A 144,179-nucleotide genomic window follows, 5' to 3' on the forward strand; every position below is an offset into this window, starting at 1 on the left:
CCAACTCTGACTGCCACTGTGGCTCCTGAAACAGCTACAACGCAACACCCTGATATAGCGGCTCCAGAAAGTTACACAACAGGATGTGATACTACTATTGAGAAGTTCCGAGTCCACTGTTGTTTTCACCACCGGTTGGTTGCCTCAGCTCCAGACGTCAAAGACAACGCAAGAATCCAGAGACAAAGCTCAACTTTCAACTAAGCCTATCCAACCGCCAGTTTTCTGTTCCCCAGGGGCAAAGACAATGACCTTTTCAACCAACCTCATAAAATTGTAGTGAGAGTAACATTTTTGTATAAACAAACATAAGGCATTAATATTATCAGTGAAATAGAGGGCTGCCTTGCCCTCCCAAGGTGCTTTCCCGAGGTGCTCTCTCCCGCCCAGTTCAGCACAGCTAAGAGTGTCAGGCACATGGAGGGACAGGTTGGAATAATAATGATTCACTTTTTAGGTTTTTGTGAGGACTAAGTGAGATCTATATGGAAAGTGCTCAGTGAGGTACCTGACCCAGGTTATTTCCACATTCTGTCCCTACTCACACTCACCCTGTTTCTCTTGGCTTTTTCTGATGCGAGACCCACTCCCTCTTCATCACCAGGATGACCCACGGCCTGCAGCTGCCCTCAGCATTCTGTAGACATGGCCTAGGTGTGGGAAACCCCAGAAACAATTTGAGAGGACATGGCCACCGTTAAACAAGAACAGACTTAGATTTTTTTTTTTAAGAAGAAAAGGAAAAATGGTGCTATAGGACAGGACAGTGATGAAAAAAGAAATAAACCCAACAGGTTCCATACTAGAAGCAATAAAATGAAGATTTGGTGGTATGAAAAATCAAATCAATAGCAGAGAAAATTCACATCAGAAATACTTCCAAATATAAAATGAATAAAAACATTTTGAAGAGCTCAGAAGTATATTGGAGAACAATTCATAGAAATTGTCCAACCTACAAATAAGAGATCTCTAGATCTCTAGAAATAAGAGATGTTCTTAAAGTATAACATGGAACCAAGAGACATAAATGATGATAAAATGTACATTAAAAAAACTTTTGCCCTGGTTGGTGTGGCTCAGTAGATTGAGTGCCGGCCTGTGAACCAAAGAGTCACTGGTTTGATTCCCAGTCAGGACACATGCCTGGGTTGTAGGCCAAGTCCCCAGCAGGGGGCGCATGTGACACAGTCACACACTGATGTTTCTCTTCCTCTCTTTTTCCCTCCCTTCCCCTTTCTAAGCATAGATAAATAAAATCTTAAAAAAAATAACCTCTCAGTACAGTGTGCCATCCATAGGTAACAACATTTGAAAGTTGCTGAGAGAATAGATCTTAAAATTTCTAATCACAACAAAAAAAATTTCACATCACATCTATGTGTGGTGATGTATGTTAACTAGACTTACCATGGTGATCATTTCAAAATATACACAAATATTAAATCGTTATTTTGTACACCTGAAACTAATATTATGTTGTATGTCAATTTTACCCCATCTAACAACTGTCAGTGTTCTCTGTATCTATGAATCTATTTCTACTTCACTTGTTTATTTCTTTTGTGATTTTTAGATTCCTCATATAAGTGAAATCATAGGGCACTTGTCTTTCTTTGTCTGACTTACTTCACTTAACACAATACCCTCTAGGTTCATCCATGTTGTTGCCAATGGTAAGGTTTTATTCCTTTTTATGGCTGAGTAAAATTCTATTGTGTAATTGTACCACATTTTCTTTAATCATTTATTGATGGACACTTCAGATGCTTCCATATCTTGGCTATTATAAATAATGCTGCAATTAACATAGAGATGCATATATCTTTTCAAATTGGTGTTTTGGATTTCTTTGGATAAATACCCAGAAGTGAGATTCCTGGGTCATATGGTAGTTCTATTTTTAATTTTGGGGAGGATCTCCACACTGTTTTCCATGGTGGCTGCATCGATTTACGACCCCACCAATGAGTAAATCTTTATGACATTGGATTGGACGATGGTTTGTTAAATATGATATCTAAAGCACAAGCTACCAAAGAAAACAGACAAATTGGACTTCATCAAAATAAAAAACTTTGTGCTGCAAAATTATACAAACATGAAAGTGAAAGAAGAATCCACAGAATCAGAGAAAATATTTGCAAATCATATATTTGATAAGGGTCTATTATACAGAATATAAAAAGAACACTAACAGCCCTGGCTGGCATAGCTCAGTGGATTGAGCGCGGGCTGCGAACCAAAGCATCGCAGGTTCGATTCCCAGTCAGGGCACATGCCTGGGTTGCAGGCCATGACCCCCAGCAACCACACATTGATGTTTCTCTCTCTCTCTCTCTTTCTCCCTTCCTTCCCTCTCTAAAAATAAATAAATAAATAAATAAATAAATAAATAAAATCTTTTAAAAAAGAACACTAACAACTGATTAATAAAAAGATAAATAAACTACTTTTAAAATGGGCAAATTTCTCCCAAGAAGATAAAACAAATGCCCAATATGCATTGTTCTTGGTTCACCTTTATTTGGTGATGTCCTGGTAAATATTTAATAATCAGCTTTCTGAAAAGTAGTTTGGTTCATAGCCATTGCCAATTTCTATGGCATAAATACTCTCACGATGGTTGATTTCAAACTACCAACATGACATCACCGAAAGTAAAGTTGAAAAGAGTTGCTTGCAACCAACTTTTCTAAACATATCAGTCAGTGGAAGTCCCCACTGAACAAAATCATTTTGCATTGACTACAATACTAATAAAAATTCTAGTAATATAATGGAAATATAATATAAATGTAAAAGTAAACTTCCAAAATTATTGGTTATTAACTTCGACATGCTGCAAACTAGTATCGAGGTTAATGGCAAAGACCAAACAAAATAAAAATAGAATATATAAAATATATGATCTTCAGCCCCAGCTGGCATGGTTCAGTGGATGGAGTGCCAGCCTGCAAACCAAAGAGTCACTGATTCGACTCCCAGTCAGGGCACATGCCTGGGTTGTGGATCAGGTCCCCAGTTAGGGGGTGTGCAAGAGGAAGATGTTTCTCCCTCTTTCTCCCCTTTGTCTAAAAATTAATAAATGAAATCTTAAAAAAAGAATATATGATCTTCAAATGCATTTTAGATGCATCCACTTCAACTTTAACTTTACCGTCCTTTTCTATTGAATCTCAATATAAAAGCATATTAATTAGATTTCCCTCTTTCGTGAACTTTTTATTGCTGTTAAAATAATTTTCTTTTTTAGCCCTGGCTGGTATAGCTCAGTGGATTGAGCGCAGGCTGCAAACCAAAGCATCGCAGGTTTGATTCCCAGTCAGGGCACATGTGTGGGTTGCAGGCCACGGCCCCCAGCAACCGCACATTGATGTTTCTCTCTCTCTTTCTCCCTCCCTTCTCCCTCTAAAAATAAATAAAATCTTTAAAATAATTTTCTTTTTTAAGTTTAAAATTTTAATTTATATTTTAAATGTATTTTTCAATTACAGCTAACATACAATATTAGTTTCATGTGTTCAACATAGTGATTAGACATTCGTATACCTTACATAGTGATTACTCCAAACACTTTCTTAATCTTAAAACATGTCATATATTGTCTTACCATCCCATAATTGAACTATTCTTGCATTGAACATGTAGTAACTTTTGGATTGTTCATAAATGTGTCTCTTCTCTTTCCTGGCACTTGATGAGATTGCACCACCATGTACTCTTGGAAGTAAGGGATGGCCATGGGATTGGCTTTGGTCCATGAGTTCTGAGCAGAAACCTGTATCAGCCGCAGCGAGGCTTTCCATGTCTGCACAGAATTCACTGTATTTCCTCCTCCTCTAAAGGGGTTGTGGAAGCTTTTATCAGTCAAGTCTCTAAGTAACTTGACTCAGCAGAACTTGGAGGGCTCATTTGCATCAGAAATGAGGTATGAGGGGCACATTTTTGTTGGGCCAAGCCAGTGAGACTGGGGGAGGAGGAGGGAGAAGGTTATGGTTCTTGTAACACAAGCTAGTCCACCTTGACTATTACAATACTAATTAAATCTTATGCAAACATTCGATAAGATAATGTCCAAAATATATATGTTTCCTTTTTCATTTTGAGTTTTAGGAAGAAGTAGTGTGTTCTATATTTTGACAAGTATACATAGGTGTAGAACTCATGGGCATGGTGTAAAAACTATACTTATTCTTCCAAATTCCTAGCCCAATATCTAGGCATTTATGTTACATGGCATTTGTCCAGAGTATCCTTCTGCTAGTATGACCTTAGCATAGTATGAGTAAACTGAAAAGAAGCAACTCTGTTTCAACCCCAGGAAGAAATTAGAGAAAGTAAAAACTTGGGAGAGCCCTGGCTGGTATGGCTCAGGGGATTGAATGACAGCCTACAAACCAAAGGGTTGCTGGTTTGATTCCCAGTCAGGGCACATGCCTGGGTTGCAGGCCAGATCCTCAGTAGCAGGTGTGTGAGAGGCAACCACACATTGATGTTTCTCTCCCTCTCTTTCTCCTCTCTCCCCCTCTCTCTAAAATAAATAAAATATTTTTTAAAAACTTGCAGGAGAATCTCATAGGATGAATGAAAGGGAGAATGCAGACAAGAACAAGTTTTTGAAACTTTCTAAAAGCACCTTAGTTTTTTATTCCATTGGTCAAAATTACGTGTGTGTGTCTATGCATTATATACATGCATGTATGCATGACACATATTAGACCTTTAATTTAGATTTGGTCCCTAACATATATGAGTATTAATTTATTTGATCACAATCCATTTTAATTTTGAACTCCAATTTCTCAAAAATATTTAGAGATATTCATTGTCTTAGTATTGTATTAAAGTATATTAATAATCTCCTAAAATAGGACTAGTTATGATCAATAATCAACTCAATTATGTTAAGAATTATTACAGAAATATTACACTTTTTGCCCTGGCTGGTGTGGATCAGTGGATTGAATACTGGCCTGCGAACTGAAGGGTCACAGGTTCAGTTCCCACTCAGGGCACATGACTAGGTTGCGGGCCAATGTTTCTCTCCCTCCCTTTGTCCCTCCCTTCCCTTCTCTCTAAAAATAAATAAATAAGATCTTAAAAAAGAAGAAATATTACACTTTTAAAATTTTACCAAAAGGTCCACATTAAATGATAACACTGATTTTCAATTTCATGTGGATTATAAGAACCAATTTATATAGACAACAGTTATTTATACAATAACCACATAATTTTCATTTTTTAAATATATATTATTGATTATGTTATACAGCTGTCCCATTTCCCCCCCTTTATTCCCCTTTGCCCTGCACCCACCATCCCACTCCCATTCCCCACATCCCTTGGTTCATGTCCATGGGTCATACATATAAGTTCTTTGGCTTCTCCATTTTCCATACTGTTCTTAACCTCCCCCTGTCTATTTTATGCCTACCATTTATGCTTCTTATTCCCTGTACCTTTTCCCCCATTCTCCCTGCCCCCCAATGATAATCCTCCATATGATCTCCATTTCCATAATTTTGTTCCTGTTCTAGTTGTTTGCTTAGTTTGTTTTTGTGTTTTTTTAGGCTCAGTTGTTGATAGTTGTTTGTTGTCATTTTACTGTTCATAGTTTTGTCTTCCATTCTAAATGACAGCTTTGCTGGATAGAATAATCTTGGATATAGGTCCTTGCCTTTCATGACTTTGAATACTTTTTTTTAACTTGCATCATAATGGGTTTATATTTGTTACAGTATTTCTCACCATGAGAGTGTTACTCAGTTATCATAAAGATTTTAACATTATATCTCTTCTCTATTTCACTGTCAATACAGAGTATTTTTTTTGCATTAAATCTTTTCTCCATTTCAATGTTAGATACACTGAATACATTTTTTAAACCTTTTCTTCCCAAGAAATAAAATTTGTAAGTTTTGACCAACTGTATTTTATATCTAATATCTAGATACAATATTAACTTGGGAGATAACAAAAATCTCGTAAAATACAGAGAAAAGATTCCTTAACAATGCAGGAGGCAGTGATTACAACTGAATAGTGGCTACTTCTTAGAATGCTAGGCAAGTGTCCTTCTCCCAATTTCATTGCTTTGAGAATTCTGAGACTATTAAATATTACTTATGCAAATTTCAGCCATCTGACTTACTTGATCCTCTTTCTAACTTGCAAATACAAATTATAGACTGCAATTTTCAGTGCATTATTTGTTGTGAAAAAACATTTTTTCCATGTAACATATATCAATTTATTCCAAATTATACAGAAAATAAGAATGTAAAATTACCCTGTCTTTTGTTTCTCAGGAACTTTCAAACACCAAAGCTTAGTTTTTAACCTCAACAGTGCAAATATTTTCAGGGTAAGGTTTGATTCAGGAGGATCTTCAAAGTCATACCTCTCCATTTCTCTCTCGTGCATATACCCCCAAACAAGCACAAATGCCTGTAATGCAGAGAACCACACATAAAAAGAGAGTGATTCACCCTGGCTGGCATAGCTCTGTGGATTGAGCGCGAGCTGCAAACCAAAGTGTCGCAGGTTCGATTCCCAATCAGGGTACATGCCTGAGTTGCAGGCCATGACCCCCAGCAACTGCACATTGATGTTTCTCTCTCTCTCTTTCTCTATCTCCCTCCCTTCCCTCTCTAAAAATAAATAAATAAATCTTTTTTTTGAAAAAGAGTGATTGCATCTCCTGCTTCTACTGCTTCAACAACAGGCAGCACCAAAAGCAGTGAAATGAGGACTAACAACTGTGCTGAAACTGACGTCATGATGTTGGGACCTTGGGATGACTGGATCTTGAACTCTGAAGGTTTTCAAAGAAACAATATATGTATAATTGTATCTGACTTGAAATACTCCCTTCCCAGAACTCAGAAGCTAGGAAGTTCCATGTGACAATGCCTTACAGGAAGCAGCCATTATAGGAATCTGAATACTTCTTTCCAGCCCCTTCTTGCCTGCAAGATTTCTTTGGAGAAATCAGCTAATAGTCTTATGGGAACTCCTTCATAGGTAAATGTCTCCTTTTCTCTTGCTGTTTTTAAGATTCTCTCCTTATCTTTAATCTTGGGTAATGTAATTATGATGTGCCTTGGTGTGTTCCACCTTGGGTCCAAGTTCTTTGGGACTCTCTGAGCTTCCTGGACTTCCTGGAAGTCTATTTCCTTTGCCAGATTGGGGAAGTTCTCCTTCATTATTTGTTCAAATAAGTTTTCAGTTTCTTGCTCTTCCTCTTCTCCTGGCACCCCTATGATTTGGATGTTGGGACATTTAAAGTTGTCCCAGAGGTTCCTAAGCCTCTCCTCATTTTTTTGGATTCTTGTTTCTTCATTCTGCTCTAGTTGAATGCTTATTTCTTCTTTATGGTCCAAATCATTGATTTGAGTCCCTTCCCCTCACTGTTGGTTCCCTTTATTTCACTTTGCATAGCCTTCACTTTTTCCTCTACTTTGCAACTATACTCAACCATTTCTGTGAGCATCCTGATTACCAGTGTCTTGAACTGTGCATCTCATGGGTTAGCTATCTCTCCGTCATCTAGTTGTATTTTTTTTCTGGCGCTTGATCTGTTCTTTCATTTGGACCTTTTTTTTTGTCTTAGTGCACCGGTTATGTAGTAAGGGATGGAACCTTAGGTATTCACCAGGGCAGGGCAACCCACATAGCCGGGTAGTGGTGCTGTATGTGGGGGAGGGATCTAAGAGGGAACAACAAGGCCCACTCAACTCTCAGCCAGCTTTCAGTCACTTCCCTCACTTCCCACGAGCAAATTGGGCCCTTCTGGTGCTGATTTCCAGGTGGGTGGCTTTGTGTATGCTCTAGGATCCTGTGGATCTCTCCAACAAACTCTCCTGTGAGGCTAGGAGTTTCTCCCACCACCTCAACCCCCACAGGTTTTTTCCAGTCAGTGGCTTTAAGGCTCTATTTCCCTGCACTGGAACCCTGAGTTGCACAGTCTATCTCGCTTCCCAGTTGTTCCTCCCCATTTACCCTCAAGCAAATGTGGGACCACCCACTCCACCAGCCTCGGCGTCATCCACCCCAGTCCGCCAGCCGCAGCCTAGACTCGAGTCCTCCCTGCCCAGCTGCCTGTCTCCACCCCTCCTACCAGTCTGGATGAATGTTTCTTCTTCAACGAAATTGGTTGTTGGACTTCCATACAGTTAAATATTTTTGGCAGTTCTGGTTGTTTTTTGTTTTTAAATTTATTGTTGTCCTTTTTTTGGTTGTGCGAGGAGGAACAGTGTATCCACCTATGCCTCCATCTTGGCCAAAAGTACAATTTTCACTTTTATATGAACCAATTATGTAGACACCAATTACAAGAACCAATTTATGTAGACACCATTTGTTTATATTGTGCAATGGCAACTTTAAAATTTTTTGTAAAATAATTATAGCAGAAACCCTTAGCTTTGTAAATAAGAAAGAGCTGTCATTCATTCCACAGTAACTGCACTATTATTAAATAGAAGGATCACAAAGTCAGGCTTTTATTTATTTATTTATTTATTTGTCCCTAAAGAAAACAAAACAAAATCCTCAGGTCACAATCTTGTGTACATTTAAAGTCACCACTAGAGGGTGCGATTTACTTTAGATAAGCTTCTGTACCTTCATGTGGCTTAATTAAGTGAAGCATACGGAGTGTGGCATCTTAAAAAGCCATTAGTTTTTAGACTCCTTATCCTCAGCGCTCAGTACTCCAAAAGCAGTATCTTTTATCCTAGTAATATCTTTCACACTAAATTAGTTTTAGCCTAGGATAATTTTTTAATATCATAACAGCTGTTATTTTGAAGGTCTGCCCATAAAGCACAGGTTGCCTTCTGAGCTGGCTGTCTTTTTGTTTACATACAGGGTTTATGATCTAGGGCAGCAATTTTCAACTATTTTTTATCTCATGGCACGCATAAACATATTACTTAAATTCTACAACACAGCAAAACATACATTATATTTTTTGCCGACCTGACAAGAATATAGTTATAATTTTGATCCATTTATACTAGATAACTACTGTTGTGTTGGCTGTTGTCATTTTATTTATGTGACAATCTAAGGGAAAAGAGGTCAGTATCCCTGACTAGTCAGGTACTGCATGTTTTAACAATTCTTGCAGCTCACCAGTTGAAAATTGCTGCTCCCTAGAGGTCTCAGGGACATGAGGTTCTTCTGTAAATGAGTGTATGTCTAGTTCTGATTCAGTTAAAATTAGTTGGCTAAATATAACAGAAAACTCTTGGCTTAAGCAATAGTACTTTATTATCTCTCACTAAAAAACATTCAGAGAGATGCACCTCAGGCTGTTATGGTAGTTTTGCATCATCAAGAACTTTGGTTCCTGCTCTCTATCCCAGCAGCCCAGCTCATGGCCTCCAGATTCTGTCACCTTGTGGTCAACGTGACTGCTGGAGCTTCAGTCACCACATTGGTGTTCTAGGCAGCCAGAAAGCTTTTTCATATAAACTACCTTAGCTTCAGTGGGTCTTCACCTCTGCTCTGGGGTATCAGGGCTTGTTGCCCCAACTCAGGGGCTCGATGCTTTTGTTCTACAGAGGATAAAGGTCTGTTTCTCACTTCCTTTCTCCAGGTTCTCACCTAGGGAGATTCCCTGCCTCCAATCTGTCTCATGAGCACCTGAAAGAGGTTGCAAGTGGGTGTGAGGACTCTGCTCATGCCTCAGGCTCTCAGGAGCTCTGTATTGTCAGCTAATCTGAGCTGACCTTTGACACTTGGTTAAAATCTTAGCTGAATGGTTCATGCCCACTTGTTTGGTATTCTGCATCTCTCTCCCTTTCTGTGAACAGGTGACCTAGTGCTTACTTGGAATGGCCTTTTCTCTTGGATTTTAGGTTACTTGGTTGCCTTACAAATTCAGCTCTCTTATAAGTTCATGAAAAGTTATGGTTTTGTAGTTTACCTGACTTGTTCTTCTTGTTCAGATGAGAACAATACTCAGTTAGCTTTCAAAATCCTAAGCAGAAACTGAATGTGAGGAGCAATGTGTGAAGAATGGCTGAGAATTTTTCAGAGCTATGAAAAGTCATTAGGCCACAAATGCATGCTATCATAAACCAATCAATATAAACAAAAAGAAATCCTCATCTCAGCATATTGCCAAGAAATTGCAGAACACAGATCAGAGAGGAAGCAGCCATCACTTGCGAAGAACTTGAAATAACAGACTGTTCAACTGCACCAATGAACTGTAACAATGCAACAATGCTTAGGGAAAATAACCATTAAACTAAACTGGTACACCTAACAAAGCTCTCAACAGTGGGAGCTGTGTTTGTTGGGATTAAGCTCAGCTATAAAGAATAGAAAAACCCAGAGGACTTCTGGCAAGATGGAGGAATAGGTGGACACACCATACCTCCTTGCACAACCAAGATTAGAACAACAATTTAGAGCTAGAATAACACCCAGAACTGATAGATGATTTATCTAAATGGAAGTCGGACAGCCAAGAAGTTGAAGTAGACCCGTACATCCAGACTGGTAGGAGGCGACAAGCTGGGCAGGCGCAGGTCGGTGGCGCACAGAGGTCGGGGAAAACTTGGCACAGAAATTGGCAGGAAAGCCATCCGGCACGCAAGAACGCAGCGGTGGTCCCTGAGTACACAAGCTGAGGCTGACGGACCCAGTGAGGCGGCGATCGTGGACCAGGGCAGACCTCACAGCCCAGGATCCCAGAGAAGGGACTGAGATCCCAGGAGAACGGAACTACCGCCATTGTTCCCTCCCATCCCCGCTCCTGCCCCCGCCACCACATATAACGTCACAATCTAGCGACTGGGGTGCCCAGCCCCAGTGAACACCTAGGGCTCCACCCCCCACCTTAACAGGAGCGACCAGACCGGAAAAAAAAATTTTAAAAAAAGAGAGACAGGGAGAGATATGTTTCCAACAGAACAGATCAGTCCCCCAGGACTCATCCTTTTGAGCAACCAAGAAATAGCCAATCTATCAGATGCACAGTCAAAACACTGGTGATCAGAAAGCTCATGGAATTGGTTGATTTGGGGTGCAAATTACATGAAAAAATGCAGGTTACCATAAAAGAGATGCAGGAAGATAGATGGAGGAGAGCCAATAGTGAAGGAGAGGAAACTGGGTCTCAAAACAATACAGTGGACCAGAAGGAAGATAGAATCAACCAAGCAGGAAAGCATGATGAAATAAGAATTCGAAAAAAACAAGGAGAAGCTTAAGAGCATCCAGGACATCTTGAAACGTTCCAACATCTGAATTATAGGGGTACCAGAAAGGGAAGGGGAAAAGCAACAAATTGAGCACGTATTTGAACAAATAATAAAGGAGAACTTCCCCAATCTGGCAAAGGGAACAGTCTTCCAAGAAATCCAAGAAGCTCAGAGAGCCCCAAAGAAGTTGGACCCAAGAAGAAACACACCAAGGCACATCACAATTACATTATTCAAGGTAAAAACGAAGGAGAGAATCCTAGAAGCAGCAAGAGATAAGGGGACAGTAACCTATGAAGGAGTTCCCATCAGACTGTCAGCTGATTTCTCCAAAGAGACCTTACAGGCAAGAAGGGGCTGGAAAGAAATATTCCAAGTCATGAAAGACAAGGACCTACATCCCAGATAGCTCTATCCAGAAAAGCTTTAATTTAGAATGGAAGGGCAGATAAAGTGCTTCTCAGATAAGGTCAAGTTAAAGGAGTTCATCATCACCAAGCCCTTATTTTATGAAATGCTAAAGGGACTTATCTAAGAAAAGAAGATAAAGAAAAAACATGTATAGTAAACGGACAGCAAACTCACAATTATTAACAACCACACCTAAAACAAAACCAAAAGAAACTAAGTAAACAACTAGAACAGGAACAGAACCACAGAAATGGAGGTCACATGGAGGGTTAGCAGCAGGGGGGTGGGAGGAGGAGAGAGGGGGAAAAGGTATAGAGAATAAGTAGCATAGAATGTAGGTTGAAAATAGATAGGGGGAGGGCAAGAATAGTACAGGAAATGTAGAAGCTAAAGAACTCATAAGTATGACACATGGACATGAACTAAAGGGGGGGAATGTGGGTGGGAGAGGAGGTACAGGGTGGAGGGGAGAGAAGGGGAAAATGGGACAACTATAATAGCATAATCAATAAAATATATTTTTAAAAAAGAATTTAAAAACTCCAAATAAATATAATCCGGACCCATCAGATTGGCAAACACTGAAAAGACTGACAACATTTAGCATTAGCAAGGTTGCAGGCACCCTCATGCACTGCTGGGTGTTAGGAGTCCAGGCTGGTGTAAAGTCTGAAAAGGACAATTTTGACAGCATCAATATAATGCATGTACCCATAAACCCAGCAATCACACTACTAGAAATTTGCCTATAGATGCGTCACAAAGCTACCAGTGTATGTACGGGGAAGTTTTTTGCAGCAGTGTTGGTAAGAGTTCTCTAAACTTTCATAATCATTAAGAAAGTGGTTAAGTACTTGACAATGAAATGCCCTGCTGGTATTAGAAAGAATGAATCAAATTTCTGTGTGTCAGTAAAGAGCAATGTCAAGATCAAGTTCCAGTGAAAAAAGTTGCAAGGCTTTATTTATTGCATGGGGGCTTTGGCATAAAAATGCTAAAAGATAGAAATATATATATGCCAGCATACATTTCTATCATATATATATATATGCTCATATATATATGTGACTATTATATAAAAAGCTCTCGTATATATATATATATATATATATATATATATATATATACACATACACACACACAACATTTTCTGAAAGAATACATAAAAATTCCTTAACAGTGGTTATTTTTGAGGAGAGACACTAGGGGTTAAGATAAGACAGCATTTTACTTTTCATTTTATACTTCTAAGCTACTTGGAATTTTTTTGTTACCATATATATGCATGTACTTTTTAAATAGACTAGTTTTCAGGTCCACAGCAAAGGCCCAAAGCTCCCATATGTCCCTTGTCACCACACACCCACAGCCTCCCCCAGTAACAAGATTCCCAGGAGAGTGGTTACAGCTGGTAGACCACACATCATAACTACATTATTAACACATCATAATTACCCAAAGTCCATAGTTTACATTAGGATTCACTCTTGGTGCTATACATTCTATGGGTTTGAACAAATGTGCAATGACATTTATCCACCATTACAGTTTCATACAAAATAGTTTCACTGTCCTAACAACCCTCTGTGCCCCTGCCTCCCCACTGAGCCTCTGGTCACTGGGAAGATGGACCCTTGAGAGGACCACAGCAGTCCTCCAGGCTCAGCCACCACCTCAGTGAGTGTCCTGCATAATCAGGTCACCCTCATAGGATGAAGTGTGAGCTCCTCCAGCCACTTTTGAAGACACTTCGGGTTTCCTTTTCCCAGGTACCTCTGGTCTCAAGAGGGAGAGGGCAGCCTTGGTGTCACAATGCCTCCAGGAAGAGACCCACCCCTGGTTCCCAAAAACAGATCAGTTCAGCTAAAGACAACTCCCCATTCCCTTCAGGATCAATTTCCTTACTCAGAAAGTTTCCTGGGGACTTCCAGCCATGATGGAGGCATAAACACACTTTGCCACCTCACACAACCAAAAGAAGAACAACAACCAATTTAAAAACAAAAACCAGCCACAACTGCCAGAAAATCGAAGTATATAGAAGTCCAACAACCAGGGAGTTAAAGAAGAAACATTCATCCAGACTTGTAGGAGGGGCAGAGACAGACAGCAGGGGTGGAGAGGAAGTGTGGCAAGGCAGTGGCTGGTGGACCAGAGAGCGAGGTGGTGGCTGGCAGACTAGGTAGTCCTACATTTGCCTGCAGATAAACCAGCAGGAACAACGAGGGAGTGAGACAGACTGTATGACCCAGAATTCCAGCAGGGGTAAATAAAGCCTCAAAACCTCTGGTTGCCTGACCTGGTGAATACCTAAAACTCTACCTTTTTCAATATAACAGGTACACCAAGACAAAGACACATGGCCCAAATGAAAGAAGAGATCAAAACTCCAGTAAAAGAACTAAGCAATGAGTACATAGCCAACCTATCAGATGCACAGTTCAAAACACTGGTAATCAGGATGCTCACAGAAATAGTTGACTACAGGTGCAAAATAAAGGAAGAAATTAAGGCTATACAAAGTGAAATAAGGAAAATATACAGAGAACCAACAATGAAGGGAAGAAAACCAGGACTCAAATCAGTGATTTGGAACAGAAGGAAGAAATAAATATTCAACCAGAACAGAATGAAGAAACAAGAATTCAAAAAAATGAGGAGAGGTTTAGGAACCTCTAGGGCAACTTTAAATGTTCCAACATCTGAATCATAGGGGTGCCAAAAGGAGAAGAAGAGCAAGAAATTGAAAAGTTATTTGAACAAATAATGAAGGAAAACTTCCCCAATCTGGCAAAGGAAATAGACTTCCAGGAAGCCCAGGAAGCTCAGAGAATCCCAAAGAAGTTGGACCCAGGGACTTCTGGCCAAGATGGAGGAATGGATACACTGTGCCTCCTCGCACAACCAAAATAAGGACAGCAACAATTTAGAAACAAAATAACAAGCAGAACTAACAGAAAGTTGAATTATATGGAAGTCCAACAACCAAGGAGTTAAAATAGACACATTTATCCAGACTGGTAGGAGGGGCGGAGTCAGGTGGCCAGGTGGAGAGGGGTCCTTGCAAAAAAAGTGGTGGCTGACGGACCCCGGGCGGGCAAGACAGCAGAAGGTGGACCCTGGGCATGTAGGCTGGCAGACCCCATGTGTGGGGTAGCAGCGGACAGATCCAGCAAGGCGGCAATTGTGGAGCGGGGCACAGGGCACAAGGTGGCTGACCAGGCGGTCCCACATTTGTGCTCAGATGTGGTGCAAACCAGGCGAAACTGGGGAGTGAGACAGACTGCACAACCTAGGGTCCCAGTGCAGGGAAATAAAGCCTCAAAACATGGATTGACCCCTGCCTGGCATAGCTCAGTGGATTGAGCATGGGCTGTGAACCAAAGCATCGCAGGTTCAATACCCAGTCAGGGCACATGCCTGGGTTGCAGGCCATGGGCCCCAGCAACCACACATTGATGTTTCTCTCTCTCTCTCTTTCTCCCTCCCTTCCCTCTCTAAAAATAAATAAATAAAATCTTTTAAAAAAACGGACTGAAAACACCTGAGGGAGTTGAGGTGCCAGGAGAGACTCCCAGCCTCACAGGAGAGTTCATTAGAGAGACCCACAGGGGTCCTAGAATGTACACAAGCCCACCCACATGGGAATCAGCACCAGAAGGGCCCGGTTTGCTTGGGGGAAATGGTGGAAGGGACTGAAATCTGACAGAGAGCGGAGCAAGCGCCATTGTTCTCTCTTTGACCCCTGCCTCACATACAACATCACAACCCAGCAACTGGCCTGACCCACCTTGGTGAACACCTAAGGCTCCACCCCTCACTACATAACAGGCACCTCACTATATAACAGGCACATCCAGACCAAAAAAAAAAAAGGCCCAAACAGAAGAACAGATCAAAGCTCCAGAACAAATACAACTAAGCAACAAAGAGATAGCCAACCTATCAGATGCACAGTTCAAAGCACTGGTGATCAGGATGCTCACAGAATTGGTTGACTTTGGTCACAAATTAGATGAAAAAAATGAAAGCTACACTAAGTGAAATGAAAGAAAATGCACAGGGAACCAATAGTGATGGGAAGAAAAGTGGGACTCAAATCAATGGAGTGGACCAAAAGGAAGAGAGAAACAACCAAACAGAAAAGAATGAAGAAATAAGAATTTTTAAAAAATGAGGAGAGGCTTAGGAACCTCCAGGACATCTCTAAACATTCCAACATCTAAATTATAGGGGTATCAGAAGGGGAAGAGGAAGAGCAACAAGTGGAAAAGTTATTTGAACAAATAATAAAGGAGAACATCCCCAATCTGGCAAAGGAAATAGACTTCCAGGAAGTCCAGGAAGCTCAGAGAGTCCCAAAGAAGTTGGACTCGAGGAACACACAAAGGTACGTCATAATTACATTAGCCAAGATTAAAATGAAGGAGGGAATCCTAGAAGCAGCAAGATATAAGGAGACAGTTATCTACAAAGTAGTTCCCATCAGATTGTCAGCTGATTTCTCCAAAGAAACCTTGCAGGCAAGAAGGGGCTGGAAAGAAGTATTCCAAGTCATGAAAGGCAAGGACCTCCATCCAAGATTGCTCTATCCAGCAAAGCTCTCATTTAGAAGGGAAGGGCAGATAAATTGCTTCCCAGGTAAGTCAGCTTAAAGGAGTTCATCATCACCAAGTCCTTATATGAAATGGTAAAAGGACTTACTAAGAAAAAGAAGATGATAAAAAATATGAATAGTAAAATGACAACAAAGTCACAACTATCAACAACTGAACCTAAAAAAAAAAAAAACTAAGCAAACACAACTAGAACAGGAACAGAATCACACAAATGGAGATCATATGGAGGGATATCAGTGGAGATAGGGAGGAGGATGATGGGGGGAAAGGTACAGGGAATAAGACACATAATTGGTAGGTACAAAATAGACTAGGAGAGGTTAAGAATAGTATAGGAAATGTAGAAGCTGAAGAACTTATATGTATAACCCATGGATATGAACTAAGGTGAAGAATGCTGGAGGGAGGAGTGTGCAGAGCACAGGGGGATAAAGGGGAGGAAAAAAATGGGACAACTGTAATAGCATAATCAATAAAATATACTTTAAAAAAAAATGGAAAGTTTCCTGAGAAACATATTTATCAATTGGAGAGATTTCATACAAAATACTAAGGGTATAACTCTTATGATGATTTTTGCAAATGTTTGAGTGCCTGCTTCTCTTGGGTATAACTTTAAATAGTTCACATGTAAATTTTTTCCATTAGTTTTTATTTATTTCCCTGCTTCTGGGCCAGCACCCAGCCTGCAGCCACCTGAGCTCAGCCTCCCAGAGTCATAGGTCAAGCATGTGTACAGCTCTGCGACCACAGGCATCATCTCCTCCTGCACTCCTCCCTTGACATTGAAGTTAGAGGCAATGAGAGGCTGTGGCAAGTTCCAGTCTCCACCTGTCCCCATTTCCTCTTCCTTCAAGTCAGGAACTTGACTTTTCTTTCAACTGTCAGCTCCACTGACTAACAGTGATTCACACACAGCACCAAGTGGCAAATCAACATCATAGACTTGCTCACCAGCTCCCATCATGGTGCAATGCCTCTAATTCCTCTGATTCCAAATGACTCAATGTGCTTCTGTTGTCTGAGCACACCTTAACTGATTCAGAGGGTTTTATCAGTCTGGGAATGGGAGTTGCTCTTCCATGTAGAGGGGCAGAGAAAGCTTCACTGACAGGGAGACATTTAAGTAAAGACATAAAGGAAGGGAAGGAACAAGGCATCTATGGTTCAGAGGAAGAACACTCAGGCAGAGGGAGAAAAGGTGCAGAGATCTTGAGGTAGGGACACACTTGGTAAGTGTTCAATGAGCAGCGAGGAGGCAAGTGTGGTTGGAGCAAAGTCAGAAGGGGAGAGTGTTAGAAGAGGGGTCAGGGAGGGAGGGGACAGATCCTAGAGGATCTTGTGGGCCCGTTTATGACTTTGTCTTTTACTCTGAGAATGGAAGTCACCAGCGGGTTTTGAGCTGATTATCAGTATAAAAAGATTGTTCTGGCTGTTGTGTGGATAGTGCACAGTAGAAAAGCTAGGGTAGAGGCAGAGAAATCCACTAGAAAGCTTTTGCAATAACCTAGGCGAGAATGATGGTGGCCTGGAAGAAGTAAGTGACCAGAAAAACTTTTCAGGCAGAAATAACACAGTTTGCTCATGGATTAGACGTGGGCCATGAGACAAAAAGAAGAGTTCAGAGTAGCTCCCGTTATTGCCTCAATTTTTAATTACATATTTTTTCTAAAATAACTAGTTATAAAAGTTCTCGAAGGAAAATCACATGAAACATTTACATCAGCTTGCAATAAATAACTTCCTTGTCGTGACTCAATGGTGGAAACCATAAAAGAAAGATTGAAAGACCTGGCTGTGTAAAAAAGTATAACAAAATACAATTACAAAATAAAGTAAAAGAACAAACTAAGAAGTATGTCTGTACATGATTATATAACATTTAAAGCATTGTTGCATGTAATATGTAAGAAGTCTTTGAGACCAACTAGAAAGATACAAATGTGAACAGAGGGGGCATCTCAGACATCAAAGAGAGACTAGAGAAGCAAATAGACAATAAGTAAATGTGAAATTGAAATTGTTTGACATACCTAGTAATCAAAAAATGTGAGTTAAGACAACAGTGGGTTATATTTTTTTTATCTTCAGATTGACAAAAATAAGAATGATATATACCATGAATATAGTGAAGGTCACTGATTTGCCGCCAAGGTGGGAGTGGACATGGGTGGGGAAGGTACCTGGTACCACCTTTCAGCAAAACCTAGAGTAGGAGGAAAGGAAATGACAGAAGTGAAGGCAGAGCTGCTTTGTGCTCACCAAAACCTATTTTCTGGTCTTCCTGAGGGCTGAGGTAAACCCCATTTTTGTCCAGGTAGGGTGGGAGGGACGGAAGTGATGTGCATTGTTCCAGACCTGCTCCCAACCTGCCTTATAAACCCTCCCATGCACCATACTTCCTCTTTTCCATCCACTGCTGGGAGCAAAGGGCTCTGAGAACTCAGGATGACGGAGCCATGTGAGGAGAAAGCCTGGGTGCCTACATAGTCCTGTGCAAAGTTGTCCCCAGTTACCCTCATTGGTCTGTTGGACAAGTAAGAAATCAACTTTTATTCTCTGTAATTTTGAAATATATCTGTTACAGTAGCTATGATTGTCTTAATTAAAAGAGACAGAAATCAATTAAATACAGAAATGAGAGCAAAAGGGAGATGAACAAAATACTCTTTTTTATAAGAGGATTTACCTGTATTTGTAATAGTTTATATTTTTTTTATTTTTTATTTCATTTTAGAGAGGGGGGAAGGGAAAGAGAAAAACATGAGTGTGAGAGAGAAACATCGACTGCCTGCTGCAAGTGCCCGGTGGAGGGCACAGCACAGAGCCTGCAGCCCAGCTACACGCCCTGACTGGGAAATGAACTGGCAACCTTTTGGTTTGCAGGATGATGCCCGATCCACTGAGTCACACCTGCTAGGGCTAAATGCTTTTCTTGGAAAAAATATAAAAAAGAATAAGATACACAAATCTCTAGGAAGACTAATGAAAAATTTAAAAGTGCAAATAAAAAATAAAGAAAACAAATGAGGAGTCCCTGAAGACCCAAAAGACATTTTCGGAATAAAAGTGTTATGAGCAATCACACACTAATAAATTTTATAACAAACAAAATGGATACATTTCCAGAAAAATACGAAATTTCAAATTTGGTGTAAGAAATTAAAAGCTTGACTAGAACAGCAACAATTTAAAACTAAAAATCCTATCACATAATTATCACTAGATCTGGGAAGGGAGAGTCAACCCCAGACCGAAAGGAATTTTTAAATTACAGACATTCCCTAATTTATACAACTGATACCAGAAAATAAAAAAGAGAGAAAATCTGCTCACATCAGTCCTGTGACTACAGCAGCATTGACTCAAAAACCACATGAGAATCAAGTGAGAGTAAGAGGTTATGACCCCATTTATTTATGAACAGAGATCCGGTAATCTAAGACCCACATTCAGACTCTCAGGTAAGACTGACAGATGGAAAACACACCCTTGTTTTTGCTCTGCTGAAACCACAAAATGGGAAGAACACAAGGGTGAGGGGAACTAGAAGATAAAAAAACAAGAACATTTGGGGAGCTGAAAAGGATACAAAGAGTGGGAAATGACTTAGCAGAACTGAGAGTACAGAATCCTTTGTGATCACTGAGGAAAATGGAAATCAAGACATATTTCCTCCCCCGGGTCTCCAATATGGCTGGGGCAATGGAGAGGCCGAGGGGGAGTCCAATTGGGCAGAGATAGCAGGAAGACGTTTAAGAAGCAAGGATGTCCTTGCCCACTTTCTGCAGATGGATAACTGGATAACTTTCCTCATTTTGGAAAAAAAGGCTAGGAGTGAACCCCTAGAGAGGTTACCAGACAATTTCTGGGAGAGGCAGGAAGGGAGCAGACCACGGGAGCTACTGAGGATGGTGACAGGGGTCCTGAAAGCCAGGCGATTACCTGAAGAATGCATACCTGAGGCTGAGACACACCCCAGCCCTGATCTCCTCTTTGCATCCCTGAAAGTTGGCAGCCAGACCTTCTTCCTCCAGACAAGAGACTGGCGAGTCTTCCCTGGGAATCCGAGCAGCCCAAGGAGGACAACTGAAGACTTAACAACTGTGTTTCCTCAACAAAACAGGGCTCCCCGTGCACAAACCCCGCTAATGGCACACAACATTCAGTGATCTTTGGAATTTGAGCAGTTAACCTTGTATTTCCGGGTATCTGAGGAAAAACTCTCAAGTAAAAGAAAAAAGAAAAAAACTGAACAGAGAGTGGGAAAGCAACTTGGAGGAAACAGAGACCATCAAGGAAACCATGAATAAAAATAGGAAAACCTTTTAGACAAGACATTCAGAGAAGCAGAACAGTCCCAGGAAATTTAAAAACATATATATGAGAGCAGGAATGAAAATTTCCTTGAACAGATTGGAACATAAAGTTAAGGCCATCTCCCAAAACAGAGGAGGGGAAATCATCCATGAACTAATTCAAGAGATTTTTCCATGAATTTCTAGACGGAAGAGGCCACTCACTGTGCTGAGCAAATGAACGGAAATACACACATGCTGAGTCTCATCACTGTGGCATTCCAGGATGCTGGGGACAAACAGGAGGTACTGATAAAGTGAAAGCAATAGATCACATAGATAGTATCATAGTCATCATACTGGCTTCTTCAGACTTTCTGACATGGCAGAAGCTGGAAGGGACCAGAGCAGCACCTTCAGAAGTCTGAGGACCAATGAGTTTCAACTCAAAATGGTGCATCAGTCAAACTACCGGCATGAGGCATTTATAGGTGTAAAAGGCCTTGGAATGTATTTTTCACTCCCCCTTTCTTCTGTAGTTGCTAGCAAATGTGTTCCACCAGGACAAAAACAAAGGTACAAGGAACAGGGAAATGGCACAGGGAAGATAAGGGAATTCCCGGGGTCATGGGGAAGACACCCCAAATGATGGCTGTGCCCCAGGTCTGGAGGGCAGCGAGTCCACGTGGGGACCACAGAAAGCTGCCGGTGTGACTTTTCAGGAAGAGAATTAACAGGACACCTGATATGTCTTGAGAAGGGATTCAGATATGTGGCCAAGAATTTGGGGTTGAGTTATATCAGAACACTAAAAAATTAAAACTTAAAAAGACAATTACTTAAATTCCAGTTAAAACAAGTTATTATACAGGGAAGGAAATGGTACTGGTTTACCACAAGGGAGAAAAGTGCACTGAGGATGAGCCGGAGTTTTCTCTGGAGATGCCTGGAATTCACACTGAACGCTGGAATTCCGCTGCACCGGCAGAGCTTAGTGGACGGACCGCCTCCACCCGCAAGGGAGCCTGGGCACCACCGACTGCACCTCACAATGCAGTCCACATTCTACAACCACAATGCAACTGAATTAGGAGTAGTCAACACAATATGACTAAAACTAGGTATTTGAAAGATTAAAATCACATTTCAAAATAACTCGTGGTTAAAATTCACAGAGAAATGAGCAGCTGGAGTGCTTTCTTATTGCCTGGGAGCAATGTATGTGCACCATGAAAACCCTGCCTGGAAATGGGAGAGCATTGTCTTCACGTTCGGGAGCAAGACAAGCGGACTCACTATCACCTCTGCTAGTGTTGTGGCGAAAATCCAAGGCAATGTCTTAAGACAAGAAAAAAAGGAAGGTGTAAGGGTCTGAAGGAGGCGATAAAACTAGCATTGCTTGCAGGTGATATGATTATCTATGTATAAATTCCAAAAATATATACAGTAAGTCATTAGAAATAATAGGAGAAATTATCAAGTCGCCAAATATGAAGTCAAAATACAAAACTCAACTACATTTCTAGGCACTGGCAACAATTACAAATGTTAAGTTTTGTTTATCTTTAACACAGAATTACAGCGGCGATTTGAGCTTATCTTTAGTCTGACTGGTTTCTGATTAACTCTGCATTTTTAAACCACAGCTTTATTATATTGTTTTTTACCTTACCTCCGTGAACTGAAGTAAATTTTCAATCTATATTTCTAAAGAAAGCTACTTTAAGTTCTTTCATATGAAAACCCTTTGAGTTGTCTTTACAAAATTAGGACAACTTAATGAGGCATAAAATTACTGAATCAAAATACTTCTCCCTATTCTCAAGAGAGGCTAATTTGTTGTCTTCTAGCCTATAGTGCAGCAGCAGAAACTCAGAAAGATTTTTTTTATTAAGTCCTCTGGAAGTAACCCTTTCTTCCCTCCAACATTAATGCTTATAGATTCTTTTCTTAGTTATCATAAAAAAATTTTTTTGCCAGCTATGCCTAGAGGTATGTGGTTGATATTACTACTATTCAGCTATATTCAGTTATCACAGACTATCATTATTTCTGGACACTTAGGAGAATCATATTTTTCAGCCCTCTTGAAACTGGGCAAAACAATATTACTTGGGGGTTTTTTAAGATTTCTTTCTTTCTTTCTTTCTTTCTTTCTTTCTTTCTTTCTTTCTTTCTTTCTTTCTTTATATTTAGAGAGAGGGGAAGGGAAGGAGAAAGAGAGGGAGAGAAACATAAATATGTGATAGCATCTTGCACTCCCCCTACTGGGGACCTGGCCCACAACCCAGGCATGTGCCCTGACTGGGAATCGAACTGGCAACCCTTTGGTTTGCAGGCTGGCACTCAGTTTACTGAGCTACACCAGCCAGAGCAACATAACTTGTTTGTCCAAAGAAATGTAAATGGAAGTGTCACTTCTGGATGAAAGCATTTATCTTTCTTGTACTTTCTTCTTCTGCTGTGGAAGCACATTGATTTGGAGAGGTCAGTACCACTGAAGAGCTGCCCTGGGTGGATGCACCCCACCAGTCTGCCTGGACCTTCGGCAGACATCACACAGGAGAGATATAAACTTTTGTCACACGAAGTCACTGAATTACTCCAGCAGAAACAAGCCTATCCTGACTGACAGGATATACTCGCAGATCTCTGTTCATTGACTTTGTCTGTAATGCATTAAGTTCTTTTAATCTGCATACACAATTTTCTTCACTTCAAGAAGGTTTTCTTCTGTGATACCTTAAGTTATTCTATTCTTATTTTTCTGGCATTCAAAAATACCATTCATGCATTTGCCATCCCCTATTCTTTATTGTTTTATAGATGATTATTTTAAACTAAATTGCTTTTTTGTCTACATTATGGGAGGTATTCTAAAGTTGCTATTCCACATCAGTTATTATTTAGCACAGCAGCAACTGTGATTCAAGAATATTAGCAGGCAGACTCATACCCTCTCCCCACCACAGGCAGAGTGTTAAAGGATTCATTTCTGGGAGGGAAAGGCCAATTCACAAGAAAAGTACTATAGATACTGAGAGCTGGAGGTCCTTCAGAAAGTACAGAGGCTCTGGCCTGATTATTCTAGATCAATGGTTCTCAGCTGGGGGTGATTTTCCCCCTAGAAGAAACTTGTCAATGCCTAGAGAAGTCTTTGGTTGTCATAACTGAGGGGGAGGTGCTAATGGCATCTATTAGGTAGAAGCCAGGGATGATGCTAAAGATCCTACAATGCATGGGGCAGCTCCCAGGACAAAGGTTTATTTGGCTCAAAATGTTAATGGTACCTAAGTTGAGAAACTCTACTCTAGAGTGAAGTCCATCATTCAGCAAACCACTTACACACACAGATTTTCTCATTTTTACGCTGCTGTCTTTCTTTTGTAATCTTCTTTAAATCTTTGCAAAATATACAGAAAATAGAAAGAATAATTAGTAATATGTGTGACAACACCTTTTGAAAAGGCTCTAATATACAGCACAAATTTTTGATAAACAAAACTTAAACATACACAAAGAAATGTGAGGGAAATAGATAACAAGGGCCTAAACAATTTAAAAGCCGTAAGCATCAGCCCAGGCTGATGTGGCTCAGTGGGTTGAATACTGGCCTGCAAACCAAAGGGCTACCAGTTCAATTTCCAGTCAGGGTACATGCCTGGGTTGTGGGCCAGGTCCCCAGTAGGGGGCATGCTAGAGGCAACCACACATTGATGTTTCTGTCCCTCTCTTTCTCCCTCCCTTCCTCTCTCTCTAATAAAGGAAATAAAATATTTTTTAAAAAGTCCTAAATATCATATCTTTAGGAAAAAAAGAAGACATCCATGAAACCAGAATAGAGAACTATAAGAAGAGGCTCCTCTGATACACAAAAGTAACTTTTGCAATTAAAAATGTAATAGAAATTTTAAAACATTAATAAAATAGTTGGGCCCTGGCTGGTGTAGCTCAGTGGATGGAGTGCAGGCCTGTGAACCAAAGGGTCGCCAGTTCAATTCCCAGTCAGGGCACATGCCTGGGTTGTGAACCAGGTCCCCAGTAGGGGATGCATGACAGGCACCACACATTAATGTTTCTCTCCCTCTCTTTCTCCCTCCTATCCCTTTTGTCTAAAAAAATAAATAAATAAAATATTTAAAAATGTAGTTGGAAGATAACATTAACAAAATGTTTTGGAAAATATTTTTAAAATGAGATGAAAATTAACATAGAATACACAAGAAGTGTGAAGTACCAATCCAGGAAACCAACTAAATGAAAAGATGTACCATATTCATGGATTGGAAGACTCAATGTTGCTAAGATAACCATTCTCCTATCATTGATCTATAAGTTCAGCACAATGCCTGAAAAGAATTTCTTTATAGAAATGTACAAGCTGCCCTGGCTGGCGTAGCTCAGTGGATTGAGCGCAGGCTGCAAACCAAAGTGTCGCAGGTTCAATTCCCAGTCAGGGCACATGCCTGGGTTGCAGGCCACAGCCCCCAGCAACCGCACATTGATGTTTCTCTCTCTCTCTTTCTCCCTCCCTTCCCTCTCTAAAAATAAATAAATAAAATCTTAAAAAAAAAAGGAAATGTATAAGCTGATTCTAAAATTTTATGGAAGAGTAAAGAACTTAAAATAATCAGAAAAAAATTGTGAAAAAACAAAGTTGGAGAACTTGCAGTGCCTAATTCTAAGATTTAATATAAAGCAACAGTAATTAAGAGTATAGTATAAACTAAAAGATAAAATAGGTCTGTGAGACAAAATTGAGAGTTCAGAAACAGACCTACCTTATATATTTAATTGATTTTATATAAAGGCACCACAACAAGTCAATAGAGAAGGAAAATCTTTTCAACAAATGCTGAAAAGAGCATTTTTAGGCTGAATAGAGTCCCCCCAAGTTCACGTAAGTTCTAACCCTTTGTACCTCAGAGTGTGACTGTATTTGGAAACAGGATCTTTAAAGAAGCAATCAAAACCCTGGCTGGTATAGCTCAGTGGATTGAGCATGGGCTGCAAACCAAAGTGTCACAGGTTTGATTCCCAGTCAGGGCACATGCCTGGGTTGCAGGCCATGGCCCCCAGCAAACACACACTGATGTTTCTCTCTCTCTCTCTCTTTCTCTCTCTCTCTCTCTCCCTCCCTCCCTCCCTTCCCTCTCTAAAAATAAATAAATAAAATCTTTTCAAAAATTCATTTCAATTTAAAAAAAAAAAGAAGCAATCAAGTTAAAGTAGGGTCATTAGGGTGGGCCCTAACCAATATGACTGGTGTCCTTGTAAGAAAAGGAAATGAGGACACACACATAACACAGACAGGGGGATGACTTGTGAGGACACAGGAAGAAGACAGCCATCTCCAAGCCAAGGAGAGAGGCCTCAGAAAAACCAACCCTTCTGACACTTTCATATTGGACTTCTGGCTTCCAGAATTGTGAGAAAATAAATTTCTGTTGTTTAAGCCACCAGCCTGTGGCATTTTGTTATGCAATTCTAGCAAACTCTTGCAATCTATGTCTTTAAAAAGACTTGTTCTAATTTACATCTCTCTGATGGCTAGTGACGTTGAGCCTAGTGATGTTTTTCATGTGTCTATGTGTCCTCTGTATGTCCTCCTTGGAGAAATGTCTGTTCCCATCCTTTGCTCACTTTTTTTAATTGGATGGTTTGTTTTCCTGTGGAGTCATGTGATTCTTTATATATTTTGGTGGTCAAACCTTTGTCCAAGGTGTCATTGGCAAATATGTTTTCCCATACAGTTGGTTCCTTTTCCATTTTATTGATGTTTTCTTTAACCATGCAGAAGCTTTTTGTCTGATGTAGTCCCATTTGTTTATTCTTTCCTTTATGTCCCTTGCCCTAGGCGACATATCAATGAAAATATTGCTGCATGGGATATCTGAGATTTTCCTGCCTATGTTCTCCTCTAGGACTTTTATGATGTCATGACTTATATTTAAGTCTTTTATCGATCTTGAGTTTCTTTTTCGTGTATGGTGTAAGTTGGTCTATGTGTCTGTTCTTAGGCCAGTACCAGACTGTTTTGATTATAGTGGCCTTGTAATATAGTTTGATATCAGGTACTGTGATCCCTCCTACTTTGTTCTACATTCTCAAAATTGCTGAGGCTATTTAGGGTCATTTATAGTTCCATATAAGTTTTTTATATGTTTTTTCCATATCTGTGGAATATGTCATTGGTATTTTGATAGAGATCTCATTGAATCTATAAATTGCTTTGGGTAGTATGGACACTGTAATGATGTCCATTCTTCCAATTCATGAGCACAGTGTATACTTCCATTTATTTATGTCTTCCTTCAATGTTCTATAGTTTTCTGAGTACAGGTCTTTTGCCTCCTTGGGTAAGTTTATTCCTAAGCACTTTATTTTTTTTTGTTGTTGCTATAGTAAATGTAATTTTCCCCTAATTTCTGTTTCTGATATTTCATTGTTAGGGTACAACAATGTCTTCAATTTCTGAATGTTGACTGTGTATCCCACCATTTTGCCAACTTCATTTATTAGGTCAAGTAGTTCTTTGGTGAAATCTATAGGGTTTTCTATATACACTATCATGTCATCTGCAGTGACAGCTCTACTTCCCTCATTTCCAATTTGGATGCATTTTATTTCTTTTACTTGTCTGACTGCTGCGGCTAGGACTTCCAATACTATGTTGAATAGAAGTGGTGAAAGTGGACATCCTTGTCCTGTTTCTGCTCTTAGTGGGAAAGCTTTTAGTTTTTGCCCATTGAGTATACTGTTGACTGTAGGTTTCTCATATATGGCTTTTATTATGTTGAGGAGTGCTCCTTCTATTCCCACTTTGATGAGTGTTTTTATCGTAAATGGGCGCTGCACTTTATCAAATGCTTTTTTTGCATCTACTGATATGATCATGTGGTTTTTGTCTTTCATATTGCTTATGTGATGTATTACATTTATCAATTTGAGTATACTGTACCATCCTTGCATCCCTGGGATAAATCTCACTTGAGATAGCATTTCACACCAGTCCAAATGGCCATCATTAACAAACAACAAGTGCTGGCAAGGTAGTGGAACCCTAGTACACTGTTGGTGGGAATGCAGACTGGTGCAATCACTATGGAAAAAAAATATGGAATTTCCTCAAAAAAAAACCTAAAAATAGAACTGTCTTTCAATCCAGCAATCCCACTGCTGGGATTATACCCTAAGAATCCTGAATCACCAATTCAAAAAAACCTATATACCCCAATATTCATAGCAGCATTACTTACAATAGCCAAGTACTGGAAATGACCTAAGCGCCAATCAATAAATGAGTGGATCAAAAAACTGTGGTACATTTATACCATGGAATACTATTGCAGTAGAAAGAAGGAACTCCTACCCTTCGCACCAGCATGGATGGAACTGGAGAGCATTATGCTAAGTGAAGTAAGCCAGATGGCCAAAGGCAAATACCATAAATGATCTCACCTATAAATGGAACCTAATCAACAAAACAAACAAATGAGCAAAATAGAACCAGAGACATGGAAATGAAGAACTGACAGTGACCAGAGAGCGGGGAGAGGGGGATAATGGGGGAAAGAATGGGAAGGGACAAGCCAAGGAACATGAACAGAGGGCTCATGGGCATGGACAGTTGGCAGGGGATTCACTGTGGGAGTGGGAGGGATGGGGCAGGGGAGAGCAATGGGGAAAAATACAGGACAACTGTAACTGAACAACAATTTTTTTAAAAAGACTTGTTCAAAAATGATCACAGCAGTGCTATTCATAATAGCCAAGTTGGGAAGTAACCCAAATGTCAACAGGAAAACGGATACACAGATGTATATTCCTCCAATGGAATAAAAAGGGACTGATACTGATACATGCAACGACATGGACAAACCTCAAAAAACATCATGGTGAGTGAAAAATGCCAGACACAAAATAGTCTATGCACTGTGATTCTGCTTGTAAGAAGTTTTAGAAGAGACAAAGCCAATCTATGTGAAAAAATCAGAGTAGTGGTTGCCTCTGGGGGTGAAGTGGTGATGAATAATTCTACATATTGAAACAGGAGCAAGTTATATGCATATGTCAAAATTCCATCAAATTATACATTTAAGATCTGTGCATTTCATAATATGTAAATTGTAATAAAAATATAAGCCTCAGCCAAAAGTAAATTAAAAAAGATGAAAAGTAAAAGAGAAAAATGAGAAATCTGGAGGATAGGTCCATAAAGCCTAACATTTGCATAACAGAAATTCCATAGAGAAAAAATTTTCAATTCAGAAAATGAAGACTATAAAAAAATAAAGAATCTATGCCTCAGAGTTAAAGATATGACTTTATCTTTAAGAGGTTGAAGAGGTCTCCTGGGTCTTCAGTGCAAAAAAGTGACAAGAGACCTTCCCCAGTACACATCGACATGGACTTCATAACACTGGGGAAGGAAGAGAACACCCTAAAAGCATTAAGAGCGAGAGGAGGAGAAAATCTCATAATCAATGTACTGGCAATAAAAATGGCACTGGACTTCTCAAAAGTAAGGGAAGGTATTGGAAGTAATGTTCCAATGAAAAGAGGGATAAACCCAGAAAAAGTCATGAAATTCAGCAGAGAGCATGTCTAACACTTGCTGGAGGCCCGTGGAGCACCCGGGAAGATGGCGAGGTGGACTCCCAGGACGGCTGGGCAGCTCCTCAGCAGGACCACGGGGCACAGCCTGGGGTCTCCAGGGAATAGATCTAATTAATGACTTAATGTGTTTGAACCAACTCAGATGAAATTTACACTCTTGGTACAGAGTTTAGAAATGAATTAGTGGTGAATACCTACAAAGTAAAACAAATGAAAAATAAGGCCACTGGAGAGAATAATAAAAATTATACTGAAAATATAATCACAGTACATTCATTCCACGGCTAGGCTATACAAATATTTACAGGGTCAGAATATGTAAAACCCAAACATCCATCTTATAGACAACTGTGATTTGATTACAGTGTGGGTTTAGGGATAGAGGAAATGAGGGGGGTAGGAAAGTGTTGCATTAAATGACTGATCTTCATTAACTGAAGATTCATGGATAATATCTAAAACTGGAAAATCGATAAAAGGCAATATAAGCTTTCTCTTTTTATTTCTCTTACAAAAATATAGAAGTAAATATTAGAATAATAGATAAAAGATTTGAAGTGGATTCCTTCAGGGGAATGAGCTGGGGCCAAGAATGGCAAAGCAGGGAACTGCTTGGGTCTTTTAAGTCCTGTACAAAATTATTTGTCATTTTTAACAACAGCAATCATCACACACATCAAATCACTTAGAAAATTTTTTAAACTGCTGCTTCACAAGCCACGTGCTTCTTTTGTTTGTTTTTCTTTCTCAGTCTTTTGAATAAAATGTTCACAGCAGCCTTATTCACAACAGCCAAAAACTAGAAACTACCCAAATGTCCATCAGCAGTGGAATGGATGAATAAATTACTTTTTCCGCCTTTTAATTCATCACCACATTGCCCTCCAGGAAGAGGCTATCAATTATGTCCTTCCAACAATTCATGAGAATCCCCTCTTCCCAACACCTCCGGAGCTCCGAATATGATTACCATTTATTTCAATCTTCTTTGAACTGATGGGCCAAGGCTGAGGTCTCACTTCATTTCACATCGCTTTGATTATCAGCCATTTTGAACACGTGTTCATACATATTATTTGTTCTTTATTCTGTAATGAATTACTTCTTCATATCCATAGCCCTTTTTAAAATGGAAATGTTTGCCTGATTCTTTTTTTTTTTTTGGACCAATTCTTATTTATTGAAAAGAAAGAGATATTTATCTACTAATGCTATTATTAACCCATTTATCTGGCATATGGTTTTCCTGCATTGCCATATCCTTTCTAAGTTTGTCATTTTTAGAAATATCAAATATTACATTTTTATATGGTATGAACTAACACTAGTACCTTTAATGGGAGGAAGAACCAAAGCTGACCACGTGGTCCACGGTAACCTGGGCAACTGGCTGATCTGTGAGCTGACAGGGACACAGGAAACCCTCGGGGGGAGGGAGAAGGGCAGATGGGGGAGTGCCTGCCAGGTGGGTTTGGTCCTGCTGGCGGGAGCCAGTGGGAGAAGGGTGGTCCAGATGCACAGGGAGAGTCCCCACAGGTGGTGGGTCCATGCCCTGGGGACATGGCGTGGATTCCACGGAGTGGATTAGAGAAGGCACCTGGCAGGTCCTCAGCTTTGGGGGAAAGGTAGCACCACAGCGTGGATTCAGGTGCTGGGAGGTGCCTTCCAGAGGCATGAGATAGCCTTTTCTTCAGAGGGTCTGGATCTCAGTGGAGCAGGAAGTGGTAAGGGGATCCTAGGCTGAGCAGGGAGTGCTCATGGCCCTGGAGTCTTGGTGGGGCTAGTGGCAGCTGTTGCTGCTACTGCATGGTATTGGTACAGCCATGAGAAGTAAGGAGGAGGAGGAGGAAGAATCTGGAAGGAATGCAAAGTACATTCACTGACTGTGCTCTGCCTTCTCTTTCATCCGACCCTCTGTCCAGGCCCAGTCCTTTCTGGTTCCTTAGTCTCTTCTCACCAAATTCTGTCATCCTCTCCATCCTGAATACACTTTTTGCCCTTCGGGGCATAAAATGATACAAAACCCTGGGATGGGAGCTCTGGAGTATGACCCCTCCCCAAGGGTTGTGGGGGAACCCTAGGAGGGACTTCTGGGTGTGCAGGTCTGGTCTCTGGTGGAGGGAATGACTCTGTGTGTGTGTGTGTGTGTGTGTGTGTGTGTGTGTTGGTATGTCCCTGTGCACACCTGATGGTTAGTTATGGAAGACATCTGAGGCCAGCCTCAGATCTCAGCAACCCAGCTACTATGGGTAGACATGACCCAAGGGCATGGATTTGAAGGTCAAAGGAAATAGTGATTTGTAACAATCAAATGAGTGTGCAGAGACAGACAGGAAAAAAAGACTATTTGAACTGGTGTAAGTAACGGTTGATAGGATGCCCCATGTGTGGTCCCTGGCTACTACTGTTCTGCAACCCCTCTCTCCCAGGAGACAAGTTTCCCCCCATTCTGCTGGCCCCCCAGCCAACCCAGGCCCAACTCACCAGGGCGCCAGAGGGTGCTGAGGCCCTGAATGTTGGGGACTGCCCTGCCTGGTCTCAGGAAGCTGTAGCCCCCCGTGACTTAGGCTGAGTAAGAGACCTCCAGACCAGGAGCCACTAAGGAAACAAAACTTATTCCCCTGGCATGAATGCTGCCTGTTCTGCACCTGGCCTCCTAGGCTTGATCAGTTAGCCAATGACGGGTAAGATTTCCCACAGAGGGAATCATCTAAGGCAGGCATGATCACAAGGAGGCCTCTGGGAAGAGACTCAGGGGCTGTGGAAATGAAGGGGTGATGGACATCAACCCCTGCCCCCTCGGCTTTGTCAAAGCCTGAGTCCTTGTTCTTAGATGTGAGAAATCCAAGTCTCCTGGCTGCCTTTGTCTCCTCTGCCAGACTCAGGCCTGTGGAAATAACAGGGACGGTGCAGTCCAGACCAGAGACAGCGGACCCCTGGGATGATCAGGCCTGGGACATAGAATATGCAAGATCCTGTGAGATCTGCTTGCTGGAGGATGATTAGATTAGAATCTGAAGGCACAGACAGGAAACCAAAAATAGCCCTTTGAGCCCTGCAGTCCTTTCAAATGTTAAAACTCCAAACTCTGCCCAGAATCACAGCGGGGGTTCTGTCAGCATCTTTGAAAGTCACCTATTTCTTTTCATCTTTTCTGCCAGACTGTGAATCCACAAACTAAGTCTGTATTCTTAATAAAAATCTGCTTGGGAATGGAAATGGGGCGCTCCCTACTAGAGAGAGTGGCTATTCCATCCCTACTTCCCCACAGGACCTGGTTGTCTCTGTGTATGTTTTTCTCATGTTTCGACAAGCCATCCACAGCCTTCCACAATCACTGCAGGCCGGTGAGCACGCATCACCTGAATCTATGCAGAAGGTCTTACTCCACTCACACTGGTGGGGAAGCCATGAGTAGGAGAAAGAGGCAGATTCCAACTTGGAGAGTTTTCTCTTGGAGAGTCCCCTGGGAATTCAGGACCACCCCAACATAGCCGAGAACCACTCAGAGCCAACCACAGGCTAGAGGGACACAGATAGTGGAATGCAGACAAAGAGAAAACTTGGGGGCCTTCAGGGAGGAGGCGTTCCTTCCCAGTGGTCAGCAGTGGCCAGACAAGAGGAATATCAGCTTGAGAAAGCAGTGGCTCCATGCCCTCACACCCAGTGACACATCTCTATGCCAGCCAGGGCCACCTTCCTCCCCTCTGAGAGTGTCCTCCTACCATTTGGTACGTGATTAGGTTCAGAGAGGGACACCCAGCCCAGCTGAAAACCAGGAAACCCCCAGGAGCTCACCCCTGCTGGCATATGCAATTTGGTTTCCTGTGCTGTGTGTGACACAGACAGACACCAAGAAGTCAGGAGGTGTATCCTGATAACACCACCACTTCACCTCACTATGCAACTCTGAGCAGGTCACTGATGGCTCGCAGCCTCAGTTCCCTCACAAACCCATTTCAGGCATTAGGAGAGAGGTCATATGAACACGCTGTGTAAACTAACCTTGTGCATGTGGGTGGCTGGCATTATTTTCAAGGTCTTCTTCCAGCTGTAAAACTCCATCCTGCCTTTCCACCTGTGGTTCTGTTAGATAGAACAAGGGTCTAAAGGTCTGGGCCATTCTTCCTAAAGCTATTCTTTTTAAATGTTAAAATGTAGCACAGTATTTTGCAGACTAGCTGTAAACAAGATAAGCTTGACAGGAACCCAGCCTGATAAGTGTGCAGCCAACTTCAGAGAAGAAATCAACATGCAATTGACCAAATGGTGTATATAAGCAATGGCTAAGCCTCCCTTCCAGGAGACAGAGCTTTGGGTATAAATTCCATCTCCTTTACTTGTTGCAAGTAAATAAAACTGCCTTACCACCACCATCTCATTTTTTTAATAGAGCACCCAATGTAGTGAACCCTTTGAGTCCGGTACTAGTCCCTCAGGCACTGACAGCTGATGTCCCTTCTGGAACTGTTCTCCTTTAGTCTGAACCCTTGCCCTTAACCTCAGTCTCTGCTCACTCCTACTGTAAAGAGAAAGGCACTGCACAGAAGCAGCCTGAGGAGTAGGAGGTGTGGGGGTTAGGTGCAAAGTAGTGGAATTGAATCAAGTCCCCTTGATGGGTTCAAATTTCCACCTCAGCCTAATCTACACACAGAGTTCCTGCTGTAGGTGTTACATTATTAGCTCAGTCCCGGGTGGCCTCCACTGGAATTATCCGTAGCCCCTAATTCTCTCACTAAATATACATAAATACATATGCATTAAATATAAAAATATATTTACTAAATGCCTACTCAAAATAATATTTATTGAGTAATAGTTTTATTAAATATATAAAATCTATTATTGGATATATTTAAATATATAAAACCTTTTTCTCTGCAAATTGCATCTTTTAAAAAAGTAAATCTTAAAAGTACAAGCATTCACTAAAGAAAGAGATGTTGGAGTCTCTCATCTGTTGATGTGATAATCACACACATATTCCTCTGGTGTCCTTGGGTGGCGGGAGTTTAGGATGCAAAGATGATGCCAGCTGCAGGCTCTTGTGCTCCCTTCCCTGCCCACCCATTGACCCAACCCTCCTTCCAGCCCCTCTGAGGACCCCTGTTCTCTTTGCTCCCAGCTCCCCTCTCTCCCTCCTTTGCCAGGAACCCTCCCTATACCTCCTGCTCCTCCAGCACCCACAAAACCTCCCCAGGTGGAAACAGGCCACCAACCCACCCGCAGGCCTGGACATGATGTTTCTGACTACTCCTGGGGCCAGTGGGGCTAAGGGCTCTCGCTCAGACCTACAAGTGCCCCTGAGCTTGTCACCTGCCTTCATTGTGACTTTCCCTGGGGAGGGGGCAAAGCCAGACAGAGCTTTGCGAAACACTGAGAGAGAAAGAAGAGAAAGAGCAGGGGGTCCATTAGTGGACCACGGTTTCCTCCTGGCTGTCTCAGCTCCTCCCCCAGGGACAGGTCTTGGTGGGGGAGGGGCAACTGCACAGGAAGGAGAAGAGCAGCCTCTCACAGACCTGGAGCTGTGCGCCACCTAGCCTGGCCCGATCCACGCCTGCGACTGGAGGGCCCCTGCTTCCCTCTGTCCGAAGAATCGGCCTTCTGTGGTCTCCCACTCCCAGACCCGGGCCTTGGCCTTTTCTATCTCATCTATCTCTGTCAGGTGCTGGAAGAGCTAGGCAGACTCAGGGCCAATAGGTTCTCTCTCCCCAGCCAACCCGCTTCTGCCTCCCAGCAGCACACGGAAAAGGGCCACGTGGCCCAGGGAGCCTCACTCCCAGGACTGCTGCTGCTGATGCCACTGCTGTTCCCAGGGGAGGAGAAAAAGAAGGGCATGGGGAGGGGGCAGATTTGGGACAGCAGACCACAGAGCGAGCAGCTCTGAGGCCAGAGGGCAAGTCCTGGCATGGCCCTGACCTGCAGCGGTGCTCTCCGGACTCCTGGGTACTATCAAACACCACAGCTGCTGTGCGTGGGGGGCGGGCGCTCTCCATGAGTGGTCAGCACCCACCCAGGGACGGGCTCTGTAAGAAGAAAGGCTGGTGTAGGGAGGTGTCAGGTGCATCAGGTTAGTCGCCAGCTCCAGGCCCCGCACACTGACTCAGGACTCTCAGTTCTCAATCTGGGACAACGTGGTGCTGGCTTCTTAATTGTCACCCTGACTGATCGGAGGGAGGAAGATGCAGGACACTACTGGTGTAGAACCCACCACCCTTCTAGCAACTCTACTTCTAATTCCATGAAGTTCTCTCTGGTGGTGTGTCACCGGTGTGCCCTTTTCCTGGGGTCCGCGCGCTCTCTTCAGTGCCTCCTGGTTTCCTAGTCATGGAAGCCAGGCTGCCCCTCCCCCATGCTGGTCTCCTGAGAAGACTGCAGGGAACCTGTGCCCAGGGGACTCACTTGTGAGCACACACACCCACCACACACTGTCTCAGTGATTTACAAGCCTCCTCAAAGATGCTCAAAAAGACCAGTTGGTCATGTTGCTCAGTCTGAGCTTGTAGGACCTAGCCACAGAGAAGCCCAAGACGCCAATATCTTTGGAGAAGGCATGGGACTTGGCACATGGTAAGTGCTCAGTGTGTGTGTCCTCTGGCCGCAAACCACCCCCCACCACGTGCATCAGGTTGGTCTGTCCCATCCTCCAGGCCCAGATCAGGGATCTGCAAATCATAATCTGAAAGCTAAAAATGGCTTTTAAATGGTTGGGGAGGAATTTTTTTTTTCATTTGTGATTCATGAAAATTATAGGAAATTCAAATTTCAGTCTATAAATTAAGTTTTATTGGAATACATCCACACCCACATGTTTACATATTATCTATGGCTGTTTCATGCTAACAACAAAGTCAAGTAGCTGTGACGTAGACCATATGGCCCACCTAAACCTGACGTGATCACTCTCTGTCCCTCTAGAAAAAAGCTTGCCTACCTCAGTCTAAATCAGAGCTTCTCAGAGTATCTGTGGTGGCAACCGGCTGAATATTTGTGTCTTCCCCAAAGTCATATGTTGAAATTCTAACTCCCAATGTGGTGGTGTTAGGAGGGGGCCTCTAGAAGATGATTAGGTCATGAGGTGGAGCCCCCATAAGTAGAATTAGTGCCCTTGTAAAAGGGACCCAGAGATCTCTCTGACCCCCTCCCCACCACGTGGGGTCACAATAGGAAGAGGGCTCTCACCAGACCCCACCACACTGCACCCAGATCTCAGACCTCCAGCCTGCGGAGCTGTGAGAAGTGAATTTCCGTTGTTTACCAGCCGCCCAGTCCGCGGTAATTGTGAGAGCAGCCTGAGCAGACTGACTAAGAGCCAACCCATCAACGACTATTTATAGGTAAAACACGATAAAATTAAATTTCTAGAAACAATGACCAAAAAAAGCAGATGTACAAAGTACAAGACCAAAACGAGTATTAGATTTGACGGACATAAAATTACATTTCAACCAATATTATGCGAACAGAACAAACACAACACGGGAGAAACTGGAACGATAAGAACCACGAGCGTTGCTCATTGGCAGTGCGCCTGTGAGCAGTGGGCACAGCGGCGGCTGAGCTCTGTTCCTGGAACGCCGCGCTGCTCCTTGGTCACAACCAAACAAAACATCACAAGAGTGAAATTCCGCAGGTCAAACGCCAATATTTGCACTTTGAACAAACACCCTGTGTGTCCACACTTGAAGATTTTAATGTGACAAATGAGCATTCTTTTTGTTTATTAACTTACCCAATCTGAGGAACATTAATGACACCATAACTCTCAGGGGAAAATGTATACAGAAATTGTTTTGATGCTTTGTTTTAATAACCCTCATAGTAGAAAATTGGTCTTACAAAGCTATGCTGACAGAAATATAGGAAGGAAGTTTAAAGGAATTTTAACAGGCTCCATATTTTTATTTTTAACTTTTACAAAAGAAGGCAAGTGACACTGTATTTTCAAATACATCTTCAGCCCTGGCTGGTGTAGCTCAGTGGATTGAGTGTGGGCTGTGAACCAAAGGGTTGCAGGTTTGATTCCTAGTTGGGGCACATGCCTGGGTTGCAGGCCAGGTCCCCAGTAGGGGGCTACATGAGAGGAAGTCACACATTGATGTTTCTCTCCCTCCCTTTCTCCCTCCGTCCCCCTCTCTCTAAAAATAAATAAATAAAATCTTTTTTTAAATGTGTCTTCAATACTCTACCAATAGCTAGTTATTTTAAAGGTTATAGTCATATTTAAATTATCTTTGTAAGAAAAAAGTGGATTCTAAATCTGTGGGTTTCTTATGCATAATCTTCTTTTGACAGAAAAGGGAATTTAAAACATTTTATCAAATTAGTAAGGTTTTTTCATGAGTACTTTTGCAAATATGCAATACGAAGATCATCACCTATTTTGGTAATGATTGTTGTTAAAGTAAGAATGTGTCATAACAATTTACAAAAGCTATTCTCATAAACCTCTAACATTTGCTTTTGCTCTTCAATTTTATTTGCCATTGAAAAACATGTTGCATTCTTTCCTTGCATAGAAATGCTAACATCAAAGCTATAATATAAACAAGTCTAACTGCAATTCACATCTTTACTAAACTGGTCTCCCTCTATCTTGCCAAAACATTAGGAGTTCCTCCCATAGATCAAACACTCTCCACAGAGCTTTCCCCTCAGTAATCATTGCAAACCGGCATGTAGAAACAAGTCTTCATGGCGCTTCCATAGTACACATAATGAAGAGAATGATTTTAAATTCGTGACGTTCATATCTATGTAATTTCATAATTTTCCACATCAATTAGCACCCTGTTCATTTCAGCTGATATTTTTTCACAGCAAGACTTTCTCTTTTTTAATTAATTAATTTAGAGAGAGAAAGAGAGGAAGGCGGGGTGGAAAGGGAGAAGCATCTATTTGTTGTTCCACTTACTTATGCATGCATTGGTTGATTCTTGTGTGTACCCTGACGGGGGATCGAACCCTCAGCCTTGGTGTATCAGGAGGACGCTCTAACCAACTGAGCTACTGTCATAAGCAACTGTCATAGCAGCTGCAGCCATCAGAACATGCTCCTACATAAACCTAAACCCCAAACCACTTGTTGGTAATATGACCCTTCGTAGTTGTTTACAATCCAGAGTTAGTTGTGTTTTTGGCAATAAAGTTAAAAGATACAGAGGAACTTCTACCTATCACCAATGTTCAAACTGCACATATAGTAAAAGAACAGCTATGTTAGCAATACAGGCGTGTTTCTCTAGTCACCATGAAAAAGTCTCTGCTGGCTTTATTTGTTCTGAGACTTGGTCTTTCACACTCTGAGCCAATTCCCAAATCCATTGAGCTAAAGAGTAGATGGGAAATGATGTTTCAGCTTTCTTCTTTGCCACATATTAACCTGACATTGTTAAGCAAACTTCTCTGTTGTAGCCTGTCAATAATATTTTAGCAATTGTAGATAGATTTTTAGCCTCACAACACAAAGTAGCACCTCACAAGAAGCCCACAGGACACTAGAGTTTATGTGAAATGCTGACTGCTGTCAGGCTTTTTAATTCAGTACTTTTTTTTCCTCAAAAAATCAGTCTTGAACTTGTGTTTTTATGTTTTTATATGTAAATGTCCCTTGTTTTTATGATGCATTTGCTTCATTAGCCATCATATCTCAACAAATAGCACTGAGCTTTAGTCTTCACCATTATTTGTAAACTCTCACTATACAGCTGTCATGGCTTACAACAATACAAGTATATGATCTCACTGTTCTGTAGGCCAGAAGTTCAGTATGGGTCTCACCGGACTAAAATCAAGGTGTCCGCAGGCTGTGTTCCTTTCCGGAGGCTCTAAGAGAGAATTCATTTCTCGCTCATTTAGGTCTGGAGCAGAATTCAGTTCCTTGTAGCTACGGGACCGACATCCTGTCCTCCTGCCGACCTTCCCCAGCCCGTGGACTCACCTGTATTCCTTGGCTCTGGCCCCCTTTCTCATCTCAGAGCCAGAGGTCCCTTTCCTTTGCTCTCTGCTGACCGGAGCTGGGACACACGCTCTCTGCTTTCCCACACTAATGATTAGATTGGCCGCACACGCATGATCTCTCCAACTCGAGGCCTTTAACCTTCATCACATCTGAAATGTTCCTTTTGCCATGCAAGGTGACAAGTACACAGGTCCCTGGGGTTAGGATGTGGACACTTGGGGTCAGGGTCATTTTTCTACCTATCACAATGATGGAATACACTTTTGTGTAAAATCAGTGCAAATCTTTGAAATAAATTCAGAAGGAAAAATTTCTTTGGAATCAATTCTGTTATTATAATTTGGCTTATTACTGCTACATTCAGAAAAGATGCATCTTTCTAAACAAAAAGTTTAGTGACTTCTTTTGCTATCCTTTGCTTCCTGTGAATTGATACTTGAATTAACTAATTAACTACTCTAAATTAGCTAAACATGGTACACTCTATAAAAAAGAACAAGTTGGATTTAAAATGTAATGATTGTAAAAATAATAAATTATAAAAATAATTTTTAGGTGTTTCTACGCTTTTGGGTTATAGTTAACTAACCTTAAAGTAGTATCACATGCTGAAAGGTAGTCCTACTGTGTGTTGCCACTACAAAGCTTGTTCCGTACGCAGCTCTCTGTGACATTTGACAACACCCAACTGGTCTACACCCTGTTCACCCAGAGAGCACGAGCTTACCAATCACATACTTGGACCTTGAGGCGATGTCAGATTTAGAGTTTACCTATTGCAGGCAGGTTACAATTTGTGGACCAGCACCAACCCATAGATCATAAGTTCAGTAGCTCAGGACTAGAATTCTGCCCATGTGTTCCAAGGCTGGACACATGGGCTGGTCCTGGTCCTCGTTCTGGGAAGCCTCACAGAAGGTGCCGCTGTGGGACAGGATCAACTGGCTGTATGTCCATCGGCCCAAGGCTCTCTCCAGAAGGGACAGTCCTTGGCTCTCAGGTACCCTCTCCTCCAGGCATCTCCCAGCCCTTGCTCTTCTCTTCCCTCCCACCTTAGGAGCCATGGCTCCCCTCAAGGGCCCTGGCTAGGGGAGCAGACCTGGCTGAGGACACTGAGAGCCCCTACTTTCTGTCACAGCCTTGGGGCTGGCACCACTTCTTTCCCTCCTGGGCCTCTCACTTGCCCACAGCAGCCATCATCTTCTCGTTATCCTCAGAGGCCTTCATCCCTTTTCCAGGGACAACCTCTCCAGCCTCCACAAAGGGCTCTGAGCACAGGTCAGTCTGGGGTCTTGCTTGGAAGGCAGAGCAGTAGGAGTGCAGGTCAGGCAGCTCACAAAGTCTGAGGGTCAAGAGGGGACCATAGAGCCTTCGAACCAAAGGGTCACTTGTTCAATTCCCAGTCAGGGCACATGAATGGGTTGCCAGCCAGGTCCCCAGTAGGGAGTACATGAGAGGCAACCATACACTGATGTTTCTCTCCTTCTCTCTCCCCTTCCCCTCTCTAAAAATAAATAAATAAAATCTTTTTTTTTCCTTAAAAAAAGAGGGGTCCATAGAGATATTTACCCAGTCCATTGAGGCACTGGGTAAATACCTACAGGCTGGCCCAGGGCTCTGCCTTAGAACCAGAGGGACAGGGATGCAGAGAAGCCCCTAAAATTCCCCATGAGGGGTCCCATTCCCTTAGTAGCCCAGAAGTGTGAGAAAGCGCATGGACGTCAGAGATGAGAGTGGCTTCAAGACTGCAACTGTGTCCACACTTGAGGAGGCTCAGAGGTTGGGAGGGCCGTGCAAAGAGATAAGAATGCTTGGAGGGAGGCCCAGGCCTCCGGACTCCTATTCGAGTGCTCCTGGACCCAGCAACTCCTCCACAGGCAGCAGATAGAGCCTGGGCCGCAGGCCTGTGAAGTCCTGAGCCATGAGACTTCACAAGCCAGTCCGCACACCCACAAATTGGTTTCCCCCCGAGCTGATGGGCTTCTGTTCCCAGTTCATCCCAGTTCTCTGATAGCAAGAACAGGCAGGCCATCCTGCCCACTGACCAAGGTCTCTTCTTTTTCCCTGGCAGCCTCTGCCTTCACACAGAGCTGGTCCCTGGCTTCCCGGGACTTCACCTCATCCCAGACCCAGAGCTGTGTGTCCCCCACTGGAAGAGCCAGAGAGGCCCCCAGGGCTCCCTCTGCCATCACCGCCCCTTCACAGTGAGCTCAGGGTAGGTAGGGTAGGACCCTCATCCACACAGGCCTGGCTCAGGGGCATCCACAGAGGCTGCCACCCCAGCCTGGCCCACTCCTGTTTGTGTCCCTCTGTCCTCCAGGAAACAAAACTCCACCCTCTCCTCCAGCCCTGCAGCCTCCATTGCCCTGGTCACCATGCCTTGTGGACTTCTCCCGGCCCAGAGCCTGGTGCTGTCAGCCCTGCCTGTCCAGTGAGTGGGGTCTGGGTGAATTTAGAGAAAATGAAGCAGAAACACGGAGAGAGCGTCAGAGCGAGGGATCAGCCAGAGAATACAGAGGTGGGAAAACTGTAATTGACAGGGCTGTCCAAATGAAATGGCACTGAATCCAGCTGCCTTGCACATTCATGACAGGCTCGCCTTTGTCACTGAAGTGTACAGGAAGTCCCTCCCACCACCTGCCCTTCCAGGAGTGCCTACCCAAAGCCACCAGTCCAGGACACTGCCTCATCCTAAGTCCTGAAACAGCATTCCCCAAGAGTTAAGAGAGTCACAAGCTCTGAGGAGAAGGCAGGAAAAAAACGGAAGGGGCTGGGTAAAAGGTGCAGGGACCCAAAAAGAGTGAAGAGGACCTGGAAACAGGATCAGGTCAGGAAAGAGCAGACTTAGGGAGGAGGAGGCACAGGCCTAGGGAGAGTGGAACAGGGTCCAAGTGGACTTCAGTCACTTCGTTCTCTTCTTCCCACCTCCCCTCTCAGGGCCTTAAGGAGTTGGCCGGTGCGCCCAGCTCCCAGCTCGGCGCAGATCCCAGGGCCCTTGATGCTTCCTGCTGAGCCTCAGGGCCCAAGAAGGATGGCCGGCGTCTTCCCCACCCCCACAGGAGCATCTCCCTGACCTCTGAATTCTGCATCCCCTGTAAAGAAAAGCCTGAAGCTTCCCAGAACCTGATCCAGCACCCTCGGCTGCCCCTGGCTGTGGTGTTGAGGATTTCGCAGCCCTAGCCTCCTCCCAAGGTCCAGGCCCGCAACTCGCTCACATGCAGTTTGCATTGGGGCCAGCGCCATCCAGTGGATGAATGTGTTGACCCAAAATTCATGTATTGAAATCCTACCCACCATGCTGATGGTGTTAGGAGGCGGGGCCTCTGGGAGGTGAATGGGATTAGAGACCCCTAGCAACCTAGCCCCTTCACCACATGAGGACACAGCATGTAGGCAGCCTGGTGTGGACCAGGAGGAGGGCCCGCACCAGACACAGCATCCGCCAGTGCTTTGGTCTTGGACTTGCAAGCTTCCAGAACTGTGGGAAGTAAATGTCTGTTGTTTAAGCCATCCAGTCTCTGTGGTATTTTTGTTATAGCAGCCCAAATGGACTAAGAAAAACACAGTATTCTTTTTCTCTTTAACAGCTCAGTTTCTCCAAAAAAGGACTCTTTTAACTGTTCTCCTGGGGGTATAAGGCAGGATGTCAGGGTTCTTGGCACCACCTGTAGCGAAGAAAGGGGCCCCACTGCCCAGTGCCTGCTCTCGCCCACCCCTCCCCCCACCTGTCACACAGTCTGCCCCAGTGGTGCCTGGTGCCCTGAGCAGAGCATCTGTCATCCTAGACCAAGTTCATGGTTCCTGCAGGTGGTGAATGAGAGAAAGGATAGGGGCAGCAGACTCACCCTTCGCCTCACAGGAGGCAGAGAGCCTAGGAGTCAAACCACTTCTTAAGAGTACTTTCATTCTAGTCTCAGGTTTCCAGCCCCAACTTCTGTTCTGCCTTCTGAGATGCCCATGCCTCCCATTTCTAGGCTTCCTGGAGTTTCAGGTCAAAAGTGAATGCATCTTATTACTCTCACTCCCACCTTTCTCTGGCCCATGATGTCATCTGGTTTTACCCAGCTTCAAGGCTCTTATGGGGTTCATGCTTTATCCTTGTGGATGGAGTCATACAATTTTTATCCATTTACTGCCACTTCCCCCACACGGTTTCCACACCTCCTCAGTGGGAGTAGAGAGGAACCCCAGATTCCCCATAACCACCCCTCCCAGCACCTCCCACCATGGGTGGGAGTGAGCGAAGACCCCGCACCTCCCCTGCTGCTGTAAGGACTCCTGGTTCTCTCTCTATGACCCCTGCCAGCGCTGGGACCCCCGGACCAGCCCTTTCACTCCTTCTCCCTGTTCACTGCAGTCACTACGAGGTGCCAGGGTTCCCTGGGCCTCTCTTGTCACCCAGAATCCCGTCTCACTGAGACCTGATACATTCATTAAATGAGCCCCATTTTCCAACTCATCCCCAAGTCTCCCCACTCTGCCCTCTGAAACAGTTGTCAGTGCAAACTCTGGACTGTGTTCTCAACTCTGCCTGTCACCTTCTCGCTCTCACTGAAGTCGGCCCCTCCTCTGAGACCACTGCTTTCTCTGTGCTTCTGGCCTTTTCCTCTCCTTCACCTCCAGTCACTGGGCCTGAGACCTCCTGCCACTGGGCCTGAGGGTGGGGTTGTGTCCTCTTCGCTCCTCATTGCCACTTCCTATTTTCCTGTCCTCCCTGAAGCAGCCCCACAGTTCGATTTCCCACATGAGACTGTCCCATAGACCACCCATCGTTGCTGCAATTCCTCCACAATCTGCATTTCTCCTTTTTCTTCTCCTTTGGTCTTAACCCCTGGATCACTGTCATTGTCACTCACACTGCTCCTGCCATGACACTTGGTGAGCTTGGGCCCATGTAGACTCCTAGATGATCCTTCCGAATTCGTGGCCTCTCAGTCCCTGGACCTCCCCTGCCCCAGTGATCTTGTCATCGCTGCCTCAGCCTCCCATTCAGATGCTCGGCATGAACAGCGCTTCCTGCCCTTAGTCTCAACTCAGATACCCAGCTTCCAGCCACCAGCTGTCTCTAGCACCATCCTATTCACTAGGTCATTGTACCCCTTTACCCCCACTGGTGTCCATGATCCTCCAGTCCTGCCGCCTTTACCATCTCCCTCACCTCGCTCAAGTTTTCCTTCCCCTTAGATTCCATGATCCATCCTTATATTCACTCTTGGGCTCACAGTTTCCATTTCTTTCCTCCTCTCCCCTTTCACTGAGCTCCCCTGGCAAAACTCCAGCCCTCGTTGAATCCAGCTTTCCACTCATTCTGTCCAGCACCCAGAGAAGCTGGATAAGGCAGGAAAAAAAACAATCAGTCGTGCTGAAATGTCTCACTGGAGACACATCATCTCCATTCTGAACCTGTTTCACACTGTCTTCCGGCCCCCCCCAACTCCCATGCCCCTTCCCTCCCCTCGTGCTCAGCTGCTGCCCTTGCATCCTGACTCATGGACACAAATCAAACCCTGAGGAAAGACTGTCCCTCAGGTGCAACCATGGCTGTCAGTCATGCCCCCTCTGTTCCCCCACAGGTACTCTTTCTTCCTGTCACTCCCTGCATTCCCCGCTCAGGCCACCCTCTCCCGATCAGCCCCAAATCCCATCTTCTCTAGTCTACACAAGAAAACTGCCCCAGAAGTTCTCCCCTCTCTCCTGCTTCATCTTTTCCTCTCTCTCTTAAGTGCCATGACAATTAGAATGTACGTGGGCTGTGATATATTAAAAACCTTCTCAACCCCACAGCATCTCCGGCTACTTCTCCACTTACAGTAAAATCCCACGAAAGGACTGGATTCACTCGCAGCCTCCAGTGTTTCTCTTCCTGTTCTCTCAAAGCCACTCCAGACTGGCCTCTGTGCCCTCCCTGAAACATCTAGTCACAGTCAACAGTGACTTCCACATTGCCAACTCCAGTGGTCAATACTCAAATGCCATCATATTGGGAAGATGAACAGCAATGAATATGACTTAGCACTCCTTTGTTCTTGAAATGCTTTCTTCCCTCAGGTTCTAGAAAAACAAACAAACCTGTAGTTGTCTCCTCATTTGATGCTGTATAATAAGTTACTCCAAATGTTAGTAGCTTAAAACAACAAATGACATGTGCATTGTATTTGTTATGGGGTCTGGGCCCAGAGCGGGTCTGCCTTAGGGCAGCTGGTAGTGTGTGGGTTCTTGACTCGATGCAGGAAATATTCCACAACACAAGTCCAGGTGGTTTTGAGAGTACATTTATGAAAGTGTGGGGCAGTGTAATGAAGGAAGGGTTTAAGGTGGAAGAAGCAACAGGAGGGACCTAGGCAGGTCTGCTTTGGCTCTGCAGAAATTATAGGAAAGATGCGAGCCTGGGTGGAGTTGCTGTAGCTCACGAGGGAGTCAGAGAAAAAGGGGGCCTTGGAGACAGGCACAGGGGGGTAGCCTGGGACAAGCTGCCACTGCCCACTGCTCCACTGGTTGCAAGTCTTGTGGGGACCCGTTGACATTAGGAGAAAGAAAGCATCAATATAGAGTGTGGGCGTACTCTAGTGAGGACGTCCTGAGTCCTTTGTCTTGAGGCTTTTTTATCTTTCTTTGGTCAGTGGGAGTCCTAGGGGAGGTCTCAGGGGAGGATCTTAACAGAACGTTAATTAGCTTTCCAGGTGTGTCCTTCAATAAGCTGACTCATCCACATGTGTGTATAGAGGAGACAGGGTTATTTTCTGGTTAGCTTGATTTTTACAGGAAGTTATTGAAGAAGGACCGGGACTGGGGCCAGTCTGCCCTGGGACTGTCTGGAATGTGTAAACCACTTGCTCCTAAGCGTCCTTGGTTAGGAAAGATAAAACCTTGTGATTTATTTGCTGGCTGTAAATTCCTCGAATGGTTTGGCCTAGTTGACTTATATTGTCTCAGTTTGCCCTGTTCCACTTGTCCAGGAATTTCCCTAACTTCTTACTATCCTGCCTCAGTATTACCTCACAGATTGCTCTGGAAGAGGATCAGGAATTTGGGAACATCTTAACCAGGTGTTCCTGGTTCAGAATCTCTGGTGCAGCAGTCAGGATGTTAGCGAGAACCAGTCATCCGAAGGCTGGACTGCAGGACCTCCTCCAAGATGGCTCACTCACCTGTTTGTTGGAACAAGGTGTCAGTCCCTTGCCACGTGGGCCTTTCTCCATAACCTAGGAGCCAACTTCCCCAGAGGGAGCAATCCAAGAGAGAGGGAGGACGAAGCCACGGTGCCTTTTATAACCTAGTCTCTGAAGTCACATTGCTGCTGCCGTGTTCATCAGACACTAGTCACTGGGGCCAGCCCAGACTCAAAGGGAGAAGATTACACTCAGTCTCTTCAAGATAGATATATTAAAGAAAGAGGTGAAGAGATTTTAAAATCACCACAGTACCTACTCTGGCCCCAAATTATTTATATTTCTCCCACAGGCAAAATACTCTCATCCCCTCCAAAAGCTCACGAAAGTCTCATCCCATTGTGGCATCAGCATGAGGTCCAGGAAATTGTCATTTAAATTGGGTCCAGGTGTAGATGAGGCTCCTCAGGTGTCACTCCTTCCATACAATTCTCAATATGAAGGCCACAGTCAGGAGGCTGTGGCCACCAACCTGGCATGTACTGGGATAGGGAAGGGGTTGCCTAAAGACCCACTTATCTGCCACACACAAAAACAATATAAATGTTGGTACAACATGGTACGCAGTAGACTTTCCTGTTCAAAAGAGAAGGAAATGGGAGGCCAAAGGAGCACTGACCCATAGGAAATCTCAAATTCAGCGCTGGCTGGTATGGCTCAGTGGACTGAGCACCGGCCTGCAAACCAAAAGGTCACCACTTCGATTCCCAGTCAGGGCACACGCCCAGGTTAGGGGCCAGGTCCCCAGTAGGGGGCACTCAAGAGGCAATCACACATTGATATTTCCCTCTCTTTCTCCCTCCCTTCCCTCCTCTAAAAGTGAATAAAATCTTTTTAAAAAAAGAAAATCTGAAATTCAGCTGGGCAGATGTTGGAAGTTCCTTGATTGGGACTGCCCCACTGCTACATGGGAATAATTCGCCATGCCTTTTGGCTCCTCCCTCCGGGCTACTGATCCTTCCTGAGCCACCCCTCACCTTCCATGAAAGGCAGCCCATGTTTACACCTTCATAGTTTTTTCAGCCTTCCTCCTGCCAGTAGACTTTGTAGGCTACACAGGTCTTTTTTGGTTTTTTAGTCTTCACCTGAGGGTATGTTTATTGATTTGTGAAAGAAAAGGGGCCACATATGAACCTGACAGCCTCCGTGGAGACCGCGAGGCGACTTTACAAACTCAGAGACCTAAAGTAACCACAAAGAATGGTCTAAAATTAAAACTTATTAACTAACTAGCCAAGATGGAGACATAAGTAGACGCACTTTGCCTCCTCGCACAACTGAAAGAAGGACAACAACCAATTTAAAAACAAAAAACAACCAAAACTGCCAGAAAATTGAACTGTATGGAAGTCCAACAACCAAGGAATTAAAGAAGAAACACTAATTCAGACCAGTAGGAGGGATGGAGACGGGCAGCTGGGACAGAGGACCTATGGCAAGGAGGCGGCTGGAGGACTGCATGGGCGAGGCAGCAGCAGGTGAAATGAGGGGTCCCACATTCAAATGCAGATGAACCAAGAGCAACAACGGGGGAGTGAGACAGACCTCGCAACCCAGGGTTCCAGCATGGGGAAATAAAGCCTCAAAACCTCTGAGTGTAAAAACCTGTGGGAATTGTGGCGGCAGGAGAAACTCTCAGCCTCATAGGAGAGTTCATTGGAGAGAATGTACACAAACCCACACACCCGGGAATCAGCACCAGAAGGGCCAGATTTGCTTGTGGGTAGCAGGGAAAGTGACTGGAAGCCCCCTGAGAGCCAACCAAGCAGCATTGTTCCCTTTCTGACTCCTCCCCCACATACAGCACAACACAGGAACAGGGGTAGCCCTGCCCTGGCAAGTACCTAAGGCTCCACCCCTTACAACATAACAGGCTGGCCAAGACAAAAAAAATATGGCCCAAATGAAAGAACAGATTGAAGTTCCAAAAATAGAGCTAAGCAGTAAAGAGATAGCCAACCTATAAGATGCAGAATTCAAAACACTGGTATTCGGGATACTCACAGAAATGGTTGAGTGCAGATGCAAAATAAAGGAAGAAGTAAAGGCTATATACAAAGTGAAATAAAGGAAAATATACAGGGAACCAACAGTGATGGGAAGGAAACCAGGACCCAGACCAATGATTTGGAACAGAAGGAAGAAATAAACATTTAACCAGAACAGAATGAAGAAACAAGAATCAGAGAGAGAGAGAGAGGGAGAAGGAGAGAGAGAGGAGCTTAGGAACCTCTGGGACAACTTTAATCATTCCAACATCCAAATCATAGTGGTGCCAGAAGGAGAAGAGGAAGAGCAAGAAATTAAAAACTTATTTTTAAAAAAGGAAAGAAGGAGAACTTCCTCATTCTGACAAAGGAAATAGACTTCCAGGAGTTCAGGAAGCTCAGAGAGTCCCAAAGAACTTGGACCCAAGGAGGAACACACCAAGGCACATCATAATTACATTACCCAAGATTAAAGATAAGGAGAGAATCTTAAAAGCAGCAAGAGAAAAGGAGACAGTTACCTACAAAGGAGTTCCCATAAAACTTATCAGCTGATTTCTCCAAAAAAAATATTGCAGGCAAGAAGGGGCTGGAAAGAAGTATTCAAAGTCCTGAGCCCTGGCAGGTTTGGCTCAGTGGATTGAGCACTGGCCTGCAAACCAAAGGGTCACCCGTTTGACTCAGTGTAGAGCACATGCCTGGGTTGAAGGCTAGGTCCCCAGTAGGGGGCACGAGAGAGGCAACCACACATTGATATTTCTCTTCCTCTCTTTCTCCTTCCCTTCCCCTTTCTAAAAATAAATAAATAAAATCTTTTTTAAAAAAAGAAGTATTCAAAGTCATGAAAAGTAAGGACCTACATCCAAGATGACTCTATCCAGCAAAGCTTTCATTTACATTAGCCTTCAATGGAAGGACAGATAAAGTGCTCCCCAGATAAGGTCAAGTTAAAGGAGTTCATCATCACCAAGCCCCTATTATATGAAATGTTAAAGGGACTTATCTAAGAAAAAGGAGATGATCAAAACTATAAAGAGTAAAATGACAACAAACTCACAACTATCAACAACTGAACCTAAAAACAAGAACAAACTAAGCAATCAACTAGAACAGGAACAGAATCACAGAAATGGAGATCACATGGAGGGTTATCATCTGGGAAGGGAAGGGTGGAGAATGGGGGAAAAGGTACAGGGAATAAGAAGCATCGATGGTAAGTACAAAGTAGACAAGGGGGAGTTAAAAATAACTTCCTGGTGGGTAGTCATCTCCTAGGGTGGTATTTTTCCCTAACAAAGGTCAACCTTTACCTTAACTGAGTCTGTCTGTTGTCTTTTGACATCTACAATAACAGATCTTTGGAAGGTCAGGGTAACTTGCCTTTTTCCCAACCCCCTTGGGCACAGTCAGAGACTACAAACCCCTTCATTGTCATTGTAATCAGGTAAATTGTTGAATGTTAACTATCACTTACCCACCTATGTAAAAGAAGTATGTGCCTACCATTTTACCTTTTATCCAATCCCAGAGGTTCCCTGACCTCCCCACCCTCCCGCTTTGCTCTCTCCTGCCTCCCTAATGTATCACCAGTGGATTTCATGTAACCCCCTTATGTCTCCTGCTTTGATTCTAACGTGTAAAAGAAGGTGCTAAACTGCCATTCTCCAGAGCATTTCTCAATCCATATAGGTACTACTTCCCGGCAATTGGCTCAAATAAGCTCACCAAAAATTCTCTACCGGTTTGAATGTTTCTCATCTTGACGGATTTTAGAGAGAGAAGAAGGAGGGTGGGAGAGAAAGAGAAATCGATTGGTTGCCTCCTGTACCTCCCTGACTGGGAATCAAACCCACAACATTTTGGAATACAGGACGAGGCTCCAACCAACCAAGCCACCCTGCCAGGACAGGGTTTTTTTGTTTGTGTTTGTTTTTGGTTTTTGTTTGTTTGTTTTAATAGTCTCAGTGGAAGTGTTTTGTGAGTGTCATTCTCTTTATGTGAATGTCACTCAATTAAACAAAAGCCACACCTACAAATCTCTTCAAGGTAAGGTCTCTTCTACGCCTTGGGCTTCTCCTGAGATACCAAGGGATAATGTCTTTAAGCCATTTAGAAGCCTGGTGTTTGATCGAAAGAATCTGTGAGTGACACGCCCTTAAACTCATTAGAGGCCTTTTGTCTGAGGCATTGTGTCTGATATTCCTGAGATCTTAACAAAGGATTTTATAGTCACACCCTTGGTTTCATCCTTTGACCATATTTTTTCTGAAAGTGCCTTGAACTTGATTTTAGCATCATTTACTGTCTGGAGAAGCTAAGAATCTTCCAGCTCCTTCATGTTCGATAAACCCTGCCTGCAAGTTCTCTCTCTCCTTTCGCGTGTTCAATAGCCACGAGAAGAAACTCCAAGGCAGCACCCTCAGCACTTTGCCTGGAGAGCTCAGCTGCACCACCCCGGTCCCTAGGTTCATTCCCTACTTTCCACGTTTACTGCAGGTGGCAGTGTTGCTCAACTCTGCCACTAAACAAGGATCTCCTTTCCTTCTCACCCACTGGCCAAATGAACCTGGAGAACATATGTAAGGTCTGTACACTCTCCCCATTGATAAAAAAAGGACTGATAATATCTACATTAACAAGCCACTTGGATTGCTAAATAGGATGATATGTTCATAAAACATCACACACGTGGAAGACACTGAACAGTTGCTGAGCTTTAGAGGGACTGAGGTGCAGTAGGAAGAGGGCCCACCTGTGACACAGCAGAGACAACTCAGAGCTGATCTTGACTAGAGGGACAGAGGGTGAACTTGGAAAACTGTGAGAAATAAGCTCCTCTCTTCAGTGGACAGCAGAGGGGAACATGGGAAAGAATCAGGGCGAGGAAGGTAACTGACCGACCTGGGCCCAAAACACATGTGTGCTCACTGCCACCGCTCTCTGGCCAGCAGTGGCCTTGTCAGGAGGCTGCGCTGCCCCGCCCCCCGCTGCCACTGCGTGTGAAAGGGGATGGGGAGGGGGTTGCCTCTGCACCTGTGTGCAGCTCTGCAGCTGTCCCTGACCAGCCCCCTGGGTTCCTGTTCCGACTGCAGGTGGCACAGGCAGTGGGAAGCCCTGATGGAACTCAGGGGCCTGGACACCAGTGAAGCCACCTGCCACTTTCAGCAGGTCACTGACCTTCTCTGCACCTCCTTCCTCACCTGCAGGGACACACTGCCGTGGGTGTGAAAATAAACAGTGCAAATGAACAAGCCTTGTAGATTATAAAATTATGTGAATATATATTGTTTCCTAAGTTTCTTCAAGCTCTAAATCTTTGTCCTGCGTTCCCACACTTGGCGTCAGTGGACCAGCTTCTCTGCTTTGCCCTCTGTTTTCCCATCATTGTGTTTCTTATCCTCATTCTCTCCCTGGCCCCAGGAAGCCCTGCTGCAGGCAGGGGAGAGCACCGTACACAAGCCCGGGGAGTGGAGGGGCCCAAGAGAGGGCAAGGCCTGCAAACCAAGACCCAGATGAGTTTTCTTAGCTCAACCCTGTGTGTGACTGGGCAAGTCATTACCCCACTCTGCACCTTCGTTACTTTCTCCCAAAAGTTAATGAGATGAAGAAGAGCCCTGAAGCCCCTCCAACAAAAACCTAAGGCAATGAATGTGAAATGAACGCCTTCCTGTACCCAGCTCAGGCTCGCCAGGGACAGGGCCCCATGGGACACAAACAAACAGAAGGAGCAGGAAGCCCTTGAACATGGCTTTGAGCTCCTAGGTGGAGGGGCCTCTGGAAGATTCCAGCACCGGCTAAGGAAAGGGAACAGTGGAGCAGGAGCGAGTTGGAGAGGACCTGGCTCAGGGGCAATGCAAGGCCTCTCAGGGGCACCTGCTGGGATTCCAGCCCCACCTGTGTCCCCTGGGCAGTCCCCAGGGAGTTCCACCTATGGGTTATCGGATGATAGCAAATGCAGTCAACATCAAAGCCACAGTCCTGGCCACATGCTCACTTCTCCTGGCCTTGGCCTTGGTCGGCAGGCCTCTCTGCATTGGCCGCTCCTGGAATTGCACATACCACACCAGGTCTCTTGTGGCTCTTTCTCTCTTTTCTTTGTAAATTATGTATAAACATCAATGTTTTTCTGACTCCACAAATCCTGAAATTCATTAAGGGAAAATATGAAATTAAGATTTTTTCATGGATTTATTTTTTTAACCCTCACCTGAGGATATGTGTACTGATTTTAGGGAGGCGTGGAGAGAGAGAGAAACATCCATGTGCAGTTGTCCCTTGTACGTGCCCCAAGTAAGGACCTAACCTGAAACCTAGGTATGTGCCCTGACCAGAAATAGAACCCACAACATTTTAGTGTACAGGACGATGCTCCAACCAACTGAGCCACTAGGTCAGGATTCATCAATATTTTTTAAAGCTTTTATTTATTTATTTTTAGACAGAGGGGAAGGGAGGGAAAAAAGGAGGGAGAGAAATACCAATGTGTGGTTTCTTCTCCCATGCCCCGCACCGGGGAACCTGGCCATCAACCCAGGCATGTGCCCTGACTGGGAATCGAACCTGTGATCCTTTGGTTCTCAGGCCAGGGCTCAATCCACTGAGCCACACTAGCCAGGGCATCAACATATTTTTTTTAAGTGACATTTTCCAAGCCTCAGTAGGTACAGCATTAGTGGGGGCTAAGGTAGAGGGGTGCCCCAGCACTGAAACTGCCCCTCCCCTCCTCCCTGCCCTCCTCCAGAGCCAACCTCCCTGCTCCCACCAGCCCTTCTGAGGCACCTCAGTAAGTTCTGATCCCAGCTCTCCTCTCCCCACCTTTGCCCTCTGCCCAATACCCTCCCTACACCTCTGATCCTCCTCTCCTTTTCCCTCCAGCACCCACACAACCTCCCAGGGTGGAAACGCATCTCTGACCTACTAGTTAGAGGTGGGTGTAAGGCTTATGGGGTCCAGTGGGATACAGGACCATGGTCAGGATCAGAAGGACCCTCTGATTTTGTCAACTACCTCCAGCCCGTCCTTCTGGGGGAGAAGGGTAGCACCGGGACCCAGGCAGTGAGAGACGGTGTGCAGAGAGAGAGGAACAAGAGTGGGCAGCCTTGAGTTGACCAAAGTTTCCTCCCTGCACTTCTCAGCTTCTCCCCTGCCTGCCCACCCACCTGAATGGGGGGAGGAAGGAAGCTAGGCAAGGAGGAGCCAAGACCACCTCTGTTTCCGGTGGCTGCCTTAGCGGGCAGAGCTGAGGCCTCTCTGGGCCCAGAGACCTTGCATGCACCTGGTGGGGATGGGAGTGCTCTTCTGGCTCCACCTCACTCCTCTACTCCCATGGACGTGTCACCCTGCACCTCCCACGCACCTCCCCCTTTCTCGAAGGAGGCCTTTGTCATTCTCAGTTCCTCCTTCTCAGAGGTGCTGGGGGAGTCCTGATGAATCAGGTCTGTTTCCCAGGGACCACATCATTCCTTAGCCCCTTACCCCACCCAAGAGCTCCAGGAATCGGGCAGCTTGGCTGGGAGGGTCTTTCCTCCAACTGACACTGCTAAGAGCCCTCCATCAGGCTGCACAAGCCCTCGACTTGAGGTGAGGAGCTGGGAGAGGACGGAAAAGAGAGTCAGGACAGAGAGTCAGGACAGGAGGGCTGGGGCAGGGAGAAGTGGCTGTGCAGCCAGAGGGCCCACCAGGAGGCAAGCTCCTGTGTGGGCACACTGCAGGCCGCCCACGCCCAGCCCTGCAGGGGCCCCGACCTGAGGCCCCGTATTCCAGGCTCCTGCCCCAGGAGGCAGGGAAAAGGAGGGCTCTCGGGAAATCTCTGTGACCTGCTGACCTGCTGTCCACCGCACCAGGCACAGAGCAGGAGGACTCTGTCCTCCTCTCCCACATGTGACCCTGGGTCTGGCTTCCCTGTCACCCGCACTGGGCCATATAAACAGCTCCCCACGAAGAAGCAAGAAGGGAAACTGATAGATTTCCTACTTGAAGAACCAATTCTTATGTATGATAAAAGATGCTATACACTATGTTTTGAAAAGGGACAGTGTAGAAAAATGGCACATGTTCTACAAAGATTCATATCCAGAATGTATAAAGAGCTTGTAACATCTATGAGAAAGGACAAGTCAATGGAAGAAACAGACAAGGATAAAAACTGCAAAATCCAAGGAAACACCGTGGGGAAATTCATCTACAGAAGACAGGACCAATGTTATCAGTCTCTGGGAAAATGCAAAGGGAAGCAACGGGAGGGATCATTTTCACCCATTAAATTAATAAAAACTTGAAGGGTGGTCATCTCCAGTGGCAATAAAGTTTTGAGAAACTTGGCAGTCTCAAAAGCTGTTGGTGGGAATACAAATTAGTGTATTCTTTTAAGGAATCAGTTCGTTCAGATTTGTCAAAATATGAAATGTGCGCCCCTTCCTAAAAACGATTCTATCACCTGTGTGTGAGAGGATACGTGCACAAAGAGGTATATCGGAATCACTTGTTGCAACACTTCGCGTAACGGTGAAACTTAGAGATACAGTTCTATGAAGCTGGCCATGTGTAAGAAGGGAACTACGGTCCTGCCTTGGAGGTATTGGAGTTCGGTTCCAGACTTCCACAACAAAGCACATATTGCAATGAAGAAAGTCACATGAATTTTTTGGTTTCCCAGTGCACATAAAAGTTACGTTTACACTATACTGTAGTCTATTAAGTGCATAATAGCTTTATGTCTAAAAAACAGTGTACACACTTTAATTAAGCCCTGACTGGTATGGCTCAGTTGGTTGGGCATCATCCTGCAAAGCAAAAGGTCACTGGTTCAATTCCCGGTCAGGGCACATGTCGGTTGCATGTTTGGTCCCCAGTACAGGCACATGCCGGTGGCTGTTTCTCTCTCACATCGATGTTTCCCTCCCTCTCTTTCTCCCTCTTTTCCTCTCCCTCTAAAAATAAATAAAACAAAATCTTTTTAAAAAACTGTACCTACCTTAATTAAAAAATACTTAGTTGCTAAAACATATTAACTACAACCTTGAGTTTGTTGAAAAAATGGTGTCGATAGACTTGCCAAGGCTGAGTTTCCACAAAACTTCAATCTGTACGAAACACAACATCTGCAAAGCACAACAATGTGAGGCATGCCTCTAACGGAGTGATGCTTACCTCTAGTGGAAGGTACTATGCAGCAGACTGGAAAGAATGGGCCAAGCGGTGCGTGCTGACATGTACAGATCAGACAGTCAAACGTATTTAGTTCCAAATCATCAAGCTGCTGAGTGACACATATCATAGAACTTCCTTAACATAAGTTAAAGCAGAGATAAAGCTATATCCATAGAAACCGTGTGTGTGTGTGTGCGCACCTGTGAGCGGGGGAAAAGCATGTGCAGGGATCACCTGGAAATGCTAGGGATGTGTGACATGGGTGTGAAGGGGACTTTCGCATTTTATTCTGTATTATTTTAATATTTTTATGGTAAATGTATTTGAGCAAAATAAGATGGGAATTTTTGACTGTTGAAGTGAGTGGACAATGAGGAAGTCAGAGGCTAGAGCAACCTGGTTCCTTCCCCCCACCCACCTCCACCCCATTCCAGCCCCAACCCCTGAGGGGACAATAGTGGAGGAGCATGTGTGTATGTGTGTGTGTGTGTCTCCTCCTGACCAAATCCCCTGGTGACGGGAAGTTTCAGTGGCGTCTCTGGAGGCTCATCTTCCATGTGGTGTATTTTCGTTGGCTTCCTAACACTTTAATTACACTTTCGTTCTGTCCCCTCCATCATCCAGTGAGCTCGACACCCCCAACTGCAGCCCCTCTGTGTCCCAGCCCCTAAATTCTTGTTTATCATACAATTCAGCAAGAGGCTTACTTTATGTTCACGTAAAAATCCAGACAGAAATGGTGATAGTGCCTTTTTTCATAATTGTCATAAACTGAAAACAACCCCAAGGTCCTTCAGCTGGAGAACGGGTAAACAAGCTGTGGTGTATCCATACAATGGAGTGTGTACTACTCAGCGACACAGAGAACAGACCACTGATACCCATAACCAACTGACAAATCGCAAATGCATTATGAAAGAAGCCAGATTCAAAAGGCTGATCATACTTCAGTTAAAAAAGAAAAGAAAAACTCCACATACCATGTGATCCCATATCTACGACATCCTGGAATAGGCTGAACTATTGGGGCAGAAACCACTCACTGAGGGAACTGGGGGCAGGGGGGTAGTGAAAAGACTGTTCTACGCCTGGGTTGTGTTTCGGGTTTCATGACTTAATTTGTCAGAACTCATAGAACTGTACATTACGTATGTAAGCCACACAAAAACAAAAACAGAGACCTCCGTCCCCTACCAGAGGGGCCTGCTCACGGCAGCCTCTCTGTTTACTGCCTGACCTGGACCTGGAGGTCACCGAAGCCAGAGCTTTCCCTGCTCCCTTCTTCCACCTTCATTCCTCCTGTCTTGCTCCTCCCTGTCTCCTCCTCTTCTTTAGCAGTGGGAAGCTTCTTTCAAACAGAACCTTACCTGTGCCCTGGGCACACACCTGTTGGAGAGGCGCAGCTCCTGATGAGGAAGGGTAAGGGCCCTCTCTCAACAGACCTTTACACCCATGTCTTCATTCTGTAGAGGAAGACACGGAGGCCCCCAAAAGGAAAGGGGTCCTCCTATTGCAGCAATGCTCTGCAATCCCAACCTTCCTACCAGGTGGCTTTCAGAGACCACTCAGGGCCAGCCGAGAGGGGCCTTTGGGGTGAATGGCTAACCAACCCAGAGCCTTCTAACTCTGCAGTCTGGTCATGGTGTAACAAAACAGAAACAGATTTGGGGGGAAATGTGTCCTTTCCAACTACCTGCCCACTCTGCCCCTCTCCCTGGTTTCACATCAGAAGAGGTACACAGGGTCATGTGTCCAGCAGGAGGGACCGGTGTTGCAGCTGGACCAGGAGCTTTGCCAGATGCAGACACAGCCCTAATGAGGGTTGTCTCTCAGCCTCTCCACAGGCAACTGTCTCTCAAAGACTCCAGGGATCCAGGAATCTCATTTCTGAAATGTATCTCACAGATATGCACATGTGAAAGACATGTAAGCTGTTTATCACAACACCATTTGCAATCCAAAAAATTGAAAACCACCTAAATGTCCAAGCTATTGTACATCCATTCAATGGAATTTCTGCATTTTTACAGGATAAGGAAGATCTCCATGGACTGATATGGACTGATCTCCAACATATTCTGTATTTTGTTAGGTACAAAATTCTGTATATAATATGTTAGCTTTTGTGTTTTAACAATGTGGAAATTAAGGATACACACTCATATACATAAAAAAAAAACCAGCCCTGGCTGGTGTAGCTCAGTGGATTGAGCTCAGGGCTGCGAACCAAAGGGTCACCACTTTGATTCCCGGTCAGGGCACATGCCTGGGTTGTAGGCCAGGTCCCTAGTGGGGGACACATGAGAGGCAACCGCACACTGATGTTTCTCTCCCTCTCTTGCTCCTTCCTTTCCCCTCTCTCTAAAAATAAATAAATAAATAAATAAAATCTTAAAAAAAAAAAAACAAATAATAAACCACTAACAATTGTTAGGGTAGTAGGTGACATGGGCTGTGAAAGAATTCACAAAGAGAAGAGAGTGCAGAGAAGAAAATTTTTATTCACTCTCCAAGAAAGGGGTGGGTGCGGTGGTGTGGAGAGATACACCAGCCTTGAGAGGTGGGGCTTTGAGCTTTTATTGGATTGTAATTGGATTAAAAAAGGTGGGGGTTGCTGCTGAGTGGCCCCTGGGCTGTTGGGGCACTGTAACTCAGGCTGTGATTCATTCCAGTGTTATCTTCTGCCTGTGGCTTCAGGGATCAGTTAGCTCTGTTCTTGCTTCTAGTGATTCCCAGCCCTGGGGACAAGCTCAGAAAAGTAAAACGGCAATCAGTCACAGTTAACAAGGTCGCAGGCCTGTGGGACCAAAGGTGCTGACTTTATCCTTTCAACAATGGCAACTGAGGAACGATGGGAGGTGGGCGAAAGGGGAAAGTTGGGAATAGAGATTTTTCACTTTTAGATACATTTTTGTCCATTTTCAAACCATTCAAAATTAAATTTTTCAAAATTAAATAGATTCATTAGAATCTATTCAAAATTAAATTTGTTTAACAAAGATTGTATGAGAGCTTCCACTTCAGGGAAAACAGAGTAGATGTGTTTCTCCCGATTCTTCTCACGAACTACAACTAACAGTCCTGGGCATTATATACAAAGCAAACGAGGTGACTGAGAAGTCAGGAGAAGAAAGTGACTGGCTGGGGATCTCAGGACCTGAGGAACAACCTGCTGTGAGTTGCCTGGATTTCCTGTTGCCTCTTGCACCCCCGCCTGGACACTGGAGAAACGAGAAATGCCCATCAGCACAGAACAAGCTCTAAGAAACGCCCGCTCTCTCTAGCAGGAGGACCAGGGAAGCGCAGTCTAGCAAAACAGAAAGTTTTAGACGGTAACCTCTCTACTCCCGCTAAACACAGCTGGAAACCTGCGGCCTCACCTCACCAGCAAATGCTGAGTGGAGAGCCTACGCTCCCTCCCTCACCAGGCTGTGAAAAGGGGCCCTCCTCTCACCCAGGGAGGAACAAGGAAAGCCGGAGGGAGGCCAGGGTTTTCCTCCCCTAAGGGCACAATCAGTGGAGACCACGTGGGGAGCTGGGACTCCGCCTCCCCCCACACTGGGAAGATGTCAGAGGAAGACTAGTGAAGCCCAGGACCCTCAGCACCATTCAGTGTTACCAAGGCCACTGGCCCCCAACAGTGGAGTAGAGGCCACTGGGTGGCAGTAATGAGGCACCCCCTTCCCTCCCAAGCAGAAGGTGTCAGCGAAGGCCTCACTGCACCTCACCGAGCAGGTGGAAAGGGGTGACTTCCCCTCATCCAACCCCTCCCAACCAGGATGTCAACAGAGGCCAAGAGGAGAGCCTGGGCCTCCACCTCTGCCTGGCCCCTGCCAGGCCGTAGTAAGGTGGCACCCCACCTTCACCGGGTGTCAGAGGAGTCCTGCTGAAACACAAGGTTTAAATAAGATCCAGAGGCTCTCTGCTCCTCCTGTTGGACAGACAGCAGCCTCCTCCTGCATAGCACCAGCCGCAACCCTGAGTCACGATCAGAGTGAATGGATGTGGCCACATTGGTTTCCCCAGTCACCACCACTGCTTTTAACTCCTGCAAAGTATTGTCGTCATCAATGGCCTCTTCGTTGACCTCAACTACATAGTCTGCATGTTCCAGTATGATTCTATTCATGGCAAGTTCAAAGGCATAGTCAAGGCTGAGAACCAGGAAGCTTGTCATCAATGGAAAGTCCACCTCCATCTTCCGGGAGATCCCACCAACATGAAATGGGGTGATGCTGGTGCTGAGTATGTTGTGGAGTCCACTGGTGTTTTCACCACCATGGAGAAGGCTGGGGCTCACCTGAAGGGTGGAGTCAAGAGGTTTTGTCCTTTCTGCCCCTTCTGAGGATGTCCCTGTGCTTGTGATGGGCGTGAACCATGACAAGTATGACAACTCCATGAAGATTGTCAGCAATGCCCCCCGCACCACCAACTGCTTGGCCTCCTAGGTCAAGGTCACCCATGACAACTTTGGCATCATGGAGGGACTCATGACCATAGTCCATGCATCACTGCCACCCAGAAGACTGTGGATGGCCCCTCTGGGAAGCTGTGGCAGGTGGCTGAGGGGCTGCCCAGCACATCATCCCTGCTTCCACTGGTGCTGCCCAGGCTGTGGGCAAGGTCATTCTTGTTTGCACGACATGTAGAAGCCTCAATCCCTTTACACTGCTTTACCCTCCCCTACTTATAACAAAAGAAAGGTAAGAGCACAAATTAATGAAATTGAAAACAGAAGAACAACGGGGAAAATCAGTGGCTTGAACAAGGAGCTGTTTCTATGAAAAGATCAATAAAACTGACAAACCCCTGGCAATGCTGGCCTAGAAAAAAAGAGTAAAGACACAAATTCCTAAGGTTAGAAACAAAACAGGGGATATTACTACAGTCCCTCCAAACAGCAAAAGGATAATAGGGAGCACTGTAAACAACTCTACAGACAAACCTGACAAGTTAGATGAAATTGACCGATTCCTCAAAAGGCACAAACTACCACAACCTACTCAATGTGAAACAGACCGTTTGAATACCCCTGTAACTATCAGGGAAATTGAACATGTCTCATGCGGTAGGGGTCGCAGGTTGGGTGCCCCCTGTCCTGCTCGGCTCCTCTGGGGCCATATGCAAGCCTCTGTTTCTAGAAGGAAATGGAGCAGGAAGCCATGCCTGAGGGGCTCTGGCTGGGGCTCTGGCTGAGGCCCTGCCGCCTCCCCTCCCACGCCGGGACGCGGCGGGTGTGCAGACCCGCATGTGTGTCCACTGACGGCGCTGTAAGCGTCTCTCCGACTCCAGCTCTGGAGCAAGGGACCCTGGTTCGACCAAAGCCATCGCCTCTGACGTTGTTAAATCTGTCGGTGCACAAAAAGACATGTATGTCAATGCTATGAAAGAGGTTATATTTTGTCTTGGCCAGTACATTATGAATAAATGAGTATATGATGAGAAGCAACAGCATATTGTGTATTGTTCAAATGATCTCCAGGGGATTTGTTTGGAGTCCCAAGTTTCCCTGTAAAAGAATGCTGGAAAGCATATGCCGTGACCTACAGAAACTTGGCAACAGGCAGTCAGCAGGAGCCATCAGATTCGGGCGCAGCTGTGAGTGAAAACAGGCGTCACCTCGGAGTCGGGAGCATCAAAAGGACCCTGCGCAAGAACTGCCGGAAGAGAAACCTTCACCTTCAAATTTCGTTTCCAGACCATGTACCTCTCCAGAAGGAGAATGATCAGTGAGACGGAAGAAAACTCGGAGGGATGACCTGGGGAATGTCAAAGGAAGTGCCACAAATCTGATGGTATTTCCTTTCCCTTTGATGAAAGCCTTGCTCCTTGTGTAATAAGGAGCTACACTAGGAAAGAAGTTGCAGCAGTGAGTCGACAGGGACTCCACAATCCAGTAACCTTCTCATTTAAATAAAACACGACTTTTTTTTAGCAAGACTTATTTTTAAAATCTAATTTGGGCAGTTCTAATAAGCTTGCAGATAGAATGCACATGTATGATACACAATTGCTGCTATACTGTACACAATGGTGAATTTCTCTCTCACTCTCTCTCTCCTCTCTCTCTCTTTTTTGAATTTTTATGAGCTAATTTAAGCCAAACTGCTGACATATACCAGGGAGCAAATTTGCAAAGGCTCCTGCTAAATTTTTTTTCAAATAAATTTATATAGATCTTCTCCACCCCATCCCCAGGTTTGAGGTAATTCAGTGGGGTTGCACTAGGGTGTGTTGGTAAAATTAGTACCAATATAAATAGTTACTAATGTTACCCTACATAAATTGGAAAATCTTGTGGGCCACTGCACCAATGTATAATGACAAGAATAGTGAATTCAAGTAAACTAGAGTACAGAATAGTCCGAGAATTGAGATGGTTTTTTTAAATAAGAGAACAAAAATGAAAATTTGATTCAGTTAGATGTTTTAGGATTCTAAGGAAAATTTGTCTTGAATATTTAGAGTAAAAATATATTTTTTTACTATAGTTGAAAGCAAATAAGCTGGCAGAGTCTGAGCTTCACATTTGCCACATGCAGGTCTAGACACCAGGAAGATCTGTTTACTAATGCTGTGAAATATGGCATATTATTTCATGGATGACAAATACCAGTACTTTTTGATTGGTAAAAACTCCAAAGAATTAACCAGAAATAAAATTCTTAAGAGATGTCACCGAAAGAAGTTTTTGCTAACCGGAGTACTTGACAAATGGAACATTTCCGTTCTTGTCATTATACATTGGTCATAGAATGTTTTTAAAATGAGAACATTTGTATGTGCTGTTGCATGCCTCGTGTTCATTGTTCTGGATCTGAGCAATCACTGTTTGATCCTGTAGAAGATATAAGGGGCTGAACCTATTGTGATCATAACTCTATTCTTTCTAAGTATTCTCATTGTTTGTATTGTTTTTGTTTTTCTCTTCCAAGGCAGTGATTTTATGGATACAGATGTGAACACCACAGTTAATACTTAATACAGTTGTTACTTCTGTTGGCCAGTAGATGGCAGGGAGAGAGCAAGTTTACTCAGATCATTTAAGTGTCTTTCCTATGCCAGGTCCCATTTGGCCCTAGAGATCCAGTGGTAGTCAAGGCAGGCATGGCCCCTGCCCTCATGGGGAGACAGACCATCAACGATGAAACATAATTAAAACATTTAGTAAATGCTATGAAAAATACAGGTTCTTTTTATTTCCTTTTTTTAAAAAATTGTATTTATTTTTATTTTTAGAGAGAGGGGAAAGGAGAGAGAGAAAAAAAGAGATGGAGAGAAATATCCAGGCATGCACCCTGACTGGGAAGAGAATGAGCAGTCTTTAATTAGCAGGCCAGCGCTCAATCCACTGAGCCACACCAGCCAGGGCAAAAAATATAGGTTCTTGAAAGCAAATACGTGTGATTTGAAAATTGAATCCAAGAAAACTTGACATGTATACACACAAAAGAGAAATTGTATATATAATTTTTTAAAAGCTCCTGAAAAGAAATCTTCAGGCCCAGTGTTTTCACTTGAGAATTGTACCAATTTTTTCAAGAAAAAATAACACCAATTTTACAAAATCTCTTCTGGAAAATAGAGAAATGAACTCAGAACTACATTGATATCAAAATGAAAGAGTATAAAGAAAGAAAACCTCAGATTGATATCCTTCATAAATATAAACACAAATATTTTTTAATTTAAAGAATGTTTCACTATTCACTTCTTAAAAGATTTTATTTATTTTTAGAGAAGGGAAAGGAGGGAGAAAGAAAGGGAGAAAAGCATCAATGTGTGGTTGCCTCTCACACACCCCCCTACTGGGTACCTGGCCTGCAACCCAGGCCTGTGCCCTAGGCTGGGAATCAAACCGGCGACCTTTGGTTCGCAGGCTGGCACTCAATCCACTGAACCACACCAGTCAGGACAGATGCAGATATCTTAACAAAATGTTATTAAACAGACTTCAGAAATATATAAAATAATTATACAAACCAAGTGAAGTTTATTCCAGAGTTGCAAACATGGTCCAACATTTGAAAATCAGCCAGAAAATTAAGCTGTATGGAAGTCCAACAACCAAGGAGTGAAAGGAGAAACATTCATCCAGACTGGTAGGAGGGGCAGAGACAGGCAGTGGGGCAGAGAGGACGTGCAGCAAGGCAGTAGCTGGTGGACTGGGTGGTCCCACATTTAAATGTGGATAAACCAGGAGGGACAACTGGAGAGTGAGACAGACCATGAAACCCAGGGTTCCAGCGTGCAGAATTTAAAGCCTCAGAACCTCTGGGTGTGAAAACCTATTGGGGTTGCAGCAGCAGAAGAAATTCCCAGTCTCACAGGAGAGTCCATTGGAGGGACTCACAGTGTCCTAGAATGTACACAAGCCCAAACACCCAGGAATCAGCACCAGAAGGGCCCAATTTGCTTGTGGGTAGTGGAGGAAGCAACTGAAAGCCAGTGGAGAGCCAAGCAACAAGAATTGTTCCCTCTCTGACCCCTCCTCCATATGCAGCGCCACAATGAAGTGAAGTGGGTTGCTTGCCCCTCAGAATGTAACAGATGTGCAAAGACACATCTGTTGACCCAAATGAAAGAATAGATCAAAGCTCCAGAAAAAGAACTAAGCAATGAGGAGATAGCCAACCTATCAGATACACAGTTTAAAACACTAGTAATCAGGATGCTCACAGAAATGGTTGAGTATGGTTGCAAATTAAAGGAAGAAGTGAAAGCTATACAAAGTGAAATAAAGTAAAATATACAGGGAACCAACAGTGAAGGGAAGGAAACCAGGACTCAAATTAATGATTTGGAACAAAACGAAGAAATAAACATTCAAACAGAATAGAATGAAGAAACAAGAATTCAAAAAATGATGAGAGGTTTAGGAACTTCTAGGACAACTTCAAATATTCAAACTTCCAAATCACAGGGATGCCAGAAGAGAAGAGGAAGAGCAAGTAATTGAAAACTTCTTTGAAAAAATAATGAAGGTATACTTCCCCAATCTGGTGAAGGAAATAGACTTTCAGGAAGTCCAAGAAATGCAGAGAGTCACAAAGAAGTTGGACCCAAGGAAGCACATACCAAGGTAACATTATGATTACATTACCCAAGATTAAAGATAAGGGGAGAATCTTAAAAGCAGCAAGAGAAAAGGAGACAGTTACCTAGAAAGAAGCTTCCTTAAGACTGTCAGCTGATTTCTCCAAAGAAATCTTGCAGGCAAGAAGGGGCTGGAAAGAAGTATTCAAAGTTATAAAAGGCAAGGACCTACATACAAGATTACTCTATCCAGCAAAGCTTTCATTTAGAATGGAAGGGCAGATAAAGTGCTACCCAGATAAGGTCAAGTTAAAGGGGTTCATCATCACCAAGCCCTTATTATATGAAATGTTAAAAGGATGTATCTAAGAAAAAGAAGAAGATCAAAATTATGAACAATAAAATGACAGCAAACTTAAAACTATCAACAACTGAACCTAAAAAACAAAACAAACTAGGCAAACAACAAGAACAGGAACAGAATCGCAGAAATGGAGATCCCATGGAAGGTTGTCAGCAGGGAGGGAGAAAGGGAAGAATTTGGGGAAAAGGTACAGGGAATAAGAAGCATAATTGGTAGGTACAAAATAGACAGGGGAAGGTTAAGGATGGTATAGGAAATACCAAAGAACTTATATGTATGACCCATGGACATCAGCCAAGGGTGGGGGCAGGAATGCTGGACACAGGATCGGTGCAGGGCAGAGGGGGATAAAGAGGAGAGAAAAGGGGACAACTGTAATGGCACAATCAATAAAATATACTTTAAAAAAAGAATGAATCGGTGTGGTCCACCATTTTAACAGTCTAAAGAAAAAAATCACATGATCGGTTGAGGCATAAAAAGCTTTTGAAATTCAATACCCATTCATGGTACTCTTAAGAAACAAGAAATAGAGGGGGATTTCCTTAAGGTGGTGACGAACATGTAAAAAAAACCCTACAGCTAGCATGCTTAATGGCGAAAGACTGTTTCTGAACAAGATCAGAATAAGGCAAAGGTGTTCGTTTTCACCTCTGCTATGCACATAGTAATGAAAGTTCTAGACAGTGCAATAAGGCAAGAAATGGAAATGAAAGGCATACGGATGAGAGAGAGAGATCCCTATTCACAGATGACAGGATGGTCTATATAAAAAATAAAAACCTAAGAATCTACAAAAACAAGCTCTCAAAGTAATAAGTAATTTCAGCCAGTCACAGGATACAAGATCAACATACAAAGGTCAATTTCATTTTTATATACTAGCAATAAACACGCAGAAATCAATAAAAAACACAAAGACCATTTACAATCACTCACAAAAGATAAAATTCTTAGAAGTACCTCTAACAAAACCGTGTCCAGGAATTGTATACTGAAAGTTACAGAACACTAACAAAATAAATGAGGTGTTCCGAGGTTGGAAGGCACCATAGTGACAATGTCGGTTCTCCCCAAATCATTTACAGGCTTAATGCAACTCCTATCAAGAGCCAGCAAGATGTCTTTTTCTAGATATCGACAATACTCTTCCAAAGGTTATGTGGAAAAGCAAAACAATTAGAAGAGTTAAAACAATTCTGGGAAAAAAATAGAGTGGGAGGCATCATGTTACCCAGTTTCAAGACTTATATAGCTACAGTAATCAAAGCTTCAGAGTATTGGTGGAGGGATCCGCTGAAGGGAATAGAGAGCCCAGAAATAAACTCACACAGGTATGGCCAACTGTTTTTTGACAAACATGCAAAAAGCAATTCATTAGAAGTATAGTCTTTTCAACAAATGATACTGAAGCAGTTGGACATCCATAAGCAAAAAAACGGGGACCTTACAGAAAAATTAACTCAAAATGAAGCACAAATTTACATGTAAAACACAAAACTATAAAAGTTTAGAGGATAACATAGGAGAAAATTTTTGGGACCTAGAGTTTGGTGTAGAGTTCTTAAGACTCATGATACCAAAAGCATAATCCAACCCATTTTTAAAAATCAATAGATGGGCTTCATCAAAATTTGAAACTTTTGCTCTGTGAAAGACCCTGTTAAGAGGATGGTAAGACAAGCTACAGACTGGCAGAAAATATTTGCAAACTGCATATCTGACACAGGACTCATATCTTGAATATATAAAGAAACTCTCAACACTCAACAGTGAAAAAAATAATAATTCAATTTAAGTGGGCATGACATTTCACCAGTGGCAAAGAAACACAGGAAAAGATGTTCAACATCACTAGCCACTAAAGAAATGTAAATTATGAGTACGATGAGATATTACTACCCACCTATTAAAATAGCTAACATTAAAAACAGTGATAAAACCAACTGCTGATGAGGATGCAGAGAAACTGGATTTCTCAAATATTGCTGGTGGGAATATAAATGCTAAACCACTCTGGAAAACAGTTTGTGAAAATTTGAAGAAAGGCAGGCCCTGGTTGGTGTGGTTCAGTGGACTGAGTGCCAGCCTGGGAACCAAAGGGTCACCAGTTCAATTCCCAGTTAGGGCACATGCCTGGGTTACAGGCCAGGTGCCTTGTGAGGAGCGTGCCAGAAGCAACCACACACTGACGTTTCTCTCCTTCTCTTTCTCCTTCTCTTCCCCTAAAAAATAAATAAATAAAACCTTTTTAAAAAGAAATATAAACTTTAAAAAAAATTTTTAATTACATACTGTATAATTCACAACATTCTCAAAATGACAACATAAAAACTTAAAGCACGTTAAGGACTCAGTGATGAAGAATTTGGGGAAGGCAGGTGTGGGTGAGACCATACAGGGGTCGCGGCGGGGGCGGGCGGGCCTTGGTGGTGACGGAATACCGGCTCTGTATCTCAACTGCACTGGCGTTTACACTCCGGGCAAGGGTACCCGGACTTCTCTCTACTACTTTTGAATTTCCTATGAATCTGTAATTATTTAAAAATGTAAAAGACTGTAGAATCATTTTGTGCCTTCTTGAATACACTGGGAGCTCTTCAGGACCAAGCCTGAAGCGAGAGGGAGGCCTTGGGGAGGGTTCTTCGACTCCTCCGCAGGCCTTGTCCGTCAGGAGCTCTTATTAAACGTTTGTTAAGAATAATGATCCTGGTGTTATGGGGACACAGCTCTGGGATGTTCCGTAGCCAAACCTTTCCAAAAATTTCACGTCTCTTTCCCAGGAAACCTGTATGGCCTCTGGGAAGGAGCCTTTGTCCAGGGAATAAAGGTGAAAAGACAAGGCGCGGAGGGCTAAGGAAGCTGGAGGTGGCAGCCATACCCTAGCCCACTAGGGGGCAGCAGAGGATGGAGAACAATTCCCAACTTCGCGCTGGCGGGCCAAGGGGAGGGGCTGCAACTAAGAGTCCGCGGTCGACACAGACCGCTGTAAGTGCAAAACCAGTTTGAACAGTCGCAGACTTCGGTGAAGAGGGAGACCCCCTTCCTCCCCTGCTCTCCTCCCCCACAGAGAGTAAAGAAGGGGAAGAAGCATTGAGGTGGGCCGTGCAGTCATTCCTTGACGTCCCTTTCTTTCGTGCAATCAGAGGTTGCAGGTGCTCCCCACTCAGAGAACTTCACGGTCAGGAACCAGGTTGTTCGACCAGCCCGAACCTCGGAGAGACAGAGACCTCTGACAAACCAGCATCACCACCACCACCACCACCCCTGCTCACCACGTGAGCCCCGCCGCGCATGCAAGCATGCAGGACAGACCAGCTGTTCTTGAAATGATTTCAACCTGAGAATATGGACCCATCTGAAATGGGCTTTAAAGGGAGTAGGAGAAATGACCGTGAAACATTCCCAGAGACAAATTTGGAAGCTTAGCGCTAAAGATATTTTCTAGATGATTCTTCAGGGCTAAAGGGAGAGAGAGCTTTCTAGAATGGAAGTCAATATTTCCCTCTTCAAATGATGGTGTGAAAGTAAGTAAATCACACTCTGCCTCTAACTAGCTATATATGCTTAAGGCAAAACATATTGCCTCTCTTGGCTCCTAGTTCCTTGTCTGTATAGGGAGTTAAATGATCGTTGTCTCGCGGAGTCACTCTAAAGGCTAAAGTAAGTGAAGTACCTTGCTCAGCACCTGGCAGCTGGCAAGCCTTCAGTAAGCCTGTTCCTGAGCCCCTGCGTTCCCTTGTTCGGTTCTGCATCTTATACCGACTTGGCTGCAGTATCTTCCTTGGCCACCGGGAGGCAGTGCGGACCCACGATGCCGGTTGTGCGCGCAACCATATTTCATCTGGGGAAAAGAATCCGAAGCCTGAGTAGCTGATTTGGAGCCGCGGAGGGAGACCAGATCTTAGTTTCTTTAGCCTAGTCGCCCTTCTTCTCTGTCCCCAAAGCCTGGAAAAGGCCCAAGCATAGGCAGGGCAAAGGCAATAGGTGGGGTGAGGAGTCAGGAAGTGGAACAGCTAGAGATCCTCAGGCGGAGGAGTCAAGGAGTCTTCCCCCACAACACAGATTCCTGAGCTGGCAAGTTTAGGGATCCTACTCACTGTCCTATTCTGGACACTTGCCTAAAAATATGGGTGGAAGGGACAAGACTGTTCAAGACATCTCCTGATCCCCTGCTGGGGCAGTCTTGCCTAAACATGCATATTTGACCCTGTGGACTGGGGCACATTTGGAGATCTGGGTTAAGAAACTCAAAAACCTGGAAACCACAACAAATTTGTTAAATTCTCTACCTTTGACTATCATTTTTTAAAACAGATTAAGTTGTTTCAGTTCCTTTTTTAAAGTGCTCTAATGGCTTCCCAATCACACCTAAATACATAATCCAAAACTCCCCACCACCAAGACTGGGCTTGACTTCCATTTCCGCTCCTTCCTCTCCCCTGCCCGCGAGGCTGCTCCCCAGGCGCTTCTCACATCACCGCTGCACTGGCAGTTCCCTCTGCCAGGGACCCTGTGCCTGCAGAAGTCTGCATGCCTCCTTCCCTGACTCCCCTTGGGGTTCTGCCTCCTCCCCGGAGGGGGCCTCGCCAACCCAGCTTAATCTGACTTTCACCCTCCCCCACGTCGTACTACGGGTCTGAGTTTCTCTGTTTACTGCTTTCCTGGCCCAGCAGAATGTAAGTGCTCTGAGGGCCAGGCTCTTGGTGTCTGTTTCTCTGTCACTTAGTAGGGGCTCACCGAGTATTTGTTGAATGAATACATGACTTAATCTACAAAATGCAGAGGTTCGGGAAGGACGATGATGGTGACAGCTCTTTGTACATGTAATTCAACATATTACTGTGCGCCTTTTTTGTGCCTGCGATACAGGCTTTAGGCATCATCGTTGTTATTACTCCTTGTCACACAAATGCAGTGGGAAACACATCTGATTTGGGTGCAAAGTGCAGGCCTTAGGCGCTGTCCATTTTCTTCCCTGATCTCTTCACATTCTTGGAGCCGCAGGTAACCAACCTGCACCGGCGAGCAAAGCCCCACGGGCGCCTGAGAGGCTCCAGGGGTTGGCGGTCTCTCTGCACAGTTTCCTGCACTCCGAGCCTGGAGTCTCCAAAACGCAGAGAAGAGGAGAGACACCCCTCTCCTTCTTCATCCCTTATCCTGGGCTGCACCACACCCGTCCCTCTTTCTCTGAGAGTCGGGTGGTCCGGGGCTTGTGCCCGAGTTCCAACCCAGGGCGGCCCGAGCTTCGGGAGATTCGTGGCTCGGGTCGCAGGACAAGCGAAGGAAAACACTGGCCTGGTGCACCGCGCTTCCCTGCCGGTCGGCAGAAGGCGAAGAACTGGAAGGGCCTGAGGACCGGGGTGGTGGGTTGTTGGCGAGCTCGGGAGGAGGACTGCGTGGAGAAAGGAGACTCGCAAAAGGAGAATGGCAGAGAGTAACCTGCTCCAGCACGCGGCAGGGCGGCCTCCGCCGCGAGCCCCCGCTGTTGTGACCGCGAGTAACAAGTGTGTAATAACGTGTGCAAATAGCGTGTGCGCGTGGGCACTTACAGGCTCCTGAAGAGGCCGGGTGCAAGGATCTTCACAGTGCACACAAAGAGAGCTTAGACGGGGAGCATTTAAATGGGGGTGGGACGGTGCTGGGAGCCTGTGGGATTTAGGGCACGGTCTTGTCCGAGTCTGGGGCGTCGCGGCTCGGCTAGGGGACTCGCTGGGGCGGGAAGCGCGGGGAGGGCGAGCGCCCGGCCCGGCTTCTCGCCTGTTCTCCGCGGAACTTTTCCCCTCCCTCTTCTCTCGCTCAGCCTCTCTCGGGGCGGTCTCCAGGGACTGTCTCTCACATCCATTCTCTTTTCCTCCTTGATTTATGCTGCAGAGTGGAACGACCTTCCCTGACCTCATTTTCATGACGGCGCGAGCACGCCCGAAGCCGGCTACGCACATTCCGGAGCAGGCGCGCGCCGACGCGCACACACTCACAGCCACACACACAGCCCCGAGCCGGGGGCCGCTGGCCCCTGCGGGTCCCCGAGTCCATGCCAGCTCCGCCACTATTCCGGGCATGGCAGGGCTGTAGACGCTCAAAGAATAGATCCTCATTAGCATCTTGCTTTGAATATCATTTGCATTTTATTCATTTCATGTCAAAACGCTCAGAACTCTCCCCAGCCCCGCACGTCTCCCCAGAGCTTACGAGTCGTGGGCTTCTCGCTGCAGTCTCTTCCCTGTGGGCCGCACACTTGCTGGCTGTCCTCACCCCCCACTACCCCTCGCGTGGCCCCAGCGCCAAAAACCACCCTCAGCCCCCCACAAGAGGGGCTAACGCCTCCCGGGGTCTCGGCAAGTTCCAGGCCCAGCGCTAAGGGACTACGTGGATAATCTCATTTAGTCCCTATAACAACCCAAAGAGCTGAGCACTGCGCTGTGCCCATTTGAGAAGAGGGGAAACTGAGTCTCAAAGACCACTCGCTCAAAGGTCAGAGGGCTAAAACTGGCGCAAGCGGACCTGAAATCCACGGCTGCCGGACCGCAAAGCGGAAAGCTTAACTATTTCGCCGCCCCGCCTCACGCAAGGTCAAAGCTAAGGTAACCGTGACCGGAGAAAGTGTGCTTTTCTACATGGAAGCAAGTCGTTTTCTGCCCCACCGCGACCCTTCCCCCCACCCGGCCGCAGGGGGACCTGGGCGCATTCCCGAGCAGGGGCTCGCCGAGCCCCTCTCCGCGGGCCGACCCCTGTCCTGACCCCTTCCCAGCGAGGGCTCGGCGGGTCCGGCCGCCGCGTTCTCGGGTCGTCTGTCGGCGCGGGCTAGTTAAGAAAAATAAACAACGTTCCAAATGGAGGCGATTCCTTTCAACCCAAGCCCCGCCGGCTGCCAGAGAAATGCAAACAGCGGGGGACGGCCCGAGTCGGCCCGGGCCTCCGCGCCCGAGCTGCGGGTGGGAGGGCCGGGCCGCGGTAACCTGAGCCGCCGCGCCGGCTCCCCGCGAGCTGTCCTCCGCCTGCCCCTTCGCCCCTGACCCCGACGGCGGCGCGCCCGGCTCGCGCCCGCCTTCCCCGGCGCCCAGCGAGGGGCCAGGACCCCCGCCCGCCGTCCAAGGCTCTCCGAACTGCCCTCCCCCAGCGCTCCACTCGGGCCCCACTCTGACCCTCCGCCGTCCCGCGCCCTCGCGGCCACATGGCTCCTGTCAGCAACGCTCCGCGGTGGAGGCCGCGCGCCAGGCCTCGGTCCTGGGATCATTAAACACCGAGGGGAAAAAAGTGAGCAGGGGTGTCAGAAACTCGCCCAGCAAACTATTGCTTAGAGTGTCCCCTCCCCATCGTGCCGCGGCACAGTAAGGCCACCCCGGGCTCCACGAGGCCGGCCGAAGGGGTAGCGTCTGTTGGGGCGAGTAGACCAGCCGGGACCAGCCAGGTGAGCCGTTTCCCTCCCGGGCCTGGTTTTCCCCGGGTCCTCCGCGGCCGGGAGAAGCCTTCGGGCCGGGCCACCAGGGGGAGCCGACGGGCGCTCGAGGATGACCCCGATCTCATCCAAACCCCACTTCGAGGATACGCGGCCGGGCGTGAGTTCCGCACACGGCGTAACCGCGCCAACATTTTTATTGCTTCGCGAGTGACTCTAGGGAGTCGCGGTGACCACTTGTGCGTGGGAGACGCGGGGAGGCGTCGCGAGCAGTCCCCAGAGTCGGCCGCGAGGCTACGAGGGAATCCCGGTCCCCCGGCACCGTGGCCTCAACAACTGGAAAACGGAATCGCCGTGCCTCGGGCTTGGCGGTCCCCCGGGTCGCGGTGATCGAGGGAACCACAGGCACCACACCCCTTGCGGGACAGCGCGCCGGCGTCCTCCGGGCCGCCGTTGGAGGGCCCGGAGGGCTGGGGAGGAGCAGTGGCGCACCCGCTTCTTCCGAATTCCTTCCTTCCGAAGCTGGGCGGCGCTGAGGGCGACGGGAAGCGCCCGGAGTAAAGCTCCCGTCTGCTTCCTAAGAGTCTGGGACTAGCGGTGTCCGGGACCCGGCAGGCTTCTGGTCCCCTGTATCCCCGGTTCCTTTTGGAGGGACAGACTTTCTGTCAGTCTGTCTCCAGTGCAGCGTCCCTGCGTCCCTGCCTGGGGAGCGAGCGGCCTCCCGGGAGCGGTGCTGACACACGTGCGCACTCGCTCGCAAACACACTCGCCCACACTGCAGGTCGGAGGGCGACCGCCGTCCCTCCAAGTCGCAGCGATGGCTGCACGGCCGGGTGGCTGTGGCGGCTCAAACACCTCGCGAGCTCCCAGCCTTCATTTCCCCCAAGCCTCCGGACCTGAACAGCAATCAGTACTCGTTAAGTGCGCAGGGGCCGCTCGCTCGCTCCCGTCCCTCCTCCCCGCACACACGGATACACCGCATTCGAGTTCCCTTTCTCACACTTGTGAGCAGGGGCGAAACACAAAACCGAGAACTGCTTCCTTCCTCGAGGATTCCCTATCCGGTCTTCGGATAGGTATTTTTCTCCTATTGTGGTAAAAGGAAAAAGGAGTTGCTAAGATTGTGGGGGGAAAGGTAGACCTGAATAGCACCCACCAGCTCCCCCCAGCTTCCTAATTCCGTTTCTTTCCGCCTGCTGAAACCGAGCAGCTCTGCCAAGAAAGATTCGGTCCTTTTGGATCCTTCGAAAAGGGCCACTTTGGAGACGGGCAGGAAGTCCGCGCTGCCTGCAGCCGCCCCTCTCCCCCATCGCTGCTCCTGCCGGACTCTGCCACGAGACGAGGCTCTAAAGAGTGCCCGAGGGAGCAGGTCTGAACGGCCAGCTCCACGTCCCCGGGGCAGCGTTTGACAGGTCAGCCCCTCGCTCTCCTTCCCCTCTCCCCACCTCCCGCAGTCCCCCTCCTCCACCTACCCCCGACCCCGGGGCGAAGACGAGGCTGACAGTTAAATTACAAAATAGGCCGAGGGGGGAAAAGGGACCGTGTCTCTTTAACGGGCCCTGCAGACAAAGCGTCTCCTCGAGCCGAGTCGGGCGCAGCCGCGCGCAGACCTGTCAGCGCGTCTCCCGCGTTTGGGAGAGAGTTTGCAAAGTCATAATTATATCTCTTAACCTGTCTTGCTCTCTGCAGAAGAAGGTCCCATTATATTGAAATGAGATTATTAGCCATCAAATACTTTCTTTCTTGGGAGTTTTTTTTTTTTTTAATTCAAATACCTTAACAACTTGGCAATGCATTTTGATCAGATTTCGTTGGCGCCCCAGCCCGGCGCGGGAGCAGCGGCGGGAAGGCAGATGGTTAGGGAGGGGAAAGGGGGGTCCTGAAAGAGTTTACAAAGAGAAGCAACCCCGCTTTTAGCTTCCTCTTAGGTCTCCTCTACCCGACGGGGGCCTCTGCAGACCTGCGGAGGGGTGTGAAATGAGGGAAGTCGGGGATGGGTTGGGGGAGGTTTTCCGTTCCTTCCTCACTGCCGGCTTGAACCACTTCTCTGAAAACGAAGCGTGAATTTCATTCAGGCGGGAGGCTGTGGACGGTGGGCCGGGGCCAGGATGCGGATGTTCGAGGGCTGCAGAAACAGGGGTGGGTCTGGGGCACCAGGTAAGGACCGAGGCCGGAGCTGGCAGGCGCGCGAGCGTTGCTGTTTCCGCTCGGGGTTGGCTCGAGGCTCCCTCCAGGTTCCTGGTGGATGGAATTTCAGTACGTAATAAATGGGGTTTTGCTGTACGCCCAAGGTCTGTCTGGTTTTACCAAAGATTGTGAGCCCCTTGAGGGGGAAGCCCATCTTGTTTCCAGACCTTGGAACCCCTGTCCCTACTGCCAGCAGATCCTGCCCTCCCCCCACCCAACTTTCCCCTGGACTGGGGGGGGGGGGGCCGGGGGTGGGGAGGATGTGAGGTGGAAGATTTTCCAGACTCTAATTGTAAAGCCCCTCACTTCGACTTCCCCTGGTGGGAGGAGCGGCCAGGTTTGTGTTTTCCTTGGCTTCAGCCCAAACTGAAGGAAAATGTAGGGAGCAAGGCAGCTCCCCGGCCCACCTCCCCCACACACTCTGGCTCTCAGGCTTCACAGGCAGTCCTGGCGAGTCCAGTCGTGCGTCAAATCCCACCCCTCACCTTCCAGATGAGCGCCTCTCCTCGGGTGTTCAGACAGCAAAACCGGGGTCCAGTGCCGGGAAACTTGGCTTCTAGGCCAAGCTAGAGAGCTCCCCCACCTTGCACCAGTCAACCCTCACCTCTGAGCCTCATTTTCTCCCTGTGCATAACGAAAGCCTTGAACTTGAGATCTGTATGGTCCCTCTCATCTCTGACATTATTTTCCTATAAAGAAGGTTCTTTGGGCAGGCGTGGTCATCTGGAAGATTCCAGGGATGCCGTACGCCCCCCACCCTACCCCTTTCTCCCATCTTTTCAGAAAAGCAGTCCAGAAGTGCGAAGACCCACTATGGCTTGAAAAGCCTCCAAATACAAAAGCTGTGGGAAATAGGCAGTGTCTACTTAAGCTGAAGAAGCATGCGTACCTGTGACCCAGCAGTTCCATAGGTAGGTGTCAGTCACCCCAACGGAAATGTTCACCAAGGGCGTATACAGAACGCTCACAGCAGTGCTCTGCACAGGAGTCCCAAACCGGAAACTACCAGATGTCCCTTAACAGTAGGATGGGTGAAGAGACTGTGGTAGAATCACACAACAGAATATTAGAGAGGAAAGAGAAAGGATGAACTATCGCTGCATGCAGCAAGCAACATGGATGATTCTCACAATGTTGGGCAAAAGCAGCCAGACCCCAAGAAGTGCATACTCCGTGGTTCCATTCGTTAAAAGTACAAAAACAGGCAAAATGAATTCAAAGCGTTAGAAGGCAAGATGGCGGTTACTTCAAGAGGGGATGGCTGGAAGGGAGTGTGAGAGGCTTCTGGGCCAAGGGAGGTCTTCTGGTTCTTAATCTGGTTACACAAGTGTGTTCAGTTGTGAAAGTTCATTGAGACATGGACCTATGTTAAATGCACTTTGTGGATACATATTATATTTAAGTCTCGACTTGGAAATTCCTTCTCCCCAATCCTCAATCTCATTCACAGACTCATGCATTCTAATGCCCCAAACTCCATCTTGGCAGGAAATCAATAACTAAACTCATATTTGGGCCTCCTGCCTTGTGCTCAGCATCACAGAGCATCCATAAATGAACTTTAGTCCCCGTCCTCGAAGGGTTTGCGACTGCATTTGGGAGGAAACAATCAAGGAAACGTCCAGTGGGACAGAGTAAGTGGATTATGATGCTGTGGGCCAGACAGCCTGGATCTGAATCCCAGATCTACCACTGCCAGCTGTGTGACCTCAGACAAGTGACTTTACCTCTCTGGGCCATAGTGCCTGAAATATGGAGAGGACCATACAGGATTTACTCACATGGCTGTTGTAAAGATGACGTCAGATTGTCTGTGCAACAGCATGGGGTAAGTGTTCCACAAATGGTAGACACTGTTCTCCCCTGGTGTGTGGCAGCCTGGGCTGCTCAGTGTTCAGAGCGAAGTGGGTGTAAGTTAGGAGAGGCCTACTGAGGGAGACACCATCTAAACTGGGACAGGCTGATGAAAAGGGGGCTTTAGAATGATCATGTGGAGCAATGGTTCTCAACCAGGGGCTATGTTTCCCTCCAGGGGACATTTGGCAGTGTCTGGACATTTTTGTTTGTCACAGTTCTGGGTGGAGTGAGGGTGCTACTAGGATTTAGTAGGCAGAAGTCAGAGATGCTGCTAGACATCCTCCAGGGCACAGGGCAGCCCCACAAGCAAAGAATTATCCAGTCCAAAATGTCAGTGGTGCCAAGGGTACAAACACACACACACATACAAAACCATAAAAACCTGATCTGAAGGAGAGAGAGAATTTGGTGGCAAAGGCAAGGAAGGCACCCAGGAGAGAGAAGGGTGCTCTGGAAATCGTGATAGATCTGGGGGAGGGGAGCAAAGGGACAGGACGGGGGACAGCACTGGGGAGTGGCCAGAGTTGTCCCTGTTCCGGTCTTCCTGTGTCAGTCTGCAAGTTCCTCATTCACCTCCCTGATTTCAGAACTTGCTGAGGTTTTAGAAAGGCACACCCTGGACCTGGGTTTTTGCTGCTGTCAAGAGAGATTTGGATAAAGCAGAGCAGATTCTCAGGAGGTCTGCAAGGCCACAAGCATCATGTCTGTCTTGGAACCAAATTGGGGGAAATCCCCAAGCTCTCAGGGGCTCAGAGGAAGAGGGACTTGTCCACAATCATGCAGTGCAGCTAGGGATGCAAAGACTCTGTTCTTGATGCACAGCAGGTTAGGGGAGAAAGGGCGACAGATATTGATTAAATAACTTAGAAGAGGAAAACGTGGCACTTTTAAAAAGTCAAAAGAAAAGTGCCCAAGAGAATTATGTGATTCTCTAGTGGCAAGTATAATTCCAGACCCTAAAACCATGCTTTATAGCCACAAGATTCTGGAAAAGAGGGATTTAACATCAATTAATCTAAAAATTTCTCTCCTGAAGCAATTTCTATATGCCAGGCACTATTCTAAACACTAGGGCTATGGCATTGAACAACAGGGGCAAAGCAAACCTTCAGGGGGAGGAGGGTGGTAAATAAAACAGTATATAAAGTAATACCAGGCATTCAGTTGAGCACCTACTATGGGTTGGGTGTTCTTTATAAATCTCTACTTACCAGAAACTAAAATAGAAATTTAAGATGGGGAAACTGAGATTCACAGAAGATAAGTGACTTCCCCCTAGACAGAATGGTTAGTAAGTGGCAGATTCAGGATTGGAACTCAGGATAACAAGATTTGACCAATTCATGATAAAAACACTCAGTAATTTTTGGGGAACTTCCTTAATTTGATAAAGACTATCTACAAACAAACAAAACCTTACTGCAATCATCCTATTTAATCATGAAATAATGAAAGCCTCCTTCTTCAGGTGAGGACGGATGCCCACTGTCAACATCTGTATTTGACATTGCTCTAGCTGTGTTAGCCAGAACAATGAGACAAGAAAGAAAGAAGGAAAGAGGGAAGAAGGAGGAAGGGAGGGAGGGAGGGAAGGAAGGGAAGGAAGGGAAGAAAGAAAGAAAGAAAGAAAGAAAGAAAGAAAGAAAGAAAGAAAGAAAGAAAGAAAGAAAGAAAGAAAGACCTCAAGGATTGGAAAGGAGAAAGTTAAAAAAAAAAATTTAATCTCACTCAAGGATATGTTTTTATTGATTTGAGTGAGAGAGAAACATTGATCAATTGCTTCTTGTATGCACCTTCAACCAGATGTATTCTGACCCAGGATGGAACCCACAACCTTTTGGTTTACAGGAAAATGTTCCAACCAACTGAGCCACACGGCCAGGGCAGGAAAGTCAAAATATTCTGTATTGATAACATAATAGAAAATCCCAAAGAATCTACCAACTACTAGAATAATATGTATATGAAGCCAAGTCCCTGAATATAAGTGGTACACTCAGATAAACTGCATTTTTCTATACCAGCAACAGAAAGAAAATAAAATTATAAGAAGCAATATGATAGATCAGTAATAGCTAAAAGGCATAGGATTTCTCTTTCAGGTGATAAAAATGTTCTGAAATTGATTATAGAGATGGTTACATATAATATGAATATACTGAAAACCATTGATCTGTACCCTTTAAATTAGTGAATTGTATAGTATGTTAATTATATCTCAATAAAACTGATTTTATAAAAGATGAAGGGTAGGTTTGCAGAGGCTGGCCTTCCTACACTTCCTCATCACTAGGACTTAAAAATTTCTTATAAAAATACAGTTTACAAGAGGAGAAAAACTATTGAATGTCTAGAAATAAATCAAATGAAAACTGTGCAAGACCTCAACACCAAAACTGTAAGACATTGTTGACAGACTGTAAAGAACTGAATAAGTGGAGAGATATACCCATTCACAAATGGGAAGACTCTTAATTTAATGATGTTAGTTCTCAACAAACCTACCAACTCAATACAATTCTAATCAAAATCCCCATCAGGTTTATGGAAATTGAACTCAAGTGGGTCTGACTTCATGGCCCACTGGGACTGGACACTATAGAAAAAAAATCCAAAGGGCACAGGGTCCCCCATATGCAATCATAAGATCAGGACCATAGAAAATCCAATCGAAAGTAAACGAGAAAATAAAATATATTCTGTTAAACACACTCTTGCCCTGGCTGGTGTGGCTCAGTGGACTGAGTGCCGGCCTGCAAACCAAAGGATCTCTGGTTTGATTCCCAGTCCTAGTGCACGTGCCTGGGCTGCAGGCAAGATCCCCAATAGGAGGTGTGCAAGAGGCAACCACACGCTGATGTTTCTCTCCCTCTCTTCCTCCCTTCTCCTCTCTCTCTAAAAATAAATAAATAAATAAATAAATAAATATCGTTAACTTTGTTTTTAAACACACCCTTACCTTACTATTTTTGCTGTAGAGACAAGAGAAAGACCATAGTTGACTAAATACATTTTTATTTAAGCAAGAATGGTGGAGAGGACTGGGCTTTGTCGCTTTCCACAAATGATATCATTGGGAATATTGCTCCCTGGCTGGGCAATGACTCCCTCACTATGGGATATAGATGTGCAGGGATTCTTGTGGCACGGACCTGGAGAACGGGTAAAGAAATCCCTGAGGCCACACACCCATGGGTACCAGCTTGCGCAGCGGCATGGCATTGCAGGAAGCTTTTGACTTGCCCTGAGGTAGAAGCTGGGGTATGGCCTTGGCCTTGGGCTTTGGAGAACTCTGGGAGGGTTGATCCCTGAAGACGGTCACTGGAGGGGACAGCTGCTTCTTCCCCAACAACAAGTTGGGGAACACATGCGAGGCAGGACGGGAGACTGGAAGGGGGCGAGGGTGCAGCACTGCTTTGGTCCTCAGGCTGCACCCGCAGAGACAGGGCTCAGAGTGATGAGGGGCAGAGAAGCAAGGTTTATTTCCTGGTGAGGGAGAGGGCAGGGCCCCTGGCTTGCCTCTGCCTCTCATCTTGATTCTTTGAGGTACCAGTCTCTCCTAAAAGGGAAAAAATTTCAAATCAGTTGAAAAGATACTCAGAAGAAAAGAAATAAGGAACCACAAGGACAGAGCTTCCCTGCCCCAATACAATACGCACTCTTCTTCTTTCCAAGGACTTAGGGATGGATTCTACAAGAGAAAATCTCTTAATTTTCCTGAAGGGCAAAGAGAGAGAGAGAGAGAGATTGAGAGCTGGGAGAGGGAGCTGGTGGCTAAGAATATCAGGGAGACAGAGGACTTCAGGGAAGGGGACAGAGGGTGAAGGACGACGAGAAGAAATACAATTCCTGCACACCGCGGGATTAGTGCATGTGCTGCTGAAGCGGGCACATGGCTGGGGGACTAAAACACCCCCCAAAATCCCCTTTCCCAACACACACCTGTAGTAGGGAATCAGTCAAATGTGCTCTTTGGTACAGTTTGGCCTGGGAACTGAAATGTGAGAGAGTCCTGGGAGGAGAGGAAAGACGTAATTGGAAGAAGTCTCTTTTCCCACCTCTTGTAGTGTCTGAGTCCATGGAAGGCCATTTAAAACATGTCACTGAAGGCCCCTGTCTCTACTATGACATCACAGAACCACTGGGAAGACACATAGAACCCTGTGTTGAGTCACTGAGCTGTGGACCAGGTATTGGTCCCCATGGTGGTCCATTTGGGTGCCCATGTGGTTTGGATAAGACACTGGGGAGGCTGGACTTCATCCTGAAGGTTTGGGTGCCACTGAAGGAAGTCTCTTGAGGAGGAGCATGACCATTTCAAAATAGTCACTTGAACAGCATGGAAGATAGGTCGGGAGATCTACAGTGGACAGGAATGGCTAAACAATTTGTGGGGCCCAGTGCAAAAAGAAAATGTGGAACCCTTGTCCAAAAATAAGCACAAATTTCAAGATGGTGACAGGAGGGCATTAAACCAAGTGCGGGGCCCTTCTGAGCATAGGGCCTGTGGGGCCCTTGTGCATGTAGCCCACTGTGACACAGGAGGCAGGGAGGGCTTCCCGGTTTTGACCCTTCCCCTCTTGAATATCACTCAAAATACAAAATAAAGCAAACAAAACAGAAACACAACTCTATCTTCAATAGAATCAGAAGACATCAAAATCTCTGCAGCACAGTAAGAAACAAAGCAGGCGGCAGAATGGCACATGATCCAGCAAAGAGGAGGAAAGTCTCTTTGATACAGGAGGTGACAAGGAGAAGAAAACCTACTGGTTACAGGAAACCTAGGAAAGAGTCAGAAATGGCAGACACCAGGTGCTGCAGAAAGCCAAAGTGAGGTAGAGGGCTAGACACGGGGACTGTGTGAAACCCTGTATAAAGTGAGACCACTCTCGGGACCCACCGACACCCTACAATCAGCCATTTGAGCCTCCCCAGCCCCACAGGAGTCCTGACATTTGTCCTGGAGTTATGGAGTTACAAAACAAGTGAACCAGGGAGGCTCCCAAATGGGAGCATCCAAAGGCCCAGGAAAACCAAAACACGCTAAAGAGCTCCCTCCACCCTTCCCCACTCAGCTCCAGACTCCTGCAGCTGGGCTCCCACATGGGAGGTGGCAGAAGCCTTCTCTGACCAACACTGGCGTTTGAAACTCCCAGTTAAAACAGCCGATTGGCCACCTGATCAAGACACACCAGTCCACAAGGCCACCTGTGAACTTCTATCAGAAACACACAAGAATAATCACATATTTGAGGAAAGACTGAAACATTAAAGAAACAAATTAAAAGGAGAAGGGGAGAACTCATAAAGAAAAGAGGGAATTGTAAAAAGCAGAAAAATTTTTTGCCTTTTTTATCCCTTTACCTCCCTCTTTCCTGCACCCCACCACCCTCCAGCATTCCACCCCAACTTAGTTCATGTCCATGGGTTGTTTATATAAGTTGGTTTCTCCATTTTCTATACTATTCTTAACCTCCCCCTGTCTGTTTTCTACCTAGCTATTACGCTTCTTATTCCCTGTACCTTTTCTCCATTCTCCCCCTCCCCACTGATAACCTTCCATGTGATCTCCATTTCTGTGATTTTGTTCTTGTTCTAGTTATTTGCTTAGTTTTTCTTTTTGTTTTTTAGGTTCAGTTATTGATAACTGTGAGTTTGTTATTTTATTGTTAATATTTTTATCATCTTCTACTTCTTAGGTAAGCCCCTTTAACATTTCATATACTAAGGGTTTGGTGATGATGAACTCCTTTAACTTGACCTTATCTGGGAAGCACTTTATTTGCCCTTCCATTCTAAATGATAGCTTTGCTGGATAGAGCAATCTTAGATGTAGGTCCTTGCCTTTCATGACTTCAAATACCTCTTTCCAGTCCCTTCTTGCCTGTAAGATTTTTTCTGAGAAATCAGCTGATACCCTTATGGGAACTCCTTTGTAGGTAACTGTCTCTTTTTCTCTTGCTGCTTTTAAGATTCTCTCCTTATGTTTCATCTTGGGTAACTTAATGATGATGTGCCTTGGTGTGTTCCTCCTTGGGTCCAATTTTTTTAGGACTCTGTAAGCTTCCTGGACTTCCTGGAAGTCTATTTCCTTTGCCAGATTGGGGAAGATTTCCTTCATTATTTGTTCAAATAAGTTTTCCACTTCTTGCTCTTCCTCTTCTCCTTCTGGCACCCTTATGATTCGGATATTGGAACATTTAAAGGTGTCCCAGAGCTTTCTCAGCCTCTCCTCACTTTTTTTTAAATTCTTGTTTCTTCATTCTGTTCTGCTTGTATATTTATTTCTTCATTTTGTTTTGAATTCTTGGTTTGAGTCCCAGTTTCCTTCCCTTCACTTTTGGTTCCCTGTATATTTTCCTTTATTTCATTTTGTATAGCCTTCATTTCTTCATTTTGTGACCAAGTTCAATCATTTCTGTGAGCATCCTGATTACCAGTGTTTTGAACTCTGCATCAGATAGGTTGTCTATCTCCTCATTGTTTAGTTCTTTTTCTGGAGTTTTGATATATTCTTTCTTTTTTAATCTATTCATTCTTTTTTTAAATACAGTGCTTTTTTTTCTTTTATTATTTATTTATTTTAGACAGAGGGGAAGGGAGAGAGAAAGAGAGGGAGAGAAACATCCATGTATTGTTGCCTCTAGCACACCCCTTGTTGGGGACCCAGTTTGCCACCCAGGCATGTGCCCTGAACCGGCAACCCTTTGGTTCGCAGGCCAGTGCTCTATCCACTGAGACACACCAGCCAGGGCTGATCTAGTCTTTCATTTGGGCCGTATTTCTTTGTCTTGGCCCACCTGTTATGTTGTAAGAGGTGGAGCCTTAGGTATTCACCAGGACGGGGCAACCCTCTTTGCTGAGTTGTGGCACTGTCTATGGAGGAAGGGTCGGAGAGGGAACAATGCCACTTGCCGGCTCTGCTCTACCCCTGCTTTCCAGTCATTTCCCTCACTTCCCACAATTGGATTGTACCCTTTCAGATGCTGATTCGCAGGTGGGTGGGTCTGTGTACATTCTGGGACCCTGTGGGCCTCTCCCACAGACTCTCCTGTGAGACTGAGAGTTTCTCCTGCTGCCACAGTTCCCACCGATTTTTACATCCAGAGGTTTTGAGTTTTTAGTTTTCCACACTGAATCCTGGGGCTCTGCGGTCTGTCTCACTTCCCAATGGTTCTTCCCAGCTTATCCGCCCACAAATGGGGAACCTACTGGTCCACCAGCTTCCTCCTTGGGCGTGTGTCTTCTCCGCCTTGGCTGCCTGTCTCTGCCCCTCCTACCAGTCTGGATGAATAGTTCTTTAACTCCTTGGTTGTCACACTTCCATGAAGTTTGAATTTCTGGCAGTTGAGGTTGTTTTCATTTTTAAATTTATTGTTGTCCTTCTTTTAGTTGTGCGAGGAAACATTTCTACCTATGCCTCCATCTTGGCCAGAACTCCCGAGCTGCTTTCTCCAAATCCTTGATGTATCAGTACATGAGCAGATCCCCCACAGAAAAAAATTTTTAAGTATAATTCATAGCCTCAGAAAGATAAGAGGATATTAATTATATACCTGAAACAAAAACAGGATGCTACACTTTAAAAAAATGAAAATGAACAGAGAGGAAATTAAAAATGGTAGTCAAAACACTAAAGTCAGTAGTAGGGTTGACAATAAAGTCAATGAAATCTCCTAGAAAGTAGAACAAAGAGATAATGTGAGGGGTAATAAGTGAGAATAGATAAGGAAAGTAAAGAAAAAGAAACATAAAGGATTTGTCCAGAGGATCTAAACTGACTACTAGGAGAATAATAATGAAAGAACTAAAAGGAAGAAGAAATTGTAGCAGATCATGTTTTCCAAAGAAGGCTGCAACATCTCCCATTCCACACATTTCCTAGAACTTGGCCATGCCTCCATCAAAAGGTCGTGTCTCTTTTACCCTTGAATCTGGGAAGGATTTGTGACTGTATTCACCGGTATAGTACGGTGTAAGGCAGACTATGTGACTTCTAAAGCTAGGCCATCAAAGGCTGTGCTCCTTTGGCTTTGCTTGCTGGAAAAATTGACCTGGAGCCCTGAGCCATGTGTAACCTGCCACCTGATTGCCTAAGGCCTCCATACGGTGAGGAAGTCCAAGCCAGACCACGCAGAGAGATCACACAGGATACCCTGAGAAGAGAGAGTGTTGCCCAGCTCCTCCAGCTGCTCCAGTCCCTTCTGTCCCAGCTCCACCTACCAACTCACTGCAGGGTCGTGAGAGAAAAACACCTTGCTGAGCTTTGCCAAGATCCATGGGAGGTTGTAAAATAACTGCTGTGGTTTTTGGTCAGTGAGTTTTGGGGGTGAGTTGTGACACGGCAATAGCTAACCAGGATATTGCCTAAGAGATAACTGTCCCCTAATGAAACATATGGAATCATCAGGTTTAAAAAAGGTCCACTGAGGGTGAAGCATAATTAATGAATAAAAGACCCACTCTAGGGCACAACATGTCAAATTTCAGAACAAAAGACAAAGTAAAAATCCTTAATAGAAAAACGTGCTGTGAGTGAGGGCTCCATCAAGCAGGGAAATGACACAGAAGAACAAATACCAGTGTGGCCCTGAACTTCTCCAAAGTAACAATGAAAGGTACAAATCAATGGATCCACATCTTTGCTTTCGGTAGGATATGCTCTCGTGACAACAAGTCCCAAAATTCACACAACAGACGTGTGTGTTTGGCTCCCATACACATAGATGGATGTTCACGTAAGAGGCAGACTCTCGTTCACGGGACCCGAGCACCTTCCACGTTGTGGCTCCGCCATACTGCAGCCTTTTGTTTGTTCCCTGGGCCCCTTAGGCTGTCTGGTGACACCTGTGGACCCCTTCTCAGGATATTTTAAATCTTTAAAACTCATAGTAGGAAAAATCAAGCCAATCACATGAACATATAGGTATCAAAATATAAAAAGACAGTTGTTGATATGGTAATATATGAGTGTTTCTATATTAATTCAGTAGCTAACAAGACTACATGTAAAGCATAGGTGATTTAACGTTACATTTACTCTTTCAAGATATATCAGTGTGAAGACTGAGTACATTTGTGGACATCACGCCTCTGAATATTAACAAAAGTTAAGATTATTGATGTGAATCGCCCAGTTTTATAAACTTTAGCCAACAATGAAAACCACACACCTCCTAACATCTAGTAACTGACCAAGGATTGCAGGAATTACTGGAAGGCAGCGCAGCTCTCTGGCTCACCACTGTGAGACCGTGTGACGGGACCCGGTGCCTTCTCCTCTGCTCAGCGCCGGCCGGTTGTGTCGCATGTCTGTCAACAGGAAGACTGCAATTATATGCAATCTAGTAGCAGGTCTAATAACGGCTGTAATTCCCAAGTAGTGATGGATATAATGATATTTTGAGATGTCTGCAACAACTGCAATGTGATATGAAAATATCTGTGATTTCTACCGGTGACAAAGTCACAGGTATTGCAGTTACTACTGTGAGGTTTTTGTTGTTGTTGTTTTTAAATCTGCATTCATGATAGAAAGATATGCCACACTTTAGTTCAATGTTATGGAAAATAAAGATGTATTTTTCCCGTGTAAATTCATAGAACCCCCTGAACTTGGGTCCATGGACCCCAGGTTAGGACACTTGCTCTGGAGCCTTCTTGTCATACCTGCTGCCAGCCAGTAGAAAGGGGAAGAGCACAGAAGAAGACTTCCCCGGGGAAGTCTTTCTGGGCCAAGCCTGAAGTTGGCACGCACGGTTTTCATTCACATTCCACTGGAGAGAACGTAGCCACATGTCTGTATCTCCCAGCAGGGGAGACCGGGAAATACAACCTTATCTGTTGCCCAGAAAGAAGAGACGACAGATTTGGGTGCCTGACTACCAGTCTCTTCCACAGTCAACATGGCCTGTGTGGCCTTTCTGTCACTCATGGAGCACACTCAGTCACCTCCCAAGGAAGTCAAAGCAGAGCCCCATCTGCTTCGGCATTCTGCTTGATGTCCAGTCCTCCAGGCAATATGCAGTCTTTTCCATCAGCTCTGGTGGAATTTCTCTTGGCTCACACACTTAGGCACTGCATCCCACCCTCCAACCCTGCACGCCCCCAATATATAGGATAATTGCAATTAAGATTTGGAAACACAGGCAGTCGGTGGTCCGTAACAATGATGGAACCCCGCTGGGACTCCCAGCCTCCTCGATGCAGGAGGTCACCTCACAGGACTCTCCTCAAAAGGAGCTTCCCGTTGTCTTCCACCGTCCTGCCTCTGCCCTCTCGGAAACTTTCCCTTGTCCACTGTCTTCTGTGGCCACACCTAAAGTGGCCGAGAGGAAGATTCCTTTTGTGGGGAGGGGTCCCATTGTTTTTATTGTCCACTTGTTGCTCTTGGAAGTTTGTGAGTCCGGGTGTTTTAAAGTGTTTTTTGTTTTTATTTTCATTTTTAGGCCATGGTTGTGGTTTCCTTGGGACTTTAATTTCTTCCTTCAAATAGATTTCAGCTCTATTTGCTTCCCATTGGTTACATGTACCAGTAACCATATACAAAATTTCTTAGTCATGGCTCTTAATTTTGTTTGTTTTCTGCTTCTTTGGCCTCATGTCAATCTCTATATGTCAAATTAATAAAGCTACATGTATAGCTTAGTTGGTTAGAGCATCATCTTGATGCACGAAGGTTGCAGGTTCAGGTTCGATCCCCAGACAGGGCACATACGGGAGCCAATCAATGAATGCATAAATAAGTGGAACAACAAATTGGTGTTTCTTTCCCCCACCCCCATTCTTCTCTCTTAAAAATAACATAATAAATAAAAAATCTTTAAAAAATAAAATTAAAATAAAACCATCTGCAGCAAGAGGTTTATCAGAGAGACAATATCCTTAACCTGATCTTGCTGCAGAGACGAGTCTCTTTCTTTAACTGAAATGACGTCGCAGTCTGGTCTTCGTGACCCCAAGACCTTTCAGTTTTATCACTTCCTCTGCGAGGTCGGGGAAACCGTCTCTCCCACCCTTGATATCCACTTGCAAAAAGCCCAGTGCTTTCCTGAGCTCACCTTCCCCAATTAAGTGAAGTAAATATCCAACAACAAACCCTGCCTGCCTTCCATCCTCTTCCACTATACGTATAGTCTCAGCAGGATTCTCAATTACCTCTGATATCAGTTTAACCAAGTGCTTTTGTCCCAGTAAAACAGGTACCTCCAGTTCTCCATCTCATTATATCTGTTTTTCCCTAGCCCAATGACACTTAATTAGTTTTAATGACATCATCCCACTCCTGGAATCACCTTCTGTACTAGTTAGAGAAGATTAGGTGGCATAACAAGTAGACCTTAATATTTTACTGGCATAAACAATAGGTGTTTATTTTTAGCTCACATAACATCCCTGGGTGGGGGGGAAGGTTGTTCAGGGAAGAGCAGTTCTCTGTGTGATTATTCCGGGAACTGGTATTCTTTTTACCTCATAGCTCTGCAAACCCCTAGAATTTTACTTTCACTGTGTCCATCCATCTGTCCAGAAGGGGAGAAAGCATGGAGCAGCATGCCTAGGAGGATTCAAATGCACCAGGTCTGGAATTTGAATTTCCACAAAAGGGAACTTGATCACATGGACAAACTTTACTGTAAAGGAAGCTGGAAACTGTCATCTAATTGTGTGCCCAAGATTTTAGTGGACAGCATGTAATCTCTGCCATGGTTATTTTCAACCAAGGCTTCCAGAGCCAACCAATTTACCAGTCACACATGTAGATGATAAAAGACAGTTTCAGACATACAAAATCTCAGAAACACATCCTCTAGCGACCCTTTCACAGAAAGCCACTAGAAGATGTGCTCCATCAAGAGGAGGAATTAAACCAAGAAAAAGAAGGCAACACGGGATCCAGAAAACAAGGAACAGCGACTGTGTGGACCAAGGGGGTCTTCAGTCCACACCACAGCGGAAGCTTAGAGGGCTCCAAGCAAGCTCTCTTCGAGAAAAAGGAGCTGATGAATTACATAACGGTGTGATAGAGTGAAAAATTATACTGAGGTCTGTCTTGTAGAAAATTATTGAAGGATGGGAAGAATTTAGAATATCAAAGGAAACAAGATGTTTTAAAATTCAATAATTACCAAATTTAGAGAAGTACAATTTTTTACAATTAAAGAGAATTAATCATACATTATTTAGCTCAGCAGTGAGCAATCTCAACATAACCGTAAAAGTCAAAACAATGATGATGGGTTTAACCAAAACTTGAGATGCAATTAGGACGATTCGGAAAAGAAGCCTAAGTAAACTAAACTCATAATAAGATTTATATTAGTCGAGATGGACTAAGTTATTCTGTAGTAATGGCCCCAAAATCTAAATAGCATAACTTAACATAATAGAAGCTTATGTCTTAGGATACACTCCTCCCGTGGGTTGCCAGAGGTTCTGCTCCCTATGGTCGGTCACTCAGGGGCTCAGGCAGAGGTTCTGTGCCCACAGGCAGCTACACCGTCTGGAACACATGGCGCCCTCAGTCCCATCCACAGGAGGGCAGAGAGAGCAGAGAAGCATGTCTGAGCCTTTACCACCTCGGGAGTGACACGCATCGCTTCCTCTTACAACTTCACCGGCCGGAAGGTCACAGGTCCCTGTGTCCCCAGAGGAGGCTCAGAAGCAGTCTTTTGTGGGCTCTGAAGGGAGGAGGACTGGGCGTGTGCACCAGGGGGAGTTTACAACACAACCTAAATAAACGAATCGAGACACGGCAATGATAATCATATTATTTTAAAACATGGAAGCAAGTACCAGAACATGTTGAGAAGCTGACAGGCACAGCAGAGAAGTTGGAGAACGGTGTCTGGGGAGAGGCCAGTGAGAGGGCAGCACAGGGCGTGAAACAGGAGACTGTCAGGCTGTTGTAAGCTTTTCAGAATTGTTTGACTTTTTAAACTCTCTGCATGTATTGTTTTTATTAAATTACATACAACTTGGTTTTTTTAAAGTTGCTTGAAAACTAAAGACTAGAGCCAGGGAGAGTGGCACAGAGACACCCTTGGCACCTGGCTGGAATCACAGCTGAGTCAGTGCTGGACAGCTGGCCAGCAGCTTGCAGAAGCCCGCCCTGCCTGGCTGCTCCGAGGCTTCGCTGCCTTGGCGGGCTTGCTTCCCAGGGTCTCTCTCCCGGGATGTGAATTTGCTTCAAGAACCAGGCACCGTGGTGCTGTCTCTGGGCCCTTCCCAGGCGGCAGCTCTCTCTGGTCAATGTTTGCCTCCCCATCCTCCATCCAGAGGGTCTTTCTTCTCCTCGTGACGATGAACACAAACTACGAGTTGCAAAGCTCTGCCTCTTATTCTTATCTATTTGTAAGACGCCGTTGGTCCAAGGTTTTTCAACTTGTCCTGACAATTTCTTCTCTTTAACTTTCTTTTTGAAAATTTAAATTCGGGATCTGACCTCTGAGGAGTTTCTATTTCCCCTTTTGGTCCTTGTTACACGCTCTTCTTTATAAATGCCCTGTTGACACGAGGCATTCCGGGAGCCTCCCTATGCCAGCCCTGCAGATGTCTCCTCCTTCCCCTCCTCCACACCAAGGCCAGAGAGAGAGTTTATGAAGTACATTTCATCACGGTACCCTTAGCACCTCCCCCTTTGTCTTCTTAGCAAGCTATTCCAGGTCCTTTCCAATCTGCCCCACCCCTTTCCCCCCAACCTTCCCCGCCCCCACACTGCCCATGCTACAGCCACACCCGCAGCTCACTGTTTCCAGGAGCCGCCAGGAATCTTGGGCCTCCATCTCCGCTCCCTAGGCCTCCCTTCCTGGAATGCCCTTCGCCTGCTGGGTGCCTCTCACTCAGATTAGGAAGCCTTCCCAGATTCCTGGCAGAGGTGGAGGAAGGGAAAGACAGCCATGAGAATGGGCGGTGTGCGTTCAACACCCACTTAGTAATTGTAACATCGGGAAGTCACCCAGCTTCCCAGAGCTTTGGTTCCTCAGCTGAAAGGTTGGTCTGGATTATCTTTAATATCTCCTTCAGATCTAAAAGTAGCCACACTCCCCATCTCTGGCCATGAAAACTGCCTTGAATTGTGACTTCATTTTTAAGAGCATCGATTCCGGAGCTAGAGCCAAAAACCTGCTCTACCACGGACTTGCTTTGTGACCTTGAACAAATGACTAAACCTCTCTGTGCCCTATTTTCTCACTATTTAATGAGAGATAGTAATAGTGACGTTCATAGGATTGTTGTGAGAATTAAATTATATGTAATTTATATACACATATATGGCATTATTACACATGTGAATACAATGTGATATACATTAAGTGTTCTATAATAGCTCTAATAAACTCTTTTTTTTAAGATTTTGTTTATTTATTTTTAGAGAGGGAAGGGAGGGAGATAGAGAGAGAGAGAGAAACATCACTGTGCAGTTGCTGGGGGTCATGGCCTACAACCCAGGCATGTACCCTGACTGGGAATCGAACCTGCGACACTTTGGTTCACAGCCCGAGCTCAATCCACTGAGCTACGCCAGCCAGGGCTCTAATAAACTCTTATAGTTTATATCATTAGTCTTCACTACCAAACTCAGCTGTTTGAGGAATGGGCTACAGCCCCTTTCTCTCTAAATCCTCAATGCCTAGGACTTTGCCCAGTATGTATTAAAAAAATATTTTTTTCCCAAAGAAAGGAGAAAATTGGATAAAATGCAACTGTCTCTTTTGAGTTAGGTTTCAAGAGCTTTGCCCAGCCTCCTGGGCCTGTCTCCCCTTTCAGAAAAATCACTCCACCAAGTCATGTCTGGCTTTTCACTCAACATTTGGAAGACTTGAGGGCAGAAGCTATGGTGACTGTAGTTGGGAGGAGTGATGCCCGTTTGAAGCTTGCGCAGGCCAGTCCCTAGCTCTGAGACCTTACAGATATAAACATCTATGACTTTAAGAGACCAAAGGAAATGCATCCCTGGAAGGCTGGAAGTGGTTGAACAATTAGCACAGCCAGGAGCTCCTGGGGGGCCAAGCTCAGCACCCCTCTGTGGGGGCACCCAGGGAGACTGGGCCTCCCTGAAATGTACAAACGTCAGGTAGCCCGTTCACTCCAGGCCACAACCTGGAGATGGAGAACTCTAGGAAGGGAGAGGTGGGGAGGAAGGAGTCCCCACGGGCAGCCTGGCCAGCATGACCCAGGCAGAGGTGGTAAAAGCTGCAGCTGCTAAGGGCCATAGAAGTGCAGTTCAGAATCCAGGAGAATGAGTGAGAAACGGGAGAGAGTGGAGCTGAGAACTGGTCAGAGAGGACTCGGGAAGCCGTGGAGGGAGGGCAGGTCTCCGGAAAGGCTGGGAGTTAGGTGAGTAATCTGGACTGAGACAGGTACTTCTGTCCATTTTATCTGTTGCAGGTTATTTAATCAAAAGCTGCCAAAGTGACTGCAATCTCTTTGCTAGTTCACCAACGCCTCGCAGTTCTGCATCTTACCCTTGCTGCTGGGGCTACAGAGGCCCCTGCCTACCTTGCCTCCCCAGCCCACGTCCCCTGCAGCCGCTGGGGCAGAGTGTCTCGTTTTGCTAGAATGTCATCCACTTATGAAAGGACATGATTCGCCCCCTTCTCCACATTTGGAAGGCAAAGCCCTCCTTTTTTTAATTTCAGTTTGGCAACAGCTCCTGTTATTAACCTACTGAAAAATCCTCCAGGGTCTCCCTCTCACACCACACTGCTTCCCCCGTATTTCCCAGCATTCATGCCGGATTCTCTTCTTCTCTAGGGCTGTGAAACCTAAAACTTTTTCCACCATTCAGATCTTTATATGTGAATAAAAGAAATGCCTTTCCCACTCCTATCTAACAAGGGGTGGGAGTGTAGGGCATGGTGGGGAGCGGGGGCGGAGGGCACACTCTCCAGGACAAAGGGAAGACCGCAATGCCACTTTTGATGACACTTCCCGAAGTCGAGGGGGGACGTGGCAGGAACTTGGAATGGGAGGTCAAGAAGCCTGGGGTCAGAACCTCGTTCTGTCAGTCACTCAGCCTTTGACTTTGGACAACTTCTCCCTGGTCCTTAGTTTCCTTGTCTGAAAAGAGAGGGTGGGTAAGAGCCAGCAGTTTAAGACTCAGAAAGCTCCAGGGGTCAGTGGGCCACCCAGATGCGTGCATCTGCCTATAGAAGACAATGAGGAGCATAGGCCAATCGGGAGGTATGTGTCCAACTGAAGGCATTCAATTTGTGAAAATCGAAATTCCACCCACCAAAATAAGATCAGCTAGACAAATTCGGCCCAAGAATCACCAGCTTGTAGCCTCTGGAGAGTCCTCCCAGGTCCCTTTCCACTGCAACATCCTGCCGTATAATTGTCCACACAAACAGGGCCCGTTAAAAGTGCGCTAAGTAGATTCAGCAGGAATCAGGAACTAGGTCTCCTGCCCACCCCACCCCCAACCCCCTGCAACATGACTGATTTACTCTCTGCAATTCCTGGAAGAAAAAAAAAGTGGTCCAGTTAAAATATGTCCACAAATTTTTGACACTCCTCTCTTCAAAAGGTGAAACCTAATTCCCTTCCCCTGGTGTGTAGGGTGGGCTTAATTACTTGCTTCTCATAAGTGGAATGTGTTGGATGTGACAGTATGTGACTTCTGATACTAAGTTATAAAAGGCATTGTAGCTTCCTCTTCCTTTTCTTCCTCCTCCTCCCCGCCCTCCTTCTCTCTCTCTCATCACTCTCTCTGGAGGAAGCCACCCGCCATGTCATGAGGACAAAAAACACAACCCAATGCAGTGGCCCACGTGGTAGGAACTGAGGCCTCCTGCCAGCAGCCACGTGAGGGAGCCCTGGGGGAAGTGGGCCCTGCAGCCCCAGGCAAGCCTTCAGACGGCTGCAGCCCAGCCAACATTTGACTGCAACCTCACGAGACACCTTCAGCCAGAATGAGCCAGCTGAGCCACCCAGATTCTTGACCCATACAAGCTGTGATATATATAATAACTACTAGCTGTTTTGACCTGCTAAGTTTGGGGGTAATTTGTAACACAGCAATCAATAGATAATAAATACATTCAGAAACAAATTCCCATTCCACAGTGAAACATAAGACATAAATCCACATACCCAGGGAAAGCGGAAGACCACGAGTAGGCACCAAAAAGCTGGGAGAGAGGGGAAACGAGTGCTACGTGAGCTACAGACAAGCCCTGCCAGCTACGTAATTTGCTCTAAACTAGTGCTTTCCATCTCTTGGCACACATAGCTAATTACTAAAGTTCTGTGGCATACCAGGAAATATATTTTTGCTGATCTGACAAAAAAATAGGTATAATTTTGACTCATTTATAACAGATAGCAATTGTTGTGTGGGTTGTTGTCATTTTTTTTAACTCAACAATCTAAAGAAAAAGAGGTCAGTGCCCCTAACTAAATAGTCAAGCATTGCATGTTTTAAAAGTTCTTGTGGCACACCGGTTGAGAATCGCTGCTCTAAACCAACATGGGACTATCACAAGTAAGTTAATTATTAGAAACTAGGTGTTGAGCTGTACTGTAAATTGTCACTCAGCTCCAACAAACTTAGGCTGCCTTCCGGACACCTGCACTCGTGTGGTCAAAATCAGAAGCCACACAAGGCTTCTTATGACCTAGCCTCTGAAGTCCCAGAATGTCCCATGTCTCACATTCTATCGGTTATGCAAGCCACTGCTAGCAACCAGATTCAAGGAGAGAGATTAGAGTCCACCCTCCTGTGGGAGGAGCAGCAACGAGGCTGGGGCCATCTTCAGTTTGGGCGGCAAAGTAATGGAGACTGCGGGCAGCAGAAGGCTACTGAACTAGACACTGGAAGAGTGAAGACCAACTCCTCCTTCTACATGGGTGCCTTCCGCAAGTCATTCAATTTTCTTGAACCTCCTTTTCTTCATGTGTTAAGCAAAAAGAAAAGGGAAGAGAGAGAAAGGAGTGGCAATAACCTTTATGCTGTCTACTTCTCAAGGTTTTTATTTGGAGCAAGTAAGATCATTTTAATGTATGTTTATATAATGTAGCACCATCAAGATTTAAGGCCTTATTGCAGTTGTTTTGCATATATGTGCGTTAACGAGGGCGACCACATAATTCATTGTTTAACCCAGGACACTTTGCAGACTGACAGGGAGCGCCGTTAAAAATTATGTGACAGGTGGAGTCAGGACTGACCCCAGCAAACCGGCTTGCACAGTTGGTCACCGGCTATAATAAACGTGCCAGTTTTCAGAAAGGAAACTGAGTAATGTGAACTGGGTGAGGTTGCCCAGTGGTGAGCATTTAGTAGGGAAAAAATAAGGAACCATCCTGGGAAGAATTTAGCAAGTCAGAGATCTGGCTGAAAACCTTTCATGGAATAAGGCAGACTATAGAGAGATATCTAAAGTAAAAGTGAAATTTAAAAATGTCTTTTTTTCTCTACATCCAATCATTTCCCCATTTCCAAAGTCAAGGAGGCTCTCAGGCCCCCTATTCAGCTCCCGACTGGTGTTCTCACCCCTGTTCAGTCTCACGGCTGCCCAGCCATTCCTCCACGGTGCCCCCCCCCCCTACACGCACTCACACAGGATTCTATCAAGAGCACACAGTTTCTTGTACCATTCTCTGGCCCAAACCCGCCAGTGGCTCTTCCTCACCTACTATTAATTCCAAGCAAGAAGCAAGCTCGCTGTGGTCTGGCCCTTTTCCAACCTGTCTCTCCAGCCTCCTCTGACCTCACACTTTATTTACATTCTAGAAATTCCAAAGAACTTTTATCTCTTGGCATGCAGTGGTGAGGTTTACCCTGTGATACTTCTTTCTGCCATCCTTTCAGCCAAGAATGTTCTTTTTTCATTTATTTTGCCTCTACAGCCACTCAGGGGTCACTTCCTCAAGGAGGCCATTCTAGATGCCCAAGGCCAGGGACGGTGCCCTCCCCAGTACTCACCAAACATCCTGGGTACACTTCTGGCCTTGGAATACTGGGGTGCTTAAGGCCCCAGACTTGGGGCCCAGAATACCTGGGATCCAATCCCAATTGACCTTGGGTAAATTACTTAATCAATCTATGCCTCAGTTTTCCCATCAGTAAAATGGGTTTAATAGCACTCACCTCTTGGGATTGTTATGAAGATTAACTGTGTGAATATAATACGTATGTCACTTAATACAGTGCTCAGCACAGAGAAAGTGCTCAGTGAATAGCATTACCCTCTTCTGGCGTGGCCTGCATCTGGCACCCAAGTGTCTAATTCTTGTCTGTGTTCCTGGAGGGTGCGACAAGTGCTGGTGGGAGTGAACTGAGTGTGGGAGCCCTTGGAGAACTTCAGGGAGACTTGCTGCTCCGGGGGGAAAGACTAGGAGTCAGAAGGTAGCAAAAAGACAAGGAGAAGGGGAAGGAGGGGGAGGGGGAAACTAGAAGAAAGACTAGAAGTTGGAGAGAAGACTAATAGGAAGACATTGAAATGTCACTCTCAGCTGGGAGCAGGGTGACTGCCGTGAGGAAAACAGCCTACCCTTTGCACAAAGCCACGCTTCTCCTCCCTCAAAATCCCTAGGAAAACTTAGCTCCAGCCACCCTGGCTTTTCACTGTCCATCCTTCTCTCTGCCCTGTTCCTCAGGTGGCTCCTTTCTGCGGCGGGGAGGGGGGTGGCCTCTGACACCCAACCTCCAGAGCCAGACTTGAGCCTACCCAACAACATACGGAGACAGACAAAGTTTATAAAGCACCTTGCACTGGTTCTCTCTCTGTAAGTCAGGAGGTGGAAGTTTGCCCTCAAGTTTCAACTTTCCTTTTCCTGGCCTCATATTTCCAAATACACCCAAACAAAGATTTTATGAGCAAAACAAGTTATACATAAAACATTTTTACATTCCTAAACTGACAAAGTGATTTAACTTTGGAAAGGGCACTTAAAGTCTAAGTATTACATATGCTTCAAAATTTCCTCAGATTTCCATTAAAAAAAAAAAAAAAAGGATTTTGAGCAGCTCCAGAATTCCCAGACATTTTCCTGCTGTGGGCTGACCTGTGAATGGCGAGCTGTGTCCGTGAGGCAGCCTGTTCCACAAAGAGCACTCGGGAGCTGAGAAGGCTGAGGCCTCCGCACCTTGTCCTTCATGTCCAGACTCCGGCCACTCCGCCCCACACCCACCCTGCACTGCCCTTCACTCAGAGAAGAGGGTGTAAGCAGCTGGACTCTCCTCTGTAGAGTCAAGCTCCCAGGGGCTCGACGTCTGGGCAGCTGCCGAGGGCTTCAGCCCCCGCAGCTCTCCTCCAGTTTGATGACATGAATGCCCCCCTCTCTCCCCAGTCCTCTGTGCAAACACCTAGCTGCCTTATGGGGAAATGACACCCAGGACCATGTTTCACTGGGTCAAGGAAGAGCCAGAGAGAAGCCAGACAATCCCGCCACTAGGGTCCTATTCTAACAGCTCTCCACCTCACAGTAGAGAACAGCCGATGGTCAGAACTCGACCAGCAGGAATTCAGGTTTCAAGTTCCTGAGGGTCAGTTAGTAGGTGAAATGAGGACCAAGAGCTTAGGTGTGGAAGTTAACACAGGAGTCACCCGCTGTGATTTTGGCACCAGAGGCCTTTGACGTGAAGGCTCAGAGCTCTGGAGTCGCTCATGCCTGGGTTTGAATCCTGGCTCTTCCACTTACCGCGTGTGTTCTCTGGAAATGTCTTGCCCTCTCCAAGCCCTCTCAGTGGACTCATCCATAAGACAGGGATATAACAATGGTGTCCACCCTGAGGATTTACTGCGAGGATTAAGTACAAAATGGCTCAAAATAGAGCTTGGCATGTAATATGTGTTCAGTAAATACAATGATCATTGTTATTCGCAAAGTTTGCGATCCCTTGGAATAATAAGGAGAAGCCCAATCTCTAAGCCAGCACCTGCCTTTCCAGCACAGGCCCTCTCTCCAGCATGGAGGCGGGCGTCCTGTTCTCTCCACCTAACGCCAAAAGAAATTCAGACTCACTTAAGGCCGGCCACCCCAGCCCCGTCCCGGACCCCAAGTCTCACCAGCGACCGGCATCCACGCCCCATCCCACCCCAGCTCAGAGAGTGAGAACTCTGGCCAGGACTCCAGGGACACATCCACAACTCCCCACCTCCAAGAAAGGGGGCTCCAACAAGGCAGAGCAGTAATGAGATGGAAGATTTGGGCTAATCCTGGGCCAAATGAGGGTCTAATTCGCGCTGTAAAAATCTGTCAGCTGCCAGTTAACAGTTCCTCCGGCCCTGCGCGTGGGGGAGGGGAGGCTCTGCGTGCAGGAGCTTTGGGCCTCTACCCAGGGTGTTGTTTTTCTCCCTTTTCCTTGTTTTTTCGTTTTTTTGGAATGTGGATATAAACTTTATGGAGGGGCCTGGTCTCTGTTCGCACTGGGTGCTAATAGCCCACAGCTGAAAGCCGAGGTGCGGAGGAAGACGGGCGGGGAGCCGCCCAGGAGGCCTGAGGAGCCAGGAGGGGCAGTGAGGGGCCGGCGGAGGGCCCAGGAGGCGGGGGGAGGATATTTAATATTGAATTTGCTTTTTTTTTAATGTGGAAACTTTTAGACACAAACCGGCCCCTGTGTTTAAGTCATTAAAACATCTTTAAGCATTTTCTGGTTTGAGTTTGCTCTGCAGCCGTCCCGGTTCCTGGAATGTATTTTATTTTTCTTTTAAGTCGGTGAAAGCAGAAGGGGAAGGGGGGCGGCGGGGGGAAGTGCATTTCCAACAGATTTTTCTTTTTCTTGTTCCTGGGGTGGGGAAGAGGGCGGAGAAGGAGAGAACAGGGCTCCCAGTGTCTGATCCGTAATCCCCGGGAAGCCCGCTCGGCCTTTTACGGCCCGTGCACTTGCTGACACTGCCTGCAGATGCAGGTCCTCGGCCCGAGCCGAGGGCGCCGCCCGCCCACCCCGAGGACCAGGGAACCACAGCACGCTGGGTTGCAAGTCCACAGGCCTTGGGGGCGCGCAGGGCACGGCGCAGCGGCCCAGCGCTGCACGAGGCCGCATCTTCCGCGGGGCGTCCCCGGAGGCAAGCTGGGGCCCCCGAGGTGCCCTGAGGCCCAGCAAAGGGGCCCCGCCGCCTCCCCGCCCCGCACACGGCGGAATCTAACCCGCTCCCTCTTGGCACCCAGGCCCTGGGTCTGCCTCGGCCTCCTGGGCTGGCGCCACACGTGGAGGGGCTGGTGACTAACGCAGCCATCGCGGCTGGGGACAGAATGTGCTCCTGGCTTCGGGGGCTGAAGGCGACACCCGCAGAGCTCCGCTCCGTGCTGGCTCCCTTGTCCTCAGAGCGAACCCCTCAAGCTCTAGCATCGACGACCCTGGCATCTTACAGGAGTAGGCCTGGAATCCGGGTTCCCGGGCCGCCGGACCTGAGCCAGGACTCGGAAGAGCCACGGCCAAGAGGTTGGCCCCAGTTATGCGCACAGACACTGCGCTGTCAGCCGAGACGCCCAGGCCAGGAGGGTGGCTGGCACATAACGAGTCCCTAGGCCCTGTCTTCGAAGTCGGACAGTGCCCTTGGCACCACTCCGTCCGTCCTCGTGACCGGGCCGGAGCACTGGCAGCCCGAGCGTGGTGCCCAGCAACTGCCGAATCCGGTCGGTCAACGCGCATCAGAGCCTCCCAGTCCTGAGTCCCAGCCCCTCTCCCAGCTCTCCTGGGAGCCCCTGCCCCTGCTAAATCTGGTTTCCCATTTAGACAGTGGGGTGGTTGGAATGGTCGGTTTTCCAAAAGGGCTTCCTTTTTCACAAGATTGAAAAATAGGCCGCGGGTGTGTCTAAGAGATGGCAATGGGCTGGCAGTCCAGAGCAAGTGGGGTCGGCTAGTCAGGAAGTGTGTGGTGGGGGGCGGGGAGGGGCGGAGAGACCGAGAGACAGGCACCTTAGGGAGACTCTTCACCTGGGAAGGTGCTCTTGCAAAGTGATCTGCCTCCTCTCCAGTGACCAAGAGGCCACCAGGCCAGATGGCCGGTCCACCTGCTCCCAAGGGGACCCCACCCACCGTGGTCCTCCCCAACTTTCAGGCAGGTCAGTCTTGAAAGACATGCCCGGAACTGGACACATTTCTCCTTCACCACCTGCAGTGTCTCAGGGTGCTTCCGTGGGCCAAAGAGTGAGACCTGGTGTGCAGGGCACAGCAGAAGGAGCCTTCTGGGCAGTGCACCAGGGCTTCCCAGAGTGGGGCCTGTGGCCTAAAGGACACTGTTTGCGGGACCCAGTGCGCCTGGCCTGCTACAGGCCTTTGGCCCTCCAGGGAGAGGGATGCCAACAGTCTCTGGGGACGCAGATCGACCCTGCAAATGGGCAGGCCCTGGCAGTAATTTGGCTTCTGAAAATTGGTGCCACAGAACAGCTGAGAGCTGGCAAGGCCGGCGCCCCCGCAGTTCAGCATCTGTCAGTCCACATTAAGATATGCAAAGCCGAGACGTCGCCGCAGCCGCTGCTGCCGCTGCCTCTCTGCCTGGTGCGTAATTGGTGTCAACTGTTTGATTGCGATAATTGCTACTGTCTGGGGAAGTGGCTTCCAGGCCCGATGGGACAGAGCCTGGTCTGCAGGCAGCTGGGCCTGCATCTCCCCCTGGGCACCCCCTCAACCCTTCCCTCTTCTGCCCATTGCTCCCAGAGACCTGCAGGTCTGGGACTCCGGTGGGGGGGGGGGGGGCGGGGGGGGGGTACTGCTCACTCCCCCTCCCTTTCCCTCAGAGGGAGGTTGGAGTTCGGAGGGGCAAGACCTGTCCCCTCACCCCACCAACACGATCAACCTCTCCTCACGCAGGAAGTGGGAACAGGCAGGCCTGCATGACTCACCGCAATCTCACATTTCCCAACACATAATAGTTACAACAGCAATTAGCTCTGTGTCGTTATCTCAGTTGACCCTCACCAAAGCCTGTGAAGTCGGAGTTATTACATGGTGCTTCAGAGAGGAGACTAGGGGGGTCAGGTCACACGCATAGCCTCTGTCATGTATCTGGTAAGAGGCGGGGCCAGCCAGAAATGCTGGAAGTTGGTTCCCCAAAGCCCTAACCTGCTTTCTCATCCAATGGATGTGCTGCAGCCCAGTACAGTGGGAATTTGTAGTCCATTCACTAGGCAGCTGACTATGGGTGTTCAGGGGTGGAGAGGCGGGGCCGTTGGGGAGGGGGGCTTGCTAGCCTCTCTGGCCTCCCACCACTTCTTCGGGCTTTAGAAAGGAAAGTGTTCTCTCCTGGTGGAACTGGGCTTCTGGAGCAGGATTTCTCAAACGTGGGCTGCACAGGTCTCTGCTCAAGGCTGCTCTGTGCACTACAGGATGCTCAGTAGCAGCCCTGGCTTCTACCCACCACATGCCGGTATAACGTACACACCCTTCTTCCCAGTCGTGATAACCAAAAATGCTTCCAGAAATTGTCAAATGTCCCCAGGGGGAAGGGAGACAAACCTCCCTGGTTAGGACCCCTGGTTCAAATTGGGCCTTCGTAGTGTCAGGGGCCAGGTGTCTGGCAGGTGAGTCCAGGGCAATTCATTAAAGAAAACTTTTCATATTACCTGACACTCTACCAGGAGGACACTAGGCCTGGGTTTGTAGGGGCCGCAGAGATGACCGAGAGATGACCCCTGCTTTCCAAGCTCAGCTTGATGTTCAGGACATGCAGTGTGCAGCCAGACTGCCTGTGTTTGCATCTCAGCTGCCATTTCCTAACCAAGTGAGTATCTGTGCCTTGGTTTCCCCACCTGTCGAAAGGAGGCAGTAATAGTAACAACCTCATAGGCTTATGATGAAGATTAAGTGAGCTAATGTTCAAAAGTGTTTACAGCAAGTCTGACATGTAGTAAACACTCAATAAGTGTTTGATAAATAAAACAAACAGAAATAAAGGTCTTCCTGTCTGCGCAGGGCTGGAGGACAGGGGAGGGATTCTTCGGTGTCTGCACATGAGTACAATGCAGGGCAGAACCAGGGCAGGGTGGGCCAGAAGCAGGACTCTGCCCAGAGACAGGTGGCCTTGGAGCCATCAGGAGGCTAGGTCTCCAGAGAGAGGCAGAGATTCCGGCCTGGGGTCCTCCTGCACTGGCAGCTCTGCCCTGGTCAGTCGCCCAGACAAAGCAGGCTTTCCCTGCGTGAAGGAGTAGGAGCAGGGAAGGTATACTCCTGAGGGCAGCCTGCTTTAGAGCCTGAATGAAGCCACCCCCCTCCAGGAAGTCCTTGCTGACCCCTTGGCCATTTCAAAATAACCCCCATCCTCTGAATGCCTGCCACATTACCTGCTCTGCTCACTGGGTGTGTCATCAGATAAGGCCTTGTGTTTTCATTCTTCTTAGCTACCTACTCTGTGCCAGGAATATGAAGCGCTTTATATTCATTACTATATTTCAGAACGATTATATTCTTTATTGTTATTATTATCATATTTATTATGCACTGGACTGTCTGTTAGTCACTTCTGTGCACCATTTCATTTAGTCCTCACACAACTCTATATGCCCGTCATGTAGAGGTCAAAAGCATGAGTTTTGGAGTTTGAATCCAGCTCTGTAAACCAGATCTATGCAAGCCCTCTGAGCCTCAGTGTCCTCATCTATAAAATGGGCTTAGTTAAACCTACCTCCCAAAGTAGAGCATCAAATAAGTTAATGTGTGTGAAGTACTAAGCACAATGCCTACACCATGTTATGGGTACTGTTTGAGATGTGCTAGGTTCTTTACTCTCGTTGAATAACAATAGTGCTTGCTGATAGCGATTCAAACGTGTTGCTGTTTGCCTGTTTTCTTAATGTGCCTGGACTGGGAAGGGTTTGGATCAAAGGCTTTTGGAATATCAGGCTGCAGATGTGTGCAAACCCCAGCGAAAAGCAGGGGTAGGGGTGGGTGGCAGTGGGGGCAGTCTGCACTGGGTACAGGCAACACGAAGGTTCGTTGTCTGTAGAGGACTTTAAAATAATGTAAAATTGACTAAAGTCAATCTGCTTTCTTATCACCCTGCACCAGAAATTCTGTGTCAGTGATAAAAATACTCCTCCCCCACCCTCACCCCTGCAAAAAAATAAAAAAACAAAACCTGTGGTGCTATATTCTAAGCAATTACTGTGGTTATTCTTGAGTTTCAATAATATATACATGAATTTCAAGTGAGTGCATTTCTGTTACTTATCCTCTCATGAAGATTGGATACTATATTGTAGTTCATTCCAAGAAATCTCATGTATATAGTCAGCCAGGAATACACAGAACCTGCTACACTTCATTTCGAAGTAAGTTTGTAGCGACTCAGAGTGGTGAGAGCTGGCTTGGGTCACAGGTTGTGTCTCAGCTCGTGTAGTTCTCTACATTCCTGTGTTCGAACAGTGGACTCAGAAATGAACAAGGACACACAGTGATTGCAAAGACAAAGTAACAGGGTCAAGGGCCTTCAATCCTGTCATTCGGAGGGCAAATCACCCTCCGAAACTTGCAGAGTCCACTTCTGGGGGAGCTTTCTTCACGTGTTTACTTCCCCCTTCCCTCCAAAAAAATTTGCATAATTTTAAAGTATTAATTACTTTTGTATTTTCTACACTGTAATATTCCTTTTATTTATTACTTATTTACTGGTATAATTATGTAAGGTTAAAGAACAGTTTCAGTCTTTTTTGGCCACTATCATTATTTATTTGTTATTAAGACAATAATTTTATCATATAGGGTCATGTTAAAAAAAATGGTCACTCAAAGCCCTGACCAGGTAGCTCAGCTGGTTAGAGCATCATCCTGATATGCCAAGGTTGTGGGTTTAATCCCCCATCAGGGTACATATAAGAATCAACCAATGAATAAGTGAAACAGCAAGTCAATATTTCTCTGTGTGTGTGTGTGTGCGTGTGTGTCACTCTTTCGCTCTGTTCCTCTGTCTCTCTGAAATTAATAAATAAAAAAATGTTAAATGGTTCAGTCAATGTGTCTAATAATTAGGTACCACACTGGTCTGGAAAGAACACCCCACAGTGCTACCCTTGGCCAAACCCTCATGGCTGCCCCCCAGGCCCTAGTGCCCCTCTTGCCCTGGGGGCAGTCCCGCAGCCCAGGGAACAGCATGGACTGCTGTTTCCCACCGCTGCCTGGGCAGCCTGGGCCAAGGCTCCTTCCCCACTAGGTCCCTCCCACAGCAGCCCCACCCCATCGCCTTCTCCTCTTGCTTGTCCTCTGTGTCCAGTATCAGCTGTGGCTGGGCAGGGAAGGCTCTCAGAGGAGCTAATACCTGTGTGACCTCAGGGGCAGGCCCTCTTCAACCTAAGTCACAGCCTCTCAGCAGGACCCAGGAAAGCATCCTGTTCCAATCCTCGGCATACTGAGGAAACCGACGCCCCAGGAGACATGGTGCCTGGCCTAGGGTCGCCCAGCTAGTTTTGTGGGTCAGGGTAGGACCAGAACGCAGCATCCCTGGCCTCCTGGCTGGTGCCCCTCCCTGACACCACTCAGCCTCAGCCTAACCAGGAAGGGCTGGTGAGGGGACTTTGGCCATCAGAGGCAGGTCTCAGTGGATGCTCTTTCTGGCCAGGGGGGCCATCCTGGGGCCCCTTTCTGAGACCAGAATAGCCACCCCAGCCTGCCTCTCCTTTCTTATTCTCCAGTGTGAGCTCATAAGAGGGCCAGTGTGTGAGGGAATTCTCTGGAAGGGACCCGTGTGCCCTGCGGCCCAGCTGCACCTGCCTTTCCTTGAGGACCTGCGAGTGGCATCGGCCCAGACCTCGGGGCCACCGAGCTGGACTAAGGAGGCATGGAGTGGGGGAGGAAGGACCTTGTGGCCCAGCAAGGTGAGGCTGTCTCCCTTCTTCAGGAAAAGGAAAATCTGGGGCCCCTCCCAGGCAAAGACTCTGGGCATGTGTGAGTTCCACTTCCAGGAAGCCCCTCCTTCCCCCCACCGGTTCTGCCGCTGCTGCTGAGACACGGCTGCTCCCATTTCAACCAGCACCAGATCCATTAATAGCATCAATTTTATTTGCACCAGCCCTGCCTCCCTCCCCTCTCCCCAGGGGCACTCGATCCAGAATGCCAGGCCCTGCTTCCTTTTCTCCTGGAACACGTTGACTCCCTCCCTTGGGCACCCGGGGAGTTGGCAGGATAATAACCTGTGAGAGGAAAACTCTCTTTCTCCCTGCCTTCTAATCTGCAGCGCTCACCAAATTAGAAAAGGCATCAGAAGCCCATCGGGCCAGGGATGTCATACCATTAACCCTGGGCCACCTCCTGCTGGCGTAGCAACTGCGGAGGATGTTTCAGGCCCCTCAACCCTTCCAGCCCCCTGTGTATAAGCAGGAATGGAGCCCACCCCCACCCACATTTCCCCATCCTCCACCCCCACCTCCATCAGTTGCCACGAAACCCCACCCCACCCTCCTCATCCTCCCCTCCCCGCCCCCACCCCACTCCCCCACTCTCATTATCTTCTTCTGCACCCCTGCCCCTGTCAGCTGGCATGGATTCCTAGAGTAGCCAGAAGGGCTCTTGGACCCCAGTCCAAGTGCTCATTGCTCAGACGAGAAGACAGGCCCAGGAAAGGGACGTTTGTCATCCTGTTCCTCCTCTAGGTCCTAGCGTGGCCGGCTCTTCATGTGTTCATTCAGCAAAGACCGACAGCTGCCCCGCACCAGCCCTCCTCCTAGGCACTGGGGCTACAGCAGAGAGCAAAACAGACAAAGCCCCACCCCGGGGAGATGCTCATAGGTGACTTCTTCCGGGAGGCTGCCCCCTCCCTGAGGTCGGGCGGGGTGTCCCCCGTGGACAGGCTCTCTCGCCTGCCTCCCCACTAGGCCAGGTTCACCCTGGCAGCAGGGGCCACGTCTCGCTCGACTCTGTGCCCTTAGCACCTGGTTCGGAGCCTGCACGTTTAGGCGTCCAATACATCTGAACCGAACAGCCATGACTGACGCTCGTGTGGCGCTCACTAGGTGCCAGGCACTACGTGCTAAGGTTCCATCATTATTCTCGCTTTAGAGGAGGAAGCTGAGTCCCAGAGAGGCTAGGTGCCCCATCCCGGTATCCAGCTAGTGAGCAATACAAGCCTCGGCCGGCTGGCTCCGGCACCCACACTGCTCACACCTCACGGAGAAGAAGGAAGGAGTGGAACTGATGATGGAGATGCCACCTCTCGGGTCGCCTGTTCCCAAGTGTCAGGGCCAGGAATCCTTCCTTCTGCCTGACACAAATCTCTGCACCTGCAGACGCCACCCTGTGCTTTGCTCTGTGACCTTTGAGGATGCTGAGGCTGCGGACAGCGCCCGTCCTGTGCAAGGTCGTCTCCTGAGCACAGCAGCCATGCTGGGACTGGGCTGGGGCTCCCGGGCCCTCGCTCCCCCGCGGAGGAGCCCTGCTATCCCAAACCCCACCCATGCCACCCCCTCCAGAAAGCCTTCCTGTGCCTACAGCATGAGCTGGGGCAGCAAAGGGTCTGAGCCACCCTGGGTACCACCCAGGTCCAAGGTACAAGCCGAGGAAATGCTGGTTGGTTGGGGGGTTGATGAGTGCACAGGCAGGACTGGACTCTAGTCCCCGCCCTGCTGCCATGCGATGGAGACCCAGGTCAAGGCACCCCTCTCTGAGCTTCAGCCTCTCCGTGCATTTTGAGGGTTGGACCAGATGGTCTCTGGCTTCCTTCCCCCTGTAGGATTCTAGATCAACTGTGAAACATCAGTTCCCATACAGGTCAGTGTCCACCAGAGTCCCCTTCCACGATCCCGGTAAGGTTTGTCTGCTGACTCAGGCAATCAAGTGAGGAGCATCCGCAGAATGGCTAACGAGGACGCACCATCTTCAGGCAGGCGGCGGGCAGCCTCTGGGCAGGACCTTTCTGTGGCGCCTGGGAGGTGGGAGTGAGGAGCAGAGGTAACACTGTGCCCGTGCTCCGTGCGGGCCTGCTGTGGGGATCCCACACCTGTTCTTGCAGTCCCTGCTCACAGCCTGCCTGAGGTGCGTGTTCCCAGGCCCACTTTGCAGATGAGAAAACTGAGGCTCCTCTTCAGGGCCCCAGGGCATGTGAGTATCTGAGAGAGGAGCGGGGCGAGTCTGCCTGGCTCCAGAGGTCAGCTCCGCCCAGGGCACAGAGCTGGGCGCACCAACCGCCCTGGCCTTCCTCCACCTGGACCGCGTCCTGTCCCTTCACCATGCAGCCCACATCCAGGGGTGCACATGGGGGCAGGGAGGGCACACTGGGGCTCCTGGGTGCGCTGTGTCTACAGAGCCACAGTTGAGTGTGTGTGTGTGTGTGCGTGTGTGTGAGAGAGAGAGAGAACATGAGTGAGCTGGAGGAAGACTGGAAACCCAATGTGGGGGACAGTTGAAGGAACACTGGGAAAGAGTTGATGTGCAGTAAGGCGAGGATGATAACAACAACAACAACAACAGTAACAATAACAAGGGTAACACAAGCCGTGGCTTTTCCCCCCCAAGCCCAGTGTGAGCTGGAGCAGGGCTGAGGGGATTAATCTCTTAAAAAATAAGTGCCGCGTGAGGAGACAGGCAGTGATTAAGGTTTTAACTGATCAGTCTGCATCTGACAGTGAACCAGCTATTATCTTAACGGAATCAAACGAACATTCAAAGCCGAGCTCAGCCCCAAACATGAAAGGAGATGTCATCTGCTGGCAGCTGGGAAGCCGCAGGGGGAGCCGAGGGGGAGCGGGACGGAGGGAGAGGAGAAGAGAGGGCCAGGGAAAGAAAGAATGTCACCGGGCGGGCGGGAGAAGGGGGAGGAAGAGAAACAGGAGCTGGAGAGGTTCCGCAGGGCCAGGTTGCTGCCCCACTTCCTGGTCCCCCAAGCTGGGCGCTGCCCCACCAGGGTGCGGAAGCACAGGTGTGCCTGAGGGTGTCTCTCCCCTGCCCGGGACCCCCCGGGGCTCCCTGCCTCCTGCAGGATGGAGATGGGGCCTGGCATCAGGACTTGTCCCTCTCTTTCTCCACAGTCTCGTATCTCAAATGCCTAGTACATTTTTCTTAAGTAAATGAAACAAAAGGGATAAGGAAAGAGAAATAAGACAAAAAGAGAGAGAAAATGCCCTTGGTAGGCACCTAGGATCATTTTCTCATTTAATTCTTCCAACTTCCGGCAATAGACATGGCCGGTTCCCTCGCGGTGCCAGGAGGCAGAGGTCAGAGAGGCGAAAGACACTTGGGGCTGATGCCGCGGCTGAAGGAGGCGGAGAGGGGGTTTGAACCCGGGCCTCTCTAGCTCCAATTGCTCTGCCTTCTCACCAGAAAGGGGGATGGAAGGACAGAGACCACACCAGGACACACAGGGCAAACCAGAGAGGCGGCTCCGGTTCCAGCACGCTCTGTCTCCGCAGGAAGCGAAGGGTTGCCCTGTCCCGTCCCACTCTCCCCAGGCGAGGGGGTGGGCCGGGGTGGTTCCAGAGTCGGCTTGCCCCAGGAATTTATGTTCATTATGTGTTCGTTAGAGGAATGGCAGAGGGAAGGCAAGTGTGGGCGGAGGCAAGGTGTCTGGTCTGTTACCGGACTTCGGTCCTGGAAGGACCTTCACCCGGGAAGGAGGCCTCAGATTCCCTGCCATCAGGACCCCTGTCCCACCCCAACGACCTCTGGAAAGAGGGCGCGGAGGGCCTGTGGCTGCCATGAGTGGCCACGCTTGGGAGAGAGAGACGGGAAAAACAACAGAGGAGGGAATATAGAGAGAGGGAGAAAAAAGGAAAATGTATGAAAATTCAGAAATATTGGCACATGCAAGAGCCCTGTCCATGGGGCAATCTGCTGGTGTGGAAGTGATTCTCTAACCCCATTTCCCTTCTCTTCTCATTGACTCACTCCCTTGAGGAGGCCTCTGTTTCTCAAAGAAAACAGGTGTATGGTCCTCCCTCTCCCCTCTTTGTCACACACAGTGTCGCTCCCACACACACAAACAACAGATACACACTCTCTGACACACACACACACTCACTTGGAGAGCAGTGCTGGGCTCCTGCTCAGCCTGTCACTCCGGGTGTGCAGGCCTGGTCTGGGCCACGGACCACAGCCCCCAGCCCCCAGCCCGAGAACTGCTCCTTCAGTACAGAACCACCTGGTGAGAGCAGGTGGGGCCCAGGCCCTTCTCTGGGGGCGCATCTGCCCTGGGCTCCCCCTCCATGGATGCGGCCGTCGAGCCTGGCCCGGAAGGGAGAAAGCCAGAGCAGAAGCCAGCAGCCGGGCAGTGGGCAGAGCGGCAGGAGGCTAGGGTGCCCCAGACGTGCCATGGCCCCTTCTCTGGTGGCCAGTCCCTGCCCTTTCCCTCGGCCTCCACTCAGGCTCAGACGGGCCCACTCTCGGCCTCGGCTGTGGCAGTGCCGTCCTGAGCCATCTCTCTGACCTCAACCCACCCCCACACTACTGCTGGGGGTCTCTTTCAGAGACACAGCCGGATGCCACACCTCCCTTGTCAGAAACCTTTGAGGGTCAAGTCCAAACCACTCTAACCAGGGGGCTCGCAGGCTCCCCTGCAGCCTGCGCTCCTCTCTGCCTCTGTGCCCGAGCCGAGTCCCTCTCTCTGTCCCTGCGCGCAGCACACACCCCCGCCCTCCCGCTTTGCACAGGCAGTCACTGTTTCCATGCCCCTGGAGACCTGCATCCTTCCTCTCCACCCAGCCAGGTCGCAGCTCCCCTGGGGTGAGGAGGCTGACTCCACTGTGAGGGCTCAAACACCGTGGCCCTTTGGAGGAAGTGAGTCATGTTCTCTTCACTGGAGCCTGACGAGACAGGGACATGTTACAGAAAGGACACTGAGGCAAAGAGACGTTTGCGTCTAGCAAGGCCACGAAGGCGCATCCATGAAGGGACAGCACCCAGCTCTGAGGCCAGAGAGCTGGGCTCTGAGTCTGTGCTGGGCCGCCCGGCACCCTGCCCCTCAGAGGGCACCGCCTCCGCTGGAAGCTGCGCAGGCCACCCTGCCCCTTGTCCAATCGCTTTGTCCTCCAACTTCCTCAAGTGTGTTCTCTGTGCCTCTCAGGGGCTCCTTAATTACACGATGCCTAGAATTAGCACTTTGATCTCCGCGTGTGTTAATTTTATCTCATGAACTAGATTATTTATTATCAGGAGTATAAACTGTTTTTGCCATTACTCTGGTACCCTGCCCCACCAGCTACCTAGCACAGTGCTAGCCATATGGGTTAGAAACAAAAATAGAACCAGCAAACATGTGGTGAGTGCCTACTGTGTGCCAGGCGCTGTTCTGAGTACTTCCCATGGGCCGAGCACCGGTCCGTCACAGAGGGGAACACAGACAGAAAGTTAGAAAGGTTAAGCAACGTTCTCGCTCAAGGTCACAGGGACTGTGGTAGGTTCAAGGTGACTGCGAATTCTGGCATTTATTTGTCTTCCCCTTGGATTTAGCCAACAGGATGCAGCAGAAGTGAGGCCTAAGTCTTAAGAAGACCTGGAGGCTCCCACGTCCATGCCTCCAGGAGCTCTGAGCAGTTTATAGTGTGAGCAGTCTGGGTACGGCTGGGGAGACCCTGTGCGAAGGAGGAGCCCCCAGGGAACGTGGCGCGCAAGAGGCCCAGCCATCCCAGCATCTGGACCAGTCCCCAGGTGACCACAGCCCCAGCCCCAACAACTGCAACTGCGGGACCCACAGAAGAACCTCCACACTGAGCCCACCCCCTAGGGCAGATCACGTCATCACTGTTTTAAGCCTCAATGCTTTGGGGTGGTTTGTTACACAGCAGCAGGTAGGTTCTGTTATCATTCCCATCTTTCAGAGAAAGAAATAGATGAAGGGCCATAAGGATTTCGAGATTTACTTGTCCGAGATCATGGAGCTTTGTAAGTGGAGCATGGCAGCTGAGGTTATGGCCCGGGTCTGCACGATTCAGCACTTGGGGAGGAGTTGCTGCAATGGTGAAGGCAACAGGTTCTCTCGGACTGGGTGTCTGGACACAGCCCCAACCCACAGTGCTCTGGGAGTACAGAGCAGGGGTCACAGGGACCCGGGGAGAAGGCAGGACTCCGGACACCACCTCCAACCTCCCACCCCCCCACACACACTCATTGATCTGCCCATTGATCCGATTTCTCTGTTCAACTTCTATCGAAGCTTTCCTTTGAAAAATGTATTCTGGTTTGAAACTGCTGGACCAGGTCATCTCCAAGTCCCCTTTGAGCTCTGACATCCCAGGGTTCCATGAATGAAGGATGGAAATGAATGGAGGGTGGACGGTCAGACTGCCGTGGTTCTGTCTCCGGATGGATGACATGGAGGCACACAGAGAGGGAGTGAATCCACGAAGCACAGAGTGACCTGGCAACACAGGGGAGTTCTGGAACTTGGCAGGAGAGGGGCAGGGAGGAAGGCGCTCGAGAGCTCCGCAGGGATGAGGAGGGTGGACCTGGATGGGGCTGGAGCTGGGGAGGCAACCTGCTGCCCGGGGAGACAGCGTGGCATCAAGGGCAGGCACATGTCCTCTGGCATGGGTTCGAATTCCAGCTGTGCTCTTCACTAGGTGCTACCCCTTGACACTGCCTTTATTCTCTTACTTATTTTATTTTTAGAGGGTGGGAGGGAGAAAGAGAGGGAGAGAAACATCAGTACACAAGAGACACTTTGATTGGTTGCCTGTCTCATGCCCTCAACTAGGGTCCTAGCCTGCAGCCCAGGCGTGTGCCCTGACCTGGAATCGAACCGGCGACCGAGGTCTGCAGGCTGGCGCTCCATCCACTGAGCCGCACCAGCCAGGGATGACGCTGTTTTTAGCCATTCTAAGCCTCAACTTTCTCACCCGTAAAATAGAAAACATGCGGTACCCATCGCACAGGGCCAATGAGATAACGCAGGTGAGGAGTGGCTGTCAGTCGGGGCTCGGCACTCAGGGGGCATTCGAGACAATGGCAGCTATGGCTTGTGTTTAGGAGACCCAGAGAGACGAAAGCAGCGGAACCCCCAGCGATGTGGCTGACCCCAGGAGGGAGGCCCAGAAAGGCAACCCCGGGTAGAGGTACACATGGGATGTGTGCTTGGTGATGGGAAGTGGGAGGGTAAAGCAGCAGCTGAGGCTGGTGGGGATTGGGGTGTCATGCAGAGACGGCAGTGACACATGCAGGTACTCAGACAGCTCCAGGCCCACCAGGAGCTGGGGACCAAGCAGAGCAGAGCAGTAGCTACAAAGAAGATAGGGTTAGGGCAAGGGGAGGGCTACCAAGCTAATGGGGGTGTCCATGAGCTCGCCCAATGGAGTGAGCCACTTGAAAAGGCTGGGGATAAATCCGGAAGGCTCAGGTGCCGTCCAACCCTAAGACCTACCACTAGAGAGTCATCCCTCTGACTTGTGAGGATCCCCCGTGGAAGGCAAATAGAATCCAGGAAGGATCTGCCACCTTGAGGGAAGTGAGGCCCGGCCCCCAAGTGTGACAGACAAGTCAGAGAAGCAGCATTCCTTTGTGACCCAAAGCAGAGTCTGGAGCTAGACACAGGGGGTCGGAATCCTGATTCTGCCATGAGCTAATTGCATGACCATGGGCAACTTATTTAACCTCATTGTGCTAAGTGCTGTGGCAATAGTCATGGTTCTCAATCTCATGGTGCTCAAAGTTTAGCTGGACAGACAGACGTTCAGAAAATGTCTGCCCGGGGGTGGGGCGGGGGGAGAGAGATAGCATTCAGGGAGAGAAGAGTCTGGAGACAGAAGTGCAGATGGCCTATGCCACCAGAGGAGGTAGTGGGCTCATGGGGTCAGGCTTAAGGCTGGAGGAGCCCTAGGGAGCCGAGCACCTTGAGTGGAGGTGGAGAAGTTTGACGCTCCCAGCTACCTTCTCGCCCTCCAGGCTGAGGAAGGGGTAGGGGGCACGAAGATGAGTCAGGGAGACTCACATGTGCCTCTGCTGAGGCTGTGTCCACGCTGATAGCCCCTGCCAGCTGCCCAGCCTCCTTGGGTCCCCAGGGTCAGGCCATTACCGGGTGAGATTTATCAGGGGCAGGTGTGCTCCAAGACGGTATATTATCCAGGATTATGAACTGTAACAGGATAATCTCTCTAATGTAATTCAAGCTCTCGACATGGCTTATGGCTCCTTAATGTACCTCAGACTGAAGAATTACAAGAACATTCCCCCCCAAGGTCCCCACGTGCCCTCCCTCCCTTCTCTGTCAACCCCTAAATGATTTAGGCAATTGCCTGAAGCCAGAGCTTGGCGTTTCGTCATAATTCGGTGCAGTTCAGTAAACATGATGGGCCAGGAGTTCTCCCTGCCTGCCCTTTGCCCACCAGGGCTTCTCTTTCCTCCACCACCCAAGTCCACCCCCAGGGAGAAATTGGATGCAGCACAATCCAGGAACCTCAGGACCCTGGGACCCAGCCCAAGGTACCGTTTGGGCTGCCAGGTTTGGGGCCCCCAGTCATCCAGCCTGATGCTCCCCTGGACTTCACTCCCTCCAGGGCCACAGAATAAGGTGGGAGCCAGGGGTCTTAGGGATGTTCTGGTCCTGTGAGTCAGCCCTATAAACGCAGGCCCCTCAGAGAAACCATTAGGTCTTCTGCAAGCCATACTACTGAAGGCTTTACCAAGTTTTCCTTCCTAAAGTTCTGCTCCTTTTGAAAAAAATAACAACCTTCCCCAGAGAGCTGTGGCCTTTACAACTGGAAGTCACTCATCTGACCCAACCCCTTTCACTGTATAGTGATCTTCTAACTCACATGGGTCTTTCCTAGTAATAGATTTTGTTTATTGAGCACTTACTATATGTATGTCAAGCATTTTGCTAAGTGCTTTGCATGATTCATTCATGTAACACTTCTAACAATCTTTGAGCTCTTATTCCCCATTTTACTGATAAGAAAACTGAGGTTCAGAGAAGCAAAGTCAAGACCACAGATTTATTAAGTGGGAAAGCTGAGATGTGAACTCAGGCAACCTGGTTCTGATCCGGGTTCCTACCACTGCTCCACACTGTGCTGGGTCACGCCTCACTTGAACCCAGAAGCAGGGCACTCCACCCCTGGTTCCAGGGTTTCCTCTGTTTGCTGAGTGAGTGCCCTGCTGATGTAGCAATGGGCCAGGGCAACAGTGTCCCTAGACAACGTCAGAACATTTGGACAGTGGCCCTTGAGCCCACCTTTGCTTTGCAGTCCCTGGGGTGAGCAGAAATGCAGGCCTCCCCTCAGCCAGACACTGGGGAAGCTATTTGTAAGGCCCTTACCTCAGTGCAGGCAAACAGCCCCTCTTCCTGCCGTCCCCCACCTCATCCCTTACTTTAAACACAGAGCCCAAGGCCTCCAGGCTGCCAGGATCCAAGGAAGGCAGATTGGGAAGAGTTCCTCCTAAAATCAGCTCCATAAAAACAAAGCACTCTCACGGGTACATAGTGACATCTGCCAGCACCTTCTGTGCACACGGCACTGGTCCTTCTCCGACCCGACGTTCTTCTTGACCTTGGCAAGTCATTTGGTCCTTTGCTGACTCATTTTTCTCATCTCTAAAGTGGGCTAATAATAGCAACGAGTACTAAATTAGAAAACGCAGGCTAAAAAGAACTTCAGATAAAGCACTCCACACTTGCAACTATAACACACACCCCCCATCTGGTTGGGCTGGTCATTCAATTGTGGGGTTTTGGTGTGTCCCCATCCTCATCCCGGCATCCATACCCCAGTAAAGGGAGAAAATCCCAGTGAGTTGTCTTCCTCTGATCTCTGGGTCCAGAGCAGATCAGCTCTGAGGTTATACCAGCCAGTCTGGAGGCAGAGTCTTTGGCATTTGGGAATCTTTGCCCTGGGAGAGGCTGCTACATAGTCAGAGGCCCTCAGGGGAGGCGGCCAGATGTGGAGGGAGTTAGCCATCCGTGCTGTTTGTTCACTGCGCTGTGTGAACGCATGTGATACTCGGTGGGATGGAGTGCACACCCGCATAGGAGTGTCTGGACACCTGAGTCATGGTCCTGCCTCTAACTTCCTTCACCGGGCCTCAGTTTCTTCATCTGTAAAATGGGGTGTGGGAGGAGTCCTAGGTGTCTTCCCACCTAACATTCTGTCTTAGGATTTACTTTCTTCACAGGTTTGCCCTGTTCCTTTCCCAGGTCTTCACACTCTTCCCCTTCTGGCCCTTTCCTGCTCCCTTTTTGTGGTCAACCCCCACCCCACCTCTTCTTGCTCAGAGACCTGTTATTCCAGGACATGCCACAAGGGGGAGCCTTCATTTGGATGTCTAGGGTCAGGAAGAAAGCTAACCCAAGTGTAAGGCTAGGCAGGGAGTTGGACAGTCTGGAGGGACCCCTAGGTCAGGATTAAAATAGAAGATTGGAGTGCCTAGGCTGGGGGCTTTAAGCTACAAAGACCATACTCGAAGCTCTTGAAGGACTGAGACCTTGCTTTATGTTATTTCTTATTCCTCTGTCCTACGCTTTTAAGTACATATGTTGAGATTACCTCATTTGTCCTTCAATCTAATCCATGAGTCATGCAGGGTAGGTGGAATCTAGCAACTCCACAGGTAGGAGAGCTGAGGCTCAGAGAAGTTCCAGGCTCACTTAGGGTCACAGAGTCACCCAGGACCACAACTGCTAATGCCCCAAGTCTCCTGACCACTGGTACAGGTCTCACTCTGCATGTCCCTGCCTCCGCTCCCCCCCCACCCCACCCCCAGGCCCTGTCCCAGGCTGCGCACAAGAGAGAACTTCAGGGATGCTTCTTGAATGAATGAGGGGGCCTTCTGGAGGGGTAGGCCTTCTCTGCCTTGCACTGGTCGGCACAGACACACAGCTAGTTGATACCTCGGTCCAACTGTCTACCCCTCATCTTCACCTCCCAGAATCACAGCTTTTATCTCTCACCACGTCAACTCCGTGGTCGGGAAGTCCTGGCGCTGCACTCGTGCCCTCGCCAAGAGCCCTGCCCCCTGCCTTTATCTTTTGAGTCTTGCTGGGGTATGTCACCCCTCCGGGGAACCTCCTTTGACATCCCGTCCCATGGTGGGAAAAGTTGGCATCATTCCTCTGTCTGCTCTCAAATAACTTGCCTGGGTATAACACATTAATCATCGTTTTAAATTTATTAGATACTAATCTAAGCTTCTCCAGAGTGGGAACTGAGTCTCATTCATCTTGGACTCCCAGTGCCGATCAAACCTCCGGCCAGCCTTCAGAGATTCGTTCTGGCTTCTCCCCTCTGCAGCTCCGGAGTCACTACACCTCTGCCTTGGGGACCTTTGTGTAAAGACACTTGAAGCATATGCAGCCCTGAGCAAATGAATGATTGATTAGCAATCCCCTCCCCTCTTCCCTCTCTCCATTCCTCAAGTCTCAGGAAAGGTAACAATTCCAAATTTCTGGAGAGCCTTCAGGACCCTCCTCAGCCCCTTTTCCACCCCCCCAAGCCGCCAGCTCTCCACGCCTCATAGAGATATTTTATACATGCCCCAGCTTGGCTTCTCCAGGTAACCAAAATCCTTCTGGTCGGAGGACAGAGTGGTCCATGGGAGCGCAAGGAAGGGGCAGCTCCTTCAGTGGATATGGGGGAGCTTCTCTTCCATCCCCTCCCACTGATCAGCTTCTCCAGGCAAGCATAGCCTCAGGTGTCCTCTCCCCCCAAAACTGGTCTGCCCTTCCCAGCCCCCTCCGCACCCTGCCTGGTGAGTTGTACAAGGCCTGGGATGTGACATTCAGCAGGTGAGGTTTGGGAGGAGCCATGGGACTCTCCACGTTGAGGGGGACTTCCATTGGGTCCAACTCATTTGTACAAGGGAAGAAAGTAGGGTCCAGGAAGTGAAGTGACTTGTTCGTTCCTTCATTTACTCATTTATTCGACAAATATTTACTGAGTGCTTACTACTGGGAAGCCCTGTTCTAAGACTAAGGCTTTTTTTTTTTTAAAGCCTCTGCCTACATAGCGTCTACAATCTAGTGGGAGGAGATCAGCAAACAAATCAGCAGGTGAATGTGTAGCCTCTTAGATGGTGATAAATGCTACTGAGGAAAAGTAAAGCAGGCCCTGGCTGTGGACCGAGTGCCGGCCTGCAAACCAAGGGGTTGCCGGTTCCATTTGACTCCCGGCCGGGCCCATGCCTGGGTTGCAGGCCGTCCCAGTGGGGCGTGCATGAGGGGCAACCACACATGGTGAGGAGCCTGGGTACTGGGGGGACGGTGTGTTAGACAAAGCCTTAGCAAAGTGAGAGAAGGAAGCAGTGTGGGAATCCGGGGAAAGATTATTCCAGGCAGAGAGAACAATTTCTTTTGTTATTTCTTATTACAGAAGGGAACAACTGCGAGAGCAAAGACCCCGAGGCAGAGGTGTGCTGTCCTGCCTGTGGAGCAGGGAGGGCCAGTGTGCCTGGCGTGGAGTGAGGGGGGGAGTGGGAAACCAGGGCCAAGAGGTGGTCAGGCCATCCAGGGTCTTGTGAGGACCTTCTCCCAGGAGTGAGGTGTGCAGCCATTAGAAGACTTTGAGGGGTGTGATCTGGCTTGTTTACAAAGGTAACCCTGGCTGCTCTGTTGAGAACAGATTAAGGGGACAGGGATGCAGAGGGAGGAGTTAGGGGGTGTCCTACAATATTCCAAGCAAGAGACGATGGTGGCCTGGAACAATGGGAAAAGTTGGGTGGGGGCGGAATAGCAGATTCTGGACGTATTTTGATGGTAAACAAGATTTGCTAAGGCCCTTGGATGAAAGATGACAGAAAAAAAGAGACAAGTTGAAAATAATTCCAAGATTTTCTTTCCGAGCAACTGGAGAGATGAGGTTGCCCCTTTCTGAAACGGAGGAGACCAAAGGATCGGGTCTGGGGGACAAGACCAGAATTTCAAAGCTGGACACGTGGAGTTGGCCACGTCTGCTAGAGGGTCAGGCGGAAACAGGAAACGAGATTTACAGGTCCGCAGGTCAGGAGAGAGATTACGATAGAGCTAAGAGAACAAAAACAAAACCTCAATTCGCCCGACTCCCAGTACTGCTCTTTCCGCAGGGCTGAGAGGACTGTCCCGCGCGTTGGAGAAGTTAAATACCTGTGCTCAAACCCAGGGCGCAAGGAGAGGAAATACGGTAACCCAGCGCGCACGCCCCCAGCCCCAGCCAGCGCCGCGCCAGGGTGGGGGAGGTCCCGGGAGAGGGGCAGCGCCCGCACTGAGCTGGCTATCTGGGAGAACTCGGCGAGGCCTGAACGAGCCAGGGCTCTGCACGCATCAGGGGCGGAGCAGGGGCTGCTGGCTCCGGGGCGGATCTTCTCTGAGGTCTGGGTTTCTTCTCTCCGCAACCGTCTTGACTCGTTTCCTTGGGCCACCGTCAGATATTTATTTAACCTCGCAGTTCAGCCTCCCAGGGGCCGGCAGAGAGGGATGGAGGCAGGGCGGAGGGAGGCTGGTGGAGATGGGGAGCGAAAGGGGAAACCTTTTCTTCCCTCGGCACAGCCTGCGGCTGTCTCGCCCACTCATGGGGTTCCACCCGGGTCCCCCAGACCTTGAGGGGTCAGCCAGCCCCTTGGATTCCAAGAGAATCCAAAACTCACGCTGGTCCACTCCCATCGACTTAGGAACGAGGAAACCAGGGGAGGAATAACTTGTCCAAGGTCCTAGAGTGAGTCAGGGTGGTGCCGGACTGCTAGTCTGGGGGGGGGGGTCCCCCATTTTTTGTCCATCAAATGAGCACCGAAAGCCCCGCAGTGCCAGGGGACTCGACAGACGTAGGAAGCCCCAGCGTTTACCAGCTTTGTGACTTGGGGCTGAAGACTTCTCCTCTCTGAGCCTCCGTTTCTTGGTTTGTAAAAAGGGAGTCATCACTCTCGCCCCTTGCCTTGTTGAGGGCCAAATGATTTTTTAAAAACCCCAGCTGCCGATTGCTGAGCCCCAGGGAGCCTGGCACTGTCCTGGGCGCCGGCGCAGGGCCTGCTATTCTGGCTCCACACACCCGCCGCGCGTCTAGCCAGTGAGGATGAGGGGTTAGCGGGAGGGGCAAAGGGAGGCCAGAACCCAGCTCTCAAGCCAGAAAGATGCCCCCAAACCCCAAGTCACGGCCCCCACCACTGGCTCAGAGGTCAGTGCTGGGGACACTGGGGAGGGGAAACAGGGAAGCAGGGGGAGCGGAAGTCCCGGCTTGGAGGCCCCACTTCCCCTCCCCCAGGCCGGCCCCGGGGCAGGTGAAGAGGGGACCGGGCTCCGCTCCAGGTGGCGGGGCAGCGACGGGGGTGGGGAGAGGCAACAATAGCACTTTTATTTGGGACTGTTTGGTTCTGAGCGGGTGGGCGGAGGAGGAGGAGGAGGCCGACGGGGCTAGGGGGGAGGGGGGTGGTCAGCGGCATCTGGCTGCACACCTGCTCCTGGTTAACCCTGTGCGCGCTGGCGCTGGGCTGGGGAGGCAGACTGAGCGCCGAGGACCCGACCCAGGCAGGGGAGTGGGCGGCTGCCAAGATGACCAGCCTCTCGGGTCCCTGGCCAGGCCCGGGGTCTCGGACGCGCAGGAATGAGGATCCTTGGTGGGACGGTGGGGATGTGCCCCCTCGACCTGCGCTGGCCTCTTGGGCGCAGCCTGAGGCCCGGAGTCGGCTTCCAGCGCGCCAGCGCGTCTCGGGCGGGAAAGGGAAGGCGAGGGGTGGTTCCAGGGCCTCGGCGCGGATTCCCCGCCACCCTCGGGCCGTTCCGGGAAGCCGGCCTTCCGGAGGCGGCGCGGCGGCCACGGCCAAGCCAAGGGCCCGGGGAGCGGGCCAGGCCCAGCGGGCGGCCGTGGAGCGGGGGAGCGAACACTGGGCGCGCCTTCGCGCTAAACGCTTCCAGGCTTGGCGCTTCAGGTGAGCCGGGCGCCGGGCGCACCCCACCCCGGGCCGGGCCTCGCGGACGTTCCCTGCCGGCCGGGCGCCCGGGCCGTCGAGCCCCGCGCTGCACCTGCCCGTGCCGGGACCCCTGCCCGCCCGCCCGCTGTACCCCCGCGGCTCCTCCCAGCCCAGGGCTGGCGCGCTCTCCCGCCGCACAATCGGAGCTTGTTTGTGGGCGGAGGAGCCGTGCCGGGTGCGGCGGCCCCGCGCCAGCCCACTGATCCCGTAAAATATTATTTGTGTTTAAAAATTCCAGTAATTGGCTATGCAGCCGCTTTTTCCGAGCCCGGTGCCAAACGCAGTAAAATCGCAGTCCGGCTGGGTTTATTTTCATCATGCAAATTCCCATTTCTGTAAATAGGGTTAAAGCCTCTGGAAGAGGCCAGGCTGGAATCCGAGAAGAAAAGCAGAGAGATGTGCTGTCCGGGTCCGGGAGCTGGGCAGAGTGGGTCTGCACTCCTGTGCCGGCCTGGGCGGCTGAGCAGGGCTGTTCAGATGGTCCCCAGGCCCCCCCCCCCCCCCCCCCGCGCTTTGCCTCGACCACCGGTGCCTAGACTCGACTGGGCAAATTCCCTGGTTTTCTTAACTCTCCCTTCCCTTTTCTCATCTGAATGGCTTACATCCTCAAATCACGCAATTGTCATTCTTTTCCCCTTATTTTTTTAAATCACAGAAGCAAACTGAGGCCCAAGAAGGGGAAGGGACTCACTCAAGGTCACACAGCAAGTTTGTGCCAGGGCCCAGGCTAGCAGGCAGATCGCCTGCCTGCCCGCCCAGCCATCAGGAGCCCTGCAGGGCTGGGAAGAGGAGGAGGAGGCTGCGGAAGGTGCCGGGGGGCAGCCAGCACAGAGAGCTCCCGGCGGGTTTCTGGGCCGCTCACTGTGGGCACAATAACCTGGGAGACTTCCTGCCACTCCAAACACACACACTTCCTGTCCTCAGGAACTGGGAGCTGCCTGCAGAGGAGGAGGAGGAGGAGGAGGGAGACTCTGCCAGGGCCTTGGAAACCTTGAGTAATGGACAGGGGAGCCTCTGCCCTGCTCCACCCAGTGTTGGCTGCTGTCTGCGGCAGGGAGCAAAACCACACAAGTGGGAGGAACGGATTTGCTAGACAGATGCAGAAAGGGAGCCCAGATTCTGAAGCTGAAGGAGAGTTGGGGCCCAGAAAAGAGCATGTCATAGCATATTATTTATAACATACTATTGTACCATATACATATATGTCATTGCTATGTTCTATTGAGCACTTAATGTGTGCCAAGCACAACTTCACAATATGTGTCTCATTTAATCCCCACAACATGCCTGGGAGATGGGCACTAATATTATACCCACTTTCCAGATAAAGATACTGAGGCCCCAGGAGACTATCGCTTGCCCAAGCTTGCCAAGGAGTAAAGCCCTGTCTCTGGGGATTTTTGTGAATGGAAGACCTCAAGGTTTCCTTCTTTTCTTCACCAACTCCATGTTTTCATACCAGTCCAGCCTCGTCCTGCCTTTCTTCATGTCCCCCTGCAACCCCCTCACCCCTGCAGGTTGCCTCCTTCAGCTGGACACTGGGCTTTCCTCCTCCTTCCCATTCGCAGTCTTCCCCCTCCCCTCCCCTTCTTCACACTGCACCCCCCCCCCCCCGGGCTGAGCACTGTCTACACAGGTAAACCCTAGGTGATGCTGCACTTGAACCACTAACTCAGGCAAGTTAAAAAGGCGAGCAGATTATAAAGCCCTTTTTGTAAAAACAACGACAACAAAACTTCCTTTCCCTAGAAAAGTGGTTGTGTGCTCACTAGTGCCTCTTCCAGGCACACCCCCCCCCCCCAGAAAACTGGAGTCCAGGCTGTTGTTCAGAAGACGGAAGCCACTCCTGGTGGTTGTGGATGACTCCACAGCGGAGTGGGCAGCTGTGAGGCACTGCGCCCCCTGTCGCCGCAACCGTCTCAGCGCAGACTGGAGGCCCCCTGGTGCCAAACAAGCTCCTGGACCCCCTCTGGCTTACTTGCTCCGAAATCAGTTCTAACCCTAGGATTCCAGCTACATTGCTGTACAAATACACGTGTTACCTTGTGATCAAATTGAATTCAGAGTTAGTGTGTACATTTCTTGCCAATCTCTGAATAGAAACACCATCGAGGTGGCTGATACCAAGGGGAGAAGGAGAAAGGGCCCCCAGGGGGCCAGATGGGAGGACACAGCCCTGCGGCAGGGAGAGATGCACTGTGGCAGTGGCTCTGAGAAAGGAAAGAAGACGGGAATGTGTCGGGTGGATTCTGCAGATGCCTGCAGCATGGGAACTCCAGAATGGAGAAGAGCAAGAGAAAGCCCATGCCCAAGGCTGGCTGGGGTCTTTAAAGGTCTCACCTCCCCCCTGGAGCTTGTCTCAGTCCTCGGGATTTCCTACCTGGGCCTTGCTTTCTGCTCAAGTAGGGCCTTGGGTGTGTTATGTTCGGGTGAGGGGCCCTCCTCCCCACAGCACTGCAGGGCCTGGACGTGGGTTCAGGGCCCAGGGGTGTATGGAGGACGTCTTTCCCTGCCCATGCCTGCGCGCAAGTCTGGGTCCTCACATCCTCCTCCCCAGAACCCATCACAAAATTAAGAAGTGGGATGACTGCCTCATCCCTTAGGGAAGGAAAGAGCTCCCCAGATGAGCTGAGGGCTCTGCGTGTGAGGCCATCTGTGGCATGGGACATGGGGGAGAGAGTGCAGGATGCTTCCAGAGATCCCACCCAGGCCAGACTTGATAGAGCCACGGTGGTTTCCTGGGGCATGTGACCCCTGTGTGTGTCACAGTGGGATTTGGAGGCACTGCTGGCACCCTTGAGCTCATTTCTTTTTGGATCCTGGAGGACTGAGACAGGAGTGCCCTTTCCATCCCAGTCCCCGCTCCCCTCTCCTACCCCAGGGAGGGAAGGATGGAGTGGGGTGGGTTCCATGGCCTTTCATCCATTTGGTAAGTGAATTTAAAGATACTTCTCAGGGACAGGCATGATCCAGACCACAAGTTCCAGTCTCTAAGGAAATACCGATTAGAAAGGAAGACACACACACACACGCACACAGAAAACCCCACTATAGTGCAATAAGGATGTCAATAAGTGTAGCTTAACACCAGGTACAAAGTATATAGTCAACCACGAGAGAGGACCAAGTTGCTAAGGGGACCTAAGCAAGGGATGCCTCAGGGTGAAGGATAGCTGAGCCTTTGAGCAGGTTTTGCAGGTTTTGCAGGACTGGTAGACTTTTTATCAGGCTGAGAGGGGACTGGTAAAGTATTCTGGATGATGGAACAGCATTCAGACAGCCTGGAATAAGCAAGCCGAAAGTGGGAAATGGACGAGGGGGTTAGCTGAGACATATGGGAGGACATAGGAGGTTCCTAACTCTTCTCCCAATCATAGGATTTGCTCTCAATCCTGGGGGGTCCTCCCCCCACCTGTCCCCACCTTCTCTCTTACTTTTTTTTTAAAGACAAGTGAACTCATCCTCAGGCTGTGTCTGAGATCCCACCATGGAGCACATGTGTACCTAAGAGGAAGAGGAAGAGGCGGGGTGTGAGTGGCAGGACATCACCCCCACCCCGCCCCACCCCCCGCCGCCTGTTTGCTGTGCCTCTCTGTCTCCGACTCCTGCTCTGGTGTCCTGTCTCCTCTCTTTTGGTCTCTCGGCCTCTGTTCCTCTCAGGGTCCCTCTGCGGCTGCCTCCTAGTGCCCATCTCTTCCCCAGTGTCCCTTCCCTCTGTACCTCTCTCTGCCCTGATCTGACTCTGTTTCCCCTTTGCTCAGGAGCAGGACTCTCCTCTGAGTGCCCAGGCAAGTGTCAGTGTGGGCACAGACAGCTTGGCCCAGATCCTCCAGAGAACAGGCCCTGCGACCAGGAGGTGTGTGTGTCTCCCCAAGCCCCGCCTCCCTGGCCCTGATCACACAGGTGATGCTCCATCCCCCACCCAGTCCAGCTTCCCTCTGCCCCTCAAACCCTTCCTCCTTGTCATCCAAGGAGGAGCCTACCTCCTCTTTGGGGGACCAGCCCCCCATAGAGCCTCTGTCCACTTCCCACAGGATGACCCTCAGGATAGTTCTGGCACCCACGGCCAGACCACAGGCCTCCCTTGAGCCTCCAACACCACCCAGGCCCTTTGACGGCTGGCCCAATACCAATTTGGTTTCCAGTTACTATCAAACCCCCGGCCAAGAACTCCGCTCCCAGGGGTCAACGTGCACCCTCTGCCCAGAGGGCCTCCCACTCCCTGGGCACACACCACGACTCCTTACCCCACCTTCCTTCAAATAAACTTTTTGCTGGATTAGCGATAGTCTGCCTCTTTCTTCTGTCCCAAAAGAGAAAGGAAAGACACAATTCCAGGCACTTTGAGGAGCATTATTTCATTTTATCTGCACAATAGCCCAGAAAGGTTGAAAACACATCAGATTTTGTAGATGAGAAACTGGAGGCTCAGAGAGGTGGTTGCTTGCTGAAGCGGCAGCCCAAAGATTTAATCTCAGATCTGGGCCTGAGCCACACAAGGACGTCCTGGAGGCAGATCAATGACAGTGCCACGAACAAGAGACAGGGAACTTGCAAGACCTTGAACTTTGTCAGGTTTCCTTGACAGGAAAGATGTAGGGCCAACTGCCCTCACGGTCCCACCCCGAAACCTCATTTTCCTCATGCATCGCTCCAGCCACGACAAGCAAACATTACTCCCCCTTCCCCATTCTCCTGCCCAAAACACTATGATGTAATAAAGGTCTTTTTTCCCTTAATCGCTTCCTTCAAAACCCAGTCCATAACCAATTGCAGTATGTAGGCCTAATTTGAATCCTGATTTACATAAACTGAAAGAAAGATATATTTGTGACACAATTGAAAAGTTGAGCCACCGCCAATGTGGCTCAGATGTACGAGCATCGGCCTGCAGACCGAAGGGTCCTGGGTTCAATTCCTGACCAGGGCACATGTCTGGGCTGTGGGTTTGGTCCGCGTTTGGGGCCAGCGGAATATCTCCCTCTCCTTCTCCCTCCCTTCCCCTTCCTCTGGAATCAATTTAAAAAAGTTGAACACTGACTGGATATTTGTCGGATATATTACAGACTTAATTTTTAAAATAACACTTTTTTTGGAACACTTTTAGATTTATGGCAAAATTGAGAAAGGAGAACAGCGATTCCTGCACACCCCACCCTACTCCGCTCCCCACACACCCAGTTCCCTCTATTGTTAACAGCTTACCTTTGCGTTGTGCGTTTGTCACCGTGAATGAACCAGTACTGAGCATCGTTATGAGCTAAAACTTACAACTTACTCACATTTCCTTAGTCATGACTTAATATCCTTTTTCTGTGTCAGAATCCCACCCAGAATACCACATTACACTTAGTTGCCCTGTCCCCTCAGGCTCCTCTTGGCTGAAGCAGTTTCTTCGACTTCCCTTACTTTTTGATGACCTTGACAATTTGGAGAACTGGTCAGGTCTTCTGTGGCTCGTGCCTCTGTTGGAATTCGATGTTTTTCTCAGGGTTAGCCTGGGGTTACAGGTTTGGGAGAGGAAGATCACAGAGGTAACGTGCCATGTTTATCACGTCATATAAAGGGCACGTGATTTATTGCTGTTGATGTTGACCTTGATCACCTGGTGGAGGTGGTGTTTGTCAGGTTCCCCACTGTAAAGTCGCTCTTTTACCCCCTTTCCATACTGTGCGCTTCAGAAGAAAGGCACTGTGGCCAGGCCACACTAAGGGAGGGGCAGCTCTGCTGTCCCCTCCTTAAGGGCTCAGTGTCCATGTAAATCTCTTGAAATTCTTCTGCATGGGAGAGTTCCCTCTTCTCCCCCATTTATTTATTTAGTCAATTATTTATTTCAGCATGGGCTTGGGGATATTCATCTTGCCCCTTGGGTGATAATCCAGTGCTACTATGTTTATGTTGTTGCTCACATCGCTCCAACTCCGGCCACTGGGAACCATTTCAGTTGGCTCCTGTGTCCCTGTGACACACCCCTGTCCGTGAGGGGCTTTCGGTTTTGCTTTCCCTTTGTTGAAGCACTTCCATACTTGCTGGCACTAGAGATAGTCCAAGTCCAACTTGTATGTTTCTCACCCCCAGCCCTCTAGTCAGCCGTTTCTCCCAGGAGCCCTGGTTCCTACTGGAGAATGGTGCCTCCTCGATCGGGGTCCTGTGCAGGCTTGCCGCTGCTGGGGTTAAGGACTTCATTTTCATTTTTTACCTGATAATGGTATTGAAGTTATTTTTAAAATACTTCTTATCTTTTTTAGATACCTATAAAATATTTACAGCTGAAATATGTCTGCAATTTGCTTCAAAATAATATGGGGAGAGATGAGTCAAGATAGGCCACGCATTACTCATAAGTGGAGGCTGGGCGCCGGGCGCCGAGGGGCTCTTCGTACTGTTCCGTCCGCCTTAGCGCACTGGGCGGGGCCACAGTGGGTTCACAGTTGTTCGCGCGGAAAATAACACAGTAATTCGTAAGTAATGATACAGGAATAAGCTCCATGTTTCGTGCACTCACAGCTATCAACCTAATTTTGCCCCACAGCATGTGTTTGAAAAGTCTGTGGAGTAAAAATCTAAAGATAAAACAAAACTCGGTCCCAGTCACCTCCTTCAGCAGCTGTTCTCAAGTCCTCTCCCGAGGCCTGGAATCTGGTCCTTATCCCGCCGGGCCTTCCCACGCTTCCTGCGTCCCAGAGCTGCTCCGCAGGGCTCTGGGACCTCGGTTCACAGCCCGCACCTCCTCAGAGCTGTGCCCACTGCAGCAATCCCCCTCTGGGGGCGCTCCGCACCGCAGAGGGAAAAGCTGCCCCCTCCAGCCGTGCCCCAGAACTGCAGCATGGCAGGCACCGTGCCAGACATTTCCACAGGGGCAGCCTCCCCATACAGCCCTGAGAAGTGGGTGTTATTCTTATGCTGAGTTTACAGATGAGGAAACTGAGGCTAAGAGAACCATAGAACAACCCTGACCGCATGGTTTCCAATAGGTCGAGCTGGGGCCCTTTCTGAGCCCACTCCAGGAAGAGGAGACCTAGGGTGCTAAGTGGTCTCCCTTTGTCCTCTCCAACCTTCTCCCCCTTCCTCTCACCCAGAGGCTGACCCCATCATTCAGCTCTCTGACCTTTGGCTTCCCATTGGCTCTCATCATTCAGCCCTCTGACCATTGGCTCAACACAACACAACATTGTTGAGTTGTGTTGAGCCAATGGCAGCACAGCAAAAGGTTGGAGGACGGAAGAGAGAAGTGGGGTGGGGGGGGTCGTCCCCAGCCTTTTCTCTGCTGTGCAGGTTTGGCAATGGATGTGGTCCCCACTGAAAGTTTGGGTCCCGCGGTGCAGCCTCACCTACAGCTCCAGCCTCACTGACTTAAAGAACCATCTCCCCTCCCTTTCAGGCCCAGGTGCTGGCAGTTTCCCACTCAGCATCTGGCATCTGCACCCCTTGTTGATCCTCTGCATTGATGCCCCTGGAATAGGTCCCCACTGACACAACTGGTCCCCCTGAAGAACGCTCCAGTCTGAACTGATGGTCACATAAAGACACCCTACTGGCCACTGCGTGGAGAAGAGACACAGAAGGGTCCAGAGCCAAGGACTGCAGGCAGAGGGAACTCTGGTTTAGGGCTGAGATCTTCTCATTAAATGGATGTGCTGGGGGTTTTGTCTTCTTTCTGTGTTGCTTCCGCTGAGATCCTTCTGTCACTGAGCCTGTGGCTTTTATTTCCCTTTATCCCGCTCTCTGCCCCATTTCCAACCTCTCTGCTGGAGCATCTGTCTCATCCTTTGTCATTTTTACCTGCGGGTATCAGTCCTTTTCCTGGTGCCTTTCTGTGCTTCCCTTCCTCTGGTAGCCTCATCTGTCTGCATGTCCCTTCCTCTCCGTCTCCATTTCTGTCTGCTCCGTCTCTGTCTGCCACTGCCTTTACCTTTTCATCTCTCTCTGTTTCTAGCTTTCTGCCCTATTTTGTCCTGTTTCTGCCACTCTGTCTGCTGTCTGTCTCCCTCAGGCTGCCTCTGCCCAGAGGTTTCTCCATGGCCTGAATAGACAGTGCGGTATCAGGCTCTGTCCCAAGAGGTAACCAGATTTACCCTCCAGTTGCCCCAGTTGGTGCAAATGACGAGATGTAACGAAGGAGTCTTTCCAAAGTTAAGGGAAGGAACCAGGAAGGTTGAGGTGAGGCCCAGAGACTAACAACACAAATGCTGTTACCACCCTAGGTCTGAGGGGTCAGGGGAGCAAATGCGCTGGATGAGTCCATGAAGGCTGCAGCCCCGGAGCAGGGGCTGCCCTGCAGAAGCCGTTGTCTTGGAGTGAAGTAGCCAAGTAGCCTTACCAGAGCCCTGGGGCTGAGTCTCTCCTCCCATCCCCAACCCTTGCCTGCTGGCTACTCCCATTGGGCAAACCCAACAGAAAGCCAGTGGCTCAGCCTCATGGCACAGAGCAGAGCAGAGAAGGGCAGAGCGCAAACTGGGCTGGGGGTGAGGCCAACACAGGATAACCGGCATATTGGGTGCCCTCCTCAGAGTCTGGGCTGAGCAAACCCTTTGGTCATTAACCTCCAGGGCAGGCTCCCAATTCCTCCTGAGCCCTCCAAAGCCAGTGTGTGAGGAGCTGCGTTTACAGGCCAAGGCCATACATTTCTCAAAGCTCAAGTGAAAGGATGCTGTGACCGCCTGTTCCCTCTGCTCCCCGGCAGTCCCTGTTTTGCTACCATATCAGTTAGAATTAGGTTTTTGTAAGTGTAGGAAAATCCAAGATAACAGTTGCTTGTAAAAGATAAAAGTTTATTTCAGTTAAACATATAGAAATCCCATACAAAAGAAGCTCAGGTGGGGGCGGTCACAAAGTCATTAGAGATCCAGGTTCCTTCCATTCTATGGCTCTGTCCTCAGTATATAACTTCCACCTCATGGTCCAAAAGGGCTGTTTGGGTTCCAGCCATCACACTTTTGTGTGACACATAAAGCAACTGCAAAACAATTGTAGCAAAAATAAACCTCAAAGAAGGATTCTCCTCCCATATCATATTTCCTGGAAGCTCCTGATACTTTCTTTGACATGTCGTAGGGCAGAATCATGTCTCATGGCCATGCTGAGATGCAGAGGAGACTGGGAAATACAGTCTTTACTCTGGGTGAGAACATGTGCAACCAGAAAATTGACAATTTCATTACTAAGGAAGAGAATGAGAATAGATATTGGAATCAACTGCTAGCAGTTTCTGCCACAACTGGGATGGTTGGTGCTGCAGAATTTGGAGGTCCTGGGAAACCAGCAGGAGAGGGTGTATGCAGCAAGGTTTAAGGGGGGAAAAAAAACGCAACTCAATCTCTCACTCTTTCCTTGCCTCCTTCACACAATCTGTCTTCCCTGTTGGGAAGCTGCATGTACAGTGAGCTTTGCTTCCCGCTGCCCCACTTGAGGCCACAGCATTCAACCCTCACTAACGCCCTCTGCCAAAACCACCAACACGTGGCCCAGACCCACGGTCATATCTGTGTCCTTAATTTCCTCCACTTCTCAGCAGCGTTTGACATGATGGAGGCACCTTCCCCTTGAAACCCCCCCCCCCTCCTGTGTTTCCCATCAGCCCTCTCCTCGCCCTTCTACCTCACAGGCTGGGCCTCTTCTCCCTTGCTCTTGCTGGCCTCTCTCTAACTCTAAACAGTGGGCCTCCTCCTGGCTCAGGCCAGACCCCTTTTCTCTTCTGTGTTTATACTCTTCCCAGGTGGTCTCATCCAGGACCAAGGATTCACAGACTCTATTTCTTAAGCCCCTAAAATGTTCATCTCCAGCCCTAACTCTCCCTCCTGATTCATCTCTCCAGCTTCTCGCCTCCCACCCTCCCAGACTCTCAGATGTGACGGAACCGAAACACAGACCCAGTGTTCCTCTCTGGCCTCCTCCCTCAGGCTCTCCTGCTTGCTCGCTGGGAGATGCTGCCCACATCCGCCAGAACACTCAGCCCAACGCTTAGGCGTCCCCTTTGATTTTCCCTCCTCCTCGCCCGCGCCGCCCCTCTCCAGCCCTTTGCCATCCTGCTTGGCCACACCCACCCTTCCTCACCACTCTCACTGCCACCACCCAGGGCCAGTCTGGCTCCCCTCCAGCTGACCTCTGCTCAGGCTCCACTGGCCCCTGCTCTCACCCTTATCCTCACCCCCCCTTCTTCTCAGAGCCCCAGGGACAATCTTGTAGTATTAATCCAATGGTGTCCTTCTTCCCTTTCCAATGACCCCCAGCTGCACTGGCAAGAACATCTGAACACCTCACCATGGCCAGCAGCGTCCTGCTAGACACACTGCACGGCCCTCCTCAGCGCCCCCCCCCCCCACCGCTGCACCCCCACCACTCTCCCTGAGGCTCCTGCACACCTTGACTCTTTTTTCTTTTCCTTCCTTTTTCTTTCAGTTCTGCAGACAAGCCAAGCTCTCGCTGCCCTGTTTCCTCTACACCCACTGTCCCATCGCCCTGGCGTGCTCTTCTCCAGCCCCTGCTCGCCATGCTGGGCCAACCTCCACGCCATGTGCTTGGTGACCGCCCATCTTAGCCCTCATTAATGTTCTTGCAGTCCTTTTTTAATGTGCCCACTGACTTTCTTTTTGTCTGTGCCACCTCCTGAGCACAGCTGGTCCAGTACCAGCCTTGGCACATGAAAGGTGTTCAAAATTCTGTATCGGATCAATAAATGAATCTTTATCTATCCTCTATTGCGCCTAACTCATGGCCAAGGCAACCACTGGAGCTCAGTAAAGGTGCTGTTGACCTTTCAGTTACCATCCTGATCCACCCCGAACATTTCCAGAGTTCTTCAAAGGCTTCAGTACCAGCGGTTTCTTTGAGCTTGCTCTGGGCTGCGGCCCATCTGGCCAGCTTTCCTCTCTCTCCTCTGCTCGCTCAGGCACACCCTCACCATATGCACACACAGGCACTCACTCACCAACTAATTCGCCTGGAATAAAGTATCCTGCATAAAGTACCCACTATGTGCCAGTTGTGCCTCTCCTCACAACCAGCCCCAGGAGATAGAGTCTTTTCCAAACGAAAAGGCATGGCTCAAAGAGGCTAAATCATCTGCCCACAACCACACTACTGGTGAAGGCTGGTGAAGTGGACCCCGGTCCAGAGCAGTTTGAGTCGTTGGGCCGGGTGAGCAGGTGGGGCTGGGAGGAGGTTCTGAAGCCCCCCCTCCCTGTGGCATGCTCACCCCACCTTTGATACCCCGTCTTGCCCTTCAGCCCTCTGGGTTCACCAGAAGCAGGAGGTAAGGAAACAGGACTCTGAAAGTTATAAATTCTGGGAGGGGAAGGTCAAGGTGATGGTAGGTGAGGGAATGGGGTTTGCTTTTGGATAGGGAGAGACCTCTGGCTTCAGGGGTCATGTGAAAGAAGGGGCTGATGAAGGGAAAACATGGACAGAGAGGTTGACGGGGAGGTTTAAACACCCCAACTTCTGAATGCCTCTCTCTCTTTGCCTTGCCCGTCACACAGCGCTGCTCAGGAGGTTGGAAACTTCCCCTTGGGCAGGGGAAGGAGTTGACCATTGCCCACTCCTTCACCCAGCTGCCCGCAGTCCCCCCGCAGCCCACCAAGGGGCACATGGTTAGCCGGAGCTGAGACGAGAAGAGGAGGGGCAGGTTGAATGGAGGTGAGTGTGTTCGCCTCTGGGGAAGAAGTGAGGTGACAGAGGCTCTGCAGCCCGGACCGAGAAGCAGGATGTACAGCGATGTCACCGGTGAGAAGCCCGGGGTGGGGAACACCTGGCCTGGCGGCCTGGCTGGTGAGGGGGGCCTCTGGCAAGGGCCTGCGGGGTCCAAGAGGGACCACTTCCAGGAGAAATGTTCCATTCGCCCCCACCACCACCCCTACCCCATACCCATTTGTCCAGAAAAAAAGTGGGAGGGGCCCTGTGAGCAGGAGACCTTTTATATTGCCAGCTTTTTGCAGCAAGCAGAACAAGCCCCTCTCCAATCTTAAACTTCCAGTTCCCAGGCCTACTAGAAATTCATGCCCCTACTTGGGCCTCAGGCCTGTAGGGTAGGAGGTGTGGATGCCCCGCCAGGGGCCACCCTGAGGAGGCTGAGGCTGGCAGCAGACTCTCGCCCCAACTTCACACCTGGTCCCAGCCCATGCTGGGAGAGGAGCCACCAGGATCAAAGGGCCAGGGCAGGCTGGTCCCTGGCACCCCTGAGAGCTTTTGAGGCTGTTGGCCCCTCCCCTGCCTGTGGTGGGTTTACCCTCCCACTGCTACACTGGCTCTGTGCCCCCCTCTCCTTCCTTTTGCAGACACCCTCTTCCCACATGCATGAGGGGTGAGGTCATGCATAGACAACAGACTCAGAAACACTCAGTTCAAATCCTGACCTTGAGTGTCAGTAGCTGAGTGGCCTTAGGCAAGTCACTTATCCTTTCAGGGCTTGTTTCCCTGACTCTAAATTATCTCTAGAAATAATAAACACAAAGCCTAGACTGACCTCATGATGTCTTAGTGAAAATGCTAAATGCACCTCACAGACATTTTCCACAGGCTCTTCTCCAGGGAGGGGAAATCCTAGCGTGCTTCCAGGAGGAGGTGGCCAAGGAGGCCTGAGAGGCACAGACTCATCAGGGGCTCTCCAGGGCTCTTCGCCGCAGGGTGTCAGGTCTGGGGAGGACTATGTAGGGTCTATGCACCAACCCCCACCTTCCCCAAACACGCTTCTCCCACCCCATTTCTTGTCCCGTTCAGCCCAGGGCAAGGCTTGGGCCACACATCCCTGTGTCTCACAACCCCCCCCCCCGAAGCCCCCCCTGACCCACCCTGGTGCAGGCTGGTCTCCACTTGGGGGACGGGGGCCAAGAATGGGCGCGTCAACTGGGGCAAATTAACACGTAGGAAAACACCCCAGCACCTGGAGAAACAGGAGCTGGGGCCGGGGGAGGGCGGCCAGAGCCTTGGATGTCAGAAACCGAACGGAGCGATAATTCACCCGAGTGTCCGCGGCCTCCCGCCCGCTCCGCCTCCCACCCGGCTGCTCAGCCTCTGGTTTCAAAGGCGGACAAACGGCACACTGTGCTGGGCCCGGCTCTCTCGCTAAATCTTCCTGTCTTCAACTTCTCGTAACTTGAGCCGGCAGAGCTGACCCTCCCTCGGAGGCCTGATGGGCGCTGGATGAGGGGGAAAGCAGTGGGAGGAGGAGGAGGGGTAGAGAGAGGAGAGGGGGAGGAGAGCACGGAGGGGAGACGACGGCGGCGGCGGGGTGGGGAGAGGATGCGGACCTGTCCCCCTGGAGCCTCAGCCTTCCCCCATTCCTTCTGGTTTTCGCAGCCTCTGGGCCCCCCACCTCCCGACAGCTGTCCCCTTCCCTCCACTTGGGGCAGGGGCGGGGGTCTCTGTGGGGCAGCTGTGGCTTAGAGGAAGCCTTTGCTTTCACGTGTACCACAACTTTGGAATATGTTTGTGATTCTAGATGCTCCTGAGCGGGAGCGGAGCGTATGTGTGTGACAGGGGAGGAGGGAGGCTGTTGTGAGCTCACACCTCAGCATGTGCAAAAGTCATTTTGATGCTTGAGTTGGGAGCAGACGGAGACAGGGAGTCCTCCTCCTGTCTCTTCCTCTGGCCCCAGGGGAAAGGAAAGTCACCAGGGAGGCCCCTCTTAAAGCCACTCTAGAGCTGAGACAGTGCTGAAGGCTTTCCGGCCCACCCAGAGTCCTCCTCCACAGCTCTTCCCTGGACTGGGGAGACTGGCAATGTGGCGTCTGTTGGGATTTTCAGGGCAAGGTCCCCCTTCAAGACTCATGGTGGAGTGGGATCTCACAGCACACCAGAGCTGGAAGCTCCCAAGGCAAGGCGGGGTACACTTAATGAAGAAGGAGCTGACTGGGTGGGGGAAGGGGTCAAGATCTGGTGGGTGAGGGCAAGAGTGAGAGCAGAGGTGAAGAGCAGGCTGGGGCTGCCACTGAGTTGAAAATAAGAGAGGAAGAGTGAGACTTGAGGGTAAAGAAATAGTTTTTTGGGGGGTGGGGAGTGCAGTAGCAGGCCGAACATGAGGGGTGGACATAGAGTTGCAGTCCATAGGATTCAAAGGAGGGAACCGTGTTGGGATGAGCATGATGTTTAGTGCAGAGTTCATTCATGGCGATATCAAGAAACAAATATTAGCTGGGCCCCTCCCATATGGCAGGCACCTCTCTGCCTGCTGGAGGTATATAGCAGTGAGCACAACGCAAAACTGCCCCCTCCGAGGTTACATGCCAGCGACACAGGCAGGTGATAAAAATAAAAAGTGGGTGAATGATATGTTGGATGTTGGTAAGTGCTACAGAGTGTAGAGACAAGCTGGCAAGGGGGATAGGGAGTGACAGGGCTTGTACTGCAATTCTAATACGGCCTCACTGAGAAGGTGGCATCTGTGTCAAAGCCTCAAGGAGGCAGGGAAGCAAGTCAAGCAGATATCTTGGCGCAGCGCATTGCGAGCCCAGGGAACAGTAAGTGCACAGGCCCGTGGGAAGCGCACCCCGCATGCCTGCACGTTCAGTTCAGCGCCAGCCAGCAGAGGCGAGTGTGTGGCTGGAGGGGTGAGGGAGAGTGAGGGGAGCAGGCAGGGAGGAAGCCAGAATGGTGACAAGCTGGGGTTGGGTTACATCAGATTTGGGTCTCCTTCTGAGTAATGGGGGAACGGGATGCATGTAGGAGGAGGCCAGCACACACAGAGGAAATGGGTGTGGGGGAGACCACTGGGGGGCAAGTGAAGCGGCCTGCTCTTAAGAGCGCTCCAGGCCCAGACAGCCTCTGGTTGGGCTGGGCCATCTGATTTTGGGGCCCTTCCAGATTTTATCCAATGTCTGCTCTCCAAAGCGTGAGACCCCATTTCACTTGGAGCTTGTCATCTACCCACCCACCCCCATTTGTTTGCTAATAAAAAGAGGGGGGGCTGTCTGCCTTCTCCGAATCGCCAGCCTCCTTCCCTTCTCTCTCCTGCCTGCTTCCTCCTTCCCCCCCTTTTTCTCCCCGAGAGCTGATGCAGTTAATTGGAGCGTCTTGAAAGTGCACATTAACACACAGAGAGCCAAGGAGACGTCTTGGCAGCGAAATATCATTATCACTTCTTGAGCTCCAGCCAAAATCCCCTCGCGGTCAAAACACAATTCTTTAAACTAAACAATTAAAGATTTGTGCAAGTGTGGCTGCCATGAGGTATCAGGCTGGGAGCTGCTGCCCCTGCCAGTGTCAGCAGAAGTTAGCAACCTGCTCCACACTCTGAGCCAGGTGATGGGCTGGGCGACTCGGAGAAGGAGGAGAAACAAGAGGCCATGGTCATGGCCATAGCCATGGCCTGGCCGCCAGGAACAATCTGCCCCATCCCCAAACCCACACAGCCACAGGTTTGGGATCTCAGAAGAAAACATGGTGGGCCCACCCAGGTCCACCACCATCCCCCATCAGGAGTTGGGATTCAACACAGACCTTGTAGTTCTTCTGGACTCAACCAGCAAGGGGCCTTGCCTCTTCCAGAAGTCCAGGGACTCTGAAATGCCAGACACCCAGCCTTTCTTATTCCTGATTCCTGTCCACCGGTCCATCATCAGAAGACCCAGGCCCTGAGCAAGGCACACTGAGTGCCACAGCGCCCCTGGGGGCTGGGGCCTCCAGGTGTTTCCCTCTGGGATTCGGAGGATTTGAATGTGGTGCTCCAGGTGGCCAGGCTAAGTTCCTCCGATTCCTGGGGCACTGCGCCACCACTTTCTCACAGAGCCCTCTCCCTCTCCCTCTCCCTAGATGCTGGCCCCCTCCAGCTCTTACGCTCACACCCAGGGCCATGCACGCCACGCAGCTGAGTTCGGAGCAGAGAAATGTTGGGGCCTTCACACCAGCCCTGCCCCATGTATACGGTTTCCGCCCTGCCCAGACCTCAGTGAGGGCTCTGTGTGTGGTCACGGGGTGCAACCTGGGCTGCCTGTGCCACCAGTGTGTTGCAGAGCAACTGTGGTGATCTTAAGCAAGTCGTCACCTCTCTGGGCTTCAGCTCTTGTGTCTGTATATATGGTTTGGGCTTGATATTGAAGATTCCAGTTCAAAGATACTGTGGGTCTGTGATTATATGTACCCATTGTAAGGGACAGGGGTGTGTTCAGGCAGTAGGCCCAGGAAGCCGTCTCCTTCCACACCCGGGAAAGTTCCTCTTTTCTGTGAGTTTCCACAAGCCACCTCAATCGGACACTTGCCGTGCCCTGGGCGAGGACGTTGGGGAGGCCAGGAGCGGGCCCTGTCTCCAGCTGCTTTGGAGTGTTCTCTCTGGGCTGCCGAGGAAGCTTGAGTCTGGTGAAGCAGACTCTGAAGCCAGACAGCCTGGGCTCAACCCTTGCTCCCCACTCACTAGCTGTGGGACCTTGGACAAGATGCTTAACCTCTCCGAGCCTCGGTTTCTCCATCTATAAAATGGGGTTAACAATAGTACACGTCTCTTAGAGTTGATGTGAAGACAGGTTACAATACGGAAACCAGAACAGTGCCTGGTGCACAGAAAGCACTCAGTGGACTGCAGCTCCCATTATTGTTGTGGCTTTTATAGTAGGAACCCATGACAACTTATCTCCAAAGATGGTTTCTAAACTGCCCATGCCTCCCCGAACTCATACTCTTGTGTTGACCCCTCTCATATTAAACCTGGGACAGCCCAGGGTAACCCGTTGGGTGTGGCAAAATAACATTGTGTGATTTACAAGATCAGAAAAAGCTTTTCTGCCTGGGCTTCTCGATAGGTTCATCGTCAGGCACCATGCAAGAAGTCCAAATACCCTTCAGCCCACCATGCTATCCCGTGGAGCCGCCGCCAGGAGAGGGAGAGAGAGAAAGAGAGGCTTGGCCAGCCGCCCAGGGGAGGTGCTAGGTGTGTGAGTGGAGGAGACGCCTGGACATGCCACCCCGTCCAGCCTTCAACTGACCCCAGTCCCAGCTGCCACCTGACCGAACCCCAGGCAAGACCACCTAACTGAGCCCAGTCAGCCCATAGAACCATGGCAGATAGTAAGTTTTCATCTTAAGCAACTCAATTTTGGGGAGGTTAGTTCCACAGGAATGGACCTCAGGGTCAGAGTGTGTCAGAGGTGGGAGGAGACTCAGGGGTGCTTATTCAGATGAACCCCAGTCAGATGATGATGTCGCCTGCCTTCCCTTAACGCCACACTTGCTCACATTTTGAATAAAATCCAAAGTCCCCTCCGAGGCCTGCCAGGCCCCACACTCACTGTGCCCACTCTCCCTCTGCCGCATCTGCTCTTCCCTCCTCTGATCCAAGCACTCTGGCCTCCCAGTCACTCCTCGAACTGCCAGGGAGGCTCATTGCTACCTGATGTTACATTACACATTCACGTCTGCACTCATGTACGTCTCTCCCCATTCGGCTAGAATGGGTTTTGTTCGGTTGGTGGACCCCTGAGCTCAGGGCCCAGAACAGTGCCTGACACCTAGTAGGTCTCAATCCATACACACAGGATACATGAAACTTCTCTATCCCAGGGAAGGGAACGGAGGCCTAGTGTGGGGCAGTGACTTGCCCGAGGTCACACGGCCACTTGGCCCTGTCCCCAGGTTCTCTCTCCCCAGGTGTCCTCATACACGCCCGCAGCCCCCCAAAGCCCCTCCCTGCTTTGCTGCGGAGCAGCAGCGGCCACTGCTGTCTGTCACTCAGCAGGGCCAATAGCCCTCAGCTCTTCCAGTTGTTTCTGTCAAACAGTATTTACAATAAACTTTGTTTGAACTTTTGTCTAAGTGATAATAATAATAACACGATAATTATATGGAGTATAACGTACAGCCAGCTGTATTTAATTAAAGCTGTAATTTCACTAAGGGTTTCTGGAAACAGAGTAAACCGCAAGAGTTGTACCACCCGGACCTCTCAGTGGGGATTACATCTGAACAGGAGCGGGGTGACTGGAGCGGAGGCCCCAGAAGCCAGAGGCCACCAGCAGGGTCCAGCTTCCGGAGTCTGGGTGCTCCCACCCTGGAGCCACACAGAGGGTGGGTCTGTGGTGGCCTCAGGCCAAAGACGGAGTCTGGAACCTCTCAAAACACGTGCACAGATTCCTTCTGACCTTGGCAGGCTCACGGGAAGGTTGTTTCTTTCAAGACTCTGGAATAGAGGGCTCGGGAACTGAGAAGACAGCACACAGGAGCAGGGGAGAGGGCTGGGGAGGCCAGCGGCCCAGGCTGTGGGACAAGGGGGAGGACCAGTGCCAGCTGAGGGAGGACAGGGCGCATGGATCAGTCAGCAACATTTTGCTTAGTGTTTACCATGCGCCTGGCACTGCGCCGGACACTGGGGTTAAGGAAACCTGGGCTTTGTTCTGCAGAGAATTCGTTAGAGCAAGAAAACAGCAGCCTTACATACCCATCACAAGAGGAGCCCTCCAGGAGAGGATTGGATAATACACTGGCCGACGGGGCCCCTGCCCGGGGCCAGCATGCAGACTTAAATCCTGGCCCTGCCCCGCTCAGCTGGGCTGGGCTCCTTCCCTCCCTGGGCTTCACTTTTCCACCTGTGACATGGGAATGAGTGCCCACAGCAGAGGATTATCATGAGGGTTAAGTGAAGGAATCTGTGTTAGGACGACAGTAGAGAGGGTCGACAAGTGTTAGCTGTGCCACTGGATATTTCTGCGAGCACAGAAATAGGGTGGCCTGGAAATAGGGTGGCCAGCCATCCTGGCTTGGACATGGAACATGTGGTGCTAAAACCGGGGCAGTGACAGGAACACTGGACTGTTGGCCATCCTGCCTGGAGAGCCAGAGCTGGGCCCCAGAGAGAAGGTGACATCGGAGCCAGGCACACGCTAGGGATGGCCGGGACTGAGTTCAGCACAAAGGCAGAGAATGCGTGGAAAAGCATGGAACCAGGGATTCAGACCCAGCTCAGTCATGAGCTCCTGCGTGACCCTGGGCTGGTCACACCCCTTCTCGGAGACTCAGCGGTCCCATCTGTAGGATAACAGGGGACTGATTGCTGTCTGGGGCCTCTGGCAGGGAACTGGGGCCCAGGAAGGAAGGGCCTGGTTGGAGGCCCCCCAGGGGCACCTCCTGCCCCCAGCACACTCACGGAGGTGGGGCAAGGGGGAGGATAGAGGAGACACTTGCCCACCTACGAACCCCCTCTTCCCCGTATGAAATCCCTCTTCGGGGCCTGTAGCAGGGCAGGATCAGTAGGGTTAACTGGAGAGTCGGTTTTAATTGTCTAAAGAGGCTTGCTGCTGGGGGTGGGGGTTGAGCGAGAAGATCTCTGAAGAGATGCAGAAATATTCCTGGGTAATAAAATATCCCCTTTTCAGTGTCAAAGTTAATGTTCCAGGCCTCAGGTAAAACCGGCTTCTTATCAGCCAGTGCTCTCCCTGGAGAAGGCTGGGTGGCAGGCAGGGAAGGAGGGAGCAGCTTGGGCTCCCCCACCCTTCGAATGGGGAACGATGGGGCGATGGGGGGGGGCTTGGCGGTCAGAGGAGGCTGAGCGCTGGTTGTGACTCCCCACAGTCCCCCAGACTAGGAGGCCAGCCCAAGAGCAGGATGCATCACCTGCCCCTTTGTCAGGCTGTTTATTGCTCTGTCTCCCTCCCTCCCTCTGTCCCCTCCACAGATCCATCCTTGTCCCTCACTCACGGGCTGCTTTCTCCTTCATCTTTTCTCTCAAGACTCTTTTTTCCACCTGTCTGCCCTCATCTCTTCTGCATGTGCCTACGTCTGTGCTGGTGCCTGTGTCTGTCTGTCCATCTGAGGTTCTGTTCCCTGAGGCCAGCACAAGAGCCAGGAGGCCTTGCACGCTGCCTGGGAGCAGCACGTAAGAGCTGCACACTCATGCACCCCGTGCGGCTCTGCACAAGCAGGGTGGGTGTTGGCCTCGCCCCATGCACAGGGCACCTTGCCCATGCCTCAGGGTGCCGCTTGCACCCACCCCTGCCTCGGCACAGGGCCCCAAACCCACTGGCGTGTGCCGGCAGCTCAGCGCAGTGACTCTGACAGGCCGCTGGTTTAAATATAGAGTTGCATACGCAAGACAGGGCTAATTTTAGCAGGAATGTGCTGGAAACTTTCTGAGGGCTCTGTTCTCTAGCTGTCTCCCCTATGCTCATCGCTCAGGGCTGGAAGTAAACCTGCTAGTCCTCCATTCTTCACCTTCCTGCTTCTCCCTCCCCGTCCCCGCTCTCCCTACCCAGGCCCCCAAACGCTGTTCCTCCCCTCGCCCTGCTCCCAGGGGCCCAAGACCACCCCGAGTCCTGAGGTTCTAAATCCCTTGTGTCCCCTCTCTTGCCTCAGGCTCATCAGTAATGCCACGGCTGACCAGCCCTGGGGAAAACGAGCAGTCAGTCAAAGTGTTCCTTAGTCCTGCCCCACCCCAGCGGAGCGTCCAATAGGAGGAAGACACCTGATTGACACACAGACCCAATCCGCCCCTCGAGGAGCAATCAGGTGCCCACTCAGTGCTTTGCAAAGACTCATGTATTTAATCTCTCAGCACCCCTGAGGTAGGCATGATAGCAGCCCCATTTTACAGACCAGGACAGTGAAATCCAGAAACGGTCAAGGAATCGCCCAAGGTTATTTAACACCACACTATGGGTCACCTAATACATTCTCTTTCTAAAGGAGTACTCCTACCTTTTAAATGAGACCCTGGGAGGAAGAGGTCATGTTTAGCATGAAGGAAGATGGTGGAACTTGAAGGACTATGATCCCAGGAGGGCGCAGATCCTGAGGCCGAACAGGGGAGGCTCCTGTCCCCATCCTTCCCGTGTCCTCCTGCCTGCCCAGGGGCCTAGGGCAACAGGCCCTGTTTCTCCCCCACTCGGTTCTGCATTCGTTTCTGTTCTTTCCTGCCCTGCTTTCCCTTACCCCTTCAAGGAGCATTTATGGGACACCTACTATGTGCCCAGCACCGCTGCAGGTGCCTGGCTGCAAAGAGAAATGAGCGGAGGGCAGGGCTGGCTCTGAAGGCCTCCTGGATTAGCTGGCGACAGGCGCAGGCCTAGCATAAAACATTTAGTTGCACTCTCATTGGTAAAGATGATCATAGAAGCTGGGAGGACGGAGGAGAGAAAAAGTTGACATTCAGCAGGGACTGCATCCACCCCCTGCAAGAAAGTCCAGAAGGCATCAACTCTTCCCACCCCCACCCCGCCTCCCCATGGTGCTCTGACTGTTCCCTCCAGCAGCTCCAGAAAAATGCCCTGTCTCCCCACGGGGCTGTGTAACAGCGCTGTGTGGTTGTTGTGTTGGAGTGCCAGGACAGTTCCCTGTAATGAGGATTAGAATAGCAACGAGGAGGATGACACGCTGTAGTCGGAGAGCAACCGATCTCCAGCGCAGCGCAGGCCCACCCCACGCAGGGCTGGCAGCTGCGGGGACTGTGCCAGAGGCCGTGCCCCACTAGCCAGGCCAGGAGCCACTGGGCAAATGTCCGACTCTGGCCGCATCCCCAGCCCAATCTGCTGGCTCAGGGGAGGGTGGCAGGATTGGGTGCTGCGGGCTCTTTCTCACAGCCTGTCTTTGGGGGGAAAGAGGGAACCCCAGGTAGGAAGGAGGAGAAGACACATTTGAGATTGCAGCCAGTTCACGCCCCTTTCCTCCTTCCTCCACGGCCCTAAATTCTTTCTTACATAGAATACAATTTCCTTATTCATTTTTCTTACTACCTCCCTGATTACAGTGTAATCCCCATGGTTTGTCCCCTGCTGTTTCTCTGGTGACTAGAATAGCCCCTAGAGCACAGTAGCTGTTCAAGAAAGCTTAGAGCACGAACTAATAGGTTAGGGTGTGGACACTTGGTACCCATGGGATTGGAGACGCCCCATGTGGTTGAAGTCTTTGTGCCACCCTCTGTTTGTGTGTCTGTGGGGTGTGTGTATCTGTGAGGTTATATGAGGTGTATATGTCTATGTGCTGTGTGTGAGGTGTGTATGGTGTGTGTGTGGGGGTGTATGTGTGTGAGGTGTGTATGGTGTGTGTGGGGGGGTGTGTATGTGTGTGAGGAGTGTATGGTGTGTGTGGGGGTTGTATATGTGTGTGAGGTGTGTATTGTGGGGGTGTATGTGTGTGAAGTGTGTATGTGTGTGAGGTATGTATGGTGTGTGTGTGGGTTGTGTATGTATGTGAGGTGTGTATTGTGTTGGGGGTATGTATGTGTGTGAGGTGTATATGGTGTGTGTGGGGGGTGAGTTGTATATGGTGTAGGGGGGTGTATGTGGGGGGTGTATGTGTGTGGGGTGTGTATGCATGTGGAGTGTGTATGGTGTGTGTGTGAGATATATGTCTGAAGTATGTGAGGTATATGTGTGTGAGGTGTGTGTGTGTGTGTGAGTTGTGTATGTACATGTCTGTGAGTCATGCATCTATCTCTGTGAGGCGGCGTGTGTGTGCTTTCAACCTGGTCACCATCACCCTTCACACACTTCAGCTGCTGAATGACTGCAGCAACTCGAGCCGGCCTGAGTCCCAGGCAAACGCACTCGGTGAACTGGAAGGTGATGTAAGTGTGCCTCTGCCTGCACAGGTGGGGGCCCTGTGTCCAGCTGGAAGATCCCTGCTGACACCCTTGCCCACACCGGGTCTCTGGGACAGACTCCACCAGGGACATGCCCATGTTGAATCATGCCCCCCCTTGGGGTGTCTGCACCAACTTCTGGAACAGAGGCTGCTGTCTCCAGGAGTGGGCACCAGCCCAGTGTGTCACTCCCAGGTGCATTTCCATGCACTCCTGATGAAAATGCCAAGGCCATGAAAAATAACCAAAATGCCCGTACTTTGAATATTGCCTACTATGTGCCAGGAGTTGTACAAGAGCCTCATGATTCTCACAGCTCTGAGAGGTGAGAGTCATTGGGACAGATGGGAAAACGAAGGTGCCACAAGAGGAAGTAAATTGTCCAAGGTCACACAACTGAAATGTGGGACACAACACAGGTACCACTCCTGATGCCTCAAGTCCTCCTGTCCCACTGCCTGAGGACGTCACCCAATGAGAGTCCCCAGATCCCTTACCCAGATCCACCACCTAATTCTTTTGCAGCAGGAGTAGCGAGGGCATGAAGAGGCTGTCTGCTAAGTCCCGTGTGCGATTCCTCACCCTAGCTTTACTGACAGCCGACCCTGCCCTCACATAGGTGTCCCCTGTAGTGGGCACATGCTCCCCCCAAAATATGTTGAAGTCCTAACCTCTGGTACCTGTGAATATGATTTTATTTGGAAATAGGGTCTTTGCACTTGTAGTCAAGTTAAGATGAGGTCACACTGGGTTAAGGTGGGCGCTAAATCCAGTGACCGGCATCCTTATAAGAAGGGGAAATGTTAGACCCAGACGCAGAGACACGCAGGGAAGAACACCATGTGTTGTTGGGAGCCAGGACTGCAGCGATCCGTCTGCAAGCCGAGGATCACTGGCAGCGACCACAGGCTGGGAGACAGGCATGGAACAGGCTCTCCTTCTGAGCCTCCAGAAGGAGCCAAGTGTCCCCCAACCGTGATTTCAGACTTCGGGGCTCCAGAGCTGTAAGGAGGCAGATTCCTGTTGTTCTAAGTGACTAAGTCCGTGGTAATATGGCGGCCCTAGGAAATGAGTGCAGAGGGACCCCCCCACACAGTAACTTGAATACACAGTTGCTCAGGCTCACACTTCCACTAGGCCACACAGCCCGCATTGAGTGACAGCCCTGCTCAGAGCACCCCCGCACCCAGCAGAGGACACACTTCCCTGCACGGGCGCTTGCTGCACTTGTCCCTCCTCCAGAAGCAGAAGCCTCCCTGGGGACAGAACCCTCTAAACGCCTCAAGGCTTTCTTCTTTGTCTCCCTTTCTGTTCACTCCCCAGCCCCCAGGCTCCCGTCTGACTTCCTCCCTCCTTCCCTCCGTCCTTCCCTCCGTCCTTCCCTCCCTCCTTCCCTCCCTCCTTCCTTCCCTCCTTCCTTCCTTCCTTCCTTCCTTCCTTCCTTCCTTCCTTCCTTCCTTCCTTCCTTCCTTCCTTCCCCCTCCCTCCCTGCCCCCCTCTCCCTCTTTCTCTCCCCCTTGGAGTTCACACAGCCCTGTTGCAAGGCCCTACATGTTTTCAGAGAGTTGCACGTCGTCGCCACCTGTTGCTATGGAGAAGCCTCTTTATCACAAACACTGAGTAAACAGCTGCTGCTGGGAGCCCCTTTCTGCTGGCCAGGGGTTTATTTGGAGAAAGTCAATAAGGAAAAATAAACATTCCCAGCCCTGTGTATATACAGCCTTGGGACTAGTGCTCCACAGAGGCTCAGGCCTGCCAGCTCCCCAGAGGGTCTGGCAGGCCGAGCCCCGCTCCTGCCTCTGAGCCCAGAATCTTCCACTCAGAGTTGGGGTGAGGGCCAGAGAGCCACCTTCCTCTGCCTGTAGGTCACTTTGCAAGCTGTACCCTCCTTGCCCTAGGCTGGGCTCCAGCTCCCAGGTCCTGGCTCCTCTGACCTGCACCTCTCCCTTCTAGGAAAGGGTGTGATGAAACACACCCACCCACCTGCAGCTTCCAGGTCACCCTGCCCGCCATCCAAGGGAGTCCGCTCTGTCTGCCCTCCCACAGGACGCTGGAATTCCTGGGAAGGACCATGGTCAATTTGGCTAGGATTCTCTCTTTGGCATCTTAGTTTCCATTGAATTCAACGTGCTAAGTGTTTAATAATCCAACACTCCATTCATTCAGCACATATTTATTTAACAACTATGACTATGTCAAGGGGCTGGCTGTGCTGGGCTATGCTGGCTCCTGCCCTCATGGTGCTCACGGTCTAGTGGAGAAGACAGAGTCAGCCACCCTGACGCAATTGGTTGAACATGTCCAGGTCTGTGAAGTGCAGTGCTGGTGGAGGAAGAGCACTAGGGGATGTGGAGATGCACTCTCCACCTTGCTAATCTCTACTACATGCATCAGCCCCGTGACTCCTCAGAAAAGCCCTGTGAGGTGGTAATATTTTTATTCCCATTTCACATGTGGGGAAGTAACTTAACTGAAGTCATTTAACTGCTAAGTGGGAGACTCAGGATTTAAATGCAAGACTGCCGGAGGCAAAGTCCCAGGCTCTAAACCACTGTGCAGTTCTGCTGGGCTTGCAACAGGAATACCACAGTCCTCAGAAAGCTCATGAGAAAAGCTCTCATGAAATGTTTACATGACAGGTGGGGACAAGGCAATGACAAGAGTGGCCGAGGAGG

The 144,179-nt window shown here is 48.5% G+C and overlaps 3 protein-coding genes across 3 annotated transcripts in view; 2 read left to right on the forward strand and 1 right to left on the reverse strand.

The window, feature by feature from the left end:
* Positions 1 to 19, reverse strand: part of TREM1 (triggering receptor expressed on myeloid cells 1) — a 10,671-nt gene extending 10,652 nt beyond the window's left edge. Inside the window, exon 1 of the mRNA XM_036024088.1 lies at positions 1 to 19. This exon is cut by the window's left edge and continues 61 nt beyond it. The gene's annotated coding sequence lies outside the window, so the exon portion shown is untranslated.
* Positions 20 to 28,425: 28,406 nt separating this feature from the next.
* Positions 28,426 to 51,518, forward strand: NCR2 (natural cytotoxicity triggering receptor 2). Its single transcript, XM_036022590.1, is given in 8 exon segments — positions 28,426 to 28,451; positions 34,989 to 35,230; positions 35,233 to 35,304; positions 35,307 to 35,488; positions 35,679 to 35,742; positions 41,205 to 41,337; positions 41,454 to 41,564; positions 51,383 to 51,518. Coding segments are annotated over 8 exon segments (966 nt in total).
* A 3,913-nt stretch (positions 51,519 to 55,431) lies between these two features.
* Positions 55,432 to 121,011, forward strand: LOC118499944 (glyceraldehyde-3-phosphate dehydrogenase-like). The gene is given in 6 exon segments (XM_036022591.1): positions 55,432 to 55,487; positions 59,496 to 59,760; positions 59,762 to 59,942; positions 59,945 to 60,084; positions 118,711 to 118,970; positions 120,816 to 121,011. Coding segments are annotated over 6 exon segments (1,098 nt in total).
* The last annotated feature ends 23,168 nt before the right edge of the window (positions 121,012 to 144,179 follow it).

Source organism: Phyllostomus discolor, chromosome 4, assembly GCF_004126475.2.
Source record: "Phyllostomus discolor isolate MPI-MPIP mPhyDis1 chromosome 4, mPhyDis1.pri.v3, whole genome shotgun sequence".
In the NCBI taxonomy this organism is placed as follows: Eukaryota; Metazoa; Chordata; class Mammalia; order Chiroptera; family Phyllostomidae; genus Phyllostomus; species Phyllostomus discolor.